This window comes from Oncorhynchus keta, chromosome 12, assembly GCF_023373465.1.
Source record: "Oncorhynchus keta strain PuntledgeMale-10-30-2019 chromosome 12, Oket_V2, whole genome shotgun sequence".
Taxonomy (NCBI): domain Eukaryota; kingdom Metazoa; phylum Chordata; class Actinopteri; order Salmoniformes; family Salmonidae; genus Oncorhynchus; species Oncorhynchus keta.
Window position 1 is genome coordinate 34,862,035 of NC_068432.1, and position 106,709 is coordinate 34,968,743.

A 106,709-nucleotide genomic window follows, 5' to 3' on the forward strand; every position below is an offset into this window, starting at 1 on the left:
AATTACTATAATAATCTGCACATAATCTTAAAAGGCATTGATCACTTGCACCATGTACTTTATTGTAATCTCAACTACAATCCAGGTAATTTCGTTGTGCTATTAGATGAAGCACAGTGATAAGACATTAAGTTGTTGTATAAATAAATAAATGAACAAACAGAATATCTGACATCGTAGTTCCATTTGAACTTTGTTGTGCATTTAAATGGTTGATCACATCTTTACTAATGCTGCAGAGATTTGTTTGAAAGCAGTATCTAGATCCATCGGATGTAGTGATCACAATATAGTAGCCATATCTAGGAAAACCAAAGTTCCAGTGTGTTAACTGCCTTGTTCAGGGGCAGAACGACATTTTTTTACCTTGCCAGCTCGGGGATTCAATCTTGCAATGCCGGCCCAATGCTCTAACCAAATCAAATCAAATTTGTATTTGTCACATGCGCCGAATAGAGTGAAATGCTTACTTACGAGCCCCTAACCAACAGTGCAGTTTCAAAAAGAGATAAAAGTAACAAGTAATTAAGGCTACTTGCATGCACCCATTAAGAAAATGGTTGTGAGGGATGAGACAAAAGGAATGGCAAATAAGTCTGTCTGCACAACCAATTGCAAATGTATTGCAAATGTAGATAGTGAAAAGCTTTGGAGCACCTTAAATTACATTTTGAGAAAAAAATGCGAACTCAGATGGTTCATTCATCACAAAACTTGAATGATTTTTTCATTGGCAAGATTAGCAAACTTGGGCATGACATGCCAGCAACAAATGCTAACACTACACATCCGAGTATATCTGACCAAATTATGAAAGACAAGTATTGTAATTTGAAATCCATAAAGTGAGTATAGAAGAGGTGAAAAAATGATTGTTGTCTGTCAACAATGACAAGGTCTGACAATTTGGATTGAAAATTACTGAGGATAACAGCAGATGAATTCCTCCTATTTGCCATATTTTCAATTTAACTTCTTCGGGAACAGTCTCCCTTACAGAGGACATTTGAGCTAACATAGACTAATGCGATTAGCATTAGGTTATAAGTATCAAGAAATTTCCCAGGGAATAGACATATCTGATATTGGCAGAAATCTTAAATTCTTGTTAATCTAACTGCACTGTCCAATTTACAGAAGCTATTACAGTGAAATGATACCATGAACAGAAATGCAATGATTCATTGGATCAGTCTACAACTTTGCACATACACTGATGTCATCTAGTGGCCAAAATCAAAATTGCACCTGGGCTGGAATAATACATTATGGCCTTTCTCTTGCATTTCAAAGATTATGGTACAAAAAAGAACGGTTGGTTTTGTCTTTGGATTATTTTATACCAGATCTATTGTGTTATATTCTACGAAATTCCTTTCACATTTCCATAAACGTCAAACTGTTTCATTTCAAATGGTACCAAGAATATGCATATCCTTGCTTCAGGGCCTGAGCTACAGGCAGTTAGATTTGGGTATGTCATTTTAGGCAAAAATAGAAAAAAAGGGGCTAATCCTTAAGAGGTTTTAAGCCTACTAGAAAGTGTGTGCCCCCAGGCCTGGAGGGAAGTAAAAGTCATTCCGTTTCCTAAGAATAGTAAAGCCCCCTTTACTGGCTCAGATAGCCGACCAATCAAACTTTTACCAACCCTTAGTAAACTTTTGAAAAAAAATGTGCTTGGCCTGATACTGCTATTTTACAGTAAACATATTGAAAACAGACTTTCAGCAGACTTATAGGGAAGGACATTCCAACAAGCACCGCATTTACACAAATGACTGAAGATTGACTGAGATAAATTGGTGATAAAAAGATTGTGAGGGCTGTTTTGTTAGACTTCAGCGTGGCTTTTGACATTATCGATCATAGCCTGCTGCTGGAAAAACGTATGTGTTATGGCGTTACAACTCTTGCTATATTGTGGATAATGAGATACCTGTCTAACATAACACAGAGGGTGTTCTTTAATGAAGTCTCTCCAACATAATCCAGGTAGAATCAGGAATTCCCCCGGGCAGCTGTCTCGGCGCCTTACTTTTTTCAAACATTACTAACGACATGCTTGGCTAAAGCCAGTGTAAGTAAAGCCAGTGTCTATGTATGCGGATGACTCAACACTATACACGTCAACTACTACAGTGACTGAAATAACTAGTTTCAGAGTGGGTGGCAAGGAATATGTTAGTCCTAAATACATCCCAACACCCCCCTATCTAAGATATCGACTGCAGCCGTCATCCTTCACATACAACACCCGTTCTGCCAGTCACATTCTGTTAAAGGTCCCCAAAGCACACATATCCATGGATCACTCGTCTTTTCAGTTCGCTGCTGCTAGCCACTGGAACGAGCTGCAACAAACACTCAAACTGGACAGTTTTATCTCAATCTCTTCATTCAAAGACTCAATCATGGACACTTACTGACAGTTGTGGCTGCTTTGCGTGATGTACTGTTGTCTCTACCTTCTTGCCCTTTGTTCTGTTGTCTGTGCCCAATAATGTTTGTACGCTGTTTTGTGCAGCTACCATGTTGTGCTGCTGCCATGTTGTGTTGCTACCATGTTGTTGTCATGTTGTTTTGCTACCGTGTTGTTGTCATGTGTTGCTGCCATGCTATGTTGTTGTCTTACGTCTCTCTTTATGTAGTGTAGTGTTGTCCTATTTTTTTTTTTATCCCAGCCCCCGCAGGAGGCCTTTTGCGTTTTGGTAGGCCTTCATTTTAATAAGAATTTGTTCTTAACTGACTTGCCTAGTTAAATAAAGAAAAAGAAAATAAATGCCCCACAAGACATGCCACGAGAGGTCTCTTCACAGTCCCCAAATCCAGAACAGACCATGGGGGGCGCACAGTATTACATAGAGCCATGACTACATGGAACTCTATTCCACATCAAGTAACTGATGCAAGCAGTACAATTTGATTTTTTTTTTAAATATAAAATACAACTTATGGAACAGTGGGGACTGTGAATCAACACAAAATAGGCACTGACCCATGCATACACACACGTACACATGGATTGCGTATTGTAGATATGTGGTAGTTGTGGACAAGGGTCAGTGTGTTGTGAAATCTGTGGATGTATTGTAATATTTTTTTAATTGTGTAAGTGTCTTAATTTTGCTGTACCCCAGGAAGAGTAGCTGCTGCCTTGACAGTAGCTAATGGGGATCCATAATAAATACAACGTCCAGTGATAATACATTTAAGTGACAACTAAAACAAAAATCAGACATTTATTTTCCATTGTGAATTTGTTGTGCTTTTAGATTGTTGAATCCATAGTGATAACACATTGGGAATTTGTTGTACTTTTAGATTGTTGAAACCATAGTGATAACACATTGGGAATTTGTTGTGCTTTTAGATTGTTGAATCCATAGTGATAACACATTGGGAATTTGTTGTGGTTTTAGATTGTTGAAACCATAGTGATAACACATTGGGAATTTGTTGTGCTTTTAGATTGTTGAATCCATAGTGATAACACATTGGGAATTTGTTGTGCTTTTAGATTGTTGAATCCATAGTGATAACACATTGGGAATTTGTTGTGCTTTTAGATTGTTGAATCCATAGTGATAACACATTGGGAATTTGTTGTGCTTTTAGATTGTTGAATCCATAGTGATAACACATTGGGAATTTGTTGTGCTTTTAGATTGTTGAATCCATAAGTCGCTCTGGATAAGAGCGTCTGCTAAATGACTTAAATGTAAATGTAAATAACACATTGTGAATTTGTTGTAGTTTTAGATTGTTGAATCCATAGTGTTAACACATTGGGAATTCAACAAACTTTTGGCTTTCTTTTTGAGTGGGTGAAAATAGGTTAGAATCTCATTGAGCAACGTATCTACCAGCGTGATGTTACATCTTCAGCCGTTGTAGGAAAGATGCATTGTTAAAACACTCGTAAGCTTAAATTCAATTGCTATCAGGATACTGCGGCCAGAACAGTCCTACCACCTTTCATCCTGACCTCCCTCCCAGGTTGTCAGTTATGTGCCCAAATTATTGTTAGACAACAGAAAAATGTAGAACAATTTAGATGACAAAATGTCAATATTCATAGAAAAAATAAACATAGATTTGAATAGATTTGTCTCAATTATTGTCTAAACACAAATGATTGCCAATCTCTTTCAGAGGTCTGAAGAGGAGCCTCTGGTTATGTAATGTGTAGGAAATACAAGAGCAATGAGCGAGAGCAGCTCTTTCATGGTAACAATACTGAATTACCCCCAAACCACACAGAGAGATAGACACAGAGAGACACCTCCCTTGACACTACTGCGACCAACCCAACAACCTCCGTTCTGTCCACGATATACTGGGGTTATGCAACTGTAACCAGGGGAAACCTACAATTACGGGGTGTGCAGGAGAGTCTAAGATGAGGAAAGGGATGTGTTCATGGTGGTTGTGAGCAACTGTGAGGGAAATGGGAATCATGATCTGTCACACCAGTCCTGTTCCTAGGGGACGGTTGTCTAGGGCATGTACTAGGATAGGGGGTTGTAAGGGGACTAGAGCAGCTATTCCCAAACTGGGGCACGCAATGCTGTCGGGGGTACGCCAAATAAAAATGTGATTCACATTAAAAAATAAACACATTTAAACAACCTTATATTGGTACATTTTTTTCCCTTCACATTTTCAAACAGTCCATTTATATTTTCTAACGGGGCTATACATTTGTGTGAGGTTTTTTTCTCGCCCGAGTAGACTTGTTTCACTGCCAAAAATCTAATTAAACCATCTCCATCTAGTGTTCAGCGAAATAACAACACAATGTCAAATACAGGTAGCCTAGTCAAATAATGAATATCCAATCAAATTAACCGTTACTCTCTCGATGGAATTTCACTAATGGTCCGTATGTAGCCAAAGGCAGCTGCTGCTCATGTTGGTATCTGTACTGATGGCGCAAAAGCCATGACAAGGAGACATAGTGGAGTGGAAACGCACGTGCAAGCAGTTGCTCCCGATGCCACTTGGGTACACTGCAGCATCCACTGAGAGGCTCTTGCTGCCAAGGGAATGCCTGACAGCTTGAAAGACATAAAGGACACTACAGTGAAAATGGTTAACTTTGTTAAAGCAAGGGCCTTGAAATCTTGGGTATTTTCTGCACCATGTAATGATAGGGGCAGTGACCATGTAACACTTTTACAACATACAGAAGTGCACTGGTTACCAAGGGGCAAGGTATTGACACAATTTTTTGAATTGAGAGACTAGCTTAAAGATAAGGGCTTGTAAGTAAGCATTTCACTGTTGTTTTCAGCGGATGTGACAAATATAATTTGATTTGATTTTTGGTGTGTTGGCCGCACCCACTAATTAGCAACACCTGATATTAATAATTGTTTCCTTTGAAATGGGGTCTGTTTGAATAGACCAAAATCAACAGCTTTGCATGAGTTTTAAAAAAAACATTGAATTCTAGTTCAATCCTGGTGGTGCAGTGGATAAATTCCATGGATAGAGAACAGAAGATCATAGGTTTGACTATTTATTGTTGCTTTGTCACAAAAAAAAAGATGAATGCCTAAGCAAATTAATTTCCATGCCTTCTATCTGTGATTGGTGTTCAAAACAATTAACCTAAGCTAGCAGTGTTATTCAGGAAAAGCTTAAGGAAGTTATAAAAACAACTCGAAATTACATATAATTTCTGTTCTCAGAACATTAATAAAACCTCCCAGGAAAACTTTCAGGGAACCATAGTAAAACGTTATCAAGAACCTCCCTGCAACCTAAAAATGAAAGTTCCCAGAACAGGGTAAATGTTCACTTCCATTCTCAGAATGCTTAAAAAACGTTCAGTTTTACCAATCAGGAAACGTATGGCTTAGTTCCCAGAACCAATGGGAAACCAAGACGTACGTTCCCACAACTTCCAAGCATCCAAATGTACTAACTGGAAACCTATGTAGTTTAGGTTATTGTTATCTTTGCGCTGATAAAAATTGTGTTTTACCGGAATAAAAGTAATCTACCGGAGACACAACTCTCATCTGGCTATACCTCCTGAACAGGGCTAACAATATATTTCTCGGTTCATCATCAGCAAAAATGTTGGTAGTTTTGCTTTAAACAATCAGTGTACATGGTCATTTTTACATATACAGGGTAAAGTTGGTCATTTCATAACGAGGACACAAATCCCTTTTGTGAGGCGCACTTGCATAGACGAAGCGAGAGGAGAAGAGAAGATCTCTACCTAAAAACTTCCAAACGGTCAAAACCATTTGATTTTGAGATGGGGGTGAAATCCAAGGTATTGCTATATATTAATTGGTTATGTCGTAGTTAATTTGTAAACAAAACATTTTGATATATTACTAGTGTAACGGATGTGAAACGGCGAGCTTAGTCAGCGGTGCGCGCTAAATAGCGTTTCAATCGGTGACGTCACTTGCTCTGAGACCTTGAAGTAGTAGTTCCCCTTGCTCTGCAAGGGCCGTCGTGGGTGACTGTTGTTGATGTGTGCAGAGGGTCCCTGGTTCGCGCCCGGGTATGGGCGAGGGGACGGTCTAAGGTTATACTGTTACACTAGCTCAATCACTTAATCTACAAAAATGACAAGTTCATTAGCAGGTGATGGTAATTTCTGAACAAAATTGGAGGGACAAAACATAGGCTACATTGAATTGTATAGCATCGAACCAAATCACATCGACTCGTTTTCTAATCAAACTGAATCGCACTGAATCGTTTCAAACTAAAACTTATTGTAAAAATGATCGGTCCATGTACAGTATGTTATACCCATGTATCATATTCCACGTATCGATTCGTCTTGAAAGGGAAAGATGCACATTCCTAGTCCCTAGATTGGGAGTTCCAAAGGGCGGCGCACAATTCATTGTAAATAAGAATTCGTTCTTAATTAACTGACGTGCCTAGTTAAATTAAAGAAATATTTTAAAAATAGCATGATCTCTTTATTACCACCAATAAAATAGCCCCATAGATACAATACTTATAGGGTACTATTTAATTCTGTGAACACTCCATCAACACAAAGCTGTGGTCAATGTGAGTCTGACCAGTGAACACCCAGCAATAATATACATTTCACTATGGCTTGGCAGATTACAGTTCCTTCAGGTGTTATTTACACACACTTCAAGGGAATCAACAATAACTGCAAGTGTCAGAATTGAAATTAACTGGTTTTGCAGAGGCAAGTCATCAGTGACTCTGTCAGGGAATCTTCTTATTTGTGTCAGTCACCCTGTGCACATTCCCTGTCTCTCTTCTCTGAGCAAAGGATCACAGCCACCCATCAACAGCCCTGTGTTACCTGCAGCTCTGTGTTACCAGCAACAGATACGATTCATATTTACCTAACTGAAATAACAAAATGGCACTTGTATGGCGTTTCAGTAGAACTTCCAATCTTACCAAACAGAAAGAGTTACAGTATATGAATATCAAGGTCCATGGACATGGAGTAGTATACACAAGATAATACAGAGATAGATATTGATATAGAGATTCTAGAATTAGATGTAAATGTGAACTGAATAGATATGACCACTAGAGAATAGAGGGAATAGCTGTGAATGCTGGAATGAGGTGAGATACGAGTGCAAACTGAATAGATACAGATGTAGGATCTTAATTTGAGTCAGTTTGCTACAGCAGGAAAATAATCATGCAGCAACAGGATATGTGATTTATTGTGTGGATTATTATTAATGGACATTTATTGTAGGGCTTGATAACATTTTCGTTAGGGCAAATCAAGTCTGACATTTTAAAGTGGAAATTGCAAACTTCAGAAGCCTTTTTCAATCCTTGTATACACAAGTTTGCATTTCCTGCTGTGCAGAAATATTCTCATCAACAAAATAGTGGTGAAATTAAGATCCTATATCTGTATGAGCACCAGTGTTCTGGAATAGATCTGAACGAAGAGATGCAGGAGTGATTTCTGCCACTATAATGCAGTGACGAATATTAAAAACAACATCCACAGAGAGAGCAAACATTGTGGGCTCTCTCACCCACTCAACAGCTTCACCAATTTTGCTCATTTAATCAAATTGTTTTTTTATCCGCCTCTCCAGCTTGAGCCACTAAGTTCAGCTTCACAGCTCTTTAAGGAGCATCTATTAACCAAAATAAAAGGAACCCGCGAGTCATGTCATCCAGAGAAAAAAAATGTGAATAGTAATTTGTTGAAAAGCCGAGAATTAACTAAATTTACTACAAAAAAAGAGACCCTGATGCATAACGAATGCAGGCATAAAATTAACCTATAGTGACTCATTTGAAACAAATAACTCTTAATAAATGTAAAATGAGTGTGATTATTTGGTTTTCCCCCTTTTAGATTTGATAATCTGTTGCAAATTGTGTGCTGTGTCTAATTGATCGATGTTGGCAATTAAGCAGGTCTTTCTAGGGCTGTCAGTTGATCCATGTCCTCCATTTATTTTCTGCCTGATACAGTTTAATGCAACAACAAAGGAAGATGGCGGAAGGTCAGCCTTTTCTCAGGTAACATGTTAAGAGCGGAGTACAGTGCATTCTGAAAGTATTCAGAACCCTTGACTTTTTCTACATTTTGTTGTTACAGCCTTATTCTAAAATGGATTAAACAATGTTTTCCCTCATCATTTTTAACACAATACCACATAATGAAAAAAGCGGGGAAAAAATGGAAATACCTTATTTAGGTAAGTATTCAGACCCTTTGCTATGAGATTCAAAATGTAGCTCATCTGCATCCTGTTTTCATTGATCATCCTTGAGATGTTTCTACAACTTGATTGAAGTCCACCTGTGGTAAATTCAATCGAGTGGTCTTCATTTGGAAAGGCACACACCTGTCTATATAAAGTCCCACAGTTGACAGTGCATTTCAGAGAAAAAATCAAGCCATGAGGTCAAAGGAGCTGTCCGTAGAGCTCCGATACAGAATTGTGTCGAGGCACAGATCTGGGCAAGGTTACCAAAACATTTCTGCAGCATTGAAGGTACCAGTGGCCTCCATCATTCTTAAATGGATTGAACTCTCTGAATGCCAAGGTTGAACTCTCTGAATGCCAAGTGTCACGTCTGGAGGAAACCTGGCACCATCCCTACGGTGAAGCATGGTGGTGGCAGCATCATACTGTGGGGATGTTTTTCAGCAGAAGGGACAGGGAGAATAGTCAGGATCGAGGAAAAGATGAACAGAGCAAAATACAGAGAGATCCTTGATGAAAATCTGCTCCAGAGTGCTCACGACCTCAGACTGGGGTGAAGGTTCACCTTCCAACAGGACAATGACCCTAAGCACACAGCCAAGACAACGCAGGAGTGGCTAGGGAACAAGTCTCTGAATGTCCTTGAGTGACCCAGCCAGAGCCCAGACTTGAACCCGACTGAACATCGTTGGAGAGACCTGAAAATAGCTGTGCAGCGACGCTCCCTATCCAACAAGACAGAGCTTGAGAGGATCTGCAGAGAAGAATGGGAGAAACTCGACAAATACAGGTGTATCTAGCTTGTAGCAACATATCCAAAAATACTCAAGGCTGTAATTGCTGCCAAAGGTTCTGAAGGGTCTGAATAACTACAGTACCAGTCAAACGTTTGGACACACCTACTCATTCAAGCATTTTTCTTTATTTGTGCTATTTTCTACATTGTTGTCACACCAGCCTTAGCTTTGGCTCCTCCTGTCCAGCTCAGACATTTCCCGCGTCGCTGGCCTTCTAGCTGCAAACGCTCTTCACTCATCAACCCCGGACTTGTCTCGTCATCATTACACACACCTGGTTCCAATCCCCACTCTATCATTGTATGTATATATTTACTCCCTCTGCCAATTTGTTGGTCATTGTAGGGGGTGTCTCCTGCAGTGTGACCTCCACCTGGCCCGTCATGCCGGGACGGCCTCCAAGAAGGACAAGGTGGCCTTGGTGATCTCGGTGCTGACAGGCAGGGCTCTGGAGTGGGCGTACGCCCTCTGGGAAAGGGACGGACCAGAAGTGCAGTCCTATGAGAACTTCATCCAACTCTTCGACCACCCTACAGAGGGACGAGAGGGAGGTGAGCGTCTCCTCCGTCTACGCCAGATGTCCTGGATCACGTTGGGGTACGCTCTGGATTTCCGGACGATGGCTGCGTCCACTGGCTGGAACGATCAGGCCCTGTTGATGATTTTCCGCAGTGGGCTACAGGCGGACGTCCAGACCGAGCTGAATCTCCGGGTCTCTCCCAGGAACCTCAGCGAGACTGAGCCCATGGAGGTGGGCACGACGCGTCTTCCCCCTGAGGAAAGTCAATGCCGCTGTCAACAGGGTCTCTGCTCCTACTGCATGGAGTCGGACCACCCCTGGAACACCTGTCCCAGAAGAATAACCAGGAGAGGAAGCGACAGGAGCGCTCCTGCACCTTCCCAGGTAGGAAAGATGAGCCTTGCTCCTCTCTGACCACCAAGCCCGTCCGCCTCCCTGTCACCCTCCCTGACTATCCTGGCCCCCCACTGAGTCCTGCCCTAGTGGACTCAGGTGCTGCAGGCAATTTCCTAGAGCGGTCAGTGGTCTTATCATTACGCATTCCTCTAGTCCCTTTACAACCCCCTATCCCAGTTCTTGCCCTAGACAACCGTCCCCTAGGATCAGGACTGGTGCGCCAGACCACGATTCCCATTTCCCTCACAGTTGCTCACAACCACCATGAACGCATCACTTTCCTCATCTTAGACTCTCCTTAACACCCCATAGTTTTAGGTTTCCCCTGGCTAAAGTTGCATAACCGCAGTATATTGTGGACAGAACGGAGGTTGTTGGGTTGGTCGCAGGAGTGTCAGGGGAGGTGTCTCTCTGTGTCAATCTGTGCCATAACCGTGGAAAGTCTGGACCAGGCCACCCACGTCCCAATCCCAGAGGAGTACCGGGACCTACAGGTGGCCTTTGCCTGCCCCCTCATCTCCCATGGAACTGCACTATCGGCCTACTGCCTGGTTGTACCCTCCCGCGGGGGCACATCTACCCTCTCTCGCATGCAGAGACCGAATCCATGGAGGTCTATGTCCAGGAGGTGCTGGCCCAAGGATTCCTCCATCCGTCCACCTCTCCGGCCGCCTACAGCTTCTTTCTCGTGAAGGAGGGAGGTCTCCGCCCCTGTATCGATTACCGGACACTGAATAAGGAAACTGTTATACCCACTGTGATCGAACAGATGCACGATTCTAAGTACTTTACTAAATTGGATTTACACAGTGCCTAGAACCTGGTGTGCATCAGAGGGGGGGATGAATGGAAGACCGCCTTCAGCACCTGGCACTACGAATACAGGGTAATGCCCTACGGCCTGACAAATGCACCCTCTGTGTTTCAAGCCTTCATGAACAAGGTGTTTAGAGACATGTTGGGTCGCTGTGTAGTGGTGTACATAGATGACATCTTGGTGTACTCCACTACACACGAGCAACATGTCTCTCATGTCAGGTCTGTTTTGGAGAGGCTGATAGGGCATCACCTGTACGCCAAGGTGTATAAGTGCCTTTTCTTTCAGCAGGCGGTCTCCTTCCTGGGCATCGGATATCCACCTCGGGAGTGGAGATGGAAGAGCAGAGCGTCAGTGCAGTACGGTCCTGGCCCATTCCATCCAACATCAAGGCGATGCAGAGCTTCCTTGGTTTTGCCAACTATTTCAGGCGCTTCATTAGGGGTTTCAGCACAGTGGTGGCCCCTCTCACCTCCCTCCTGAAGGTTGGTCCTCGACAGCTGCGCTGGACTGGGGAGGCCAACGAAGCCTTCCGTGCGCTAAAGGAATGTTTTAAAAACGCCACCTGTTCTGGCTCGCCCTGACCCGTCTCTGCCCTTCATCATGGAGGTGGACGCCTCAGAGGTTGGCGAAGGGACTCTTCTCTCCTAACGGACTGGATCGGCACCTAAACTCCATCAATGCGCCTTCTACCCAAGGAAGCTGTCTCCCGCGGAGCTGAATTACGACCTGGTGGGATCGTGAGTTGTTGGCCGTCAAGAATTGGCTGAAAGCATGACTGCACTGGCTGGAGGGTGCTAAACACCCATTCATTTGCTAGACGGACCACAGGAACTTGGAGTACATTTGAGCAGCGAAGAGGCTGCGTCAGGCCAGATGGTCAAGCCCTATTCTTCACCAGGTTTGACTTTACCCTCTTCACTATTATTCAACAATATAGAAAATAGTAAAATTAAAGAAAAACCCTTGAATATGTAGGTGTTATAAAATGTTTGACCGGTAGTGTACATTGATGGCAGCCACAAACTATCTGCAATATTAAAGCTGATCCCCCCCCACACACACAAATTTTTTGTAAATATAAGAGTGGAGTATAGGAAACTGGTCACTTCATCATCATGCCTCACACACAATGCCTGACAGTGATGTGTTCAAGTTCATGCTCAATCTAAATTTGAATGTTTATTAACTATTAAGGTGTTATGGACACATGCAACACACTATATGGCCAAAAGTATGTGGACACTTGCTAAAACAGGAAAGGGCTTTCCCCAAACTGTTACCACAGACCGTTATTCCTCCTCCACCATATTTTACAGTTGGCACTTTGCATTGGGGCAGGTAGCGTTCACCTAGCATCCGCCAAACCCAGAATCAGCCGTCGGACGGCCAGGTGGTTCAGTGTAATTCTTCACTCTAGAGAACGTGTTTCCACTTCTTCAGAGTCCAATGGCGGTGAGCTTTACACCACTCCAGCCGGGAGGAGAGGGGGAGAGCGTGCAAACTACAGGCTGAATAAACAAAATATACACACCCATGTAGTCATGATTATTACCTTGTCTGTGTTTTGAGCATCTATGAATCCCAGTTTACCACCAAGATATATATGTATCATGAAACAACTATACGGGGCTGGACACTGCACGTTTCCATGGTAACCAGCTCACAAAATGAGTTTGTCTTCTCCCAACTTCCTTGTTGCAATACTATAGATCCCAGGAGATGGAGTCCGATACAGTCTTCTCATTACAGAGGCCAGGATTTACTTCCCTTCACAACCATTAATAGTATTTTATCAGACTATCCACGTAGGATTATCAGACTGCACCAGTGGGTTAAGTGGGATGAGAGAGAGGGACCTTCTTTTAGTGGAGTTTCACCATACATGTCATGGCTGCACATTTTCACCACCGACCAATATGAATTTAAGTTTTACAATTTAGTTAAACAAATGTATGTATATTGCTTTATTATGCGATAATCCAGTTAGAACATTTCTGTCTGAATCAGATTCTGCATGGTGTTTATAAGTCTTCATTATGAAGGTGCTTTACTGCCCCCTAGCAGCCAACAAATACACTACCGTTGCCATACAGCATTTGATATCACCGTGATAACAACCAAGCCACTAACGAAATTGTCCCATAATTGAATTGCATACCTCATTTCCAGCTACAGCTCTATCTGTATCAACGGCTGCAGTGCAATTGGAGATTTATCAGACAGAATGACTTTCAATTACTCTAGTTCAACACTGGCTCAGTTTGTTGCAGACTGCAATATGTGCACAGCTTCTGTCTGCCATTGAGAAGTATCCTCATTAAACAGTTCTGTGGGCTTAATCTTCTTTGTCTCATTAGTGGGACAAAATAGTGTATTGCAAAAGAACTGAATCTATGCATCATTAACTAGTACTGGAAATTGTAAGGGACCTCACGATACGATATCAGGATAAGTTACCGCCCGCAAGGAAGGGGATACGGACATGGACAAGAAAGCCCACTACGACCTTTAACGAGACATCAAACATGCAAAAGGAAATTATAGGAGGAAGAAGGAATACTACCTATTACACCGGCTTCGACACTCGTATGTGGTAGGGCTTGCAAACGCTAACAAATTTCAAAGAGAAAGTCACGCACGACTTCAACAAGTTTGTTGACGACACAACGGTGGTGGGCTTGATTACCGACGGCGATGAGACAGCCTACAGGGAGGAGGACAGAGACTTAGCAGTGTGGTGCAAGGACAACAACTTCTCCCTCGACGTCATTAAGACCAAAGAGCTGATGGTGGACTACAGGAGCAATAGGGGAGAGTGCGTCGATATCGACAGGGCTGTAGTGGAGTGGGTCGAGAGCTTCAAGTTTCTTGGCGTCCACATCAATAAGGACTTAACATGGTCCAGACACACCTGTACAATCGTGAAGAAGGCTTTCCCCTCAGGAGGCTGAAAATATTTGGCATGAGCCCTCTGACAATAAAAAGTTATACACCATCGAGAACATGCTGACAGGCTGGATCACCGCTTGATATGGCAAATGCACCACCCTCGACCGCAAAGAGCTACAGACAGCCCACTATATCACTGAGGCCGAGCTCCCTGCCATCCAGGACCCCTACATGAGGCAGTGTCAGAGGAAGGCCCCCAAAAAATTCAAAGACTCCCACCACCCAATCCATAGACTGTTTACGCTGCTACCATCCGGCAAACGGTACCGGAGCATTGGTTGTCGGACCAACAGGCTCCGAGGCAGCTTCTACCCCCAAGGTATAAGACAGCTAAATAGTTAATTAAATGGTTACCTGGACTATCTGCACTGACCCTGTGCAAACTCACAAGACAAGACTATATATACACACTATATACACTAAGACACACTACACTGACACTCCCACACACATTCACATACACTACATACACACCGACACAACGCAAACACACATACACACTTTTACACTCATCATATGCTGCTGCTACTCTGTTCTTAATTGTAGTCTTATTATTATCTAACCTGATGCCTAGTCACTTTACCCTGTCTTCAACTACAGACCAGTATCCCTTCTTTCTTTTCTCTCCAAACCTCTTGAACGTGCCGTCCTTGGCCAGCTCTCCCGCTATCTCTCTCAGAATGACCTTCTTGATCCAAATCAGTCAGGTTTCAAGACTAGTCATTCAACTGATATTGCTCTTCTCTGTATCACGGAGGCGCTCCGCACTGCTAAAGCTAACTCTCTCTCCTCTGCTCTCATCCTTCTAGACCTATCGGCTGCCTTCGATACTGTGAACCATCAGATCCTCCTCTCCACCCTCTCCGAGTTGGGCATCTCCAGCGCGGCCCCCGCTTGGATTGCGTCCTACCTGACAGGTCGCTCCTACCAGGTGGCGTGGCGAGAATCTGTCTCCTCACCACGCGCTCTCACCACTGGTGTCCCCCAGGGCTCTGTTCTAGGCCCTCTCCTATTCTCACTATACACCAAGTCACTTGGCTCTGTCATAACCTCACATGGTCTCTCCTATCATTGCTATGCAGACGACACACAATTAATCTTCTCCTTTCCCCCTTCTGATGACCAGGTGGCGAATCACATCTCTGCATGTCTGGCAGACATATCAGTGTGGATGACGGATCACCACCTCAAGCTGAACCTCGGCAAGACGGAGCTGCTCTTCCTCCCGGGAAGGACTGCCCGTTCCATGATCTCGCCATCACGGTTGACAACTCCATTGTGTCCTCCTCCCAGAGCGCTAAGAACCTTGGCGTGATCCTGGACAACACCCTGTCGTTCTCAACTAACATCAAGGCGGTGGCCCGTTCCTGTAGGTTCATGCTCTACAACATCCGCAGAGTACGACCCTGCCTCACACAGGAAGCGGCGCAGGTCCTAATCCAGGCACTTGTCATCTCCCGTCTGGACTACTGCAACTCGCTGTTGGCTGGGCTCCCTGCCTGTGCCATTAAACCCCTACAACTCATCCAGAACGCCGCAGCCCGTCTGGTGTTCAACCTTCCCAAGTTCTCTCACGTCACCCCGCTCCTCCGCTCTCTCCACTGGCTTCCAGTTGAAGCTCGCATCCGCTACAAGACCATGGTGCTTGCCTACGGAGCTGTGAGGGGAACGGCACCTCAGTACCTCCAGGCTCTGATCAGGCCCTACACCCAAACAAGGGCACTGCGTTCATCCACCTCTGGCCTGCTCGCCTCCCTACCACTGAGGAAGTACAGTTCCCGCTCAGCCCAGTCAAAACTGTTCGCTGCTCTGGCCCCCAATGGTGGAACAAACTCCCTCACGACGCCAGGACAGCGGAGTCAATCACCACCTTCCGGAGACACCTGAAACCCCACCTCTTTAAGGAATACCTAGGATAGGATAAAGTAATCCTTCTCACCCCCTTAAAAGATTTAGATGCACTATTGTAAAGTGGCTGTTCCACTGGATGTCATAAGGTGAATGCACCAATTTGTAAGTCGCTCTGGATAAGAGCGTCTGCTAAATGACTTAAATGTAAATGTAATGTCTTCATGTACATACTTTACCTCAAATACCTCTGCACTATCTGGTACTCATACTCTCTGTATATAGCTTCATTCTTGTGTATTTTATTCCTCTTGTGTTATTTCTCTTTACTATTCTCTTTTGACTCTGCATCGGTGGGAAAGGCTCGTAAGCATTCCACGGTAATGTTTACCCCCGTTTTATTCGGCGCATGTGACAAATAAAAATCTATTTTGATTTGATACTTAGGTGCTGATACGATAAGTATTGCAATTCTCACAATTCAATATGTATTGAGATTTGATACTGTGTTTTTATTGTGATTTCATGTTCCAAGCATATTGCTCACTATATGTCTGCTGCAGAGAGAGAGAGAGAGAGCATGAGAATATGTGTACTAAAAGTGCTGAAAACATGTTGGCTCACTATAAAGAAGATGGAGAACAAGCTATAGGATGAAAAAATACCCGTTTTGGTGGAAGCATGACTCATTTAGAAAATAATAATGACCAAAGCACCTGAACCATGTCTTGTTTTAATGAACATCGACTGTCATTACAATTGTGAAAGAATATTTTCACACTAATTTATACACCTTAATACTGAATAACATACTTTGGCATCTTCAGTATGAGAGGAAGGGATAAAGGATTTCATGCAGGCTTCAAGTCAAGCTCTGAGAGTAATATACTGACTTAGAAAAAACGAATATGTACAATTTAGAGATTAATCAGCACATAGCTGTTATGATCCTCTCTTTCACTTATACATCAATGCAATAAGATAGCATTGCATAAGGAGTCAGTCACAAAGTGTATCTTTATTTGCAACCACAAGTTATTTAACACCCCTACAGTTGATTTCCAAGCCCCCGTGAAAAAGCGAATTAGCATAGTAAAAAAATGTGCCATCAAAATACGTCTGTTTAAGCTAGAAATAGTTTTTTTTGCAATCCACCGCATCTGCCAATGGCGGCCTTCCACATCTGCGGTGGAAGGTGGCCGAGCTACAGCAGTGTTTGTCAGATCATGAGACAAACACTGCAAACTAATATGACCACTCGGGGAAAATGAGACTCTCACGAACACGGGGGTGTTCTCCGTTTTGCTCTATGACCCCCACAAGCGTCATGGGACTTGTCTGAATTCAGTACCACCGATCTGCCAACTTCTGTCTGTAGCATCCAAACAGTTTGGGCTACACACTAATATGACCGCTGTATGGGAAGGTGAGGCTCACAAACACGTACATGTTGTTTGCTCTAGGATGCCCACAAGGCTCACAGAACTCGTCTGAAGGTAGCCCGGTAGCAGTTGAACAAAAATGTATGGAAGTCAGTGGAGGCTGCTGAGGGGAGGACAGCTCATAATAATGACTGGAAGGAAGTCAATAGAATGGTATCAAACATAGGGAAACCACGTGTTTGATGTGTTTGGTATCAGCAGCCTCCACTGATGATATAGGACAGACATAGGACAAACACTTTAAAACAAACTTCCTTATGAATTATTTTTAACTATCTGTTTTTCCATGTATGAATCTGTCATTCAATGTGTTTCTATGGGCTAATAGCAATAAGGCCAAAGGAGTTCTGCAATTTAAAATCAAATAGCTAAATGATCCTTGGTATGACCATAAAAAACTATTCCATATATTATACTAGTAGCACCCACCGCCCCAGTTTATACTCTTAAAAATGTATCCAAATTGTTCCCATAAATTTGTTTCTAGCTAGAATATAGTATCCTTTAACCAACCCCATAATCTTGTGAGCCACAAGTTGACCCCTAGCTCTGATAGGTACTGCATTTCAGGTGTAAGCATTTTCCGACAGAGTTCCCTGTATTTGGGGTCAATGTTTTTCCTTAAATTGTAACCCAGGATGGAGTTCTCTCCAACTGGCTGCCAGGGAAGCAGATCTGTGTCCCGAATCAGCCCAGGCTCCACTGCTCCCCCACCCTCAATGCACATGGAAGCCATTTCTGCATTCCTCCTCCTCAGTTCCTTCACTTCCTGCTCCATCCGTGTCCACCCGTATGCCTCCACCTTGGCCCAGAATGTGGCGTTAAAGTGCTGGTAGAGCCTCCAGTCGGCCCCGTTCCACTCCCGGGCCTTGGCCCTTAGTGCAGGGGTCAGTCGTGACACAGATGAGTCCTTGCGGGCATTGAGCTTGAAGAACAGCATATCTTCCATCGTCCAGCAGAGTGTATCTTTCAGCAGGATGAGAGACTCCTCAAAATGTTCCGCCATCAAGACCAGCTGGAAGCGTTGGGACAAGGTCTGAATACCCCTCTCCACCAGAGGGTGGTCAGGCTCTAAGTTGTTATCAAATCCAAAGTCAAAGAAGAGCAGGTTCTTGAGGTAGAATGAGTTGTAGCTCCCTGGGGTGTAGTAGTTCATGGGTTCACGCAGAAACTCAGCCAGTTTGCCATCTCCGTGGATCCCCCAGGTGAGGGGAATCGCTCGGCTGTAATAATGGAAGGATGACTCAAACAACTCTGCCGGGTCTCGTAGGATGGTGAAATAGGCAGCGTCTGCTGGGAGGAGCTTTGCCACCTCATGCCCATTAAAGCGCATGTGGTTACATAAGATGTTGAAACATACCCCAGGCTGGAAGTCTTTGACATGGGAGCAAAGGAAAGGGGATGGGTAGGAGAAGTCATTGCGACCTTTAGGAAAGGCAAACTTTAAACCGTGCTTCTCACCGAAGCGGAAGATGATGTTGAGTAATGTGCTGCTGGCAGTCTTGTGGGTCTTCATGAACATGATGTCCACCGTGGGCACACACTCCCCTGACAGACTTGTTCTGCTTTGAGAGTAGTTGGTCAAATTGTGGACCCATGTTTGAGACAAGTGGTGAGAACACGACAGAGCCAATGTAACCCTGAAAAAAGAGTAAACTGACATTTATTTGACATTTTATGTTACCTATTTATGTCGAATAAATTGATTTAAAAGTATATCACATCATATAGCAAATAATAGATAGAGACTGTATTTCACAACAAAAGTCCAGCCTACACTTACTTTTGTTGATTGACTTGTTGGACTGCTGGGGTAGATAAGCAGTGCAATACCACCATAAAACTGGTCAATAGAACTCCTACAGCCAGTCTTCTTGCTATTGACTTGCACTGTCTTTTCCTCACATCAATTCCAAGCATTCCTGCAACGTCAAGCCAACCTGGAATGAAAGGCAGAGTTGACGCAGATGTCAAAGTGAACTGTTCTTTGTCATCAAGTGGTTTGGGCTCTACTCATTTGCCTAATTAATAGGCACATACTGTGTGAAATTATTCCCATGTGCACTTTTCCCTACACATGCTCCCGTCAAAATGTTTATGGAAACGCACAGCCTGTCCCAGTCACCCTCATGGAAATCTCTCTGAATAGGTTTAAATTCATCAATTAACCGTGACTAATGTCATGGGAAAAACCAAACAAAACGGCCAATCCGTGTAGAAGACAGTCATCGTGAATAATGTTTTTTGCCATACTTTAGCTAGATAATAAAGAAGTCCGTACTTACTATAATGATTGGAACAGGTACTTCACAGGTATTTCATGGCCATCACAGACATTGTAGGAACAAAATATCATTTGAATAGCACGGTGAATCTTGGAGAGGGCCTGTGATAAATGCAGGGAAATAGAGAAACCATCGAGCGAAAGAAGAGTCTGATAGGCCCCAGGAGTGTGAATGTGTCATCATCCTTTTTCCAAACAACAAGACACTGCCCCCATGTTTACACATCAAACATGTTTTAGCTTTTGACATTTTCCGTTCACAGCAGCAAGGGCATTTTTCCAAGTCCTCAGATTGTTCCTGCTGTGAAAGGAAAATGTCAAAAGGGCATTATTTCAGGACTTCGTAATCATGGTATCTGAATGAATCGTGAATAATGCGTGAGAAAGTTAGACTCATAAATATCATACCCCCAAAAATGCTAACCTCTCCTGCTGTTATTGTAATGGTTAGAGGTTAGCATGTCATGTGGGTTTGATATTTGTGAGTCTGTAACTTTCTCACTCATCATTATTTTCAATTCATTCAAGATTATCCATGAGCATGGTTGTATTCACAACAATTTAGACATTTTAGCAGGGAAGCAAACTAGTCACCATTCCGCGAAATTCACCGTTTTGAATCCAAAAGAGGTAACCTTCGTGACTCGTGTAGATCCGATGAGAAAAGTTTTTTTTTGGGGGGGGGGGGGTTGATGCAAGTTTGGCGCGATGCACGTTTGGCAATACCGGCTGCAATACCGGCTGTATGCAAGGGTCAACCGTCGTTCACATAACAACAGAACGCAGCACGCGACGAAAGAGAAGGTGCAACCAACTGCTAGTTACAGCATCAGCGCGCGCACTAGAAAGCTACAGCAGCGCGCCTGACTACGGGGGTGAGAAGGTGATGAATGAAGCGTACTTCATAATCTGTAACCGAAAAACAACTGGCATTTGGAAAGTTTGAGGTAAGGGAGTAAGTGTGGTGGAACAAGAATTGTTAGCATTGTTAAGTACCTCTTGCTAGCTGGATCGAATTCTCCCTGTACATTAACGTTATGTGGTTATTTTTCAGAATGAGAGAATTAGGTGAAAATGAGCCGTTGCTTGTTGAACAAGTGGATTCAGGGATAAATTGGAGTTTGAGCTGGGCCTGGTTTAAACTGGATGCCACTATAGAGGTGTAAGGAACACAACACACTTTCCCTCTTTCTTACTTTTTCAATGCTGTAGATAAAAAGGGGTATGCCAGGTTTACTCTGCCTGAAAGAGATCAATTATGCCAACAGGGGGTTTCATGCACTGCTGCTGGCTGGCACATTGTAGAACAGATGTCCACAGGCAGAAAGTGTACAATGTAATAACGTGCAGTGTAGCTCAAGGGGGGGATTTTAGTCTTTGCTCAGTGAACGTTATTTTTGCACACATAGCCTTGTGCACTTGATCACAGTGGCCACTACAGTATAGAAAAAAATAGAATGCCTGTTTGTTTCATTCTATTTATACTTTAAGATCTGTTTTCCCCAAGTGCAATATTTAAGTGTGTGTGGTCACAAGCGTTCTATTATGAAGGCTGTCATTGCTAACTACAATATTAGTGTATTGTTTTTTTCTCTGGACTTGAGTGTCATTTGCAGTAATGTCTAGGCAACAAATAACATTGGATTGCTTTCCTAATTTTTTTTTTGCTGTGAGTTCAGTGGCGATTTTAGCATGTAAATCTTGGTGGGCAACACAAAAAAAAGTGGGATTCATGCCAGCAAAGCCACTACACAACACAACACAATACATGAATTGCACTGTAACGGTGACAAACGGTGCCCACAAACGGTTAGGCCCTACATAAAGCTGTCCCAACACCTTACCTCTGCTACACCTGGCTATCAGCAGAGCCTTGTCTGGCAGCGAAACAGTTCATTCAGCCTCATTTACTGCCTTTAAAAAAAACTTAGCTGATATGGCTGACTTGCTTAAATAAATGTGGTTTCTACTGACAATTGAGATGTACAAACTATGGCATAAGGGGAGGACAAGTGGATAAAAGGCAATCTGTAATTGCGATTAAGACATTAATGAGCGACGACGGACGTAGTCAATAACTATTTGTTCAGCACTTTTGAAAGGTACAGCTACAGAATTCAGAACATGGGTAGTTCTTACAGTGTACTCCCTGTAGACCAAGTCAGAACTGTAGGATAAATAAAGGGGGCATATAAACAGACAATGAAAGCTCTTACAATATTCAGTGATTACATTTCTCTAAAACAGGTTATAGGCACCACCAAGTTAGAACAGTAGGCAAAATTAAGAGGTGAATATAGGCCAAATTATTAGGGTGAGGCATATTGAATGCCGTGTGGGGCTTTGTGTGATAAAAAATATATATGTCAAATAACACTTTGACTCGTTAAATAAGCTTTTAATTTGACACGTCAAATAACACAATTCTATTATAGAATGTTATATGTGCTGAACTTGCACGTGCGAGCCAAGTGCCACCACTACTATTAGTAGCACTGTCAAAACTGTACAAAAAAAGTCTGCTAACAATCACACAACGGCCACAAACGATGTGTTTACCATAATGTGTTGGTGAAAACAGACCAAATTATTAGGGTGAGCCACATTGGCTACTAACAGCTTACTACACAACATACACTTAGTATTACTTTCTTAGCTAGAGTATACATATCTACCTGGCATATTACATAATTTATGCAGAAGCATACAATACATTTTTGGACTCACCATGCTCACTTAAACAGGAAGGTCCATTTTGAGCAAATTTGTCATCGAAGTCTGGCATTCTCTGGATTTATGGTGGGAACTCGGAAAAAAGAACACACAGCCACTCCACTGAATAGCAGTTGCAATGCTTGCAGTTAGCCAATGATTCCTTCCAAACCACTCATTGTTGAATTAGCAATATCCAACTTCTTGTGGAATGGGTATGTCTAATGGCCGATGAGCACAGATACGTTTTATCTATATTTTCACTTCATTATTTCTCTTCATATGACAAGGCTTGAAAAGGATTTGCCATTAGATTGTCGACTTGATTCGTAATGATGACTGTTAGCTAAGATTTTGAAAGTAAGGTGTTGACATGATCAGTCCAATCAAAGCTACTGTACATATAACGTGATTTGACGTCATTTTATCTGTGCCCAATGACCTTGAGCCTTCTTGGAAGGGCATTTTAGATTTGCTAACTTCTTAGTAATGACCCGGGACGTCAGGTTTGATACGAACGCTTCTTTTAGTAAGAATACTTGTTTACGTTACATTTAACAACAATTGTTTTGGTACAGAGCAATGCAGGTAAGATGCTGTCGGAAAAGTCAGCCACAATCACTAGCACCTGCACATAATTGGCGCGATATCACTCATTCCTCTCGCAAGGCATTCTGGGACTTGCAGTCAAAAATCGTAATTCAACACAACCCAATACAATTACATATGCAAATAAATCTAAAGAAATATCTTTACAGATACAGCTCAAAGAATAAACTTAAACATTAACTCTAACACATTAAAGTTACAACACCCCCCCGATGAACAATTGTGTTCATCTAGATCTCTAGGCAGTATATCAACTGAACAGGTCTCCTCAACAAAGTCCCTGAAGCAGTACGAACTGAACATGATCTAACTAAGCCATCTCGGCCTGGAAACAGTTCCTCAATCTTTCCTAGTTTCCAGGTTTGTCTGGGTGTGTTATCTTCTCCAATGAGTACAACGTCACCCGCCTTCGACTTTAGATCCAGCAAGTAGTCTCTTCGCCAACTGTTCCAGAAACTGGTCACAAGTCTCTGCCTGTACTTCCATCTGCGTGTCATTTCCCCCTTGTTTAACGTTGGGTGCTGAGTGTCAGCTGGAAATGGCTTTGGAGGCAAAGAGGTCAGTCTTTTACCCACCAGGAAGTGTGCTGGGGTCAGGGGTTGTGGTTCATCCACCTCATTGTGCACGAAGGTCAGAGGCCTAGAATTTAGGACAGCTTCAACCTCTGTCAGGACTGTGCACATCTCTTCAAAATTAAGTGAAACTCTCCCAAGAACCTTTCGCAGGCATGTTTTTACTGACCTGACGAGTCTTTCCCAGAATCCGCCCCACCAGGCTGCTCGCTCTGCAATGAACCTCCAGGTGATGCCCCTTTCTTAGAAGAACGCCAAGAGTTGGGGCTCTTCGATTGCTTTCCACAGCTCTTTCAAGTCCTGATCAGCTCTCTTGAACGTTTTTGCATTGTCTGAGTAGATTACCTTGCATAATCCTCTCCTTGAGATGAATCTTTTTAGAGCTAACAGGAATGTCTCTGTTGACTGATCTGAGATCAGTTCCAAATGCACTGCTCTGGTTACAGCACAAGTGAACAGTGCAATGTATGACTTCTTCACAGAACCATTTTCTTTCACACAGAGCGGTCCTGCAAAATCCACACCTGTGACTTCGAATGGTGGGGATTCAGTTATTCTGTCTTTTGGTAAAGGCGCAGTGACCTGCTGCCCGGCCCTTGCCTTGAATCTCTTGCACACTATACATCTTGCCACTGTGCTCTTGACTATTTTTTATTTTATTTTTTATTTTACCTTTATTTAACCAGGCAAGTCAGTTAAGAACACATTCTTAGCTGCCTAGCACTCAAGATCCAGTATCGCTCTCTGATTTGAACTAGAGTGTCTCTTGCTCCAGAATGCATCACCTTCTCATGGTGGTACTGTATCAGCATTTCTGAGTATCTGGACTTATTGGGCAGAACCCATGGGTGCTGCTCTCTGAATGTGAAGTTGGACTGTTGCAGTCTTCCTCCTACACTGAGTAGTTCGTGTTCGTCCAGGAAAGGTTTCAGTTCTCTGATTTTACAGTCATTGTTTAGGCTTTTTCCTGCCTTCAGTAGTTTGATCTCCTGTCCGAAACTCTGTTGTTGTGTTACCTTAATCCAGTACCTTTCTGCATTGAACAGTTCGTCAGCAGTCAGTTCACCTTGCATCTTTATGGTTGTACGAGCATTGGCTATGAATCTCTTTATCCAGGCGGTGACTCTGAACACTCTTTTCAGTTTGCTGTACCTTTCAAGCTCCAACACAGGTTCAGTGCTGTCTGTGCTGCGAGTTGTACAGTAACCTGGCAACTGGGCTTGAGTTCTATATTCACCTCATCCGGAACCTTGTTATCATCAGTCTCTTCGGACTGATTGGGTGATGTCAGAATTCTGGGTCCATTCCACCATAGCTCGCTCTGTGTCAAGTTTCGAACAGTTTGTCCTCTGGTAGGGAGGTCAGCTGGATTAGTTTTCCCTTCAATATGTGACCATGACTCTGGATTGGTCAAGGACTGTTTCCCTGTCTTGTGACTCACCTTGCAAGTAAGCTACTGCACTGTAAGCCCTTTCACTTGCATCACAGAACACGTGTAGTTTCAGGGTGTGGTTATTCTGTGGCCGCATGTCTGTTCGGTACCACCTTGGTATGGTGAGCTGGTGTAACTGGGGTAGTTCTGAACACCACTGTTGCCATTCTCGTGTCAGATCAGATGGTAATTCTTCGTCCCAGCTGAGTCCCCTCTCCCACATTTCCTGGAACATGCACTTGATCCTAATGGTGAAGGGAGTTAAGAAACCAAGAGGGTCGAAGATACGTGCAGACGACTGCAGAACATTTCTCTTTGTGTTTTGCTTTTGCTTTAGAATGCTCAGTAGCGGCCTGAGGTCAAACACAAAGTCATCCGTTTCCGGCCTCCATACTCAACCTAAAACCTTCAGCACTAATCCTTGTGTTTGTAACGTCAACGGGTGGTCAGTTGTCGTACTCTCCTCCCATTTTGTTTTCAATTCAGGAGAATTGGTCATCCATTTGCAGAGGTCCTTGCCTGCAATCGACAGCATTCACTTTGCAGTTGTTGTCACAAGGTAAGCCTCTTCAACATTGCGTGAACTTGCAATGAAGTCATCTACGTAGAGTGACTCTCAGTATCTCTACAACTTCTGGTTGTTCTGTTTCATATTGTTTCAGGTGCTTCCTGATTGTAGCTGCCAGCAAAAATGGACTTGGGGAAGCTCCAAATACCACTCTTTTCATCCTCAGCACACGCAGCTCCTCTTAATTTTCTCCCCTTGGTGGGCCAGTAAGCCATAGAAATCTCACGGCGTCTCTGTCTCTCTCTGCTAGGGATATCTGCAGGAAAGCTTTCTTGATGTCTGCCATGAATGCGATCTCATGTAGTCTGAACTTTATCAGAACGCTGAGCAGATCCGGATTCAGGTTCGGTCCTGTGAGTAGACAGTCATTGAGAGATGGACAGCCATCTTCATGGGACGAGGCATCAAACACCACTCTCAGTTTTGTTGTCACCTTATCTTCTCGGAGCACTGCATGGTGAGGTAAGTAGTATTTTACGTTGTCTGCACTTTATGCGTTGTCCTTGGGCACGTCCTCTGCCATTTCTTGTTGTATGTAGTCCTCTACTACTTCATTGTATATGCTGTACAACGTCACATCCTTCTTCAGTCTTTTCTTCAGACCTTCAAACCATTTCTTGGCGATTCTATAGTTGTCTTGGAGTTCTGGCATTTCTCATTTCCATGGCAACTCCACATGGTATCGCCCATCTTTGAAGGTGGTTGTTTCCTCAAACCTTTGTAGAGCCTCGTTTTCCTCTGAGTTCTGTGTTTTCTCGCTTAGAATACCCAGAGACTCAAGCTCCCAGAATGCATGCAGTTGCTTGGAGACTAGTGTGTCTTCATCAAGTGGGATGAACATGCAGGTTGCCTCGGCGACACTTGACATGGACACGGGTCCCTGCACCGACCATCCAAAGGTGCTCTCTAAAGCAACTAGCGTCTCCGTCAGTCGCTCCACTCTGCCTGATACTATCTGCCAGTAGTAGTCTGCTCCTATCAGGACAGAGAGTTCAGGATCATTTACATTTACATTTAAGTCATTTAGCAGACGCTCTTATCCAGAGCGACTTACAAATTGGTGCATTCACCTTATGACATCCAGTAGAACAGTCACTTTACAATACTGGATCTTATCTTATCCTATACTTATCTTATCCTAGGATCATTGTCATCTCCTGGAATGTCTGCGAGCTGCAGTCCCCTTTTACTGAGCTCATACTGAATCTGTTCACCAGGAACCTTCATCACAGCTGTGCACACTTGTGGGGTTTCAATTGCCTCTATCTCTATTCTCTGGTGTTTGTCCCAGACATTCTCCAAGATGACTTTCACTGTGTTGCGTTGGGACGTTGCTGGGGCAGAGGAGCCAAACGTGTGAAAAGTGAGTGCCTCTTGTCTGATTACTGGTAGCTTCAAGCCCTTCACAAGGTTTTCATGTATGAAGCTTCTCTGACTGCCTCCATCTAGTAAGCAACGAGCTATTTATGTTCCTTATCCCCTTACACTGTGTATAAGACAGTAGTTTTGGAATTGTTAGTTAGATTACTTGTTGGTTATCACTGCATTGTCGGAACTAGAAGCACAAGCATTTCGCTACACTCGCATTAACATCTGCTAACCATGTGTATGTGACAAATAAAATTTGATTTGATTTGATTTGATATCTTCCTGCCCGATGGGCCTTATACCCATGCCTTTGCCGTTTGTAGCAACACAGTGTTCTGTCCATCTGGTTTCATCTTCACTGAATGGGGAATAACTGAGGAAACAACAGCATCTACAGAAACAGTAGGGGGTTGCACCTCACTCCTCTTACTGGTACAAACCGCAATGTGATGTCTGCTTCCACATGTTGCACATGACGCATCTTTGATTTTACAGAATTTTGCTGTGTCTCTGTCCTAAACATACAAAGCATCTTCCCATGTTCTTTAGTTTCTCTTTGTGTGTAGCAATATTGTAGTCAGGGCAGTTTTCTGATTTGTGGTCGCACTGTCACAAAATAGACACGTTTGTTGTTCCTTCTGGCTGGCTGTATGCAGTGCTGCAGCAGAGGGCATATTGGGTATTTTTGGTTTCATTTCATTGGAGAAGCATGACTTGTTCCATGGTTTGCTCTCTTTCTGTTGGTTGTATGATCTTGTCATTTGTAGCGCTCTCTCCCTGCTCTGAACCTCTTTCTGTAAGGAAACTGATAATCTCAGACACTTTCCATTCATCATCTACTCCCCTCTGACGACTATAGTCAAGAGCTATGTCCTCTGGAATCATCTGCAGTAAGATTGGGAATAGTAGGCTTCCATAGGATTCTGACACCACACCCAGTGATTCCAGGCTCCTAATCTGAATTTCACATTCATCATATAGCTGCCTCAATGCATTTAGATCAGAGGATTTCTTCACAGGTGTGAGATTCAGCAGCTTTGACATATGAGCACTAATCACAAGGTCTTTCCTTCCAAATCTGCTCTTGAGTAGAGTGATTGCATTATCATCGTTACTGTCTGTTAACATCAGTCCTGCTACTGCCTTTGCAGCTGGTCCAGTGAGATATGTTTTCAGATAGATAAACTTCTCTTTTTTACACAGTGAATCATTGTTGTGTATAGCAGTCTCATACTGGCTCCAAAACTCCTGCCACATACTGACATCTCCATAGAATTTCTCAATAATCAACTTCGGTAGCCTTACTGAGTTAGCGTCACTCACCCGGGCTGGTAGTGGATTGACGTCCTGTTTCATCGTTATCACTCTTTGTGCACGACTCTTCAGCATGATAGTGCACGACTCTTCAGCATGATAATGCGTTCTTTATAATCCTCTGTGCATGCAATCTCTGCCTCCAATCCGTGGTAGTGGCATCGTGTTATGGGTATGCTTGTAATCGTTAAGGACTGGGGGGGTTTCAGGATAAAAACAAACGGAATGGAGCTAAGCATAGGCAAATTCCTAGAGGACAACCTGGTTCAGTGTGCTTTCCACCAGACACTGAGAAATTAATTCACCTTTGAGCGTGACAATAACCTAAAACACAAGGTCAAATCTACACTGGAGTTGCTTACCAAGAAGACAGTGAATGTTCCTGAGTTGCTTGAACATCTATCTAATGGTTGTCTAGCAATGATCAACAACCAATTAGACAGAGCTTGAAGACGTTTTAAAATAATCTGGGGGCAAATATTGTACAATGCAGATGTGAAAAGCTCTTAGACTTGCCCAGAAAGACTCACAGCTGTAATTGCTGCCAAATGTGATTGATTCTAACATTTATTGACTCAGGAGTGTGAATACTTATGTAAATTAGATATTTCTGTATTTCATTTTCAATGTTTTTTCTTTGTTTTGTCATAGGTTAATGTGTGTAGATGGTTGAGAATTGTATATAATACTTTTTGAATTCAGGTTGTAACACAACAAAATGTGGACTAAGTCAAGGGGTATGAATACTTTCTGAAGGACCTGTAGATACATTAGAAGCAAATCCTGCAAAAGCCCTAGATCCAATCCTCAATTGAGAAACCTCTCCATATGAATGTTTGTAAAGGTAAAGGATTTCATCTTCACTTTGCACACTTATGGGACTCCCATTTCTGTACGTCACATTTACCCCAGATTCATATACTTCTTAACCTGTTGCAAAGATGGGTCACTCCATGAATAAAGTGCCTTTTTTGCATCCTTTAGATATTAGAAATTGTGAACGAATATTGCATTTAAAAGCATGTTGTATTAAATGAAGTGCCTTTTAATATAAACCACATAAAAACATTCTAAATCTGATTTTTCATATGAATAAGACTTAAAATGCCAAAAAATCTTCCTTTTGACATGTTCCTCATGTTTTTCTGACTTCTAGAAAGATTTTAACACAAATAACCCCAACATTTCCCCAATTTTCCACCATCTGTCACGCCCTGATCTGTTTCAACTGTCTTTGTGCTCGTCTCCACCCTCCTCCAGGTGTCGCCCATCTTCCCCATTATCACCTGTGCATGTATACATACCTGTGTTCTCTGTTTGTCTGTTAACAGTTCCTTTTGTTCTTCAAACCTACCAGCATTTTCCTCCTTGCTCCTGTCTTGTCTATAGTTCCTGTTTTCTAGTTTTCTAGTCATGAGAGGAGTTATGGCAGATTAAAAATGACATTGTCAACTCTGGTACAGTCATCCCTGTTACTTGAATTGGCTCTTTTCCAGGCACTTGAATTGGCTTCTTTCTTTTTTTAACTCTTGAGAAGGGAACATGTTTTTTATGAAGTGGAACACTATAACATAATGTAAAAATTCAGTGAATTAGGTGTAATTTTTTACACTGTCCAAATGCACTCTTTTCGTGGAACAACCCAGTAAGTAGTGTTTTGCCACCTGTAGAGTCTACAATTATTCCTGTTTACTGTACACATGAATGGAAGGTTGAGTAGTTTAGGTAATAAAATGTCATGTCATGTCATGTGCCAAATACAACAGTGAAATGCTTAATTACAAGCCCTTAACCAACAATGCAGTTTTAAGAAAATACCAATAAAAAGTAAGAGATAAGAATAACAAATAATTAAAGAGCAGGAGTAAATAACAATAGCGGGGCTATTTACGGGGGTACCGGTGTCGAGGTAATTATGTACATGGAGGGCGCGCAATTCAAATAATCATACAAATGATGGATATTAAACATTAAACATATTAAACATTTAGGTGCATACAAGTTAAAAGCTTAAATTCTTGTTCATCTAACTGCATTGTTCGATTTACAATAGGATTTACAACGAAAGCATGCCATGCTTGAGGACGGCGCCCCATATCAACATATTTTTCCACCGGCACAGACTTCATAAAATCATAAATAGTGATGAATTATTCACTTACTTTTTGAAAATCTTCCTCTGATTTGCAATCCAAGGGATCCCAACTATAACATGTATGGTCTTTTTGTTAGATAAAATCCTCAGGTACCCTAAAATGTAATTAAACTATAATATTTCATACGGAAAGAAGTATGTTCAATAGGAAAGCTAAATTAGCAGGTGCGCATCGTCGCACAGACTCATTTCCAACTCTGACTCCCAGTACTAAAACGAAAAATTCTTCCTTGTTTGGGAAGAAACAAGCCTGAAACCTTGAACAAAGACTGTTAACATCTAGTGAAGCCATAGGAATTGTAATCTGGGAGCTGGAATTTCATATGCCCCTATGCTTTTCATTGTAAGAGCATGGGCTCTCAACAAAACAAAAAAATCTGGTTGGTTTGTCTTTGGATTTTCTTCTGCCATATCAATTGTGTTAAAGTCTCATACATTATTTTAACACTTCTACAAACTTCAAAGTGTTTTCAATCCAATGGTACCAATTATATGCATATCCTGGCTTCCTGGGCCTGTGTCATATCCTGGGCCTGAATAACAGGTAGTTTACTTTGGGCACGTCAGTCAGACAGGAAGTGGAGGACAATAGACCCTAGCCTGAAGAAGATCTATTAGTGGCTATGCATAGATAATAACAGAGAGTAGCAGCAGCGTAGAAGTGTGGGGGGGGGGCAATGCAAATAGTCTGGGAAGCCATTTGATTAGCTGTTCAGGAGTCTTATGGCTTGGGGAAAGAAGCTGTTTAGAAGCCTCCTGGACCTAGACTTGGTGCTCTGGTACCGCTTGCCATGCGGTATCAGAGAGAACAGTCTATGACTAGGGTGGCTAGAGTCTTTGACCATAGAGACCTGGATGGCAGGAAGCTTGGCGCCAGTAATGTACTGGGCCGTATGCACTACCCTCCGTAGTGCCTTGCAGTTGGAGGCCGAGCAGTTGCCATACCAGGCAGTGATGCAACCCATCAGAATGCTCTCAATTGTGCAGCTGTAAAACCTTTTGAGGATCTGAGGACCCATTCCAAAAATGTTCAGTCTCCTGAGGGGGAATAGGTTTTGTTGTAACCTCTTCACGACTGTCTTGGTGTGCTTGGACCATGTTAGTTTGTTGGGGATGTGGATGCCAAGGAACTTGAAGCTCTCAACCTACTCCACTACAGCCCCGTCGAGAATGGGTGCTCGGTCCTCCTTTTCCTGTAGTCCAGAATCATCTCCCTTGTCTTGATCACATTGAGGGAGAGGTTGTTGTCCTCGCACCACATGACCACGTCTCTGATCTCCTCCCTATAGGCTGTCTCATCGTTGTCGGTGATCAGGCCTACCACTGTTGTGTCATCAGCAAACTTAATGATGGTGTTGGAGTCGTGTTAAATGGTGCCGGAGAAGAAGGCTGACGTTCTACGTGTCCACCACCGATTGTGTTTTTTTGTTAGTTTATTTGCTTTGTTTGTAACTTCTTCTTTTACTTATTTTGTACATAATGTTGCCGCTACCGTATCTTATGACCGAAAGTAACTTCTGGACATCAGGACTGAGATTACTCACCACGGACTGGCAGAATACCTTTTTTCCTTCAACTAGGCTGACGAGCCTGACGCAAATGGTATACTGATTTCTCGGGAACAGGCCCAGATCTCAGTGATTTGTGTGAAGAGGAGGCGGAGAAAAAGAGGCCAGAAGGCGGGCGATCGAATAAACCCCCACTTCCTTCCATTCTGCTAGCAAACGTGCAATCTTTGGAGAATGAAATTGATGACCTACACGGAACAATAAACTACCAACGGGACATTCAAAACTGTAATATTTTATGCTTCACGGAGTCGTGGCTGAACGAAGACACTATCAACATACAGCTGGCTGGTTATACGCTGTACAGGCAGGATAGAACAGCGGCGTCTGGTAAGAAAAAACTCTGCACCACCTTTACTCCACACACAGAGACGCATGCAAAGCTCTCCCTCGCCCTCCATTTGGCAAATCTGACCATAATTCTGTCCTCCTGATTGTCGGTGATCAGGCCTGCACTACACTGTTGTGTCATCGGCAAACTTAATGATGGTGTTGGAGTCGTGCCTAGCCGTGCAGTCATGAGTCAACAGGGAGTACAGGAAGGGACTGAGCAAGCACCCCTGAGGGGCCCCCGTATTGAGGATCAGCGTGGCGGAGGTGTTGTTACCTACCCTTACCACCTGGGGGCGGCCCGTCAGGAAGTCCAGGATCCAGTTACAGAGGGAGGTGTTTAGTCCCAGGGTCCTTAGCTTAGTGATGAGCTTTGAGGGCACTATTGTGTTGAACTCTGAGCTGTACTTAATGAATATCAGTCTCACATCTTCCTTTTGTCCAGGTGGGAAAGGGCAGTGTGGAGTGCAATAGAGATTGCATCATCTGTGGATCTGTTGGTGCGGTATGCAAATTAGAGTGTGTCTAGGGTTTCTGTGATAATGGTGTTGATGTGAGCCATGACCAGCCTTCCAAAGCATTTCATGGTGCTACGGGTCGGTAGTCATTTAGGCAGGTTACCTTAGTGTTCTTTGGCACAGGGACTATGGTGGTCTTCTTGAAACATGTTGGTATTACAGGTTGAAAATGTCAGTGAAGACACTTGCCAGTTGGTGAGCACATGCTTGGAGTACACGTCCTGGAAATCCATCTGGCCCAGCGGCCTTGTGAATGTTGACCTGTTTAAAGGTCTTACCCACATCGGCTGCAGAGAGTGTGATCACACAGTCGTCCGGAACAGCTGGTGTTCTCATGCATGTTTCAGTGTTACTTGCCTGGAAGCGAACATAGAAGTTATTTAGCTCATCTGGTAGGCTGGTGTCACTGGGCAGCTCTCGGCTTTGTTGCCTGTAATAGTTTGCAAGCCCTGCCACATCGGAGCCGGTGTCGTACGATTCGATCTTAGTCCTATATGGACGCTTTGCCTGTTTGATGGTTCGTCGGAGGGCATAAGCTTCCGGCTTAGAGTCCCGCTCCTTGAAAGTGGCAGCTCTACCCTTCAGCTCATTGCGAATGTTGCCTGTAATCCATGGCTTCTGATTGGGGTATGTACAAACAGTCACTGTTGGGAGAACGTCCTCAATGCACTTGATATATAGATATATATATATATATTGATATAGCCAGTGACTCAATGATATAGCCAGTGACTCAATCCAGTGACTCCTTGTTCTTGTAATTTCTTGTCATTATACCTGATCGGACCAAATCACAAGTGTGGATAGCACAATACAGTAGAGCACAGCAGAGTACAGTACATTACAGTACACAGTACAGTAAAAATAAGTATAGTGTACTATATTGTACCCTACTTTACTCTACTGAATTAAACTCTACTGTATTGTACTGTACTGAATTATACTGTACCGTACTTGACTATTGTACTTTAATCTACAAAATTGAACTCTACTTTACTGTACTGTACTCTACTGAAGGTAATTAGAGTAAAACCCAGCATTCTTTTTTTTTAACTAAGGAAATCAACAACATGTCACAGTCATAGTGGACATTTGCCCATAAAGTCAATGAACGAAATATGTTTTTTCAATGTCTGTAAATTACATGTTTTCATTTTTTATGTCCAGAAAATAGGTATTTTTACCTTTCATTCAGAGGTGGGAGGGGGAGCTGCTGGATGGTCAACCGTTCACACTGTTCACACTGAAACCCTATGCACGGTCAAACGTGGATAATGGAACAATAATTCTTACATAGAGAATGTTGGGAATGGTCAGTGGGGAGATGTAAAAAACGAATGTCATATTGTAAATACTGTAACTTGGAAAGGATACCCCCTTTATCTGTAAAGTTTCCATCCAATACGATATTAAAATGATGAAAGTATATATATGTTAAGATTTTAATGTGATTTTAGTAGTCATGAAATAAAATGTATTTGTCACATACACATGGTTAGCAGATGTTAATGCGAGTGTAGCGAAATACTTGTACTTCTAGTTCTGAAAATAGAGTAATAACCAACGAGTAATCTAACCAAACAATTTAACAACAACTACGTTATACACACAAGTGTAAAGGGATGAAGAATATGTACATAAAGATATATGAATGAGTGATGGTACAGAACGTCATAGGCAAGATGGAGTAGATGGTATCGAGTACAGTATATACATATGAGATGAGTAATGTAGGGTATGTAAACATATAAAAGTGGCATTGTTTAAAGTGGCTAGTGATACATGTATTACATAAAAATGGCAAGATGCAGTAGATGGTATAGAGTACAGTATATACATATGAGATGTAGGGTATGTAAACATTATATTAAGTGGCATTGTTTAAAGTGGCTAGTGATACATTTTTTACATACATTTTTCCATTATTAAAGTGGCTGGAGTTGAGTCAGTATGTTGGCAGCAGCCACTCAATGTTAGTGGTGGCTGTTTAACAGTGTGATGGCCTTGAGATAGAAGCTGTTTTTCAGTCTCTCGGTCCCTGCTTTGATGCACCTGTACTGACCTCATCTTCTGGATGATAGCGTTGGTGAACAGGCAGTGGCTCGGGTGGTTGTTGTCCTTGATGATCTTTATGGCCTTCCTGTGACATTGGGTGGTGTAGGTGTCCTGGAGGGCAGGTAGTTTGCCCCCGGTGATGTGTTGTGCAGACCTCACTACCCTCTGGAGAGCCTTACGGTTGTGGGCGGAGCAGTTGTCGTACCAGGCGGTGATACAGCCCGACAGGATGCGTTCGATTGTGCATCTGTAAAAGTTTGTGAGTGCTTTTGGTGACAAGCCGAATTTCTTCAACCTCCTGAGGTTGAAGAGGCACTGCTGCGCCTTCTTCACCACGCTGTCTGTGTGGGTGGACCAATCCAGTTTGTCTGTGATGTGTGCGCCGAGGAACTTAACTTACTACCCTCTCCACTGCTGTCCCGTCGATGTGGATAGGGGGGTGCTCCCTCTGCTGTTTCCTGAAGTCTACGATCATCTCCTTTGTTTTGTTGACGTTGAGTGTGAGGTTATTTTCCTGACACCACACTCCGAGGGCCCTCACCTCCTCCCTGTAGACCGTCTCGTCGTTGTTGGTAATCAAGCCTACCACTGTAGTGTCGTCTGCAAACTTGATGATTGAGTTGGAGGCGTGCATGGCCACGCAGTCGTGGGTGAACAGAGAGTACAGGAGAGGGCTCAGAACGCACCCTTGTGGGGCCCCAGTGTTGAGGATCATCGGGGTGGAGATGTTGTTACCTACCCTCACCACCTGGGGGCGGCCCGTCAGGAAGTCCAGTACCCAGTTGCAAAGGGCGGCGTCGAGACCCAGGGTCTCGAGCTTGTTGTCGAGCTTCATAAGAGAACTTCTAATCATATCCTTTGCACATTAAGTAGCCACGCCCTGAGTGAGGTCAGAAGAGCATGTCAGTCATTTTCAAACCAGAGTGCTTAAGAGGACTTGCTAAGAATTTACTTATCAGACCAGGACATTGGCAGGTTGCTGCTGTGCGTGTAAAGTGGTCTGAATCCTGAATAATCAACATGAGGTGTAGGCTAGAATCTCACTTCCCTGACAATTACTGGTACGGCTGATTAGCTGTCCTAAGTCAGATTTCGAAGAAAGCGAATCGAAGAGGGACCTTCATACTACACTGCAAACCATCCCATCCTACTGCGATTCTCAAATCACCGTATTCTCCGACTATCTTCATCCATGGGAATCGTCAACACAGCTATAGAAGAGCCGTAGAAGAACAACAGCAGAAGAAACAGGTCCTGACCCTTACAAGCGTGCTTCTGAAAGGGCAACCCATCTCCTTCCTAAGAAGGCCTGGTTCTGACAGATATAGACGGCGAACAAAGTTACTCAATGTAAATACATTCATGATTTCTTATTCCAAACAGGCGGCGGTTCGTGTGCAAAGCATATGATTAATGTGAGGAATAGTCCTAAAATGTATCCACGATAAGTGTCTCACTTTTTCCCCCTCTCCATCTCTGTGTAATTAGCCGTCATATTGTCAGTCCGCTAGGGACTTTCTTCTCATGTATTAAGTGTGTATGTTATCCTGTTTTCTCATTTTAGTTATCTAGTAAATAAATAATTAAACCAATTCGTGTAGTCCTGAATCATGAGTAAGGTTTTTGCAGATGCAAGGAGTAGACGACGTTCAGAATTATGATATAAGAGGTAATGATTAATAAGATGACGGTTTATTGATGAAATTAATATATATCTTATAGAGTTTAATTCGGGAGATGGTAGCTCTTTAAACAAACTCTTCCGTGGCGCCCAAATTCCTAATGAGTTAATTGTTACATGATTAATTTAATTGTGTAACAATTAAACATTGTTAGTGGATTAAATGAATAACAGTCGTTAGATTAATGAAAGTAAAGTCACGACACAGCCTTATTTAAAATGGTTTAAACTGGGTTTTTTTTGTCCTCGCCAATCTACACACAATACCCCATAATGACAAAAAGAAAACACGTTTTAAAAATAAAAAACAGAAATACATTATTTACATAAGTATTCAGAACCTTTGCAATGAGACTCGAAATTGAGCTCCGGTGCTACCTGTTTCCATTGATCATCCTTGAGATGTTTCTCCAACTTCATTGGTGTCCACCTGTGGTAAATTAAATTGATTGGACATGATTTGGAAAGGCACACACCTCTATATATTTTTTATTTTTTTATTTATTTTATTTATTTCACCTTTATTTAACCAGGTAGGCAAGTTGAGAACAAGTTCTCATTTACAATTGTGACCTGGCCAAGATAAAGCAATGGAGTAAAATGGAGTAAAACAAACATACAGTCAATAATACAGTATAAACAAGTCTATATACGATGTGAGCAAATGAGGTGAGGTAAGGGAGGTAAAGGTTGAAAAAAAGGCCATGGTGGCAAAGTAAATACAATATAGCAAGTAAAACACTGGAATAGTAGATTTGCAGTGGAAGAATGTGCAAAATAGAAATAAAAATAATGGGGTGCAAAGGAGCAAAATAAATACATTAATTAAATACAGTAGGGTAGTTGTTTGGGCTAAATTATAGGTGGGTGATGTACAGGTGCAGTAATCTGAGAGCTGCTCTGACAGTTGGTGCTTAAAGCTAGTGAGGGAGACAAGTGTTTCCAGTTTCATAGATTTTTGTAGTTCGTTCCAGTCATTGGCAGCAGAGAACTGGAAGGAGAGGCGGCCAAAGAAAGAATTGGTTTTGGGGGTGACTAGAGAGATATACCTGCTGGAGTGTGTGCTACAGGTGGGAGATGCTATGGTGACCAGCGAGCTGAGATAAGGCGGGACTTTACCTAGCAGGGTCTTGTAGATGACATGGAGCCAGTGGGTTTGGCGACGAGTATGAAGCGTGGGCCAGCCAACGAGAGCGTACAGGTCGCAATGGTGGGTAGTATATGGGGCTTTGGTGACAAAACGGATTGCACTGTGATAGACTGCATCCAATTTGTTGAGTAGGGTATTGGAGGCTATTTTCTAAATGACATCGCCAAAGTCGAGGATTGGTAGGATGGTCAGTTTTACAAGGGTATGTTTGGCAGCATGAGTGAAGGATGCTTTGTTGTGAAATAGGGAGCCAATTCTAGATTTAACTTTGGATTGGAGATGTTTGATATGGGTCTGGAAGGAACATTTACAGTCTAACCAGACACCTAAGTATTTGTAGTTGTCCACGTATTCTAAGTCAGAGCCGTCGGACAGGCGGGCAGGTGCAGGTTGCGATCGGTTGAAGAGCATGCATTTAGTTTTACTTGTATTTAAGAGCAATTGGAGGCCACGGAAGGAGAGTTGTATGGCATTGAAGCTTGCCTGGAGGGTTGTTAACACAGTGTCCAAAGAAGGGCCAGAAGTATACAGAATGGTGTCATCTGCGTAGAGGTGGATCAGAGACTCACCAGCAGCAAGAGCGACCTCATTGATGTATACAGAGAAGAGAGTCGGTCCAAGAATTGAACCCTGTGGCACCCCCATAGAGACTGTATATGAAGACAGTGCATGTCAGAGCAAAAACCAAGCCATGAGGTTGAAGGAATTGTCCATAGAGCTCCGATACAGGATTGTGTCAAGGCACAGATCTGGGCAAGGGTCCCAAAAATGTCTGCAGCATTGAAGGTCCCCAAGAACACAGTGGCCCCCATCATTCTTAAATGATTGGAACCACCAAGGCTCTTCCTAGAGCTGGCCACCCAGCAAAACTGAGCAATCAGGGGAGAAGGGCCTTGGTAAGGGTTACTCTGACAGAGCGCCAGAGTTCATCTGTGGAGTTGGGAGAACCTACATAAGGACAACCATCTTTGCAGCACTCCTCCAATCGGGCCTTTATGGTAGAGCAGCCAGACAGAAGCTGCTGCTCAGTAAAAGGCACATGACAGCCTGCTTGGAGTTGCGGGAGACGTGTCACGATCAAGGGAAATATGAACAGAGCAAAGTACAGAGAGACCCTTGATGAAAACCTGCTCCAGAGCGCTCAGGACAACAGACTGGGGCGAAGTTTCACCTTCCAACAGGACAACGACACTACGTCTCTAAATGTCCTTGAGTGGCTCAGCCAGAACCCGGACTTGAACATCTCTGGAAAAACATGAAAATAGCTGTGCAGCGACACTCTCCATCCAACCTGACAGAGCTTGAGAGGATCTGCAAAGAATGGGAGAAACTCCCCAAATACAGCTCTACCAAGTTTGTAGCATCATACTCAAGAAGATTTGAGGCTGTAATCGCTGCCAAAGGTACTTCAATAAAGTACTGAGTAAAGGGTCTGAATACTTTTGCAAATGTAATATTTCAGTTATTTATTTTTGCTTTGTCATTGTGGGGTATTGTGTGTCGATTGTTGAGGGGAAAACTATTTAATCAATTTTAGAATAAGGCTGTAACGTAGCAAAATATGGGAAAAGTCAAGGGGTCTGAATACTTTCCCGAATGCACTGTATTTTCAACATAATTTTGCTTACTGGGAAGGCATAACAGAAACATGGACAGAATATTGACGGAAGCATAAAATGTCTTGAGTAGGCCAGTCAAGGAATTTGACATGAAATTAGTGTAAATGATCTGATAGACAGCACAGGCCTATAGAAGTTCAATATCATCAGATACATTTTTTGTCAATCTTATGTACTGTCATTTAATCCATAGCTTCTCACTGTAACTTAATTTGAGAGTGATTATTCGCAAGCCCCATCCAACCATCAATTCACTACACAAAGTGGCAGGGTCAGTTTGTCGAAATTACAGATTGTGCCATGCCTTCAAAGGGAATATTTTTTTTTGAATAGCCTGCCCTATGCAAATTCGTCTGTCTCAAAAGTGGGCGGGTATTTCTGACGTAACGAACCAGCGACAACTCGAGCTGACTTCCTGCTTTGAGGCTAGGAAGAGACTGCTCGATAGCCTTCCACATATTTCCCAAAATTACTCTGAGGTATGTCTGAAATTATGTTTTTAATAGCAAATAATTTGTTTTTCATAAAGGTTAATAACTGATCTAAATACTTGTTGCTATTTACACTTTAAAATTAAAGAGGGGAGTAGATTATAGCAGACGTTAGCATGGACGGAAACAACAAAAGAGGACTAAAGTTAGCTAGCTAGCTCGAACTAGAGTTGAACGTCGCTACCAAGCAAGCCAGTTAATCGTTCACGCATTGTAGTGTTTTAACACATGTTCGGACCTAGCGAACTGTAGATATAAAAACGTTGTATAGTTAATCGAATTCAATTGGGGGGGGTATATTCAAAATCATGTTTTCTCAAATGCGAACACATAGCTAGCTAACGAACATTAGTATTATGACTCCATTGGGTTCTTGAGAGCTAACACATAGGTAACCATGTTGTTAGCTTAGCATGCTAACTTTATTTAGCGGGCTGACTTGTTTCTGACTGTACTTGTAACTGCCAGACCTTGGCTGCATTCCAAACACTTAAGACACACCCTATCCCCTCAGCCCTCAAAGTAAGTGGACACTTCTGATGACGTCTGACGAGTATACACTTGCAGTGTGAGGGGGGAAGGAATTATTTTTAAATGGACCGCCCTTGCCCGGAAATTCGTCACTTATTCTTGCGGAGAAGATTGTGTTTTCAGCCACGAGTGGGTGCTTTATATAGGCTACGGTCATTTATTACGGCATGTCCATTAACTATATAATTATTATTATACGCCTACTGTATGACTGCAAGCAAATTAATTAGCTAACTAACGTTAGCCTGCCTAGCTACTTCTGAAGAAGGAAAATGTTTATTTCTACAATTTCCTAAAGCTAACCTAACAAAAGCATCATTACTTTTATGAAACGTGTGGGCATTAGTAGCACAATTTTTAACTTATTTACATTCGCGTTTACTTTTGTATGTTGACTCCATATTGACGTCGAGGTTTTAAGGTTTGGCAGACTTTTCTTAGCGGATGTATAATCATAGAAAATTGAATTATGGGGCGTGTCAGGCCCCGAAGTGAACATAATTGTACACTCGCAAACTCCATTAAAAACGAGGACTGGGCGGCTTACTTGCAAATTTCCCCTGCTAGACCGCGGGGATTCCTCCAAGGGCTGAGGGTTTATGGCTGTCTACTTTGAGTTTGAAGCACAACCTTTCTTTAGAATTTGCGTTCTAGTAAAATAACTGTAGCCTGCCTCTTTTTGCTACAGAACCTATTGAAGTGGTTTGTTATATGTCATATTGAAGAAAGGTCAGTAGTACCAGAAATACATGAAATGTCTTAATGAAAGTATTTCTGGTAGTACTAGCTAGTTAGCCACTAACTAGTGCATGTTCAAAATACTTCTGATAGATAGTTGTATAATTTGAGTCCAAGGCATTCATCAGCATTACCCTGTGTTCTAAAGCTTTCAGACTCTGGTCCAAGCTGCTGTGCAGATTATATTGAACTCAACATGTACTACTCCTGCTCCACAAAGATTCTAGATTTTTCCAAATTAAAGCATTAGAAGAGGATGGATTGGGACTAGGATTAGGATACGGATTCTATACATTTTTTTTTGTATGCAATTTAAAAGCATTAGAAGAGGACGGACTAGGATTTGGATTAGGACACGGATTCTATAACTTTTTTTAAATTAATTTAAAGCATTAGAAGAGGATGGACTAGGATTGGGACTAGGATTAGGATACGGATAATCTCCACCATTGTTCTTGGAATCGATCAGTGAGTTTGAAGCCTGCAGGTGCCTTCGGTTTATTTTAGCAGGGCCTAACCAATACCAACAATGACTGATGGAAGGATCTACGTGGGAAATCTTCCAATGGACGCCCAGGAGAAGGACATAGAGGATCTCTTCTTCAAATATGGAAAAATCCGGGATATCGAACTAAAGAATAACAGGGGAACCATCCCTTTTGCTTTTGTTCGCTTCGATGATCCACGGTGAGTTCCAGGGATGATCTAGTGCGTGTACAAGTCCAATCACAATTCCTGGCTGTTTGGCAAGCTGTTCTCCTCTGATTTAGTAACATCACCAGGGACTGACCTCAGGGAACGGATGGAGAAGGCGTTGCCAAGTGTATTTCCCTTAGGCAAGTAAGTAAGGAGTTCTGTGCTCTCTTCTCTTAGGGATGCGGAAGACGCGGTCTATGGAAGGAATGGATATGGATTCGGAGACTCCAAGCTGCGTGTAGAATACCCTCGCTCCTCTGGTGCCAAATTTAGTGGCCCTATGGGAGAAGGAGGTCCTAGGGGGAGGTTTGGGCCCCCAACTCGGAGATCTGAGTTCCGGGTGATAGTGACTGGTAGGTGGACGTTCTGAGTCGTAGGAAGTGTTATTTTTGTCTCTCTCTCTCTCTTGGCGGACTGGAAGTCAAGGGGACTAAGTGGAGGTCAAGTCAGCTGCCCAAAACAAACACGAGCAAAACAATAAAAACTCAAACTGATCATGTTGACTGCATAAACCCAAACACCTGGCCATAGTGACTGGTAGGTGTATGTTTTATCAATTTTAGTTTTTGCTATTGCTTGGAGGTATTTCGCTATTGTATCTAGGGCCGGGACGATACCAGTATCGCGGTACTCATTCGTGTTGTGGCAAGGAAACAACGCAAAGCGGATCTTTAGGGAAACAGCCAGAATGTTGAAAACAAACATTGTCACCCAGAGTCACATTTATTTTCCTAGCTATAGCACACTATTTTATATACAGCAGGTTTTTTTAAAGGACTAAAGAGTTATCTGGTTACTGGTATCGTCCTGACCCCAACTTTATCGGTGTTGTATAGCTAGAAGAGCTTATTTCTTAGGTTTCAACACAACTGGCAGTCAGATAGTACTTTTCTTTCAAATCAAGGGAAAATATTAGTGACTATGTGCATACTTATACTATCCCTCAACTTTGGCTGAAATGTAAATACAAATGTGAATTGGGTACATGCCACCTGAAACAGGTCTATCGAAACTTGATATTCGATGGCATCAAAAATATCACTCTTCCACTCCAACAAGCAAGAGCTTTTGGTAAAATGACAATGTGCTGTTTCCCCTCCCAGGCTTGCCCCAAACCGGGAGCTGGCAGGATCTGAAAGACCACATGCGTGAGGCAGGGGATGTTTGTTTTGCCGACGTGCAGCGAGATGGTGAAGGAGTGGTGGAGTTTGTTCGTCGGGAGGACATGGAATACGCCCTGCGCAGACTGGACGGGACTGAGTTCCGTTCCCATCAGGTGAGTACAGCTTTCCACGGTAAAACAAGACAAATATGAGTGCATTTGAGAGTCAAATCAAGCTCATGAAGGAAAATGGGTCATCTTTAATTTGCTCTGTCTCTCAGGGGGAGACGGCAAATATTCGTGTCCACGGAGAACGTGGCGCCAGTTACGGTCGCTCGCGGTCTCGCTCCAGATCCCCCCGAGGGCGTGGCTACTCACCACCTCCTTACCAAAGCAGAGCGTCCCCTCCACAGCGCTACCAGTCACCCCCACGCCGCCTTGTGTCGCGCCATAGCCCCCCAGCAAGGCGACACCCAGTACCGTACCATAGCCCGCCCCCACGCCACTATCGATAGACCAGCTGGCCATTCACAAGAGGGCACTGATGATTAGGCGCAGTTTAATTATTATTTTTATCCCAGATCTCAAATAATTGTCCCCCTTTTGCTTGCTATGTACATTCCTTTATCAGTCACCCCTGCCCTCCTGTTGGCCTTAATATTGTTGATTTCCTTAAGCTTCAGCTCCCCATGTCAGGTCACTAGTCAGCTCAGTTCTGATGTCTGGTGAGACCATTTGTTAACATGCCAATTAACTGGTCTTGCTGCTCAAGTACACATATGAACATTATCAGTTTGATGAACACTGACCTGAGAAGTGCGACACCCAACAAAAACTAAATGTGAACATCTGCCTGCATCGTCTATTCCTTTTAAATGAATTGTAAGTGTGTGTGTGAACCTCTAAGAATGAATGAATATGTTTGGAAATTGATTTTGATTGTAATCTGGTAAACCTCTGTGAAAATCCCATGTTTTATTTTAAAGAAATATTGAACTTTAGCCAGTTCATTCCTCTGTTTTTGTAACCTGTGGTGTCTATATGCAGGCATTTTGTTTTCAATTAAAACACTGAAACAAACCCAACACCTGTACTCAATGGTTTGTCACATTGCATATTAGGTTTCCTGTGACACATTGATGTCCATCCACAGAGCTAAAAATATTACTTGGCAGTAATGGAACATGATTCTCTCCTATTTATTGCTTTGTCAATGTACATGTCAATCACAGCATAACATTGCATCATACACAGAGAAAAAAAACACTGAAAACTGAAGTGCAATGGGGCTTAGAGTGAAAGACAAAACATCTGCTCTTCCAGTGTAAACCAAATAAATGTCCTTGTATGATGTTTGAGCTTTCTCTTCTAGCCCAATGCTTCCACATTAATGCCTTCTTCAGTTGTCTTGAGGGACATTAAGCCAGGTCACTCTTACAGTAGACGTCAACAATTTTATAACTGAAAAAAATGAAACTCCCTGTGCAAAGCATCATAGTCCTTTACAATGAATGAGTATCTGATGTGACCACCACTTTACATGCATCTTGTGACCATGGATATTTATTGGCCTGACCCAAATGACTGGATTCATAGCTTCCACTTGTAATCCATGCCCAACATACAAATTACAATACCCATCGTCATGTAATTTAGCACGTTGGATCCTTCATATGAATGCTCATTAGTCTCCACATTAGGACGGCGACCTTAAACAAAACCCAATCCAAGATAAAAGGGTGGAAACCCTGTACATGGTCCATGGCAAGCCCAGTGAGCAATGCAAGTGTGACAGAGCACGAAGTTGATGGAAGGAGCTCCTCCATCACATCTGTCAGCTGTCTGGTTTCTCTTTATTGGGGCCCATGAATTCTACACCATCAATGGGAATGTTCTTTTCTTTGATGGCCTTCTGCAAATACAAGCACAACATATGTAGTTGTATCATTAGATTAGACACTTGCATCCAACATTTAAAAAATACTAAATAATAATGGATTCTGAGAAGACAATATATCATGAATTGAGGATATTTATTTCCAATACATAGATGTCCTTGAGTCAATGATGTTTTATAACAAAGTAGCTAAATGTCCCCTTGCGTCTGTGCTCCAGTCCTTTGAATAATATACTTCTTCTGGGGCCTAATATCATGACAGCTGACACAATGGTGTTGCATCATGGCTGTTTTGGTTACCGAAAAGTAAGGTACAGCATCAATGAGTGGTGATTATGACCAAATAGATAGCTAACATTTGTCCGTGTTTGATAAAATGTATTTACCTGGACACAATGTTGATATTTCTTGAACATTTCGGTACAGGGATCACCGCTTCGATCTTCCTTCAAGAATTTCTCAGCAAACCAACGGTTAAAACACTGGTCATATTCGCGTTTTAGGTCAGTGCAGCCCTCTCCAACACTATTCATCTTCAAGACAGAATAAGCATAGAACATATGAGAATAAGAAATACTGAAGGAATAAAGTTTACGGTCAATTATTTCAGCTTAAAGTGTCTCTTCCGTACAACTCGCTTGACTTTCCTTGAACCATGTGGTCTGATTGGCCAGACATCACTGCGTATATTGATGACGTAATTGAACAAGCGACACATTGTAAATCTAGACCACAGACAGAAGGGGCTAATTTGTGGAAGCAAAAGCTCCAACTTCAATCTTCGACGTACTTATTATTATTATTATTAATTAGCACGATACCCCTCTTACACAGTTCAAACTAGAAACGCCGTTCAAACTTTAAAACGTGTAGGGCGGCCATGCCTGAGTTTATTGTATACTGTTTTTTTTTTTAAACATATTTTTTTAAATGTTAAACATTTGCTCTTTTTTGTTTTTCATCCCCTTGTATGGGACTTCCTCAAGATTCTAAAAGGCCACATTGTGAAATCAATTACAATTTACATTCACTGTAAATGCAATAATGGAACTTTTGACACAAATCAGCTACTTTGACCATTTTGCAACGACTTAAACAAAAAGTAAGAGCATTTACATCTTTGTCTACTTCTCTGCTGCTCAAATCTGGCGTATGAAAGTAAAATTATATTAGAATTAAAAAAGTTACAGCTTGTTTTAGTAACCACATCAACATTTTCTCTAACTTGTGTAAACTGCTGTTTCGACCACTACCCCAACAAGTTAGACAAAACAAATTAGATGGTGTGTAATCTTTGTCTACTTCTGTTGTTCATATCCATTCTCATAACCATAATATTCACATTACCAGATTTTCTCCCAACTTTTCCCAAGCAACTGACATTTTGACCACTCCCCCAGCAAGTCAGACAAAAACATTGAGGGTATGAAATCTTTCCCTACTTCTCTGCTTTTCAAATCTGAAAACCGATTAGGAAAAGTGTCTACCAATCTGTAGATAGAGCTTTTTTTAAACCCATCAACTGCTCTCTTTCTAGCTGCAGTAAGTCAACAGCTTCAAATTCCAGTTCCAGATTATTGGAGGACCAAAAAAGCCGATGCCGATTTCTATTTATTTATTTGTAATAATGACAATTACAACAATACTGAATGAACACTTATTTTAACTTAATATAATACATCAATACAATCAATTTAGCCTCAAGTAAATAATGAAACATGTTCAATTTGGTTTAAATAATGCAAAAACAAAGTGTTGGAGAAGAAAGTAAAAGTGCAATATGTGCTATGTAAGAAAGCTAACGTTTCAGTTCCTTGCTCAGAACATGAGAACATGTGAAAGCTGATGGTTCCTTTTAACATGAGTCTTCAATATTCCCAGGTAAGAAGTTTTAGGTTGTAGTTATTATAGGAATTATAGGACTATTTCCCTATATACCATCTGTATTTCATATACCTTTGACTATTGGATGTTCTTATAGGCACTTTAGTATTGCCAGTGTAACCGTATAGCTTCCGTCCCTCTCCTCGCTCTTCCCTGGGCTCAAACCAGCAACACAACGACAATAGCCACCATCAAAGCGGCGTTACCCATGCAGAGCAAGGGGAACAACTACTAGAGGGCTCAGAGCGAGTGACATTTGAAACGCTATTAGCGTGCGTTAACTAGCTAGCCATTTCACTTCGGTTACACCAGCCTCATCTCGGGAGTTGATAGGCTTGAAGTCATAAACAGTGAAATGCTTGACGCACAACGAAGAGCTGCTGGCAAAACGCACAAAAGTGCTGTTTGAATGAATGTTTAAGCGCCTGCTTCTGTCTACCACCGCTCAGTCAGATACTTAGATGCTTGTATGCTCAGTCAGATTATATGCAACGCAGGACATGCTAGATAATATCTAGTAATATCATCAACCATGTGTAGTTAACTAGGGATTCTGATTTGAATTTTTACCCCTTTTCTCCCCAATTCCGTGGTATCCAATTGTTTTTTTTAATAGCTACTATCTTGTCTCATCGCTACAACTGCCGTACGGGAGTAAATTGAATGTTCTTTTTGAAAACGATACCCTTAAAGCAGAGAAAGAAACAGATTAGAACTAGTTCAAATGTACATTGATTTAGCTAAAGGGGCCTTTATTAGATCTGGAGCAAAATGGGTTGAGGAGGGTGAGAAAAACACTTGTTTTTCTGCACTTGAAAAAAAGGAACTATAAGAGAATATTTTTCTGCCTTAAATATTGACAATCGATTGTGTAAATACCAAGATCATCTCTGGCTATGTGTATTCTTTCTATGAAAATCTGTATAAATCTAATTTGAATGGGATTGAATATGAATGTTTTATGAAACATGTCCATGGTCATGTTCCAATTATTTCTGATGAGTTTGAGTTCAAGTCCATATGTCAAGATGAGTTTTCTATAGAACAGATTAGAGATGCGCTTCAATCTATGAAGGGCAAACACCTGGAACAGACGGTGTTTCTGTGGAATTGTATTAACACTTCTGGGAACATTTAGAGGGACCAGTATTCAACATGTTCCAAGAATGCCTAGCTAATGGTGAGATGATTACTACCATGAAACAAGGGGTTATTTCCTTAATAACAAAACCTGATAAAGATCCCCTTTTCATAGATAATTGGATCCCTTTTCAATTATTAAATGCAGATTATAAATGGATAACTTTTCACATTCTAATAAACTTTAAAAATGGGCCTAAACCACCTTATTAATGAAACCAAAACTGGTTTTGTGAAAAGGTCTCCAAATTAGCTGTAACAGGTTAGTTTTAGACTTGATTGATTATGCAGATTCAATTGACTCAGAGGCTAGAATTTTATTCCTCGACTTTTGTAAAGCATTTGATACAATTGAACATAAATTAAATTCCTAATACATTCGTTGAACATTTTTGCTTTTGGGACTAGCTTAGATATGGATTTCTCACCCTTCCTGTAGGGTTGTGATGGGTCCATTTGCTGTCATCTAGTGGACATTTTGCTCAATTGCCCTCAGCTTTGGTTAGACTGTTGTTCATGTTTTGCTGTGTTCTTGTGTACTATGGAATATATAGCTTTCTTATTCTTGACACTTCTCCCAGTCATATTTAAGGTTAGAACTACCTTTTAGTGTTCTGATACTTCTATCTTGGAGTTGTATTTTTATGACAACATAGCTACAGTATTTCACATTTTAATGTGTATAGTATTGCTTACTAGGTGTGTCCAATCAATTGTGTAACCACTCACTCTTCCAATTAGAGCTAATTGAAAAGCTGTTCAAAAGAGGACAATTGTATTCCTTTTTTTTGGTTCTCCCTGACGAAGGCCATGCAGCCGAAACACGTTGGTTTTTAAAAACTTTGTTTCTATTGAACATGCCATACCAATAAAGGCAATTTAATAAATTATATGAAGAGTGCTTTGGTCCTCCTTTCTTTTTGATGACCAATTTGCCCCTTTTACCAAAGAGCACCTTCTATCTACCAAAATGTACTATTGTGTACCTTAGTAGCGCTTCCCTTCCTCCTCTTTCCATAAATACATTTAATTTGATTTGATCTGGGTTTGGTGGATGGCAAGGGAACACTACCTGCCTGAATGCATAGTGCCAACTGTAAAGTTTGGTGGATCAGAAATAATGGTTTGGGGCTGTTTTTCATGGTTCAGGCTATGCCCCTTAGCTCCATTGAAGGTAAATCTTAACACTACAGCATACAATGACATTCTAGACGATTCTGTGCGTCCAGCTTTGTGGCAACAGTTGGGGGAAGGGCCTTTCCTGTTTCAGCATGACAATGCCCCGGTGCACAAAGCGAGGTCCATGCGGAAATGGTTTGTCGAGGTCGTTCTGGAAGAACTAGTCTGGTCTGCACATAGCCCTGATCTCAACCCCATCAAACCCCTTTGGGATGAATTGGAACGCCGACTGCGAGACAGAGCTAATCACCCAACACCAGTGTCCGACCTCACTAATGCTCTTGTGGCCGAGTAGAAGCAAGTCAAAGCAGCAATGTTCTAACATCTAGTGAAAAGCCTTCCCAGAAGAGTGGAGGCTGTTATGACAGCAAAGGGCAGACCAACTTAATGCCCATGATTTTGGAATGAGATGTTCGACGAGCAGGTGTCCACTTACTTTTGATCCTGTAGTGTATCTTTGTCAACACCAGCACGGTTTCCATTAGATAACACAGTCACAAAGTCAGATTCCACAGCCACATTGTCAAAATAAGCGCACAAAATCGGTGCTTGTTGGTCTAAATTTAAGGTTTGGGTGTGGTTAGCAGTGTGGTTATAGTTAGGGTTAGGTTTGAAATCAGATTTTAAGAAGAGAAATTATAGAAATGGGCAGGGTTTAGACATAATTATGACTTTATGGCCGTGATAACTAGTGACGACCCTACAGCACACTTTGGCTACAGGCAAACGTGGCTTTACCAAAGACAACACTGAGTAAAGTGCAATGAATTAAACCAAAGTTGACACAATGCTGAATCCAAAATATACGGATTGTTTAATACACAGCAAAGTAATAACAACAATAAACAGTTCAAGAATACATATAAAAAATATTTGTATTTTTCTCCTTTGCTCATATATGTTTGACGGTTTATTTATTTTTATTGTCAAGCAACAAATCACATGTACAGTAGCTGACGTGTGTACATATCTGATCACATGTACAGTAGCTGACGTGTGTACATATCTGATCACATGTACAGTAGCTGATGTGTGTACATATCTGATCACATGTACAGTAGCTGACGTGTGTACATATCTGATCACATGTACAGTAGCTGACGTGTGTACATATCTGATCACATGTACAGTAGCTGACGTGTGTACATATCTGATCACATGTACAGTAGCTGACGTGTGTACATATCTGATCACATGTACAGTAGCTGACGTGTGTACATATCTGATCACATGTACAGTAGCTGATGTGTGTACAAAACTGATCACATGTACAGTAGCTGATGTGTGTACATATCTGATCACATGTACAGTAGCTGGCGTGTGTACATATCTGATCACATGTACAGTAGCTGATGTGTGTACAAAACTGATCACATGTACAGTAGCTGACGTGTGTACATATCTGATCACATGTACAGTAGCTGACGTGTGTACATATCTGATCACATGTACAGTAGCTGACGTGTGTACATATCTGATCACATGTACAGTAGCTGACGTGTGTACATATCTGATCACATGTACAGTAGCTGACGTGTGTACATATCTGATCACATGTACAGTAGCTGACGTGTGTACATATCTGATCACATGTACAGTAGCTGACGTGTGTACATATCTGATCACATGTACAGTAGCTGACGTGTGTACATATCTGATCACATGTACAGTAGCTGACGTGTGTACATATCTGATCACATGTACAGTAGCTGATGTGTGTACATATCTGATCAGATATACAGTAGCTGATGTGTGTACATATCTGATCACATGTACAGTTGCTGACGTGTGTACATATCTGATCACATGTACAGTAGATGACGTGTGTACATATCTGATCACATGTACAGTAGCTGACGTGTACATATCTGATCACATGTACAGTAGCTGATGTGTGTACATATCTGATCACATGTACAGTAGCTGACGTGTGTACATATCTGATCACATGTACAGTAGCTGACGTGTGTACATGTCTGATCACATGTACAGTAGCTGACGTGTGTACATGTCTGATCACATGTACAGTAGCTGATGTGTGTACATATCTGATCACATGTACAGTAGCTGACGTGTGTACATATCTGATCACATGTACAGTAGCTGACGTGTGTACATATCTGATCACATGTACAGTAGCTGACGTGTGTACATATCTGATCACATGTACAGTAGCTGACGTGTGTACATATCTGATCACATGTACAGTAGCTGACGTGTGTACATATCTGATCACATGTACAGTAGCTGACGTGTGTACATATCTGATCACATGTACAGTAGCTGACGTGTGTACATATCTGATCACATGTACAGTAGCTGACGTGTGTACATATCTGATCACATGTACAGTAGCTGATGTGTGTACATATCTGATCACATGTACAGTAGCTGACGTGTGTACATATCTCATCACATGTACAGTAGCTGATGTGTGTACATATCTGATCACATGTACAGTAGCTGACGTGTGTACATATCTGATCACATGTACAGTAGATGACGTGTGTACATATCTGATCACATGTACAGTAGCTGACGTGTGTACATATCTGATCACATGTACAGTAGCTGATGTGTGTACATATCTGATCACATGTACAGTAGCTGACGTGTGTACATATCTGATCACATGTACAGTAGCTGACGTGTGTACATATCTGATCACATGTACAGTAGCTGACGTGTGTACATGTCTGATCACATGTACAGTAGCTGATGTGTGTACATATCTGATCACATGTACAGTAGCTGACGTGTGTACATATCTGATCACATGTACAGTAGCTGACGTGTGTACATATCTGATCACATGTACAGTAGCTGATGTGTGTACATATCTGATCACATGTACAGTAGCTGACGTGTGTACATATCTGATCACATGTACAGTAGCTGATGTGTGTACATATCTGATCACATGTACAGTAGCTGACGTGTGTACATATCTGATCACATGTACAGTAGCTGACGTGTGTACATATCTGATCACATGTACAGTAGCTGACGTGTGTACATATCTGATCACATGTACAGTAGCTGACGTGTGTACATATCTGATCACATGTACAGTAGCTGACGTGTGTACATATCTGATCACATGTACAGTAGCTGATGTGTGTACATATCTGATCACATGTACAGTAGCTGACGTGTGTACAGTAGCTGACATGTGTACATATATGATCACAGGTACAGTAGCTGACGTGTGTACATATCTGATCACATGTACAGTAGCTGACGTGTGTACATATCTGATATGAAACAATTTAGCTCCATTGTTATGCTCACAGATACTTTTGAACATTAGCCTTTGTGTTACAAATACTTTTACAGTTAACATTACAGTACCACAGCAATACACACAGACATTTAGCCAGGTGAATATATAATGAAGAGACCGATTTAAGCACTAATACAAAAATACTGGCTACCATGTTGGAAGGCTGCACCTCTACTCTGTGAATGGTTCTAACTGATGGGAAGTGCATGATGGCAATGTACAAACAAGATCTCATTTGGTAATCATATTGAGAATATCCCTGCACAAAATAGCTAAATTTAAGGCAAAACAAATACAAAAACATCCTGAAGCAATATGCAAAAGAGTTTTTGTTTTTAAAAGGGTACATTCACTAAGTGAACAATTACATTTATTCAAACGTATTGATTATAATGTTAATTACCTGAACATAGGAAAGTGCTTTTAGAGACACAGAAATATTGTGTTGTGCAATTATTGTAGTGTGAGTATATTTTCAGTATGGGTCACCTGATGATTTCAGGAATATAAATAATTATTTAGAAGCATGATTTTGAAATACTGAATAATTGTTTTTTTATAGCTTTCATACAAATACAAGTGAACATATTGTCAAAATGTTGCACACTGAGTGAAAGGGAAAGGAACAGACACATGGTGGATTACTTGTTTTCTATGAGAGTCTGCACTTTGAGGACCAAGTCTCGAGCCATCGTTAGGACCTGCGGGACGTTGTGATGCTCTGCCATTTCTGAGGAGGGAAATCAAATCAAACACACTGTGTTACAAGAACCTAATTGGTTGTGTTGATTTACATATGAGTGCAGCCTATGGAGTTGTGCTTTTTGATGTTGTTAGCACGCACAATAAAAGCAGTTGCTACATTCAAAACATACATTCAGCAAGCAAAAAGAAAGTGGCAATGAAATGAAATAACTGAATTGTCAAATATTACATTCCATAACAACATCTAAAGTCATCATTTAGCCTCACCGTTGAAGAACTTGATGATGTCAGTGAAGTCCATGTTGTTCTCCAGGATGATGTCTCGGTACATCTCCACCAGTGCCAGAGCGATGAAGAGGACAAAATGAGTGGAGGAGGTATACGTGGCCGCCCAGATGGTCTCCCACACGGAGAACACATCATCATACACCATCTCTGAAGGGAAGAATGGCATAGCAGGTTATACACCAAAGAAGACTGTGATATGACCTGCCTGCAGAACAGTCATGTCACAGAAATAAAACGTCAGAAAAAACTAGCTAAAAATCTGTATCGGTCCTTCATATTGTATAACTTGAACAAGATTCATTTAGGTTTAAACATCACCAGCATGGCCCTTTCATAGTGTGTGCAATGTAACACATGCCCGTGCATATGTCAGCACCTCGTTTGAAGTCTAGCAGGAACCAGCGGTAGCAGAAGTAGAAGTGAGTGTAGTCTCCATTCATCTGCATCACTTCAAAGAGCTCTGCATCAAGGATCTAGCAGAAAAGAGGATGAGAGTACCTATCTGGTACTACAGAGTAATATCGCTGTACTTATAATAATGTGCATGTGTGACTGTGTATATACGTGCGTGTGTGTGAGCATATGTGTTTATGGTACCTGGATGAGGGAGCGCATGTTGGCAAAGTGTGAGTCCATGGCCCCTCCATGGGGGAAGTTGTGATTCATCCTTTTCATCAACTCAGAGAAGCAGCTGAACGCTATGACCTCTGAGTAACACAGAGACACAAATAAACAGCAAATGATTCATGTTATCTTACTCATGTCTGCAAATTATGCAGTAATATTATGCAGTATAAGAGAGCTATTGTTAATGCAGACTGACCGTCATCCAGAATGACCAGTAAAGGAGCCAGCAGATCACACATGCCCTGGACATAGCCAATCTCCAGATGCTGCCATACATAACTGCACATTATATTGCGTAGTTTCTCCAGGTTAGCAGGAGTGAAGTACCAGTAGGATCTGTCACAGCGCCTCACGTCCTTATCAATGCGATGCAGGTTGAGCAAGTACAAATCCAGCTGCTCTTGCTGCACAGAGTGACAAAAGGGACTAAGATTAGTTAAATTTGATCAACTTCAAATGGCTATTGTTTCGTCATTCATACCAGCATTGTGTCAGCTCTGTAGCCAGTTGGGTACTGTATGTTAAACCAACCCTGAGCCAATTAACCTCAAAAGCTGTGACATTCATTACAGTACACATACAGTAGGTAACTCATTTGGAGTACTTACAGAATAGGTAGTCCCTGCTGGGGACAATGCCACTGGTGAGACATCAGGTTTGAGTTCCTCTGTCTCAACCACAGAGTCAGACTGAGTGTAGAGACTTTCCATCTCAGGCTCCTCCTCAGACAGGGCTGGCTCTGTTCCATCAGGACTGGTGTTGGAGGGTGCTTCCAGGACAGGCTCCCCTGAGCCAACTCTCCCCAGGGCCAAGGGGGCAGGTGGGGTAGCCATCAGGCCAGACAAAGGTCTAGCCCAGGCCGTGGGAATATCCTCCATCTCTAAGGCAGAGGGCGAGTCATCAGAATCTAGTGTATCAGGAGATCGCCTAGAGTGGGATGTCACTGTAACACTGGCCCTGGCCTCAGGCAGGGGTGGATTCAGTACTGGCAATGCAGGTGCATGTTTCTCTGAATCTATGGCAGCTGTCATTTCTGCAGCTTTGTTATTGTAATTCTCAGGGAAATTGGCCTCCACAGAGTCTAATGGTTTGGTTACAAATACATCTGCAACCTTTTCTTTAGTACTATCCATGTCTTTCTCACAAACACAAGCCTTGCTGGTTTGAGGGGTTTGCATTTTTTGAAATTCAGATTCTGTGATTTCTTCCATTTCAGAAGAGGTTGTGTCCTCTTTTTCAGCAATACCAGCCTCCCTTATCATTGTTGAATCTTTGTTTCCTTCTGTTACAGATGGCTCTCTGGAACAGAAGGGCTCTGTCGCTGGGGCTTTGTTCTCTTGTGTTTTAGTAAATGTGGCCTCGCCTAGTGGCGGAGCTGGAATATATATATTAGAAACCTCCATTTCTAGTTTGAGAATATCAGTATTCTCAGTTGCAAACACTGCTCTCACAAGGAGCTTTGTGTCTTCTGTGGTGGAAACTTCAGACAACCCATCTGCTATAACGTTGTTTTCTTCCATTTCAACATTTCCTAAGGACTTTGCATATTTTTTGTCAGAACCCTCTTCAACTTTCTCTGAGGTTTTCACGATTTCTACCAATCTAGAGCTTTCAACCACTTCACGCTCTGGGGCCTTGAACTCTCCGGCTGATGCAGCCTTGTCGTCAACTGTTATCGGCAGCTTTAGGTCTTCAGATCCAACTTCAGTTCCCAAGACAGTGAAAGGATTCTCTATTAGGGGTGGCTCAGCCTTGGCCACTAGGCTAGATGCAGCTCCTTGGTTCGCTGATGGCTCTGGTGATGGCTGAGTGGCTGCTGGTCTGACTGGTGAGTCAGATACAGGACTGTTGCTGTTGTTTGTGCTTTGAGGCTGTTCTGGAAGACCTGAGTCAACAGACAATCTGTAGAAGGATGGGTCCCCAGAGTCTGAGGTACCATTTGGGATGGCTACATCTCGGAGGTCTTTCAGTGGGGTTTTGGACCGCTCTTTGCTTTTCTCTCGCTTCGTCTCAGATTCAATCAGTTCCACTTCCTCGACAAACCAAAATACCTGCAACAGCAGACCATAGGAGAGTGAATACCAAGTATTATCAAGATTAGAGGTCAACCGATTAATCGGAATGGCAGATTAATTTAGGGCCGATTTCAAGTTTTCATAACAATCGGAAATCGGTATTTTTGGGCGCCGATTTTGCAGGTGTTTTTTATTTTTTATACCCTTATTTAACTAGGCAAGTCAGTTAAGAACACATTCTTATTTTCAATGACGGCCTAGGAACGGTGGGTTAACTGCCTTGTTCAGGGGCAGAACGACAGATTTTCACCTTGTCAGCTCGGGGGATTCAATCTTGCAACCTTACAGTTAACTAGTCCAACGCTCTAACCACCTGCCCCTCATTGCACTCCATGAGGAGACTGCCTGTTATGCGAATGTAGTAGAAGCCAAGGTAATTTGCTAGCTAGCATTAAACTTATCTTATAAAAAAAACAATCAATCATAATCACTAGTTATAACTACACATGGTTGATGATATTACTAGTTTATCTAGCGTGTCCTGCGTTGCATATAATCGATGGAACGCTGGGGGATGATTTAACAAAAGAGCATTTGGAAAAAAAGCCTTTATTAAAATCAATACACAGAAGTATATATTTTTAAACCTGCATATTTAGCTAAATGAAATCCAGGTTAGCAGGCAATATTAACTAGGTGAAATTGTGTCATTTCTCTTGCGTTCATTGCACGTAGAGTTAGGGTATATGCAACAGTTTGGGCAGCCTGGCTCATTGCGAACTAATTTGCCAGAATTATGACATAACATTGAAGGTTGTGCAATGGTACAAGAATATTTAGACTTAGGGATGCCACCCGTTAGATAAAATACCGAACGATTCCGTATTTCACTGAAATAATAAACGTTTTGTTTTCGAAATGGTAGTTTCCGGATTTGACCATATTAATGACCAAAGGCTTATATTCCTGTGTGTTATTATGTTATAATTAAGTCTATGATTTGATAGAGCAGTCTGACTGAGCGATTTTAGGCAGCAGCAGGCTCGTAAGCATTCATTCAAACAGCACTTTCGTGCGTTTTGTGAGTAGCTCTTTGCAAGCACAGCGCTGTTTATGACTTCAAGCCTATCAGCCTAATGGCTGGTGTAACCGATGTGAAATGGCTAGTTAGTTAGCTGGGTGTGCGCTAATAGCATTTCAAATGTCACTCGCTCTGAGACTTGGAGCAGTTATTCCCCTTGCTCTGCAAGGGCCCCAGCTTTTGTGGAGCGATGGGTAACGCTGCTTCGAGTGTGGCTGTTGTCGATGTGTTCCTGGTTCGAGCCCAGATAGGGGCGAGGAGAGGGACGGAAGCTATACTGTTACACTGGCAAAACTATAGTGCCTATAAGAACATTCAATAGTCAAAGGTATATGAAATACAAATGGTATAGAGAGAGAAATAGTCCTATAAACACTATATCAACTACAACCTAAAACCTCTTACCTTGGAATATTGAAGTCTCATGTTAAAAGGAACCACCAACTTTCATATGTTCTCATGTTCTGAGCAAGGAACTCAAACGTTAGCTTTTTTTACATGACACATATTGCACTTTTACTTCTCCAACACTTTGCTTTTGCATTATTTAAACCAAATTGAACATGTTTCATTATTTATTTGAGGCTAAATGGATTTTTATTGATGTATTATATTAAGTTGAAATAAGTGTTCATTCAGTATTGTTGTAATTGTCATTATTACAAATATTTTTATATTTTTATAATCGGTCGTTTAATCGGTATCGGCTTTTTTGGTCCTCCAATAATCATTATCGGTATCGGCATTGAAAAATCATAATTGGTCGAACTCTAATCAAGATATTCTATTAAAATCCTTCAGTATAAACATACTATACCTGTGTGCTACTTCTGGAGTCACTCTGTGAGTGGGCAATCTGTTTGTCTGAACCAATGCTCTGTGAGGACTGGTGTAGGAGGATGAGATAAATGCCAACCAGGAAGAGACCAGAACAGCATGGGGAGAGACATATGTAAGTGTGTTAACCATATGAGTATGAGTCACAAATTATGTCATGTGTTGCACTCATCAAATGGGACTGGTATGGCCCACTTACATCAGTGCTGATGGTGGAGTCTCTCTGCACTGGTCCTGGTCTGTCCACACTGGCCACAGAGTTGCACTTGGCTATGGCTTCAGCATGCTTCTCCCCCTCTTTCTGCTTTACGATGGCCTCACAGCCCAGCCACTCTTTCATAGTCTGCTCATAGCAGGCCCGCACCTGCTCATCCACCTATACACAGATTATAAACACACAGGGTCACTAGTGTGTACATTTGACCATCCTTCCTACTTTGTTTCCTGAGTTCCATAATTTTACCACATTACAATATAACAATACCCACCTCCATCCTACATTTCTGGGTCATATCGAAGTGGTAGTGTCCCAGCAGGAATGGCCAGACCTCCTTGCGTATTGTAGGAGCCACACCACCATAGTACACCAGACGCAGAAGCTCATGCTCATCATATGCCTGCAGGAGAAAAGATTGTGAATGTGATTACAGTACTCAATACAGTACTGTCATCAGCTGCTGTGTGATTCTGTACGCCTCTCAGTGGGATGTTGATGAAGCAGTTACATGCACACTGTGATCAGTTATCTAAGCCTTGAAGAACATACACAATCACTGCATGTTGTGGTTGTGTGTACAGTGTGTTGAGAATGATGAGCAGATGCTACAGTAGATCTTACAGAGCGGTCCTGGAGGAAGCTGCTCCAGACATCCACAGTGAGTCCTTTCTGGGCATCATGAGGCACGTTAGGGTCGACGATGGTGGGGTTGACCAGGGCAGAGAGGTGGATACGAACAGTGGACAGGTGACGGCAGTAGGCAAGCCCTTCAATGAAGAAGTGAAGAAACGTGCATGGTTATCAATCCAACCATAACATGAAGACACTGGCGTACAAAACATTCCCGCAAGACACCCCCCCCCCTCGCCCTTGTGAAGCTGCAGTATGCCACTGCATGAAGATTATAGCTTTTGAATCGGTCTTTCCTAAATGAATTTATGATGCATGTACTCACAACCATAGAAAGCACGGGAAATGATCTGGTACTTCATGGTGTCACAGAGGAGTTTCAGGGGAGCCCTGTCCTGGTTGCAGCCGTTGGGTAGTGAGCCAACACGGGATCCGTTGAGAGCGCAGGAGAAACAGGAGGACTTCCTGGGTGTGGGGTGCCACATGTTCAACGCCTGGTCCATCAGCTCTGGAGCCACTGGACAGCAAACAACAGGCTCAATGTTATCATCAGCATGAACATCGTCGTTATTGTTATTGTCATTAGCAACAGCTACAAGATCTTCTAGAACTGATAGAGGATTTGGGTGACTTTCTTTCATAATAACCATGGAAACATTGACAAACCAAGACAGAAGATGGAGGTGTGACAAAGACAACTTGATGCCCATGTATGGTCTCAAATCCAGGGTAACTAATGGAGGGTGTTCGCAGATTCACAGGACTACAGATACAGGCCGAGACACATGGGCTGGACAGAGAGGGGCTGAGGGAAGGCACATGGGACAATGGTCAACAAAACAATGAGAGCGAGCAAAAAAAAATGAATGAAAAAGTTTATTCTGAACATATTTGAACAGAAAATCGATACAGAATAAGAAGATCACAAGTGACATACCAAAGTCTGACGGAGTACCGGGAAGAAGGATCCGAAAGACATAGTCAGTGGCCTCGTCCTCTTCTTTATCCGACACAGACTCCACAGAGCCCTGCGGACTCCTCTTCCGCAATTTAGGGAAAACCTTTCCCTGTAGGCAAAGGAATGTACTGCACTCAGTATAAGACAAAGGAATGTACTGCACTCAGTATAATACAAAGGAATGTACTGCACTCAGTATAATACAAAGGAATGTACTGCACTCAGTATAATACAAAGGGATGTACTGCACTCAGTATAAGACAAAGGAATGTACTGCACTCAGTATAATACAAAGGAATGTACTGCACTCAGTATAAGACAAAGGAATGTACTGCACTCAGTATAAGACAAAGGAATGTACTGCACTCAGTATAAGACAAAGGAATGTACTGTATAAGACAAAGGGATGTAATCAGTATAAGACTGCACTCAGTATAAGACAAAGGAATGTACTGCACAGTATAAGACAAAGGAATGTACTGCACTCAGTATAAGACAAAGGAATGTACTGCACTCAGCATAAGACAAAGGGATGTACTGCACACAGTATAAGACAAAGGGATGTACTGCACTCAGTATAATACAAAGGAATGTACTGCACTCAGTATAATACAAAGGAATGTACTGCACTCAGTATAATACAAAGGGATGTACTGCACTCAGTATAAGACAAAGGGATGTTATGATGATGATTTGCGAGAGTGATTAAAGTTTTATTTGATCTTACTCTAAAACTCAGATCCCTATTGTTTAATTGTGAAGCACGACTAGGCTAGATACAATTAATGATCCAGCCTGAGAAGGCCAGTCTCAAGTCAATATCCTTGTCCTTAGTCTCGCAAATGTCCTTCATGTTATCCAGAGGATGTATTAAGACCCCACTCACACTTAAATTCCTAGGTTTTATATTCTTTCACTGCCCTGCTGGTAATATACCACAACCCTTACAAAGCTATCTTCTATTGCAGCCTGTGAATTATATTCCCAGCTCTGCTATCACTACCACTTTCATCATCACAAATCATATAAAAAACCTTCAGACCGTGTTCCCTTTGCTTTGGCAGGTCAATGTTATTTTCTACTTGGAGGCTAAATTGGTGGATAAGATCAATGTCAGTGTAAAAGTATTCCTCTGGCAGCAGTGTACTAACACAGAGATCAGAGTTATCCTCAGCCAAACAACATACATTATGCTATAGATGACCCTGTTTTAATGTTTTAGAAACAACTAGCTAAATCATACCATCAGGCTTCATTTAGTGGATGTGGACATAATGGCTACAGTAAACATGAATTGAGATCGGAATAATGCAGACCTTTCCCCTCTGAGACCAGAGCGGGGGATCCAGTTGTCCGTGTGGCAGCAGGCCCGTCTCCAGGCAGGTCAGGAACTGGAGCAGGTGTCCTCCCCGGGGGAACCGCAGTGGAGGCCTCTGGATCCCATCCTGACTCACCAGAACCACTGTCCCACCACTGTCCACTGGGAAAAAAACATGATCACAAGGTCAATAACACACAAACAAACAAATGTATACAAAGCTATAGGAATACATAATTAAGAGAGGTTCCTGTACCTTGCTGATGGCAGTGCAGATAAACAATCTCCGCCAGGCGAATAGTCATGGCAAAGTCCCAGTAAACACTGTAGGAAAATAAATGTGTGAACAAATCGTATATAATTTGGCATGCTCAGTGGATAAATATGAGTGTCAGAATATGTTTCTATTACTGTGATTTGATATTACATGACCTTTTTTCAGTATCATCTGCCACAGTGCCATTCATGAGCTGGTTGGGCGTCCATTTCAGGGTCATGAGATCTGCAGTCTGGTGGAGAGACAGGTACCCTGGAATAGCCTCCATGTCATCCCTCTGTTGACCAAGACAATATATTTGTTACAAAGCATTCCCTGCTGTTTAAACAGTGATAAAAAGTTATGTCAGATCCTTTAAATCACACACATGCACACACATACACACACATACACACACCGGCTGCACCAGGACGTTGTTCTTGCCAAACAGCAGTGTAGCCCTGTTGTTTTGATGGAGGGACTCAACATAGTCCCTAGCCCACAGGATGGGCCGGTCCTCCATACTGCCACTGGACTGCCTCTTCTGGATCTAATAGAAAATACCATTTGACCATTTTTTATACATCATATACTTCACACACATCATTCATTTACAAACACATCATCCACACACTGACCAGGGCAGGTCGCCTGGAGGGGGAGTCCTGGCGACAGTGGCCACTGTGGATGCGGTGTCTCTGGACTAGCTCATCAGCAGATGGGTCTGTCCAGAAGTGGTCGGCTGTCTTCACCTTAGTGTACTCCAGAGCACAGGGGCCGACTGCAAGAGTAAAAGCAACAAAACACTGAGATCCACAACAGTTTGGGCGTGGAAAAGTGAAATCACAATTTCTAGCCCCTAAAGAACTGTACTAAACCATCATCATACAGAGTGAAATAACTAGGTACCAGCAATGTCATTGTTACGCTCACAGGAAGAGGTAAATGCACTTGTCTGTTATAAGTGTGAGTATAAAGTCAATTTGGAGTTAGTAACCAGTATATTTATCTTCTAAACTACAGAGCTATGTCCTTATCTGAAATAAGGTAATATCCACTGTTAAGCACTAGTCTCCTACGGTTGAAGTCGGAAGTTTAAATACACTTATGTTGGAGTCATTAAAAGTCGTATTTCTTGTTAACAAACTATAGTTTTGGCAAGTCGGTTAGGACATCTACTTTGTGCATGACACAAGCAATTTTTCCAACAATTGCTTACAGACATATTATTTCACTTATAATTCACTGTATCACAATTCCAGTGAGTCAGAAGTTTACACACACTAAGTTGACTGTGCCTTTAAACAGCTTGGAAAATTCCAGAAAATTATGTCATTGCTTTAGAAGCTTCTGATAGGCTAATTGGCATAATTTGAGTCAATTGGAGGTCTACCTGTGGATGTATTTCAAGGCCCACCTTCAAACTCAGTGCCTCTTTGCTTGACATTATGGGAAAATCAAAAGAAATCAGCCAAGACCTCAGAAAAAATATTGTAGACCTACACAAGTCTGGTTCATCCTTGGAAGCAATTTCCAAACGCTTGAAAGAACCACGTTCATCTGTACAAACAATAGTACGCAAGTATAAACACCATGGCACAGCAGCTGTCATACAGCTCAGGAAGGAGACACGTTCTGTCTCCTAGAGATGAGCGTAGTTCAGTTCAAAAAGTGCAAATCAATCCCAGAACAACAGCAAAGGACCTTGTGAGGATGCTGGAGGAAACAGGTACAAAATCTATATCCACAGTAAAAACGAGTCCTATATCGACATAACATGAATGGCCACTCAGCAAGGAAGAAGCCACTGCTCTAAAACCACCATAAAAAAAAGGGGGATGCTTGCAAGCCGAAGAACACCATCCCAACCGTGAAGCACAGGGGTGGCAGCATCATGTTGTTTTGCTGCAATATGGACTGATGCACTTTCCTTTCATGACGAAACTAAAATTATGTGGATATATTGAAGCAACATCTCAAGACATCAGTCAGGAAGTTAAAACTTGGTCACAAATGGGTATTCCAAATGGACAATGACCCCAAGCATACTTCCAAAGTTGTGGCAAAATGGCTTAAGGACAACAAAGTCAAGGTATTGGAGTGTCCATCACAAAGCCCTGACCTCAATCCTATAGAAAATGTGTGGGCAGAACTGAACAAGCATGTGTGAGCAAGGAGGCCTACAAACCTGACTCAGTTACACCAGCTCTGTCAGGAGGAATGGCCCGAAATTCACCCAACTTATTGTGGGAAGCTTGTGGAAGGCTACCCGAAACGTTTGACCCAAGTTAAACAACTTAAAGGCAATGCTACCAAATACTAATTGAGTGTATGTAAACTTCTGACCCACTGGGAATGTTATGATAGAAAAAAATCTTAAATAAATACTATAATTCTGACATTTCACATTCTTAAAATAAAGTGGTGATCCTAACTGACCTAAGACAGGGAATTTTTTACTAGGATTAAATGTCAGGAATTGTGAAACACAGAGTTTAAATGTATTTGGCTAAGGTGTATGTAAACTTCCGACTTCAACTGTGTCATGTTGTATCTATAGGTTATCTTAGAGGGAGTCACAGTCACTGTAATGTGCCATTCAATGTGCTATTTCTTATCTTATCAGATCTGTCTGGCCACATCCTGGCAATAGAAGCTATAAGAAGAGGTCCATTAATACCTAACAGAGAGGCAAGGATTGGTCCATCCACAGCATCCATTAGAATGGCCTCCCTGTCATAGAAAGTACTGGAAGACAGAAAATCATGTTTACTAAAAATGGTGCAAGACTCTGAAAAGTGACTGTAATACTGTTTTTGCATAAGATTTACAGTATTTTGACAAAATAAATGACAATGTTCATATGACCCCCTTACAAACAAGGCCATTTCTCCCACATTCTTGCCTCTACACATGCCTTTTATACCTCCTGTGCGCATTCCGGCAGGTCAGTGACAAGTGGTAATAGTAATGTGCAGATGTGAGTGGACGTTTATTTGAATAAATCCATTGAATATACACAATCAAAAATACATCTATTATTCATTTGTTAAGGCAAGTCCTACGAAACATAACACTAATAAAAGTCATTTTCAAAACAATAGAATTACATATTTTGAGTTTATTTATGTTATGTCCAAATGAGATCTATTTTGTTCATTAAACAGTCAAGACACACCTACCCCGATCACAGTCCACACCCATATATTTTGTAGTAAGAATATGATAGAATAAAAACAGAGTAAAATACAAATAATATTGTTCCCACACAACTTGTGTCACGGGAATGTGTGGAACAGCTGTCATATAAAAAAAGTGATAGCCTATTATTGCTAAATGTTTCTGATCTGCGATATTGTAGATAACCAAATGAACAGATGAGCTATACCATCTCCATTTGCCCAACCTGAAACCAATTAACCAAATAGTCCATACAGATAGAGATTCAATTAAACAAAATCACATTGATTGAGACAAGTCAGTGAAGACATTACATGGGCTTGCTCCTACCTATCTCTCTGATTTGGTCCTGCCGTACATACCTACACGTACGCTACGGTCACAAGACGCAGGCCTCCTAATTGTCCCTAGAATTTCTAAGCAAACAGCTGGAAGCAGGGCTTTCTCCTATAGAGCTCAATTTTTATGGAACGGTCTGCCTACCCATGTCAGAGACGCAAACTCGGTCTCAACCTTTAAGTCTTTACAGAAGACTCATCTCTTCAGTGGGTCATATGATTGAGTGTCATCTGGCCCAGGAGTGGGAAGGTGAACGGAAAGGCTCTGGAGCAACGAACCGCCCTTGCTGTCTCTGCCTGGCCGGTTCCCCTCTTTCCACTGGGATTCTCTGCCTCTAACCCTATTACAGGGGCTGAGTCACTGGCTTACTGGGGCTCTCTCATGCCGTCCCTGGAAGGGGTGCGTCACCTGAGTGGGTCGATTCACTGATGTGGTCATCCTGTCTGGGTTGGCGCCCCCCCATGGGTTGTGCCATGGCGGAGATCTTTGTGGGCTATACTCAGCCTTGTCTCAGGATGGTAAGTTGGTGGTTGAAGATATTCCACTAGTGGTGTGGGGGCTGTGCTTTGGCAAAGTGGGTGGGGTTATATCCTTCCTGTTTGGCCCTGTCCGGGGGTGTCCTCGGATGGGGCTACAGTGTCTCCTGACCCCTCCTGTCTCAGCCACCAGTATTTATGCTGCAGTAGTTTATGTGTCGGGGGGCTAGGGTCAGTTTGTTATATCTGGAGTACTTCTCCTGTCCTATTCGGTGTCCTGTGTGAATTTAAGTGTGCTTTCTCTAATTCTCTCTTTCTCTCTTTCTTTCTCTCTCTTGGAGGACCTGAGCCCTAGGACCATGCCCCAGGACTACCTGACATGATGACTCCTTGCTGTCCCCAGTCCACCTGGCCGTGCTGCTGCTCCAGTTTCAACTGTTCTGCCTTATTATTATTTGACCATGCTGGTCATTTATGAACATTTGAACATCTTGGCCATGTTCTGTTATAATCTCCACCCGGCACAGCCAGAAGAGGCCTGGTTCCTCTCTAGGTTTCTTCCTAGGTTTTGGCCTTTGTAGGGAGTTTTTCCTAGCCACCATGCTTCTACACCTGCATTGCTTGCTGTTTGGGGTTTTAGGCTGGGTTTCTGTACAGCACTTTGAGATATCAGCTGATGTACGAAGGGCTATATAAATGAATGTGATTTGATTTGAAGACACAGGGTTTTAGTCAGGAGTAGGCCTAGGCTACTAAGCGTCTGTGAGTGAAGAGCAAAATAATATATTACATAACATGCTGGCAAAATGTTCTAAATAATTAGCCAACTAGACTAGATGATCATAAGCAAGCACTCACCTCAACTTAGCTAACATTTCCCTAGCCAAATTGTAGAACTGGCAGGAGGATGGTTTACTGCCGCTGCCTAGCAACCATAAAGAGTTTAAGAGAGTAGTGTGTGCCAATGCCTGCCCACCATTACGGCTACGTTTCATACTGAGCCGTAGGCAGAACTTTACCGAAATAATTACTCGGTTGTTAGGCGGGAAATAAAAGTTTTGGCTTTGATTCCGGCAATAGTTGGTGGTATGGTATAGTTAGTAGAAAAATTACTTAGTGTGAAAGGGATATGAGTAGTAGGCTATACATTGAACAGCAACTGTTGGGATTGGTAAGATCAAACACAATATCAGCCAGAAGCTGATCAGTTGATTAACCTGCTGTTCTCCACTAGGTACATGACAATCTTGTCCAGAAGCTTCTCCATGAGAGCAGTGCGGATCCACAGGTTCCTCAAGCCCTGGGGGGGGAGGTTGGTCACCCTGGGTTGTTTCGGAACACTGACATTATTTAGTTGAGCCTGTCTGCTGGAGGAGAGGAGAGGAGAGTGTGATACAAATGTGGTATACTTTTGACATCTCTGTGTGTGTGGAGGGGGGTGATGGGAATTACTATCCAAGATCATTGTCTTACTTGGTCTCGATGAGCTGCTCTAGTTCTTGGACCTTTTGACACAGTTCCTCCACCGGGGTGAAGCTCTTCCCCACCTTCATGAAGAGTGCTGCTACCTTATTACTGCACAGGAGGCCCGCTGCTCGCCTCTTCAGCCCATGGAGTACACATGCCTCCACTACAGCTGTTGACACAGATAGTACAGAATATACAGACACAAACAGTAAAAACAGTTTGGTTTTCCCCAAAGCGATATTCACTAAGCTATGATTGCATACCCTGTAAACAACAAGTAAACCACATACTGTTTATGGATTTCCCTAGCAAAGTTTGATTTTTCAGGAGCACCTGTGGGAGCAAGATGTACATATAGGGAGAAACATAATACTGTACCACAAGAGAAAGATACACTTAGAGTGCATTTGCCATTCTGGTAAAATGCATTGTCTATTGTATAGGACAGGAAACCAAAGTAAGGCCATGAGAGCATAGGACAGCTGGACATACCAAGGTCAGAGGGACATACAAAGGAGGGGGTCAGCCAAATGACCAACGGATGGACTATAGACATAGGGCACATATTTTTAGGACATGAAGAGAAGAGACACATAGTCTACTAGTCCTAATAAGGACAGACATACCAAAGAAGCTAAACTTAAGGATAAGATGGGATAAGATGAGCATGTATTATTTTTGGGACATGAAGAGGTCCTGTCACCATTATAACTTAACTGAAAGCAGATATGGGCGTTATTGTGCGTGAAAAAGCAGGATGCACAGATTGGGATATAATGGTGGCAGATGGACTGAGGGAAGTAACTTCATTTGAATGTGGGATGGACTCATATGTTGTATGTGTATAAAAACAGAGCCAGTGCTCTGGAAAAGGGTGTGTTCCGCGGACCATCTAGGATTCTGATATGTTTGTATTAAAAGCCTATATTGAATTCACAAGTTCTTGTAAGTATTATATTTTGTAACGATCCTCCACGACACACCCGGTGAAAATTAAGTGAGAAACCCTTGGACATTTTGAGTGCTACTGCAGAGAGGCAGGGATGGGTTGGAGGGCAGGCGCAGGTGGCTCTCAACAGGACCAGAAATAGACTGAAAACCGACAAATGCTGTTTACTGTTGCTACACTCTTGTAAAAAAAAAAGTGCCAATTAGAACCATACAGGATTATTTGGTTTGTCCCCATAGAGGAACCCTTTTTGGTGCAGGGTAGAACCATTTGCAGAGGGTTTTTATCTAGAAGCCTCTATGTAGGATCCTTCAAAGGACCCCCTGTATATGGTTCTGCCTAGAACCCTCTATGAAGGGTTCTACCAAGAACCATTTTATAATCTAAAGGTTCTTCCTAGAACCGTCTATGGAGGGTTCTACTAGCCTTATTATAACAATACATATGCACCAAGCCTTTCTTTGAGGACCTAGCTATACCCTAAAATAGTGGTGTTAGGAGTTTCCACATCCGGCAAGTCACATTATGCTGGTTTGCAAAGTTATTTGTAATCCCTATTGGAATCCAGACAGAGTTAGGATATCCAGCAAGTGGAATTGTTAATCACTCGCAACCTGCATCCAAAATGACTGCCAGGGTAGGGAAGAATACTGAGACTACCTCAATCATCTAAACTGGAACAAATATCTCAGTAACAGGAGCAATAAATCCAACAGATTGAATTAGTTTAGATGTATGTTATTTATCTTTGTGTAGCATAAAATGTATCAACCAATCAATGTACATGCAATAACACAGATATTAGAGTCAAACTGGGAAATATTATATATGTTTCTATTTATAAACCCTTCGTGCCTTCCAAAGAATCCTTCTTGCCTTACAAAGAGTTATCAAAGAACCCTTTCTTCCCAAAAATGGTTCTTAAGATGTTAACGGTTCTTCTAGGTAGAACCCTTTGTCTTACAAAGAACCCTTGTCTTACAAAAATAGTTATTCTGATCAAATGGTTGTTGGTAGAACCTTATCCTTCCCCAAGCACCCTTTTGGAACCCTTTTTTCAAAGAGTGTAGGGTATCCATGGATGTGTGGAGTTGTATTATCAACACCTTTGAATAGTGTAACGAATTCCCGCTGTTGGGGTGGCGACAAAAGGTGGCTTGACCTGCTCTACCTGCTGACTCTTTACAAATAGTGTCTGCTGACAGTTCAATTTAACACAGATAGACCTACATTTGCAGAGCAAAGTGACATCAGGCATCATCCTGTGGAGTTGAAATGTCAAGCCATGTCAAGTCCTGCCACCTCCTACTACCCCAATCTGTGTACGGTCACATTCTCAACCAACACAGCTTGATTTTAGGCAGGCACTGGCCACAGCCATAGTAAAGAATAAGAGACAGCCTAAAATCAAGCTGTGTTGGTTGAGAATATGACCGTACACAGATTGGGGTAGTAGGAGGTGGCAGGACTTGACATGGCTTGGCATTTCAACTCCACAGGATGATGCCTGATGTCACTTTGCTCTGTAAATGTCAATGGAGTCATGAGTAAATGTCTGACCATACAATCAGTTAAGATTTTGTATGTGAAATGAACTGTATGTCTATGGCAGGAATCACCAACTTGATTCAGCCGCGGGCCGTTTTTGTCTTGAGCGGATGGTCAGGGGGCCGGAACATAATTACAAGTAATTTATAGAAGCCCAAACAGATAATATTTGACTTACTTATTTGACTTAATTTCAAACATTGCTTACATTTGTTTATGATCACATATACATCATCTCTCTATTATGCGTGGGAATACTATGGAACAGATTTACAAAATAAAAATCACTTGAAGCTGACATGTCCAAAAATAAAACATTTTTTAGAAAAAAAACATAGATAAAAAAAGAAATACCATTTTTGCTTATAAAACTTGGGGGACCAAATAATAATCCCCCTGCTTTTGACTCCAGAATCTTACTACTGAGCTGTTAATGGAACAATAATCCTATGTGTCATATCACAAGTGTGAAATGTGAGGCTGTGACACCAGAGGGATGGGGGTGGAGGTTTACAAAGGACTAGTTCAAACCAACAGTGATTCTTCAGTTTATAGAGAATAGCAGCACTGCATGGGTCTTTGAGAAGAGAAATAAAGGTGCTCTTTAGAGATAAAGTTACTCATCTCACGAAACATGTTAGTTTCTTACTTACTACAACCTCTTGCTTCTATCCACTCCTCTCTTGCTCTCATTACAATCGTAATGGTGTTTGGTCCAAGATGATAAACCAAGCACTTGTGCATCTGTTACACATAAGCTAAGCAGTCATGGAATCAACACTTATACCCACCCAAAGCATCTATGCAGCTAGGCCTGCCCATCAACCACGGCACCCTCCCTCCCATCAAATGACTGCAGCACTGACATATGGCACTGAAGTCTGTCAGTGGGCTTGTAGATCAGTTTAATGAATCCATCTCTAATCTATCTGCATAAACTTTAACTGGGGGATAGCAAACCAGCCAAAAAGATATAGGCAAGTCAAAACTCCAATGAGCAATACGAACTGTCAGTACTTCTGTTCACAAACAAATTGGCCTTGACAAACTGTCAAATCTGCAACACTGATTAAATAAGTAATACACTACTTCATGAACACACTCACCACAGAAGGATATTATATGGCTGCTGTCTGCATGCACAAACTTCCGGGTCACTGCCTCTTCCATGATCTGTTTCACCTGGGAAGAAAAGAGCGAGATAAAGGTGACGTTGGCTTTAATTTAACAAGCAGATGAAGAGACAGGTTCTGACATGAGGAAACAGAAAGAAAATCAAAGTGTAGAAGGTTGGGGAGTGATTACACAACAATAGATCATCACAGATAGGCAGAGGGAGGGTGGCGAGGGAATGCAAGTGAGCATGCAGTGCAGATATGTATCACTTCAGACAAGACAGAGCTTGACCAGTGTAAAAAAACGTGCACTAGTAAAATATATTGTGACCAATTCCCAGATTCTGGAATTATACAGTACAGAGAAATTGTGAACATTGTGAGATAGAAATCCAATCAAATCTACTCGAAAAACTGGGAAAACCTGTCAGAGTTTGAGATACAGCATATTTAGTATCACCAACTAAGACCCTCTTCCTTGCTGCACGACCTGGTGCCAGTCATGTCCCCAGTGTGATGAGGCCTCCACCCTGAAGTCTCCAACCCACACACTACTGAATAAAACATCCTGTTTACCCCCCAGCAGGCACCAGAGCCAATGATTGCCTTCACAAGACTCACAATAATAATTGCTGCCATGAATAACTTGTCAGAATAAGGGTATTTTGTCTTGCATGTGCCTGTGTGAGCGTGTGTGTGCGTGTGTGTGCGTGCGTGCGTGATGATGCATGTTGTGTATGTGTGTGTGTGTGTAGTAAGTTATCTATAGATAACATTCTAATATGTATCACTGATGAAAGTCACCCATTTATTTATTCAGCTCTGTCAAAGTTCAAGCTCTCATAATTACAAACAATGGAAGTGAATAGCCAATCACTTGGTCTGTTGTCCAAACCGTTATTTTCCTCTTCTAAAAATGTCACAATGATGAACAGTGCCAGTGATTTAGTGATAAAAAAATGTGTGTAAACTTTGAATGCTGGTTGTGGGGGAAAAAGTCAGCTTTCCTATACTTTCCATGCATTTGTCCGCAAAAGCTGGGTACTTTCCATGCATTGTTCTGCTAAATCTGAGTAAACTGTGTTTGCTTGCGTTTACCCTACACGACACCACTGGTCAGTGCTATCCATACAAATGAGTACACTATATAGTCTGCTGCTAATGATGTACTTCCCCCCCCCTAAAACAACAAAGTGCAACTCTTAAATGGACAGAGGACACACCAGCATGCAGCTACACAGAAAAGGAGCCAGACAGGGAGGTAGTCTCCTCTCTCCCTTTCATGTTCCCCAGATCTGCAGCCCAAACTATACCATAAGCCAATTTTCCTTCCTGAAGAAGTATGATATGGCTGTAGCTAACAGATGGGGGTCTCTTGCAGAGGTGGTGGGGTCAGATAACGGTGAGGAGTTGCCAAATAATAAACTGGAACATCATGGAACAACAGCAACATCCTAAGAATTTATGAAAATGACCATATATCTAAGTGCTCGCATGTCAAACATGTTTTTAAAAAGTGTCATATTCTTCCTGGGGGTGTATATGAACAGATTTGAATAAGATGTAATGTTGCTGTCAGTTACACTTGAACTTTCTAAACAATTGATGAAGCAAGACAATCTTATCAATTGATTTGGTGTTGTGTTTTATATAAAAGAGAGAGGGGCACTAGGCTATCTGAGATATTAGCGCCCAGTGAATTGAATTGCCCTCCATTACAGCACGAGCATTAACATGAAAGACATCTCAGTAAAAGCAGTTATCAATAATCATAGAAATGATGATGCTCTATGGTACTGTGACATACACACGTATTCAGATAACCGATCCATACCTTAACTAACCGTTACACTGATCTTGGCGTTATTGCCGAGGCTACCTACTGAGACCAAATTATGATTATGATTTCTCTGCATAGGCTATAATCCAAGTATTTCAATCCAAGTCGTCACTGAATGCATGAACGCACCGTTTATAATTAAATAACGATCCAAAAAAACGTATTAGGCTACATTCTCACAATTAGGCAACATTTTATTGAAACATATCAATTCGATTAGACCTCCCTATTTTACAATCTCATTTTGGCAATCCCAATAAAACAGAACTGCTGCCAGCGATCCATGACCAAGGTTAGTTCTAATAATTAGTTGTTATAAACATTGCAAATAGATAGGCACCCACCTCTTTCTTCACATTGCGCAGCAATTTATGGCGCGTCTCGGCCTCTGGAATAAGAAAATAACCGTATCATTCGAAAGCTGCCGAGGCATTCAAGCCTATGTTGATTTGTCCCCCCTATTAAAATAGAAAAACGAAATTATTGAAACATCTTACCTCCCATTGCGCCCCACTGTTGCTGTTGATTCAATTGCACAAAAGACAGCTATTTGCTTCAAATGAGCCTCTCTTCAGTTTACACTCTGGCCGATTGTGAATATGCGGCCAAACGCCCCCTTTAAAGCAACACACGCCACACGGTGCAATACACAGTCAATATTGATGATATGGCCTGTATTTACAGTCTATGATTGATAAAGGATGCAAGGAAGCACGCAGGTAGGCTACACACGAAGGCAGGTACAAGCGCGCGCGCCCTCTCTCGCTCTCTCAACTGTATATATCCACACACACAAACACACACAATAAGGGGTTAAATATGTGAGTTGAACGGTATTCCACTGTCTTATTTAGCTAGGCAATCTGTGATTATCTCCAACTCATATAGACTATATATGATTATTGACAGTAATAATAACACATTTGCAGTAGTCAGCTAACCAATATTGTCTAGATAACAGCTAATAAATAAAATCGCCATAGTAGTCAATGTGAAAAGCAGGCTATCACGTCCCGTATCAAAATAAATTAGTAGTAGACCTAACACAATTTCATGTAAATATGTATAGAATTTTGAGTATGCGTTTTCAATGGCACAACACCAGATGCCTCTCGCTTTCCGTTGCTGTCAGACATAACTGGGAGGGAGGGCTCTTTGGGGAGGGTATCGTGATGATAGTGATGCATAGTGGCGATTTTAGCATGTACACGTTGGTGAGGCAAACTCCCCAAAAAAATGTGGGATGCATGCCAGCAAAGCCACTACACAACACAATACTAAATAATACATGGATTGCACTTTAACGGTGACAAACGGTTCCCACAAACTGCCCTAGCAACAAAGCTTTCTTTCAACACCATGGAGTGAATCCTTACCACTGCTCCACCTGTCTTATCAGCGGAGCCTTGTCTGGCAGCAAAACAGTTAATTCAGCCTCATTTACTGCCTTTAAAAAAACACAACTGATATGGCTGACTTGCCTAAACAAATGTGGTTTCTACTGACAATTGAGATGTACAAACTATGGCATAAAGGGAAGACGAGCAGATAAGAGGCAATCCGTAATTTCAATGAGCAGATAAGAGGAAATCCATCATTTTGATTAAGACATTAATGAGCAAGATAGGACGAACGTAGTCAAGGTAACTATTTGTCAGCACTAAAATGTACAGTGACAGAATTCAGAACATGGGCTGTTCTTATAGTATTCTCCTTGTACACCAAGTCAGAACCGCAGGATAAATAAAGGGGGCATATAAGCAATGAAAGCTCTTAAAATGTTCAATTATTACATTTCTCCAAAACAGGCTATGGGCTACATGTGCACCACCAAGTCAGAACAGTATCATGACGTCAGTGATCTTCAGGTCGGAGCTCTAGAAAGAGGCCCGAAAAGGATGACTGTTCAAAGCGTATTTTCCCAGTTGGAGCTTGTTATTTTCAGAGTGCCCAGTTGTCTTGAACTCACTGAAGTCAGAGATTTTCCAGTTGCAAGTTTCCAGTTGTTTTGAACGTGGCAGATTGATATCATGGCCAATGTATTCAACATTTTCTGGCCCGGGGTGTTGAATGTTTATCCTTTTAAGCATGGAAAAGAGACCCTTAAACCCAGACTTGGACCACACACCCACTCCACTGAATAGAAGGTTAGTTATTGCTTTGCAACACTTGCAGTTAGCCACTGATTCCTACCAAACCACCCATTGTTGAATTGTCATTTTCTAACTTGTTGTGTAATGTATATATGTCCAATGGCCAAAGAGCACCATATGACATATGAAAAGGTTTGAAAAGGATTTGCCAGTAGATTGTCGACGTGATTCATGATGATGACTGCTTGTCTAGCATGCTAGCTAAGATGTTGACATGACCAGTCCAATCAAAGCTATGGTAGATATAATGTGATTAGACTTAATTTTATCTGTGGCCAATGACCTTGAGCCTTATTGGATGGGCACTTCTAATATAACTCTATGGCAACACCTAAGGGGCTAGAATTTCCAAGCTCTCCCCATAGATTTTGTGGTGATGTAGTGTCCAGAAAACTGAGCCAATCACAGCACAACTAGAGAACATTATCAACCCCTATGGGCCGTATTTTCCAGTGGCTGCCACAGAAAGCACTGAGCTAAGCTGAAACACCTGCAATTTGGAGCTGCCTTACTCAAGAAAGCAAAAAAGAGACCATGTTTGTATGCAGCTTTATTAACTCAGTTGTTATTATTTTTACAATGTTTGCAAACTGATTAATGTCAAAATAACCTGCAAAACAGGCAACAACAACAAAACATATATATATATATATATACTCTATATATAATTATTATATATTTAAAAAAAAAATCTAAACAGGTGGGGGTCAATGCCCTGAATGACAGGTTGCCACGTGCCCTGAATGAGGTAGCTAATGTTAGTAACATGCCAGGAGTGGTAGACCCATGTCACTTGAATCGAATTATAAATGGAAAGAAGGAGCTAAGCCTATCGATGTTGCTGTCGTTTGATGAAGTGGTTCTCCTAACTTATATACAACTTTGGTATGTGAGATATGCGGTGAGACCGTATGTACAGAAGCCGTTGCAGTCTTGCAATTGTAAAAAGTTTGGACACGTGGCAAGTGTTTGTCAAAGCAATAATTTTTTTGTAGTTGAAGAGTCAGATGAGGCATGATGTTGTAATTGTGATGGGAATCACGTTCCTGAGATCTCGGAGTGCCTTGTACGGATGGAGGTCACAGTAGCTAGGTTCAGGGCCATCCAGCAGGTCTCCTATGTGTAGGCAGTGAAAATAGCTGAAGGAGTCAGTAGAAAGGAGATGGTAGTGGATGTCCCACAGTCTACAGTGAATGCCATGCAGGAGAAGGTTCCCGACACACTAATAGTGAAGAAGGTGGACTTTGTTGCGTTTATAGCGCAAGTGCCAAATTGCACTAGTCAAACTAATAACAAATCAAAGAAGCTAGACATCATTGTGAATGCGGCAAATAAATGTCTGGATCCCCAGGACTTTAGAGACAAAATGTTACAGGGAGTACTGAATGAAGAGGTTCCCCCCTCCCAGGTCCCTGAGCCTGTGTATAGATCTGAATAGACATTCTGAAATTCAGGGTAGTACAGTAGCATGAATTTGGTTAGTGTTTTTGTTTTTGGTCATTAGTATGAACTTGCTCATCCAAAATATATTTTGTTTTTTTGGGGTATTTTTTACTATCCCGTAGGTGGCGGCAATACACTTTATGAGTGTGGTCCGTCAATAATCCTCAAAGAAGAAGAAGCTAAATAAGCTAACGTTAGACAGTTAGCATTTTTCCTCATCACATTTTCTGACCTCGTCGTTGTACAGTAGTTTAAACTGTCTCATGAGTGTCTGTCTGAAACGGAGTGTTTAAAGGACATTCTGTATGCAAACAACTAGTTTGCTACCTAAAGTAAAAAGGGATGTCAAAGCGGCTGCGGAGCAGAGAGGTCTGCGCTGATTGTAGCTCCCAGGGTAAGCTAAACGATTGCTGGCTAGCTTTAGGATTTTAGGTATCATGATAGCTAGTTTATGTTATCAGTTGTATGTAATGGTAACGCAAGCTATTTTAATATTTGCTTGCTTGATTTTCACTTCCGAAGGGATTCATATTCTGTTTGATTGCTTGTAGTTCCAGCAACGCATAGCTTTGCTTGCAAGCTAAACTAGCTGCTAGTATGACAATGTCCAAGAAGAATGGGGAAGTCCGCTAACCTTAGCTGTCTGTTGCTAGTTAGCAGCTGGTAGCCCTTAACTTTGTTATTGTTGCTCGTTAGTTTATGCCATCTAAGACTTTACAATAGTCTTCGTTTTATAACTTTAGCTTGCAAACTAGTTGGGGTATATCTCGTTTGTGGCTGTGTGAAAGTAAAAGTATGACATTTGTAGTTAGGGAGCTGCCTGAAATCATGAAAAAGAATGCATGCAGAATGATGTGACTCTCTTTTAGTCTAAATGGTTTGTGTGGACTCGGAGCCTTTGTGGTAATATAGAGTCTAAAGGTTGTGTGTGTCCCAGGCCCGTGCTGGGCCTCAGTGAACAGGGGCGTGCTGATCTGTGATGAGTGCTGCAGCGTCCACCGGGGTCTGGGCCGACACAGTTCCCAAGTCCGACACCTGACTCATACACCATGGCCACCCTCCCAGCTACAGGTGAGCACCTCACACAAGCAGCTATACTGACGCTCAAGAACAGTCAACATCTTCAATTGTTGTTTTCCCTTACCAATTGGTTGTATTGTTTGCTTCCTTTGTAGATGGTTCAGAAATTGTACAGCAATGGGGCCAACTCCATCTGGGAGCACAGCCTTCTGGACCCCTCGTCTATCACTAGTGGGAAACGCAAGGCCAACCCCCAGGACAGAGTCCAGTGAGTGGGGCACATTTCAAACTTTTAGTTGAAGGTTAAACAATATAATTTTAAACCAATGTGATGACGAATATGGGTATCTCATCTCACCATGATCTATCACTCTCACATTGTTGGACTCTATGTTGTATTAAAGTGCCATTGGGGTCAGGGTTGCCTGGACAGTCTGAGGTTTGTAAGTGTGATTTTCTGTTCTCTTCACAGTCCCCATAAAACTGAATTCATCAAGGCCAAATATCAGATGCTGGCGTATGTCCATCGAATGCCCTGTCGAGAGGATGACAGTGTCACCACAAAGGACCTCAGTAAGGTGAGAGATTGCAGCCAGACCATGCCCTGGATTGCAGGCTTCATTGCCATTGAGCTCATTAATTCACCAATTTATCAATAGTTTTTTATTATCTGTTAGCTAACCAAACCTCCTTTGGCTTACACTCTAGCAACTCCACTCCAGTGTTCGGACTGGGAACCTGGAGACATGCTTGAGACTGTTGTCTTTGGGAGCCCAGGCCAACTTCTTCCACCCGGTATGTAAAAAAATATATAAAATAGTCTGTAAATCAAATCAAATTTTATTGGACACATACACATGGTTAGCAGATGTTAATGCGAGAGTAGCGAAATGCTTGTGCTTCTAGTTCTGACCATGCAGTAATATCTAACAAGTAATCTAACAATTTCACAACAACTACCTTATACACACACAAGTGTAAAGGAATGAATAAGAATATGTGCATACAAATATATGGATGAGCGAAGGCCGTGCGGCATAGACAAGATACAGTAGATGGTATAGAGTACAGTATATACCTATGAGATGAGTAATGTAGGGTATGTAAACATTATATTAAGTGGCATTGTTTAAAGTGAATAGTGATACATTTATTACATACCATTTTTAATTATTAAAGTGGCTAGAGATTTGAGTTAGTATGTTGGCAGCAGCCACTCCATGTTAATGATGGCCTTTTAACAGTCTGATGACCTTGAGATCGAAGCTGTCCCAGCTTTGATGCACCTGTACTGACCTCGCCTTCTGGATGATAGCGGGGGGAACCGGCAGTGGCTCGGGTGGTTGTTGTTCTTCATGATCTTTTTGGCCTTCCTGTGACATCGGGTGGTGTAGGTGTCCTGGAGGGCAGGTAGTTTGCCCCCGGTGATGCGTTGTGCAGACCTCACTACCCTTTGGAGAGCCTTACGGTTGTGGGCGGAGCAGTTGCCATACCAAGCGGTGATACAGCCTGACAGGATGCTCTCGATTGTGCATCTGTAAAAGTTTGTGAGTGCTTTTGGTGACAAGCAACATTTCTTCAGCCTCTTGAGGTTGAAGAGGCGCTGTTGCGCCTTCTTCACCACGCTGTCTGTGTGGGTGGACCATTTCAGTTTGTCCGTGATGATTACGCCGAGGAACTTAACATTTTCCACCTTCTCCACTCCTGTCCCGTTGATGTGGATAGGGGGGTGCTCCCTCTGCTGTTTCCTGAAGTCCAAGATCATCTCCTTTGTTTTGTGTGAGGTTATTTTCCTGACACCACACTCCGAGGGCCCTGTAGGCTGTCTTGTCGTTGTTGATAATCACTGTAGTGTCGTCTGCAAACCTGATGATTTAGTTGGAGGCGGGCATGGCCATGCAGTCATGGGTGAACACGGAGTACAAGAGAGGGCTGAGAACGCACCCTTGTGGGGCCCCAATGTTGAGGATCAGGGGGGTGGAGATGTTGTTTCCCACCCTCACCACCTGCGGGCGGCCCGTCAAAGTCCAGGACCCAGTTGCACAGGGCGGGGTCGAGACCCAGGGTCTCGAGCTTAATGACAAGTTTGGAGGGTACTATGGTGTTAAATGCTGAGCTGTAATCGATGAACAGCATTCTTACATAGGTATTCCTCTTGTCCAGATGGGTTAGGAGAGTGTGATTATGTCGTCTGTGGACCTATTGGGGCGATAAGCAAATTGGAGTGGGTATAGGGTGTCAGGTAGGGTGGAGGTGATATGATCCTTGACTAGTCTCTCAAAGCACTTCATTATGATGGAAGTGAGTGCTACGGGGCGATAGCCATTTAGCTCCGTTACCATAGCTTTCTTGGGAACAGGAACAATGGTGGCCCTCTTGATGCATGTGGGAACAGCAGACTGGGATAGGGATTGATTGAATATGTCCATAAACACACCATCCAGGTGGTCTGCGCATGCAGGAGCGGTGAAGGAGAGCCCACATGTTTTCGAAGCGGGCCGTGTCCGTGGCACTATATTGTCCTCAAAGCGAATAAAGAAGTTGTTTAATTTATCTGGGAGCAAGACGTGGGTGTCTGCGACGAGGCTGGTTTTCTTTTTGTAATCTGTGATTGACTGTTTACCCTGCCACATACGTCTCATGTCTGAGCCGTTGAATTGCGACTCACATTTGTCTCTATACTGACTCTTAGCTTGTTTGATTGCCTTGCTGAGGGAATATCTACACTGTTTGTATTCGGTCATGTTTCCGGTTGCATTGCCATGATTAAAAGCAGTGGTTCACGCTTTGAGTTTTGCGCGAATGCTGCCATCAATCCACGGTTTCTGGTTGGGGAAGGTTTCAATAGTCACCGTGGGTTCAACATCACTGATGCACTTGTTAACTTCTTACGGCTGAAATCCCGTTAACGGGATCGATTTGACAACAGCCAGTGAAAGTGCAGGGTGCCAAATTCAAACAACAATAATCTCATAATTAAAATTCCTCAAACATACATGTATTATACACCATTTTAAAGAAACTTGTTGTTAATCCCACCACAGTGTCCAATTTCAAAAAGGCTTTACGGTGAAAATATACCATGCGATTGTGTTAGGTCAGCGCCAAGTCACAAAAAAACACAGCCGTTTTCTAGCCAAAGAGAGGAGTCACAAAAAGCAGAAAGAGATAAAATTAATCACTAACCTTTGATGATCTTCATCAGATGGCACTCATAGGACTTCATGTTACACAATACATGTATGTTTTGTTCAAGAAAGTTCATATTTATATCCAAAAATCTCAGTTTACATTGGCGCGTTATGTTCAGTAATGTTGTGCCTCCAAAACAGCCGGTGATTTTGCAGAGAGCCACATCAATTTACAGGAATCTGTGTTATGCACAGAATTAAAGATATACTTCTCCTTAATGCAACCGCGGTGTCAGATTTAAAAAAAAAAGCTTTACGGCAAAAGCACACCGTGCGAGAGTCCAGCGCTCAGCCACCATACAGATTAGAGGTCGACTGATTAATCGGAATGGCCGATTTCAAGTTTTCATAACAATCGGAAATCGGTATTTTTGGACACCGATTTTGCAGATTCTTTATATAAAAAATGTACACCTTTATTTAACTAGGCAAGTCACTTAAGAACACATTCTTATTTTCAATGACGGCCTAGGAGCGGTGGTTAACTGCCTCGTTCAGGGGCAGAATGACAGATTTTCACCTTGTCAGCTCGGTGGATCCAATCTTGCAACCTTACAGTTAACTAGTCCAACGCTTTAACGACCTGCCTCTCTCTCGTTGCACTCCACAAGGAGACTGCCTGTTACGCAAATGCAGTAGGGCCAAGGTAAGTTGCTAGCTGCATTAAACTTATCTTATAAAAAACAATCAATCATAATCACTAGTTAACTACACATGATTGATGATATTACTAGATATTATCTAGCGTGTCCTGCGTTGCATATAATTTGACTGAGCATGCAAGTATCTAAGTATCTGACTGAGCGGTGGTAGGCAGAAGCAGGTGCGTAAACATTTATTCAAACAGCACTTTCTTTGCGTTTTGCCAGCAGCGCTTCTTTGTGCGTCAAGCATTGCGCTGTTTATGACTTCAAGCCTATCAACTCCCGAGATGAGGCTGGTGTGACCGAAGTGAAATGGCTAGCTAGTTAGCGCGCGCTAATAGCGTTTCAAACGTCACTCTCTCTGAGCCTGTGGTTGTTTCCCTTGCTCTGCATGGGTAACGCTGCTTCGAAGGGTTGCTGTTGTCGTGGTGTTCCTGGTTCGAGCCCAGGGAGGAGCGAGGAGAGGGACGGAAGCTATACTGTTACACTTGCAATATTAAAGTGTCTTTAAGAACATCCAATAGTCAAAGGTTAATGAAATACAAATGGTATAGAGGGAAATAGTCCTATTCCAATAATAACTACAACTTAACTTCTTACCTGGGAATATTGAAGACTGGTGTTAAAAGGAACCACCAGCTTTCATATGTTCTCATGTTCTGAGCAAGGGACTTAAACGTTAGCTTTCTTACATAGCACATATTGCACTTTTACTCTCTTCTCCAACACTTTGTTTTTGCATTATTTCAACCAAATTGAACGTGTTTCATTATTCGAGGCTAAATTGAATTTATTGATGTATTATATTAAGTTTAAAATAAGTGTTCATTTAGTATTGTTGTAATTGTCAATTTTACAAATTTAAAAATAAATAAAAAAATCGGCCGACTAATCGGTATCGCCTTTTTAGGTCCTCCAATAATCGGTATCGTCATCGGCGTTGAAAAATCATAATCAGTCGACCTCTAATACAGATACCCGCCATGTTGTGGAGTCAACAAGTCAGACATAGCATTATAAATATTCACTTACCTTTGAGGATCTTCATCAGAATGCACTCCCAGGAATCCCAGTTCCACAATAAATGTTTGATAAAGTCCATAATTTATGTCCAAATACCTCCTTTTTGTTCGCGCGTTTAATCCAGTAATCCAAATGCGCAAGCACTATGTCTAGATGAAAAGTAAAAAAGTAGAAACATGTCAAATGATGTATGTAATCAATCTTTAGGATGTTTTTATCATAAATCTTCATAATGTTTCAACCGGACAATTCCTTTGTCTTTAGAAATGAAAAGGAACAGAGCTCGTGCTCACGGCCGCGGGCGTCACTAAACTCAAGGCTTTCAGGCAGACCCCTGATTCAAACAGCTCTTATTCGCTCCCCTTCACAGTAGAAGCCTGAAACAAGGTTCTAAAGACTGTTGAAATCTAGTGGAAGCATTAGGAAGTGCAAATTGACCAAATTTACACTGTATATTGGATAGGCAATCACTTTTTAAAAACTACAAACCTCAGATTTCCCACGTCCTGGTTGGATTTTTCTCAGGCCTGCCATTGGGGCGGCAGCGTAGCCTAGTGGTTAGAGCGTTGGACTAGTAACCGGAAGGTTGCGAGTTCAAACCCCCGAGCTGACAAGGTACAAATCTGTCGTTCTGCCCCTGAACAGGCAGTTAACCCACTGTTCCCAGGCCGTCATTGAAAATAAGAATATGTTCTTAACTGACTTGCCTGGTTAAATAAAGGTAAAATTAAAAAAATTAAAAAAATTAAAATATGAGCTTTGTTATACTCACAGACATCATTCAAACAGTTTTAGAAACTTCAGTGTTTTCTTTCCAAATTTACTAATAATATGCATATCTTAGCTTCCTGACGTGAAAATAGCGCCCCCAAGCCATTAGAAGTTAATAAACTCGCTCACCGAATCAGCGTATACATCAATGTTGTTGTCTGAGGCTATCCGGAACATATCCCAGTCCACGTGATCGAAGCAATCTTGAAGCGTGGAATCAGATTGGTCGGACCAGCGTTGGAGACCTGAGCACGGGTGTTTCCTGTTTTAGTTTGTCTATAGGCTGGGAGCCACGAAATGGAGTCATGGTCAGATTTGCCGAAAGGAGGGCGAGGGAGGGCTTTGTATGCGTCGTGGAAGTTAGAGTAGCAATGATCCAGAATGCTGCCAGCCCCGGCCGCGCATTCGATATGCTGATAAAAATTTAGGGAGCCTCCCTAAATCCCCAGCTACTTTAAAACGTTAAAATCCCCAGCTACTTTAAATGCAGCTTCAGGATATGGGGTTTCCAGTTTATATAGTCCAATGGAGTTCTTTCAGGGCCGTCAAGGTGTCTGCTTAGGGGGGATAGACACGGCTGTGATTATAACCGAAGAAAATTATCTTGGTAGATAATGCGGTCGGCACTTGGTTGTTAAGGAATTCTAGTTCAGGTGAACAAAAGGACTTTAGTTCCTGTATGTTATGATCACACCACGACTCGTTAATCATAAGGCAAACACCCCCGCCCTTCTTCTTACCAGAGAGATGTTTGTTTCTGTCGGCACGATGCCTGACGAAACCAGATGGCTTTACCGACTCCCGAGTTAGCCATGTTTCCATGAAACAGAGAATGTTATGATCTCTGACATCTCTGGAAGGCAACCCTTGCTCGAATTTCATCTACCTTGTTGTCAAGAGACTGGACATTGGCGAGTAGCATACTCAGGAGCGGTGAGCGATGTGCCCGTCTACGGAGTCGGACCAAGTCTGCCCTTTCTGCGGCGCTGTTGTTTTGGGTGGCCTACTGGGATCCGATCCATTGTCCTGGTGGTCAAAATAGAGGATCCGCTTCGGGAAAGTTGTATTCGTGGTCGTAATGTTGGTAAGTTGACGTTGCTCTTATATCCAATAGTTCTTCCCGACTGTATGCAATAAGACTTAAGATTTCCTGGGGTAACAGTGTAAGAAATAATACATTTTAAAAATACTGCAGTTTCCTAAGAACGCGAAGCGAGGTGACCATCTCTGTCGGCGCCATCATGGAATCCACTCAGTTACCTGAAATGTATCAATACATAAAAGCCTGCACGCTATTGCACCAGTGCCCACACAGTGTCCAGTGTCTCATTGTATTGAGGTGGCGGGGCCTGTCCAGTGTCTCATTGTATTGATCATTCAAACGTGGCCTGTCCAGTGTTTTGTTTCCATTTACTAATAATCCAGTGTATTTAGCCTTCCAGTGACGTGAAACGTGGCCCCCCAGTGTCCATTGTATTAATAAACTCGGCACTGAATCAGTGTCTCATTGTGTTGAGGTGGCGTGGCCTGTCCAGTGTCTCATTGTCAGATTGGGGTGGCGTGGCCTGTCCAGTGTCTCATTGTATAGGCGTGGCCTGTCCAGTGCTCATTGTGTGGAGTCGTGGCCTGTCCAGTGTCTCATTGTGTTGGGGTGGCGTGGCCTGTCCAGTGTCTCATTGTGTTGAGGTGGCGTGGCCTGTCCAGTCTATTGTGTCCAGTGTCTCATTGTGTTGGGGTGGCGTGGCCTGTCCAGTGTCTCATTGTGTTGGGGTGGCGTGGCCTGTCCAGTGTCTCATTGTATTGAAGTGGCGTGGCCTGTCCAGTGTCTCATTGTGTTGGGGTGGCGTGGCCTGTCCAGTGTCTCATTGTGTTGGGGTGGCGTGGCCTGTCCAGTGTCTCATTGTATTGAGGTGGCGTGGCCTGTCCAGTGTCTCATTGTATTGCCATGTTTCCATGAAACAGTGTTATGCTCTGACATCTCTGGAAGGTGTCTCATTGTGTTGTCAAGTGACGTGGCCTGTCCAGTGTCTCATTGTGTTGGGTGGCGTGGCCTGTCCAGTGTCTCATTGTATTGAGTGTCTGTTGTTTGGGTGGCTACTGGGATCCAGTGTCTCATTGTATTGAAGTGACGTGGCCTGTCCAGTGTCTCATTGTGTTGGGGTGGCGTGGCCTGTCCAGTGTCTCATTGTGTTGGGGTGGCGTGGCCTGTCCAGTGTCTCATTGTATACTGTCCAGTGGCGTGACCATCTCTGTGGGGTGCCAGTGGAATCTCACCTTGTCAATACATAAAAGCCTGCAGTGACGTGGCCTGTCCAGTGTGCCCACCTGTCCAGTGTCTCATTGTGTTGGGGTGGCGTGGCCTGTCCAGTGTCTCATTGTATTGAAGTGACGTGGCCTGTCCAGTGTCTCATTGTGTTGAGGTGGCGTGGCCTGTCCAGTGTCTCATTGTGTTGAGGTGGCGTGGCCTGTCCAGTATCTCATTGTATTGAAGTGGCGTGGCCTGTCCAGTGTCTCATTGTATTGAGGTGGCGTGGCCTGTCCAGTGTCTCATTGTATTGAGGTGGCGTGGCCTGTCCAGTGTCTCATTGTATTGAAGTGACGTGGCCTGTCCAGTGTCTCATTGTGTTGGGGTGGCGTGGCCTGTCCAGTGTCTCATTGTATTGAAGTGACGTGGCCTGTCCAGTGTCTCATTGTATTGAAGTGACGTGGCCTGTCCAGTGTCTCATTGTGTTGGGGTGGCGTGGCCTGTCCAGTGTCTCATTGTGTTGAGGTGGCGTGGCCTGTCCAGTGTCTCATTGTGTTGAGGTGGCGTGGCCTGTCCAGTGTCTCATTGTATTGAGGTGGCGTGGCCTGTCCAGTGTCTCATTGTATTGAAGTGACGTGGCCTGTCCAGTATCTCATTGTATTGAAGTGACGTGGCCTGTCCAGTGTCTCATTGTATTGAAGTGGCGTGGCCTGTCCAGTGTCTCATTGTGTTGAGGTGGCGTGGCCTGTCCAGTATCTCATTGTATTGAAGTGACGTGGCCTGTCCAGTGTCTCATTGTATTGAAGTGACGTGGCCTGTCCAGTGTCTCATTGTGTTGGGGTGGCGTGGCCTGTCCAGTATCTCATTGTATTGAGGTGGCGTGGCCTGTCCAGTGTCTCGTTGTTTTTATTTTTTATTTATTTCACCTTTATTTAACCAGGTAGGCAAGTAGAGAACAAGTTCTCATTTACAATTGCGACCTGGTCAAGATAAAGCAGAGCAGTTTGACGCATACCACAACAGAGTTACACATGGAGTAAAACAAACATAGTAAATAATACAGTAGAAACAAGTCTATATACGATGTGAGCAAATGAGGTGAGATAAGGGAGGTAAAGTTTTTTTAAAGACCATGGTGGCAAAGTAAATACAATATACCAAGTAAAACACTGTAATGGTAGATTTGCAGTGGAAGAATGTGCAAAGTAGAAATAAAAATAATGGTGTGCAAAGGAGCAAAATAAATAAATAAATAAATACAGTAGGGAAAGAGGTAGTTGTTGGGGCTAAATTATAGGTGGGCTATGTACAGGTGCAGTAATCTGTGAGCTGCTCTGACAGCTGGTGCTTAAAGCTAGTGAGGGAGATAAGTGTTTCCAGTTTCAGAGATTTTTGTAGTTCGTTCCAGTCATTGGCAGCAGAGAACTGGAAGGAGAGGCGGCCAAATAAATAATTGGTTTTGGGGGTGACCAGAGGGATATACCTGTTGGAGCGCGTGCTACAGCGAGCTGATATAAGGGGGGACTTTACCTAGCAGGGTCTTTTAGATGACATGGAGCCAGTGGGTTTGGCGACGAGTATGAAGCGAGGGCCAGCCAACGAGAGTGTACAGGTCGCAATGGTGGGTAGTATATGGGGCTTTGGTGACAAAACGGATGGCACTGTGATAGACTGCATCCAATTTGTTGAGTAGGGTATTAGAGGCTATTTTGTAAATGACATTGCCGAAGTCGAGGATTGGTAGGATGGTCAGTTTTACAAGGGTATGTTTGGCAGCATGAGTGAAGGATGCTTTGTTGTGAAATAGGAAGCCAATTCTAGATTTAACGTTGGATTGGAGATGTTTGATGTGGGTCTGGAAGGAGAGTTTACAGTCTAACCAGACACCTAGGTATTTGTAGTTGTCCACGTATTCTAAGTCAGAGCCGTCCAGAGTAGTGATGTTGGACAGGCGGGCAGGTGTCTCATTGTATTGAGGTGGCGTGGCCTGTCCAGTGTCTCATTGTGTTGGGGGGGGGGTCCAGTATCTCATTGTGTTGGGGTGGCCTGTCCAGTTTCTCATTGTGTTGGGGGTGGTGTGGCCTGTCCAGTGTCTCATTGTGTTGGGGGTGGTGTGGCCTGTCCAGTGTCTCATTGTGTTGGGGGTGGTGTGGCCTGTCCAGTGTCTCATTGTGTTGGGGGTGGTGTGATCTGTCCAGTGTCTCATTGTGTTGGGGGTGGTGTGGCCTGTCCAGTGTCTCATTGTATTGGGCTGGTGTGTCCTGTTTGTCCTTCAGGAAAAAGGAAACAGTCCACTGCATGTAGCAGCTAAGGCATGTCAGGTGTCACAAGCAGAACTGCTGGCTGTGTATGGGGCGGATCCTGGTGCCCTAGACACAGGGGGTAAGACCCCTGTTGACTACGCAAGGTAAAGCAATCTTCATACTCTTTTGTACTGCACTTGAGCGATCCATTACCGCGGATGGTGTGACAACTCTTTCCCAGAAACGGTTTATGAGGCTGCCTAGTACTTACATGTATTAGAAGAATGATGTAAATTATTACAGATCCTGAATAAACTGAAACTTTACCACCTTTGGGTTTTATTGTAAAGAGGTCTAAACATACAGTGCTATGGTTGGCATTTACAGTAAACATACATTGACCTCACCGTCACTTATTTTGATGTGGAATAGACTCATGACCTTTTATTCATGTTCCAATCAGACAAGCAGGCCACCAGGAGCTGGCAGACAGACTGGTAGAGATCCAGTATGAACTCACAGACCGCCTGGCATTTTACCTCTGTGGGAGAAGGCCAGGTAAGAGTGGAGAAGACTCATTGACAGGGGCAAGGTAGCCTAGCGGTTAAGAGTGTTGGGCCAGTAACCAAATGGGCGCTGGTCTGAATTCCTGAGTTAACTAGGTGAAAACAATCTGATCTTTTCCCCTTGAGCAAGGCACTTAACCGTAATTCCTCCAGTAAGTCACTCTGGATAAGAGTAATCAGGGTTTCCCAAACTCGGTCCTGGGGCACACCCTGGGTGCACGCTTTGGTTTTTGCCCTAGCTCTACACAGCTGATTCAAATAATCAAAGCCTGTTGTTGGGGGCTCTGTGCTAAATTCTTTATGTAAATATCCGTTGTTTTAATCTGACTGTTTGTCTACTAGATCATAGGAATGGACAACACTTCATAATCCCACAAATGGCTGACAGGTAAGAACTGAGCCCAACATGATGACATGCTTATGGAGAATGGGAATGGAATGCTGTTGAGACATGTTGGTGGTTCAGTGGCATTTTACAAAAACCTCTTCTCAATGTCCTGATAAACCAGCTGTGTGTATCCATCCTATGGTTTAGTAACTGAAGTTATAACATAATGCATTTATCAAACCATCCTTGTTTATCTCTTTCCTGCCAAATCTTGATGGAAAAGACATTTGTAAGTATGTCAACTGTTGTCTAGTTATGTCTTGAATTAACTATATAAACTGATATCCAACTGGCCTCACAACCACGGAATGCGTGTAACCATGCCAGCCCAGGACCACCTTCACCTAAGGGATTGTCTGAGGTGGGAGGGGTGCATCTCTTTCTGTAATAAAAGCCCTTTGGTGGGGGAAAACACATTCTGATTGGCTAGGCTTGACTCCCTAGTGTGTGTGTGTGTCAAAAGTACCAGTCAAAAGTTTGGACACCTATTCCATGGTTTTTCTTTTCTTTTTATTATTTTCTACATTTTGTAGAATAATAGTGAAAACACAACTATGAAATAACACGTGTAGTAACCAAAAGGTGTTAAACAAATCCAAATATATTTGAGATTCTTCAAAGGAGTCACCCTTTGCCTAAACAGTTTTGCACACTTTTGGAATTATCTCAACCAGCTTCATGAGGTACTACCTGGAATGCATTTCAATGAACATATGTACCTTGTTAATTTGCGGAATGTCTTTCCTCAATGTATTTGAGCCAATCAGTTGTGTTGTGACAAGGTAGGGGTGGTATACAGCAGATAGCCCTATTTGGTAAAAAATAAAATAAAAAGTCCATATTATGGCAAGAACAGCTCATATAAGCAGAGAAACTACAGTCCATCATTACTTTAAGACATGAAGGTCAAGTCACTTCGGAATATTTCAAGAACTTTGAAAGTACCTTCAAGTGCAGTCACAAAAACCATTGAGCGCTATGATGAAACTGGTTCTCACGAGGACCTCCAAAGGAAAGGAAGACCCAGAGTTACCTCTGCTGCAGAGGATAAGTTCATTAGAGTTACCAGCCTCAGAAATGGGCAATTAACTGCACCTCAGATTGCAGCCCAAATAAAACCAGAGTTCAAGTAACAGACTCATCTCAACATCAACTGTTCAGAGGAGACTGCATGAATCAGGGCTTCATGGTCAAATTGCTGCAAAGAAACCACTACTAAATGACACCAATAATAAGAAGAGACTTGCTTGGGCCAAGAAACGGGAGCAATGGACATCAGACCGGTGGAAATCTATCCTTTGGTCTGATGAGTCCAAATTTTAGATTTTTGGTTCCAACCGCTGTGTCTTTGTGAGATGCAGAGTAGGGGAACGAATTATCTCCACATGTGTGGTTCCCACCGTGAAGCATGGAGGAGGTGGTTTGGGGGTGCATTGCTGATGACTCTGTCTGTGATTTATTTAGAAATCAAGGCACACTTAACCAGCATGGCTACCACAGCATTCTGCAGTGATATGCCATCCCATCAGGTTTGCATTTAGTGGGACTATCATTTGTTTTTTAAGAGGGCAATGACCCAACACACCTCCAGGCCGTGTAAGGGCTATTTAACCAAGAAGGAGAGTGATGGAAAAGTGCTCAGCATCTGTGGTAACTCCTTTAAGCATTCCAGGTGACTACCTCATGAAGCTGGTTGAGAGAATGCCAAGAGTGTGCAAAGCTGTCATCAAGGCAAAGTGTGGCTACTTTGAAGAATGTAAAATATGAAATATATTTATTTTAGTAAAAAGAAAGAATGTTGAATTAGGTGTGTCCAAACCTTTGACTGGAGGTGTATGTAATTGTGATTTCTTATTTTTTTATATATAAATTAGCCATTTCTAAAAACCTGTTTTTGCTTTGTCATTATGGGATATTGTGTGTAGATTGATGAGGGGAATACACTATTTAATTCTAGAATAAAGCTGTAACCTAACAAAATGTAGTTAGTCACTGTATATATTTTATTTTTTATGTCTACAGCAGTCTGGATTTGTCAGAATTTGCAAAAGCTGCAAAAAAAAAACTCCAGTCTGTGAGTGACCGTATATATTTTTTCCTACCATGGTTTTATTATGGTCCTTTTCGACATACCGGTGATGCGATTTTACTGTGGCTTGTGATTTCAGCTCACTAACCATCAGTTTGAAGAGCTTGCCATGGACGTTTATGATGAAGTGGACAGAAGAGAAACTGATGCAGGTTGAACTGACATTTGACATGTTTGTAGTGTTTGATAAAGGTATCATTAGGTGTTTTAATAGATTATTAGTGTGATTTTAACAAAACAAATAATTTTTATTTCTGTTCTGTCTTTGCTGTATCAGTGTGGCTCGTGACTCAGAACCACAGCACTCTGGTAACAGATACAACTTTGGTGCCTTTCCTCCCTGTCAACCCCGAATACTCATCCACCAGGAACCAGGCAAGTCACCTAAAAATGTCTTTCAACATTATATCAAATTTGGTTGGTCTCTTTCCCAAGCCTTGAGGTAAATGTTATGCATTTGATTGAAGAGCCTACACTTTCAGCACTGCTGCATAATATTGTCTTGTTGTCATTTGTTTTGCAGGGCAGACAGAAGCTAGCAAGGTTCAATGCACATGAATTTTCAACACTCGTCATTGATATTTTAACTGATGCCAAACGTCGGCAACGGGGGAACTCCTGTGAAAGTCCCAGAGGTATAGTACAGTAATCTGAAGCTACATTTATTCAAATGGGCTGTTTCTGATTTGATCCAGCACCTGATTAGAACAAAGCTCATTACTGTACCCACTAGGGCATGGTTGTTGCGTGGTCCACTCACCAGACTGTTGCTCTCTCTCCTCAGAGGACATAGAGCTCATCCTGAAGGGAATCAGCAGCCGTCATGGGAGTGATAACCAGGATAATGAAGACCAACCAGATTATGACAGTGTGGCGTCAGATGAAGATCCAGAGCGGGAACCCGCCTCTGGGAAGAATGGGAAAGATGACAGGACCAAGGTATCACCATATTTGTAGTTTTTTAATATAGTTTTTCATTACCATTCACATTGGATCGGCTTAGCCATTCAACTCTCCGTTCCATCCTGCTTCCCCATGCTTCAGAGCTCGGAGTCGTCTGACCTGTCTGATGGACCCATCACAGTACAGGAGTTCATGGAGGTGAAGAGCGCCCTCACAGCCTCCGAGGCCAAGATACAGCAGCTGCTCAAGGTCAACTGTCACCTGAGTGAGGAGATCCGGATGATGCAGAGCAAGGTATGTTTATGACTTGAGCATTATAACAACTAACTGTTCCCACAGTAAGTCTGGAATGAGTTGGTGTCCAAACTTTTGGCTGGTACTTATATATATATAATTTGCGATTGCTCGACTAAAAAAATCTTGGTCGACGAACAGCCGATCAACCAATCACTTGACCAGTCTACTAAATGGAGTCGGTACTAACTTCCACTGTGTTTTCACTTTTCTGTTAATTGCCCTGATCTGGTCATGAAGGACTTTTTTTGTAATCCGTGATTGACTGTAGACCCTGCCACATACCTCTTGTGTCTGAGCCGTTGAATTGAGATTCTACTTTGTCTCTATACTGACGCTTGGCTTGTTTGATTGCCTTGCGGAGGGAATAGTTACACTGTTTGTATTCGGTCATGTTTCCAGTCACCTTGCCCTGATTTAAAAGCAGTGGTTCGCGCTTTCAGTTTCGCGGGAATGCTGCCATCAATCCACGGTTTCTGGTTTGGGAATGTTTTAATCGTTGCTATGGGAACGACATCTTCAACGCACGTTCTAATGAACTCGCACACCGAATCAGCGTATTCGTCAATGTTGTCGTCTGACGCAATACGGAACATATCCCAGTCCACGTGATGGAAGCAGTCTTGGAGTGTGGAATCAGATTGGTCAGAATCAGAACAGACCTCAGCTTCTTGTTTTAGTTTCTGTCTGTAGGCAGGGATCAACAAAATGGAGTCGTGGTAAGCTTTTCCGAAAGGAGGGCGGGGCAGGGCCTTATATGCGTCACGGGAGTTGGAATAGCAATGATCCAAGGTTTTTCCAGCCCTGGTTGCGCAATCGATATGCTGATAAAATTTAGAGAGTCTTGTTTTCAGATTAGCCTTGTTAAAATCCCCAGCTACAATGAATGCAGCCTCCGGATATATGGATTCCAGTTTGCAAAGAGTCAAATAAAGTTTGTTCAGAGCCATCGATGTGTCTGCTTGGGGGGGGAATATATACGGCTGTGATTATAATCGAAGAGAATTCCCTTGGTAGATCATGCGGTCGACATTTGATTGTGAGGAATTCTAAATCAGGTGAACAGAAGGACTTGAGTTCCTGTATGTTGTTGTGGCCACACCACGTCACGTTAACCATAAAGCATACGCCCCTCTTCTTACCAGAAAGATGGTTGTTTCTGTCGGCGCGATGCGTGAAGAAACCAGCTGGCTGCACCGTCTCCGATAGCGTCTCTCCAGTGAGCCATGTTTCCGTGAAGCAAAGAACGTTACAGTCTCTGATGTCCCTCTGAAATGCTACCCTTGCTCAGATTTCATCAACCTTGTTGTCAAGAGACTGGACTTTGGCGAGGAGAATGCTAGGGAGTGGTGCACGATGTGCCCGTCTCCGGAGTCTGACCAGAAGACCGCTTCGTTTTCCCCTTTTTCAAAGTCGTTTTTTGGGGTCGCCGGCTGGGATCCATTCCGTTGTCCTGGGTGAAAGGCAGAACACAGGATCCGCTTCGCGAAAGTCATATTCTTGGTCGTACTGATGGTAGTTCAGTAGTTCTTCTCGACTGTATGTAATGAAACCTAAGATGACCTGGGGTACCAATGTAAGAAATAACACGTAAAAAAAAAAAAAAACTGCATAGTTTCCTAGGAACGCGAAGCGGCCATCTCTGTCAGCGCCGGAAGTACAATATATTTTCTGATATATACAGAGAATAGAGTCGGCCCAAGAATTGAACCCTGTGGTACCCCCATAGAGACTGCCAGAGGACCGGACAACATGCCCTCCGATTTGACACTGAACTCTGTCTGCAAAGTAGTTGGTGAACCAGTCTGCCGATAAGAATATGGTGATTGACAGAGTCGAAAGCCTTGGCCAGGTCGATGAAGACAGCTGCACAGTACGGTCTTTTATCGATGGCGGTTATGATATCGTTTAGTACCTTGAGCGTGGCTGAGGTGCACCCGTGACCGGCTCGGAAACCGGATTGCACAGCGGAGAAGGTACGGTGGGATTTGAGATGGTCAGTGATCTGTTTGTTGACTTGGCTTTCGAAGACCTTAGATAGGCAGGGCAGGATGGATATAGGTCTGTAACAGTTTGGGTCCAGGGTGTCTCCCCCTTTGAAGAGGGGGATGACCGCGGCAGCTTTCCAATCCTTGGAGATCTCAGATGATACGAAGGAGAGGTTGAACAGGCTGGTAATAGGGGTTGCGACAATGGCGGCGGACAGTTTCAGAAATAGAGGGTCCAGATTGTCAAGCCCAGCTGATTTGTATGGGTCCAGGTTTTGCAGCTCTTTCAGAACATCTGCTATCTGGATTTGGGTAAAGGAGAAGCTGGGGAGGCTTGGGCGAGCTGTTGGCCGAGGTTGGAGTAGCCAGGAGGAAGGCATGGCCAGCCGTTGAGAAATGCTTGTTGAAGTTTTCGATTATCACAGATTTATCGGTGGTGACTGTGTTACCTAGCCTCAGTGCAGTGGGCAGCTGGGAGGAGGTGCTCTTGTTCTCCATGGACTTTACAGTGTCCCAGAACTTTTTGGAGTTAGAGCTAAAGGATGCAAATTTCTGCTTGAAAAAGCTGGCCTTTGCTTTCCTGACTGACTGCGTGTATTGGTTCCTGACTTCCCTGAACAGTTGCATATCGCGGGGACTATTTGATGCTATTGCAGTCCGCCACAGGATGTTTTTGTGCTGGTCGAGGGCAGTCAGGTCTGGAGTGAACCAATGGCTATATCTGTTCTTAGTTCTGCATTTTTTGAACGGAGCATGCTTGTCTAAGATGGTGAAGAAGTTACTTTTAAAGAATGACCAGGCATCGTCAACTGACGGGATGAGGTCAATATCCTTCCAGGATACCCGGGCCAGGTCGATTAGAAAGGCCTGCTCACAGAAAGGTTTTATGGAGCGTTTGACAGTGACGAGGAGTGGTCATTTGACCGCGGACCCGTAGCAGATACAGGCAATGAGGCAGTGATTGCTGAGATCCTGATTGAAGACAGCAGAGGTGTATTTGGAGGGCAAGTTGGTCAGGATAATGTCTATGCCCATGTTTACGAATTTAGGGTTGTACCTGGTGGGTTCCTTGATGATTTGTGTGAGATTGAGGGCATCTATCTTAGATTGTAGGACTGCCGGGGTGTTAAGCATATCCCAGTTTAGGTCACCTAACAGAACAAACTCTGAAGCTAAATGGGGGGCGATCAATGCACAGATGTTGTCCAGGGCACAGCTGGGAGCTGAGGGGGTCCGGTAGCAGGCGTCAACAGTGAGAGACTTATTTCTGGAGAGATTAATTTTTAAAATTAGGAGTTCGAACTGTTTGGGCATAGACCTGGAAAGTATGACAGAACTTTGCAGGCTATCTCTCCAGTAGATTGCAACTCCTCCCCTTTTGGCAGTTCTATCTTGACGGAAAGTGTTATAGTTGGGTATGGAAATCTCTGAATTTTTGGTGGCCTACCTAAGCCAGGATTCAGACACGACAAGGACATCAGGGTTGGCAGAGTGTGCTAAAGCAGTGAGTAAAATAAACTTAGGGAGGAGGCTTCTGATGTTGACATGCATGAAACCAAGGCTTTTTCGATCACAGAAGTCAACAAATGAGGGTGCCTGGGGACATGCAGGGCCTGTGTTTACCTCCACATCACCCGGGGAACAGAGTAGGGTGAGGGTGCGGCTAAAGGCTATCAAAACTGGTCGCCTAGAGCGTTGGGGACAAGGAATAGCTGTGAGCTAGCTAGCTGCAAGCTAGCTGTGAGGATCAGAAGTAGTGGCTCAGGGATTACGACAGGAATCCAGCGTTGTTGTGGAGAGATAGTCCGATACTGGTAGATTGGCGAGTAATATCCAGGCTAAGAACAGGGCTGGCGTCTGTGCAGAAGGTAAAAGCTGCTAGCAGTGGCTAAAAATTACTGAATAGCTTGTAGCTAATTAGCTGGTTAGCTTCTGGAGGTTCTTGAATGTGTTCCAAAGTAAAAAATAATAGTTATTCCGTATCACATTGGGTGAGGCAGGTTACCAGACCGTATAATTGAATTAAAAATCAAAAAGAGAGAATTTTTGGGGGGGTGAAATATATACAAAAGTACACGAGAGGACGAACAAAACACGCCTACACTGCTACGCCATCTAGAAAATTTGTATGATGGATGCGTGGTCCCATGGTGTTTATACTTGCATACTATTGTTTGTACAGATGAACGTGGTACCTTCAGGCATTTGGAAATTACTCCCAATGATGAACCAGACTTGTGGAGGTCTACCATTTCTCTTTCTGAGGTCTTGGCTTATTTATTTTGATTTTCCCATGATGTCATGCAAAGAGGCACTGAGTTTGAAGGCGGGCCTTGAGAAATACATCCACAGGTACACCTCCAATTCACTCAGGCTAATTGACATCATTTATCAGAAGCTTCTAAAGCCATTATATAATTTTCTGGAATTTCCCATGCTGTTTAAAGGCACAGTCAACTTAGTGTGTGTACACTTCTGACCCACTGGAATTGTGATACAGTGAATAAGTGAAATAATCTGTCTGTAAACAATTGTTGGAAAAATGACTTGTCATGCACAAAGTAGATGTCCTAACCGACTTGCCAAAAACTATAGGCTATTAACAAGAAAGTTGTGAAGAGGTTGAAAAACAAGTTTTAATGACTAAGTGTATGTGAACTTCTGATTTCAACTGTATATATACACACACTACCGTTCAAAAGTTTGGATTCTCTTAAAAATTGAAAGAAAAGCACATTTTGTGTAACATCAAATTGATCAGAAATACAGTGTAGACATTGGTAATGTTGTAAATGACTATTGTAGCTTGGAATGTCAGTTTTTTTTAATGGAAAATCTACATAGGCCCATTATCAGCAACCACAATGGCATGTTGTGTTAGCTAATCCAAGTTTATAATTTTAAAAGGCTAATTGATCATTAGAAAACCCTTTTGCAATTATGTTAGCACAGCTGAAAACTGTTGTGCTAATTACAGGAGCAATAAAACTGGCCACCTTTTAGACTAGTTGAGTATCTTGAGCATCAGCATTTGTGGGTTTGATTACAGGCTCAATATGGCCAGAAGCAAATAACTTTCTTCTGAAACTCGTCAGTCTATTCTTGTTCTGAGAAATGAAGGCTATTCCATGCGAGAAATTACCAAGAAACTAAAGATCTCTGCACAACACTGTGTACTACTTCCTTCACAGAACGGCTCTAACCAGAATAGCCCTTACGCAGCCTGGTGGTGTGTTTCGGGTCATTGTCCTGTTGAAAAGGAGAGTGGTGGAATGCTACATCAGATGACCTGGCCTCCACAATCACCCAACGTCAACCCAATTGAGATGGTTTGGGATGAGTTGGACCACAGAGTGACGGAAAAGCAGCCAACAAATGCTCAGCATATGTGGGAACTCCTTCAAGACTGTTGGAATAGCATTCCAGTTGAAGCTGGTTGAGAGAATGCCAAGCTTGTGTAAAGCTGTCAAGGCAAAGGGTGGCAACTTTGAAGAATGTAAAATATATTTTGATTTGTATAACACTTTTTTGGTTACTACATGATTCCATGTGTGTTATTTAATAGTTGTGATGTCTTCACTATTATTCTACAATGTAGAAAATAGTAAAAAAATAAAGAAAAACCCTTGAATGAGTAGGGTGTGTCAACTTTTAATATTTTTATTGAACCTTTTATTTAACTAGGCAAATCGGTTAAGAACGTTCTCACTTATAATGACGGCCAAACCTTAACCCGGACGACGCTGGGCCAATTGTGTGCCGCCCTATGGGCCTCCCAATCACGACCGGTTGTGATACAGCCTGGAATCGAACCAGGGTCTGTAATGACGCCTCTAGCACTGAGATGCAGTGCCTTAGACGGTGCGCCACTCGAGAGCCCCCTGACTTTTGACTGGCACTGTATATATATTATGGCTCAAGAGACACCTGTCAGATTCACGCCTGTCTCAGTGGACTAATCCGTGTGGATGGCTCACCAGTAGTACATTTACCATTTAATTCCCATAATTTCTAATCTACAATGTCTGTTTGGTTACAGTATTTTTTTGCATTCAATATTATTATTACAACAGTCTTTTACCGTTCTCATTGTCGGAGTGGACACTTTGTTTGCGGACCGCTCAAGCTAGGCTACACTTGTGTGGAAAAAGTTTTGGTTAATTTCATTCCATTTACGTGTTGTCAAGTTATTAATTGTCTTTTGTTTGTAGTGCTCTTGTCAATGTTGAGTAAGGACACGCACCTGATTATGCATAGGAGTACGCATAGGCTACCTAACCTGCGCGCAAATGTAGGCCTATAAATGTGCCCATTTGCAGATATGGCTAGCAGAACCCCTCGACAACATCCACTGAAAAGGCAGAGCGCGAATTTCAAAAATATTTTTGGGAAATATTTAACTTTCATACATTCACAAGGGTAAACACCAAATTAAAGCTTCACTTCTTGTTAATCTACCCATCGTGTCCAATTTCAAAAATGCTTTACAGCGAAAGCACACCATATGATTGTTAGTTCAGAGCCTAGTCACAAAGAACATACAGCCATTTTTTTCAGCCAAAGAGAGGAGTCACAAAAAGCAGAAATAGAGAGAAAATGAATCACTAACATTTGATGATCTTCATCAGATGGCACTCATAGGACTTCATGTTACACAATACATGTATGTTTTGTTCGATAAAGTTCATATTTATATCCAAAAATCTCAGTTTACATTGGCACGTTATGTTCAGTAATGTTGTGCCTCAAACATCCGGCGAATTTGCAGAGAGCCACATCAATTTACAGAAATAGTCATCATAAACTTTGAATAAAGATACAAATGAATTAAAGACATACTTCTCATCAATGCAACCGCTGTGTCGGATTTCAAAAAAGCTTTATGAAAAAAGCACACCATGCAATAATCTGAGTACAGCGCTCAGACACAAAAACAAGCCATACAGATACCCGCCATGTTGTGGAGTCAACAGAGGTCAGAAATAGAAATAAACATTCCCTTACCTTTGATCTTCATCAGAATGCACTCCCAGGAATCCCAGTTCCACAAAAAAAAATGTTTTTTGTTTGATAAAGTCCATTTATGTCCAAATAACTATTTTGTTAGCTCGTTTAGTTCACAAATCCAAACTCACGAGGCACGGGCAAGTCCAGGCGAAAGTTCAGACAAAGTCCAAAAAGTGTTATTACAGTTTGTAGAAACATGTCAAATGATGTATAGAAACAATCCTTAGCATGTTAACATAAATCTTAATGTTTCAACCGGACAATTCCTTTGTCTTTAGAAATGCAATGGAACGCAGGTCACTCTCACGGCCACACGCGTGACTGAGCTCATGGACCTCTTAGACCTCTTAGTCAATCAGCTCTTATTCTCTTCCCCTTCACAGTAGAAACCTGAAACAAGGTTCTAAAGACTGTTGACATCTAGTGGAAGCCTTAGGAAGTGCAATATGACCCGATTTACACTGTATATTAGAAAGGCAATGAGTTGAAAAACTACAAACCTCAGATTTCCCACTGGTTGGATTTTTCTCAGGTTTTTGCCTGCCATATGAGTTCTGTTATACTCAGACATAATTCAAACAGTTTTCGAAACTTCAGTGTTTTCTATCCAAATCAAATAATAATATGCATATCTTAGCTTCTGGGCCTGAGTAGCAGGCAGTTTACTCTGGGCACGCTTTTCATCTGAAGGGGGCAGCATTTTCACATATCTTCTTCTCTCTTAAGTATATTTTTACATCCATTGAGAATGACAATAGTTACTCATCGTAGCCTATTTGAACAACGTTTCCAGGTCTCTTTCGAATAAACACTCGGCGTGAAAGGGGTAAAAAATGTCATGCTCTGATCCCGTGGAAACGTCATAAAATAGGCCTAACTGATTACTTTATATCCCTTGCGCAAATAGCCTTCAGCTATGTCTGTCCGGCACTCACTGGCATGGGAAACTCTAAGGACCCAGTATATTTTATACAATGTTGCTCGTGCTAGCTTCAGGTCAGACCCAAGTTAATAGTTCATATACTGTTTCAAGTTCCTTGCAGACAGGCCATGCTTCGCCAGTGTGCTTTTATAGGATATTTTAATCACGATATTTTCTACCTGCGGGCTGCTATGTTTTTATTTGTTGGCTTCATGGAGGGTATTTTTTACATAGTTGGCAATACAAGTTCAAAATCAAATCAAATTGTATTAGTCACATGCGCTGAATACAACAGGTGCAGTAGACCTTACAGTGAAATGCTTACTTACAAGCCCCTAACCAACAATGCAATTTAAGAAAATAAGGATAAGAAAAATAAATAAAAGTAACAAGTAATTAAAGAGCAGCAGTAAAATAACAATAGCGATACTATATACAGGGGGGTACTGTGACTTTTTTTTTTGAATTTTGATTAACCACAATGAATTTGAGATATGAAGACTTTATTACTGGCATGCAGATTGGTAGAAATGGGAAGATGAATTGGCACTCCAAATGGACAACCTCTGGTGTAGCCTATTATCTCCCTGCAACTTCAGGAGCTTAATGGCAGAATCTGCGAATGCCAGCAGCAGCTGGAGGATGGCCTGGCTCTCTTGAGTCATTTGTGTCTTAATTATTTAATCACAGTGTGGTTAAAGCATTAGAAAAGCTCAGTAGCCTACATATAGTTGATTTGTATTAAAACACGTGGTGGGTGTGTCTTTTTATAAGGGAAAGGTTCAACCAATCGATTGGTCGAAAGAACAGACGAATCTAGATCGACCAAGATTTTTTTCTAGTGGAAGTGCAGCTGTGCTTTCTGGCTGGCCAGGGTTCCCCTTTTCTACAGGGATGGGTTCCCTTTTTTACAGTCTGGAAGGAGAGATTTGTCTCCATCTAAACCTGCACTGATACTATCACATCCTCCATGTTATGGTCACCCTAGGTTTCACCCATAGGCTGTTATTTAAGTTATTACACAGAAATAAAGCTGATGTTCTGAACTGTTGTCCCCTGCAGCTGAACTCCCTGCAGACTGAGAACTCAACCCTGCAATGGCAGGCCCCCAGGGGCTCGCAACAACCTCCGGACCCCTCTGGCCACCCCCCTGTCCACGGAGGCCGCCCCATGTCCATGTACGAGACAGGCTCGGGCATGAGGCAGTACCCCCACAGGGGTGACCCTCCTTGCCGTGCCGACGGCCTCACCATACAGCCCCTCCCTACAAACGTAAGTACAGAGACCACTCACACCACTCCCTCCTGGACTGTTCTAGGACAGTCACAGTGGACCGGTGCTGTCAGCAGTTTTGGTCTGCAGTAATTCAGTTTTTGTATGTGAATTTATCTCCTCCCCCATCCTCCTCTAGAATATAGTCAACTCCCTTTATGTGTAAACTTGATTTGACCCCTTTCTAGATTGGGAGGGGTCCTTTGGGGACCGCCTCATCCTCCCTCCCTACCTTCCCCTCCTCCCTGTCCTGGTCGCGGGATGAAAGAGCTCGAAGGGTTAAGTAATTAATCTCCCCTCAAGAGAGGGTGGGGGCAGCAGCCCCAGGGGAAGGAGTGGACTATCCCCTCTGCTTGTCCACTACGGTTCCTGTCCTCCTTTACCTCCTCCTTCCCTCTGTCCTTCAACTGCTCCTGTACCTCACTGCATCTCCTCTCAGCATCGCCTGGCTGCATACACCACCGTGCTGCTGCTACTGTTCTTCATTGAACCTTGTTCCCCCAGCCAGCACTGTTGTGTAGTGTACCTGAAAAACATGATTTTTTGTGTATGCCAGCGCTAAACATGGGTGTTTGCCATCAGTGTGTTTTAAAAGACCACAAAGCACTACATGTACGGTATGATGTTTCCGAAACATACATCCTGTCAGAAGGCTACAGTGGTGTTGAAACAGACAAGGAATACAAATTGATATATGGTTCATGATAGTGTGAATAGTATTATTTATCAGCCATACTGGTAGAGAACCATCTGTACTGAAGCCTTTACCCGTACAGCAGAATGTCTTGATATTAAGCTTGCACTAACAGCACCCACTGCTGTACCTACTGCTTAATGCCACACGGAGCTGGTCCCTGGTTTCAAACTTCCTACATCTTTTTACTTTCTGCTTTGAAACCAATTGAGGTCTGTTTTAATATGAAATGGCTTTTTAGGTTCAGAGAGCATGATTCTGGCACGTATGCTTCATCAAGCACATTCAGAACTCTGTAACATGTCCGTACTGCTGTTCAGATGCTCTCTCCAGATTCAACAGTTGTCTGGAAGCTTACTGTATCATTCCTCCCATTGTAGGGTTGCAGCCTAGAGGGACAGAGCATGCTGGAGAGTGACTATGACAACACACCAAACCACTCCGGACTGGAGGAGTCCGGGTAGGACTTTTGATTAAAATCTCTATAGTAGAAAAATATTGTATATTTGAGAAATATACTGTTTGCGAAATGTAGGAACTTAATCATGTGGCAGTGAATCCTATACAAAGCGATCCACAAGTGAGGGAGCTCCTTACCCTGTAACCTCTCCCAATGCAGTCTGAGCAGGAACAGCAGTTGGCTGGGGGACGGCAGTACATCAGATCAGGGGGAGGATGAGACTGAGGCAGACTCCACCCTACCATTCACCGAGGACGTCATCTGTAAGACAGAGCAGATCACCAAGAACATCCAGGAGCTGCTGAGGGCCGCACAGGAGAACAAACATGAGAGGTAAGGTCAGGGGTCATAAGAACACAGAAAACACCAATCAGCAGTTAGAGAAAAGGTCTGTTGACTTAAAGGTTGTGTGTTCATGTGGAACTTGCCCTTACAGTTCAAAATATAGGAAATGATGCTGTCTATATATTGATCCTTCATCCAACCTTCCAGCACCTGTCTTTCAACCTACTACAGTCATTGTTTTTTAGAGGATGTATCTCGTTTTTCTATCTTTCTGTTCTCCTGAGTTCTGTTTTCACTATCCTGTATTCCCACTCTGTCCTCCCCTCCCTGTGTTTTCCTGTCTGTCTGACTCCCTTCCTCACGGTGTGGGCTAGCTCCAGGCCAGGCAGTCTAGGTTGCTTCTCTGGCCTGCTGCCCTGCTGTGAGGGGGGTGGCCGCGGACGTGTCTGTCTCTACAGCCTGATGCCCTGCTCTAACAGGGCTGTCTCTCTACCCTGCTGCCCTGCTCTGAGAGTGCTGAAGAGACCCCCCCTGGCTCCTGGTACTCTGGCCTCTGTCCCTGTCTCCCAGGCACTGTCACGGTCTCCTCTGTCTGTGTGCTGAGGGGCAGGGCTTGTGTCAAACGCAGCTGGCAGAAAACAAAGATTCCCTTATGGAATGCCAAATATAGGCCTACTACAGGGCTTCTACATGTCAACACACAGGCTATCCTTATCTATATTTGTCTGTTTGGTTAATATTTGTGCTCTCAATCTTGGATTTATGTTCTATGTTTAAAAAAAAATAATTAAAAATAGAGACATTTTCACACTGGCATTCATTCAGTGTTTATACAGTCCACTTGATTGTGTTGTCTTTAACACAAACCCTCACTATTGGCCCCCCTTTGACTAAAGCTGTGTGGTATTTGCTTAGCTTTTGTGCTTGTGTACCAAACCTCACTCTAGCTGGTGACCAAAGAACACCTGCCAATTTGTATGCGTCCTCTCAGTCACTTAGTTACTGGGTTATAACGGAGGCATTGTTATTGATTTGAAACGGTGAAAGTTATGATGTATTTCATTACCTACTTTTTAAGCCATGTGTTTTGTCATTCATTGTTGATATTGTCATGGCTTAACAGCCTCCATTGTTGTCTATGGAATAATACAGGACGTGTTCAATTTACTCAAATGGAGCACATGGTTGTTATTAATGAACACACTTAGTATTCAGTATATTCTCTATTTTGTCTGCCATTAGCCAGGGCTTCTCATTCTCTCACTTGTCCACAAATAAACCTCCACCAGGATATCACTGGCTGACTTTGCTATTTTGAGAGGTGTTTCATAAAGTACGGAGGTCAAGGGCTTAGCAAGCGTCTGTAAACATTCCTAAGTATTCTACATATTTGTTTAACAATGTTATTGAAAAAAAACTGGGCCGGAGTTTTCTACTAACATCTATGTTGGAAAACGGATCACTCCCTTACTTGACGTTCTCTTTCTCCATCCCCCTCAGCTTTGTACCATGCTCAGAAAGGATCCATGTGGCTGTGAGGGAGATGGCCACTCTGTTTCCTAAGGTAAGCTGGGATGACCTCAACAACAGAGACACCTCCTTTGTATGCAAGAGCCAGTGAGGGTTGTTTGTTTGGTAAACATGGATGGGAAATAAATGTCTTGCAGCTGTTGTTCTGTTAGATGTTGCACTCTTTTCTTCAGGGTGGAGATAATTTAGCACACACACAACGGCAGTAAATCTGCCCATTACTCTCGCGTTGAGGGCCTTTTATTGCCTATGTTTTGCCAACAGTATGTGACCCCTCCCTGCCTCCTCCTCAGAGGCCGTACTCTGACACAGTGAGAGGGTCCCTGCGGCTGCTCACCTCCAGTGCCAGCCGGCTCCAGGGGGAGTGCCAGAAGGCCACGCCCCACGACCCTTGCCCCTCCGACATGCAGCTGGTCACGCAGCAGGTCATCCAGTGCGCCTACGACATTGCCAAGGCTGCCAAACAACTCGTCACTGTGACAACCAAAGAAAACAGCAACTGATTTTTAACCCAAAGACGAACATCCCTCTTGGATATTTGAATATGTCATTATGGCTAATTTCAAGTTATCAGTGTTGCGTTATGTTATTATTTTTATGCCTCCATTTTTATTTAAAATGCTTAATTGGTCATAGTAGATTTCTAGTGAAGAACGTTTACAGAAAATGTACCTTCGGAAACATGGGTCAACCCAGGGATTTGTCCATGGGTTTGTCTGTTAAATATACTAATATTGCTGGAGTGTGACGACCTGCCTCTCTGAGATTACCTCATTGGAGACGTGCTAGTTACATTGAAGTTACTAAACAGTTTTGCAATGTTACACATTTAAACATTTCTGTGGCTGCTGGGGTGCTTGTCCTTGATGCTCTTCCCTATGCACCAATGACACGTGACTGTCCAAAGGTTTCAAACAGCATTTTAAGCAGTTAGCTTTTAACTTCTTATTCAATGCCAAACACATTGGGATTTTGAACATAAGTTAGTGGAATACTGCCTCATGAGTCATGATACGTCCATTACAAGGCTTTCGTCAAGGTATTTTCCATGAATGCCATTTCTATGTTTTATACTAAAGCCATAAAAGTGAGGACAACTGCCAAGCCAGTTTTCCATTGTTTCATTTTTCTTTTTGTAGTTTTGAGCAGAAGGTGTACCTCATACACATGCCCAATATACATTTTTATTTAGTGTTTAAAAAATATATAATTAAATCTCTCCCAAAGGGATACTCAAAATGGCCAACCCCAATTCTATAATTTGTGTTCTTTTTTTATGAAATAATGAAAATGTACAAACATATTCTGAATTCATACAACCCTAATCTATATTATATTTATGAACACAATATCTCTCACCTATCTAACAAAATATTTATTTTCATAAAATGTATGTTTAACAGTTAAGTCTCCTCATATATTCCGTGCTGTTTGAAGACATGCGAGAAGTTTTAATCTTGGTGGTATGTGTTTCCATATATATCCACCGGCAATAAGTTGTGCTCGTGATCTCTCTCTCTGTGTTGTGTGGGTGTGGTGCTAAACCCAGTCTATGCCTTTGTGTGTCCCATGCCTTGTATTGTCTTGATTATGCTGCTAATGGTCAAACATGTGCAACTAATACGGTGTTAAGATGTGTTAAAAGCATTGGTTCTGTATATGTAGTATGGACTATTTTATATTAGTCATGTATTGTCCAGGGATGTGGGAGTGATGATCAATTATGTGTGCCATTGAGTGTTATTATGAGCCCGACACAAGTCATAGTTATTGCCTTTGTGGTTTAAATACCTGCCTTTTTAAAGTAATAAACTTTACTTTATAACTCAACTGTTACAGTTTGTGTTAAATATATGAATACCTTGACTATTATGCTACACAGTTTGTGTGCTGTGGTGTGGCCGAGGTACCAGTCTGTTTACCTTCACACATTCCACTTGTACTCTGTGTCATATGCCAAAGATAAGATGTTTAGCATGACAATGAGTGAAATGATAGCTAAACAGACTGGTACCTTGACTAGTTGTGTATATATATTTTTATTTACATTTTTTTTTTTAATACAATTTTCCTTGAGCGGATGTTCGGGGGGAGGAACATAGTTAGAAATCATTTGTACATTGCAAATTGACCACAAGAATCCCAAACGGATATAGTATTTGACCAAAATGATCTTAACTTGATTGCTAACATGCACAACTTTGGGGATTGTATTAACTGTGTAATTAATGAAATACTATAAGGTGTTTTTTCCATTCAGGAAAGCTATGTCGAGTACATTTTGCTCCATCGCCTCCACATCCTGGACAGTATTCATAGGGAAATCACCCCCCTTGGTAGTACTGCTGTCGCTGTTACTACTGTCAGGTTGACTCTTCTTCATCCATGTCTGAGTCCGTCTGCAGATCAGAAATCTCCTCTACCTTTTTAAGTTTGATCTGAGCCTGTTCATAGGTTGCTGTGAAAAGAAAAACATTACGTATTTAGGCTGCTGATCTAGTGCAACATGTTGGTCTTTATGGTCATCTTAGCTGGTACCTAGTTGGGTTAACCTTTTGGGCCAGACATGGGCAAACCCATATGGGCTACAAAATGGGTCCCTATGGCAGCATTTACACAGGCAGCCCAATTCTGATGATCTTTTCCACTAATAAGATCAGCTCTTTTGCCAATAATTGGGTAAAAGATCAGAATTGGTTGCCTGTGTAAATGTAGTCAAATGGACCCTTTACCATTTGAATGGGCTCTAGTTGACATACAGTAACCTTAATCGCTTTTTTTTTTTCATTTGAAAATATTTATATTTTTTTGACCAGTCAGATGTCAGAATAAATTCAAGATCATGTCATTTAAATGTATCTGCTCAGTCTGTTCTAACAAACTGAGTTTAGTCAGCTCAATAATTGAACATGGTATTTATTTTATTTCAGTTAGTATAGGAGGCAAAATTTCAAATTTCAGTTTCATTTGGGTTAGTTTAAGTTTTTTTTATTTGATGAAATCTTTATATATTAAATCTTATAATTCCTCCAAAAATACTTGAATCCTTACTCAAGTTTGTTCGATTCCACTCAAAAAAATCCCCAACATATTACAGCATATGAATCTCGAATCATTTCCCAAGCAATTCCTGAACAATTCATCAGCTTTCTGCAACCAAAATGGCAGCCATCATATTAACCCTTCATGTGGAATACACATCGTCAGTCACAGGCTCAATTAGGAAATGTGTTGATGATGTACCCACAATAACAATCTGGACATACCCCAACCAAAAACCCTGGATTAATGGAGATATCCTTATAATGTCGAGAGCCAGTACTGCAGCATTCATGTCAGCAGAACGAACCCTGATGACGCAACGCAACGCATA

The 106,709-nt window shown here is 42.5% G+C and overlaps 6 protein-coding genes and 2 long non-coding RNA genes across 34 annotated transcripts; 5 read left to right on the plus strand and 3 right to left on the minus strand.

Annotated features, from left to right (window-relative positions):
• Window positions 1–16,758: 16,758 nt before the first annotated feature.
• LOC118391417 (galactosylceramide sulfotransferase-like) lies at window positions 16,759–20,709 on the minus strand. 3 transcript variants are annotated; one of them, XM_035782788.2, is made up of 4 exons: window positions 20,362–20,709; window positions 19,769–19,869; window positions 19,267–19,423; window positions 16,759–19,123 (listed from the first exon to the last, which is right to left on the minus strand). In XM_035782788.2, the coding sequence occupies exons 3-4, from the start codon at window positions 19,401–19,403 to the stop codon at window positions 17,971–17,973; spliced, it is 1,290 nt and encodes a 429-aa protein (XP_035638681.1). In that variant the 5' UTR covers window positions 19,404–19,423; window positions 19,769–19,869; window positions 20,362–20,709; the 3' UTR covers window positions 16,759–17,970. The 3 variants fall into 3 exon arrangements, with proteins under 3 accessions (XP_035638681.1, XP_035638680.1, XP_052314036.1); XM_035782787.2 differs by having other exon boundaries at window positions 19,769–20,068; XM_052458076.1 differs by lacking the exon at window positions 20,362–20,709 and having other exon boundaries at window positions 19,769–20,355.
• Window positions 20,710–39,758: 19,049 nt separating this feature from the next.
• On the plus strand, window positions 39,759–44,061 carry LOC118391418 (serine/arginine-rich splicing factor 9-like). 4 transcript variants are annotated; one of them, XM_035782791.1, is made up of 5 exons: window positions 39,759–39,897; window positions 41,686–41,865; window positions 42,052–42,227; window positions 42,978–43,150; window positions 43,258–44,061. In XM_035782791.1, exons 2-5 carry the CDS (start codon window positions 41,708–41,710, stop codon window positions 43,489–43,491), a joined length of 741 nt encoding a protein of 246 aa, XP_035638684.1. In that variant the 5' UTR covers window positions 39,759–39,897; window positions 41,686–41,707; the 3' UTR covers window positions 43,492–44,061. The 4 variants fall into 4 exon arrangements, with proteins under 4 accessions (XP_035638684.1, XP_035638687.1, XP_035638683.1 ...); XM_035782794.1 differs by having other exon boundaries at window positions 39,787–39,897; window positions 41,689–41,865; XM_035782790.2 differs by having other exon boundaries at window positions 39,788–39,897; window positions 41,327–41,865.
• Window positions 44,062–44,154: 93 nt separating this feature from the next.
• Window positions 44,155–45,551, minus strand: LOC118391419 (TP53-regulated inhibitor of apoptosis 1-like). Its single transcript, XM_035782796.2, has 2 exons — window positions 45,260–45,551; window positions 44,155–44,888 (listed from the first exon to the last, which is right to left on the minus strand). Exons 1-2 carry the CDS (start codon window positions 45,431–45,433, stop codon window positions 44,811–44,813), a joined length of 252 nt encoding a protein of 83 aa, XP_035638689.1. The 5' UTR covers window positions 45,434–45,551; the 3' UTR covers window positions 44,155–44,810.
• Window positions 45,552–49,485: 3,934 nt separating this feature from the next.
• Window positions 49,486–52,339, plus strand: LOC127906507 (uncharacterized). Its single transcript, XM_052458725.1, has 3 exons — window positions 49,486–49,500; window positions 50,930–51,890; window positions 52,269–52,339. Exons 1-3 carry the CDS (start codon window positions 49,486–49,488, stop codon window positions 52,337–52,339), a joined length of 1,047 nt encoding a protein of 348 aa, XP_052314685.1.
• Window positions 49,867–72,961, minus strand: LOC118391420 (small G protein signaling modulator 1-like). 2 transcript variants are annotated; one of them, XM_052458071.1, is made up of 23 exons: window positions 72,703–72,961; window positions 72,550–72,593; window positions 70,357–70,432; window positions 66,760–66,922; window positions 66,504–66,650; window positions 63,972–64,039; window positions 61,930–62,072; window positions 61,710–61,841; window positions 61,468–61,589; window positions 61,292–61,359; window positions 61,034–61,197; window positions 59,697–59,826; window positions 59,085–59,276; window positions 58,751–58,896; window positions 58,401–58,529; window positions 58,112–58,288; window positions 57,893–57,961; window positions 54,588–56,030; window positions 54,176–54,383; window positions 53,950–54,059; window positions 53,729–53,825; window positions 53,332–53,499; window positions 49,867–53,089 (listed from the first exon to the last, which is right to left on the minus strand). In XM_052458071.1, the coding sequence occupies exons 1-23, from the start codon at window positions 72,707–72,709 to the stop codon at window positions 53,001–53,003; spliced, it is 4,092 nt and encodes a 1,363-aa protein (XP_052314031.1). In that variant the 5' UTR covers window positions 72,710–72,961; the 3' UTR covers window positions 49,867–53,000. The 2 variants fall into 2 exon arrangements, with proteins under 2 accessions (XP_052314031.1, XP_035638690.2); XM_035782797.2 differs by having other exon boundaries at window positions 66,504–66,653.
• On the plus strand, window positions 61,078–64,050 carry LOC127906339 (uncharacterized). The gene is made up of 3 exons (XR_008060921.1): window positions 61,078–61,221; window positions 61,478–61,559; window positions 63,918–64,050. It is a non-coding gene; the product is annotated as an uncharacterized LOC127906339 (long non-coding RNA).
• Window positions 72,962–75,958: 2,997 nt separating the features above from the next.
• On the plus strand, window positions 75,959–105,166 carry LOC118391421 (ARF GTPase-activating protein GIT2-like). 4 transcript variants are annotated; one of them, XM_035782799.1, is made up of 20 exons: window positions 75,959–76,195; window positions 76,739–76,872; window positions 76,977–77,089; window positions 77,294–77,399; window positions 77,530–77,616; window positions 86,972–87,102; window positions 87,402–87,496; window positions 87,847–87,892; window positions 89,915–89,966; window positions 90,061–90,133; window positions 90,259–90,356; window positions 90,505–90,616; window positions 90,766–90,920; window positions 91,026–91,178; window positions 100,158–100,367; window positions 100,556–100,645; window positions 101,442–101,521; window positions 101,681–101,854; window positions 103,307–103,370; window positions 103,630–105,166. In XM_035782799.1, the coding sequence occupies exons 1-20, from the start codon at window positions 76,144–76,146 to the stop codon at window positions 103,837–103,839; spliced, it is 2,235 nt and encodes a 744-aa protein (XP_035638692.1). In that variant the 5' UTR covers window positions 75,959–76,143; the 3' UTR covers window positions 103,840–105,166. The 4 variants fall into 4 exon arrangements, with proteins under 4 accessions (XP_035638692.1, XP_052314033.1, XP_035638697.1 ...); XM_052458073.1 differs by having other exon boundaries at window positions 103,601–103,792; XM_035782804.1 differs by lacking the exon at window positions 100,556–100,645.
• LOC127906338 (uncharacterized) lies at window positions 77,625–86,711 on the plus strand. 18 transcript variants are annotated; one of them, XR_008060918.1, is made up of 4 exons: window positions 84,554–84,645; window positions 84,976–85,395; window positions 85,431–85,552; window positions 86,655–86,705. It is a non-coding gene; the product is annotated as an uncharacterized LOC127906338 (long non-coding RNA). The 18 variants fall into 18 exon arrangements; XR_008060907.1 differs by lacking the exon at window positions 86,655–86,705 and having other exon boundaries at window positions 84,976–85,220; window positions 85,291–85,395; window positions 85,431–86,645; XR_008060913.1 differs by lacking the exon at window positions 86,655–86,705 and adding an exon at window positions 84,871–84,940 and having other exon boundaries at window positions 84,600–84,610; window positions 85,011–85,395; window positions 85,431–86,645.
• Window positions 105,167–106,709: the final 1,543 nt, after the last annotated feature.

What these genes read in the sequence shown, in the direction of transcription:
- LOC118391417 (XM_035782788.2), bottom strand. Translation starts at nt 19,403, where the DNA reads ATGCTTGGAATTGATGTGAGGAAAAGACAGTGCAAGTCAATAGCAAGA. An exon ending in CAACAAGTCAATCAACAAAA is followed by an intron (nt 19,124 to 19,266) that starts GTAAGTGTAGGC and finishes CTCTTTTTTCAG; the next exon opens with GGTTACATTGGCTCTGTCGT.
- LOC118391418 (XM_035782791.1), top strand. Translation starts at nt 41,708, where the DNA reads ATGACTGATGGAAGGATCTACGTGGGAAATCTTCCAATGGACGCCCAG. An exon ending in GTTCGCTTCGATGATCCACG is followed by an intron (nt 41,866 to 42,051) that starts GTGAGTTCCAGG and finishes CTCTTCTCTTAG; the next exon opens with GGATGCGGAAGACGCGGTCT. An exon ending in CTGAGTTCCGTTCCCATCAG is followed by an intron (nt 43,151 to 43,257) that starts GTGAGTACAGCT and finishes TCTGTCTCTCAG; the next exon opens with GGGGAGACGGCAAATATTCG.
- LOC118391419 (XM_035782796.2), bottom strand. Translation starts at nt 45,433, where the DNA reads ATGTTCTATGCTTATTCTGTCTTGAAGATGAATAGTGTTGGAGAGGGC. An exon ending in AATATCAACATTGTGTCCAG is followed by an intron (nt 44,889 to 45,259) that starts GTAAATACATTT and finishes TTGTATTTGCAG; the next exon opens with AAGGCCATCAAAGAAAAGAA.
- LOC127906507 (XM_052458725.1), top strand. An exon ending in GTGTACATATCTGATCACAT is followed by an intron (nt 51,891 to 52,268) that starts GTACAGTAGCTG and finishes ATATGATCACAG; the next exon opens with GTACAGTAGCTGACGTGTGT.
- LOC118391420 (XM_035782797.2), bottom strand. An exon ending in CCATATAATATCCTTCTGTG is followed by an intron (nt 66,923 to 70,356) that starts GTGAGTGTGTTC and finishes CTGTGTCAACAG; the next exon opens with CTGTAGTGGAGGCATGTGTA. An exon ending in CCCAGAAATGTAGGATGGAG is followed by an intron (nt 58,289 to 58,400) that starts GTGGGTATTGTT and finishes ATCTGTGTATAG; the next exon opens with GTGGATGAGCAGGTGCGGGC.
- LOC118391421 (XM_035782799.1), top strand. Translation starts at nt 76,144, where the DNA reads ATGTCAAAGCGGCTGCGGAGCAGAGAGGTCTGCGCTGATTGTAGCTCC. An exon ending in CGCTGATTGTAGCTCCCAGG is followed by an intron (nt 76,196 to 76,738) that starts GTAAGCTAAACG and finishes TGTGTGTCCCAG; the next exon opens with GCCCGTGCTGGGCCTCAGTG. An exon ending in AACCCCCAGGACAGAGTCCA is followed by an intron (nt 77,090 to 77,293) that starts GTGAGTGGGGCA and finishes TTCTCTTCACAG; the next exon opens with TCCCCATAAAACTGAATTCA.